The following is a 141,047-nucleotide window of genomic DNA, read 5'->3' as shown; positions in this document are numbered from 1 at the left end:
ATTGTCTGTTAAGCAGTTGTCTTTGGTGTATGGCATTGTCTGTTAAGCAGTTGTCTTTGGTGTATGGCATTGCATGTTAACCAGTTGTCTTCGGTGTATGGCATTGTCTGTTAAGCAGTTGTCTTTGGTGTATGGCATTGCCTGTTAAGCAGCTGTCTTTGGTGTATGACATTGTCTGTTAAGCAGTTATCTTTGGTGTATGGCATTGCCTGTTAAGCAGTTGTCTTTGGTGCATGGCATTGCCTGTTAAGCAGTTGTCTTTGGGGTATGGCATTGTCTGTTAAGCAGTTGTCTTTGGTGTATGGCATTGTCTGTTAAGCAGTTGTCTTTGGTGTATGGCATTGCATGTTAAGCAGTTGTCTTCGGTGTATGGCATTGCCTGTTAAGCAGTTGTCTTTAGTGTATGGCATTGCCTGTTAAGCAGTTGTCTTTAGTGTATGGCATTGCCTGTTAAGCAGTTGTCTTTAGTGTATGGCATTGCCTGTTAAGCAGTTGTCTTTAGTGTATGGCATTGCCTGTTAAGCAGTTGTCTTTAGTGTATGGCATTGCCTGTTAAGCAGTTGTCTTTAGTGTATGGCACTGTCTGTTAAGCAGTTGTCTTCGGTGTATGGCATTGCCTGTTAAGCAGTTGTCCTCGGTGTATGGCATTGTCTGTTAAGCAGTTGTCTTCGGTGTATGGCATTGCATGTTAAGCAGTTGTCTTCGGTGTATGGCATTGCCTGTTAAGCAGTTGTCTTCGGTGTATGACATTGCCTGTTAAGCAGTTGTCTTTGGTGTATGGCATTGTCTGTTAAGCAGTTGTCTTTGGTGTATGGCATTGTCTGTTAAGCAGTTGTCTTTAGTTTTTGGCATTGTCTGCTAAGCAGTTGTCTTTAGTTTATGGCGTTGCCTGTTAAGCAGTTGTCTTTGGTGTATGGCATTGCCTGTTAAGCAGTTGTCTTTGGTGTATGGCATTGTCTGTTAAGCAGTTGTCTTTGGTGTATGGCATTGCCTGTTAAGCAGTTGTCTTTGGTGTATGGCATTGTCTGTTAAACAGTTGTATTTGGTGTATGGCATTGTCTGTTAAGCAGTTGTCTTTGGTGTATGGCATTGCCTGTTAAGCAGTTGTCTTTGGTGTATGGCAGTGTCTGTTAAGCAGTTGTCTTTGGTGTATGGCATTGCCTGTTAAGCAGTTGTCTTTGGTGTATGGCATTGCCTGTTAAGCAGTTGTCTTTGGTGTATGGCATTGTCTGTTAAGCAGTTGTCTTTGGTGTATGGCATTGTCTGTTAAGCAGTTGTCTTTGGTGTATGGCATTGCATGTTAAGCAGTTGTCTTCGGTGTATGGCATTGTCTGTTAAGCAGTTGTCTTCGGTGTATGGCATTGTCTGTTAAGCAGTTGTCTTTGGTGTATGGCATTGTCTGTTAAGCAGTTATCTTTGGTGTATGGCATTGCCTGTTAAGCAGTTGTCTTTGGTGTATGGCATTGCCTGTTAAGCAGTTGTCTTTGGTGTATGGCATTGTCTGTTAAGCAGTTGTCTTTGGTGTATGGCATTGTCTGTTAAGCAGTTGTCTTTGGTGTATGGCATTGCATGTTAAGCAGTTGTCTTTGGTGTATGGCATTGTCTGTTAAGCAGTTGTCTTTGGTGTATGGCATTGTCTGTTAAGCAGTTGTCTTTGGTGTATGGCATTGTCTGTTAAGCAGTTGTCTTTGGTGTATGGCATTGCATGTTAAGCAGTTGTCTTTAGTGTATGGCATTGCCTGTTAAGCAGTTGTCTTTAGTGTATGGCATTGCCTGTTAAGCAGTTGTCTTTAGTGTATGGCATTGCCTGTTAAGCAGTTGTCTTTGGTGTATGGCATTGTCTGTTAAGCAGTTGTCTTTGGTGTATGGCATTATCTGTTAAGCAGTTGTCTTTGGTGTATGGCATTGCCTGTTAAGCAGTTGTCTTTGGTGTATGGCATTGTCTGTTAAGCAGTTGTCTTTGGTGTATGGCATTGTCTGTTAAGCAGTTGTCTTTGGTGTATGGCATTGTCTGTTAAGCAGTTGTCTTTGGTGTATGGCATTGTCTGTTAAGCAGTTGTCTTTGGTGTATGGCATTGTCTGTTAAGCAGTTGTCTTTGCTGTATGGCATTGTCTGTTAAGCAGTTGTCTTTGGTGTATAGCAGTGTCTGTTAAGCAGTTGTCTTTGGTGCATGGCGTTGCCTGTTAAGCAGTTGTCTTTGGTGTATGGCAGTGTCTGTTAAGCAGTTGTCTTTGGTTTATGGCATTGCCTGTTAAGCAGTTGTCTTTGGTGTATGGCATTGCCTGTTAAGCAGTTGTCTTTGGTGTATGGCATTGCCTGTTAAGCAGTTGTCTTTGGTGTATGGCATTGTCTGTTAAGCAGTTGTCTTTGGTGTATGGCATTGCATGTTAAGCAGTTGTCTTCGGTGTATGGCATTGTCTGTTAAGCAGTTGTCTTTGGTGTATGGCATTGTCTGTTAAGCAGTTGTCTTTGGTATATGGCATTGCCTGTTAAGCAGTTGTCTTTGGTGTATGGCATTGCCTGTTAAGCAGTTGTCTTTGGTGTATGGCATTGCCTGTTAAGCAGTTGTCTTTGGTGTATGGCATTGTCTGTTAAGCAGTTGTCTTTGGTGTATGGCATTGCATGTTAAGCAGTTGTCTTTGGTGTATGGCATTGTCTGTTAAGCAGTTGTCTTTGGTGTATGGCATTGTCTGTTAAGCAGTTGTCTTTGGTGTATGGCATTGTCTGTTAAGCAGTTGTCTTTGGTGTATGGCATTGCATGTTAAGCAGTTGTCTTTAGTGTATGGCATTGCCTGTTAAGCAGTTGTCTTTAGTGTATGGCATTGCCTGTTAAGCAGTTGTCTTTAGTGTATGGCATTGTCTGTTAAGCAGTTGTCTTTAGTTTATGGCATTGCCTGTTAAGCAGTTGTCTTTAGTGTATGGCATTGCCTGTTAAGCAGTTGTCTTTGGTGTATGGCATTGTCTGTTAAGCAGTTGTCTTTGGTGTATGGCATTGTCTGTTAAGCAGTTGTCTTTGGTGTATGGCATTGCCTGTTAAGCAGTTGTCTTTGGTGTATGGCATTGTCTGTTAAGCAGTTGTCTTTGGTGTATGGCATTGCCTGTTAAGCAGTTGTCTTTGGTGTATGGCATTGTCTGTTAAGCAGTTGTCTTCGGTGTATGGCATTGCCTGTTAAGCAGTTGTCTTCGGTGTATGGCATTGTCTGTTTAGCAGTTGTCTTTGGTGTATGGCATTGCCTGTTAAGCAGTTGTCTTTAGTGTATGGCATTGCCTGTTAAGCAGTTGTCTTTGGTGTATGGCATTGTCTGTTAAGCAGTTGTCTTTGGTGTATGGCATTGTCTGTTAAGTAGTTGTCTTTGGTTTATGGCATTGCCTGTTAAGCAGTTGTCTTTGTTGTATGGCATTGCCTGTTAAGCAGTTGTCTTTGGTGTATGGCATTGCCTGTTAAGCAGTTGTCTTTGGTGTATGGCATTGTCTGTTAAGCAGTTGTCTTTGGTGTATGGCATTGTCTGTTAAGCAGTTGACTTTGGTGTATGGCATTGCATGTTAAGCAGTTGTCTTCGGTGTATGGCATTGTCTGTTAAGCAGTTGTCTTTGGTGTATGGCATTGTCTGTTAAGCAATTGTCTTTGGTGTATGGCATTGTCTGTTAAGCAGTTATCTTTGGTGTATGGCATTGCCTGTTAAGCAGTTGTCTTTGGTGTATGGCATTGCCTGTTAAGCAGTTGTCTTTGGTGTATGGCATTGTCTGTTAAGCAGTTGTCTTTGGTGTATGGCATTGTCTGTTAATCAGTTGTCTTTGGTGTATGGCATTGCATGTTAAGCAGTTGTCTTTGGTGTATGGCATTGTCTGTTAAGCAGCTGTCTTTGGTGTATGGCATTGTCTGTTAAGCAGTTGTCTTTGGTGTATGGCATTGTCTGTTAAGCAGTTGTCTTTGGTGTATGGCATTGCATGTTAAGCAGTTGTCTTTAGTGTATGGCATTGCCTGTTAAGCAGTTGTCTTTAGTGTATGGCATTGCCTGTTAAGCAGTTGTCTTTAGTGTATGGCATTGCCTGTTAAGCAGTTGTCTTTGGTGTATGGCATTGTCTGTTAAGCAGTTGTCTTTGGTGTATGGCATTATCTGTTAAGCAGTTGTCTTTGGTGTATGGCATTGCCTGTTAAGCAGTTGTCTTTGGTGTATGGCATTGTCTGTTAAGCAGTTGTCTTTGGTGTATGGCATTGTCTGTTAAGCAGTTGTCTTTGGTGTATGGCATTGTCTGTTAAGCAGTTGTCTTTGGTGTATGGCATTGTCTGTTAAGCAGTTGTCTTTGGTGTATGGCATTGTCTGTTAAGCAGTTGTCTTTGCTGTATGGCATTGTCTGTTAAGCAGTTGTCTTTGGTGTATAGCAGTGTCTGTTAAGCAGTTGTCTTTGGTGCATGGCGTTGCCTGTTAAGCAGTTGTCTTTGGTGTATGGCAGTGTCTGTTAAGCAGTTGTCTTTGGTTTATGGCATTGCCTGTTAAGCAGTTGTCTTTGGTGTATGGCATTGCCTGTTAAGCAGTTGTCTTTGGTGTATGGCATTGCCTGTTAAGCAGTTGTCTTTGGTGTATGTCATTGTCTGTTAAGCAGTTGTCTTTGGTGTATGGCATTGCATGTTAAGCAGTTGTCTTCGGTGTATGGCATTGTCTGTTAAGCAGTTGTCTTTGGTGTATGGCATTGTCTGTTAAGCAGTTGTCTTTGGTATATGGCATTGCCTGTTAAGCAGTTATCTTTGGTGTATGGCAGTGTCTGTTAAGCAGTTGTCTTTGGTGTATGGCATTGCCTGTTAAGCAGTTGTCTTTGGTGTATGGCATTGCCTGTTAAGCAGTTGTCTTTGGTGTATGGCATTGCCTGTTAAACAGTTGTCTTTGGTGTATGGCATTGTCTGTTAAGCAGTTGTCTTTGGTGTATGGCATTGCATGTTAAGCAGTTGTCTTTGGTGTATGGCATTGTCTGTTAAGCAGTTGTCTTTGGTGTATGGCATTGTCTGTTAAGCAGTTGTCTTTGGTGTATGGCATTGCATGTTAAGCAGTTGTCTTTAGTGTATGGCATTGCCTGTTAAGCAGTTGTCTTTAGTGTATGGCATTGCCTGTTAAGCAGTTGTCTTTAGTGTATGGCATTGTCTGTTAAGCAGTTGTCTTTAGTTTATAGCATTGCCTGTTAAGCAGTTGTCTTTAGTGTATGGCATTGCCTGTTAAGCAGTTGTCTTTGGTGTATGGCATTGTCTGTTAAGCAGTTGTCTTTGGTGTATGGCATTGTCTGTTAAGCAGTTGTCTTTGGTGTATGGCATTGCCTGTTAAGCAGTTGTCTTTGGTGTATGGCATTGTCTGTTAAGCAGTTGTCTTTGGTGTATGGCATTGCCTGTTAAGCAGTTGTCTTTGGTGTATGGCATTGTCTGTTAAGCAGTTGTCTTCGGTGTATGGCATTGCCTGTTAAGCAGTTGTCTTCGGTGTATGGCATTGTCTGTTTAGCAGTTGTCTTTGGTGTATGGCATTGCCTGTTAAGCATTTGTCTTTAGTGTATGGCATTGCCTGTTAAGCAGTTGTCTTTGGTGTATGGCATTGTCTGTTAAGCAGTTGTCTTTGGTGTATGGCATTGTCTGTTAAGCAGTTGTCTTTGGTTTATGGCATTGCCTGTTAAGCAGTTGTCTTTGGTGTATGGCATTGCCTGTTAAGCAGTTGTCTTTGGTGTATGGCATTGCCTGTTAAGCAGTTGTCTTTGGTGTATGGCATTGTCTGTTAAGCAGTTGTCTTTGGTGTATGGCATTGTCTGTTAAGCAGTTGACTTTGGTGTATGGCATTGCATGTTAAGCAGTTGTCTTCGGTGTATGGCATTGTCTGTTAAGCAGTTGTCTTTGGTGTATGGCATTGTCTGTTAAGCAATTGTCTTTGGTGTATGGCATTGTCTGTTAAGCAGTTATCTTTGGTGTATGGCATTGCCTGTTAAGCAGTTGTCTTTGGTGTATGGCATTGTCTGTTAAGCAGTTGTCTTTGGTGTATGGCATTGTCTGTTAAGCAGTTGTCTTTGGTGTATGGCATTGCATGTTAAGCAGTTGTCTTTGGTGTATGGCATTGTCTGTTAAGCAGTTGTCTTTGGTGTATGGCATTGTCTGTTAAGCAGTTGTCTTTGGTGTATGGCTTTGCATGTTAAGCAGTTGACTTTAGTGTATGGCATTGCCTGTTAAGCAGTTGTCTTTAGTGTATGGCATTGCCTGTTAAGCAGTTGTCTTTAGTGTATGGCATTGCCTGTTAAGCAGTTGTCTTTAGTGTATGGCATTGCCTGTTAAGCAGTTGTCTTTGGTGTATGGCATTGTCTGTTAAGCAGTTGTCTTTGGTGTATGGCATTGTCTGTTAAGCAGTTGTCTTTGGTGTATGGCATTGCCTGTTAAGCAGTTGTCTTTGGTGTATGGCATTGTCTGTTAAGCAGTTGTCTTTGGTGTATGGCAGTGTCTGTTAAGCAGTTGTCTTTGGTGTATGGCATTGCATGTTAAGCAGTTGTCTTTAGTGTATGGCATTGCCTGTTAAGCAGTTGTCTTTGGTGTATGGCATTGTCTGTTAAGCAGTTGTCTTTGGTGAATGACATTGCCTGTTAAGCAGTTATCTTTAGTGTATGGCACTGTCTGTTAAGCAGTTGTCTTCGGTGTATGGCATTGCCTGTTAAGCAGTTGTCTTCGGTGTATGGCATTGTCTGTTAAGCAGTTGTCTTTGGTGTATGGCATTGCATGTTAAGCAGTTGTCTTTGGTGTATGGCAGTGTCTGTTAAGCAGTTGTCTTTGGTGTATGGCATTGTCTGTTAAGCAGTTGTCTTTGGTGTATGGCATTGTCTGCTAAGCAGTTGTCTTTAGTTTATGGCGTTGCCTGATAAGCAGTTGTCTTTGGTGTATGGCATTGCCTGTTAAGCAGTTGTCTTTAGTTTATGGCATTGTCTGTTAAGCAGTTGTCTTTGGTGTATGGCATTGCTTGTTAAGCAGTTGTATTTGGTGTATGGCATTGCCTGTTAAGCAGTTGTCTTTGGTGTATGTCATTGTCTGCTAAGCAGCTGTCTTTAGTTTATGGCGTTGTCTGTTAAGCAGTTTTCTTTGGTGTATGGCGTTGTCTGTTAAGCAGTTGTCTTTGGTGTATGGCGTTGTCTGTTAAGCAGTTGCCTTTGGTGTATGGCATTGTCTGTTAAGCAGTTGTCTTTGGTGTATGGCATTGTCTGTTAAGCAGTTGTCTTTGGTGTATGGCATTGTCTGTTAAGCAGTTGTCTTTGGTGTATGGCATTGCCTGTTAAGCAGTTGTCTTTGGTGTATGTCATTGTCTGCTAAGCAGTTGTCTTTAGTTTATGGCGTTGTCTGTTAAGCAGTTTTCTTTGGTGTATGGCGTTGTCTGTTAAGCAGTTGTCTTTGGTGCATGGCATTGTCTGTTAAGCAGTTGTCTTTGGTGTATGGCAGTGTCTGTTAAGCAGTTGTCTTTGGTGTATGGCATTGCCTGTTAAGCAGTTGTCTTTGGTGTATGGCATTGTCTGTTAAGCAGTTGCCTTTGGTGTATGGCATTGTCTGTTAAGCAGTTGTCTTTGGTGTATGGCATTGTCTGTTAAGCAGTTGTCTTTGGTGTATGGCAGTGTCTGTTAAGCAGTTGTCTTTGGTGTATGGCATTGCATGTTAAGCAGTTGTCTTTGGTGTATGGCATTGTCTGTTAAGCAGTTGCCTTTGGTGTATGGCATTGTCTGTTAAGCAGTTGTCTTTGGTGTATGGCATTGTCTGTTAAGCAGTTGTCTTTGGTGTATGGCATTGTCTGTTAAGCAGTTGTCTTTGGTGTATGGCATTGTCTGTTAAGCAGTTGTCTTTGGTGTATGGCATTGTCTGTTAAGCAGTTGTCTTTGGTGTATGGCATTGCCTGTTAAGCAGTTGTCTTTGGTGTATGGCATTGTCTGTTAAGCAGTTGTATTTGGTGCATGGCATTGTCTGTTAAGCAGTTGTCTTTTGTGTATGGCATTGCCTGTTAAGCAGTTGTCTATAGTGTATGGCATTGCCTGTTAAGCAGTTGTCTTTGGTGTATGGCAGTGTCTGTTAAGCAGTTGTCTTTGGTGTATGGCATTGCCTGTTAAGCCGTTGTCTTTGGTGTATGGCATTGTCTGTTAAGCAGTTGTCTTTGGTGTATGGCATTGTCTGTTAAGCAGTTGTCTTTGGTGTATGGCATTGTCTGTTAAGCAGTTGTCTTTGGTGTATGGCATTGTCTGTTAAGCAGTTGTCTTTGGTGTATGGCATTGCCTGTTAAGCAGTTGTCTTTGGTGTATGGCATTGTCTGTTAAACAGTTGTATTTGGTGTATGGCATTGTGTGTTAAGCAGTTGTCTTTGGTGTATGGCATTGCCTGTTAAGCAGTTGTCTTTGGTGTATGGCAGTGTCTGTTAAGCAGTTGTCTTTGGTGTATGGCATTGCCTGTTAAGCAGTTGTCTTTGGTGTATGGCATTGTCTGTTAAGCAGTTGTCTTTGGTGTATGGCATTGCCTGTTAAGCAGTTGTCTTTAGTTTTTGGCATTGTCTGCTAAGCAGTTGTCTTTAGTTTATGGCGTTGCCTGTTAAGCAGTTGTCTTTGGTGTATGGCATTGCCTGTTAAGCAGTTGTCTTTGGTGTATGGCATTGTCTGTTAAGCAGTTGTCTTTGGTGTATGGCATTGCCTGTTAAGCAGTTGTCTTTGGTGTATGGCATTGCCTGTTAAGCAGTAATCTTTGGTGTACGGTAGTGTCTGTTAAGCAGTTGTCTTTGGTGCATGGCATTGTCTGTTAAGCAGTTGTCTTTGGTGTATGGCATTGTCTGTTAAGCAGTTGTCTTTGGTGTATGGCATTGCCTGTTAAGCAGTTGTCTTTGGTGTATGGCAGTGTCTGTTAAGCAGTTGTCTTTGGTGTATGGCATTGTCTGTTAAGCAGTTGTCTTTGGTGTATGGCATTGTCTGTTAAGCAGTTGTCTTTAGTGTATGGCATTGTCTGTTAAGCAGTTGTCTTTGGTGTATGGCATTGCCTGTTAAGCAGTAATCTTTGGTGTATGGCATTGTCTGTTAAGCAGTTGTCTTTGGTGTATGGCATTGTCTGTTAAGCAGTTGTCTTTGGTGTATGGCATTGTCTGTTAAGCAGTTGTATTTGGTGCATGGCATTGTCTGTTAAGCAGTTGTCTTTTGTGTATGGCATTGCCTGTTAAGCAGTTGTCTTTGGTGTATGGCATTGTCTGTTAAACAGTTGTATTTGGTGTATGGCATTGTGTGTTAAGCAGTTGTCTTTGGTGTATGGCATTGCCTGTTAAGCAGTTGTCTTTGGTGTATAGCAGTGTCTGTTAAGCAGTTGTCTTTGGTGTATGGCATTGCCTGTTAAGCAGTTGTCTTTGGTGTATGGCATTGTCTGTTAAGCAGTTGTCTTTGGTGTATGGCATTGCCTGTTAAGCAGTTGTCTTTAGTTTTTGGCATTGTCTGCTAAGCAGTTGTCTTTAGTTTATGGCGTTGCCTGTTAAGCAGTTGTCTTTGGTGTATGGCATTGCCTGTTAAGCAGTTGTCTTTGGTGTATGGCATTGTCTGTTAAGCAGTTGTCTTTGGTGTATGGCATTGCCTGTTAAGCAGTTGTCTTTGGTGTATGGCATTGCCTGTTAAGCAGTTGTCTTTGGTGTATGGCATTGCCTGTTGAGCAGTTGTCTTCAGTGTATGGCATTGCCTGTTAAGCAGTTGTCTTTAGTGTATGTCATTGCCTGTTAAGCAGTTGTCTTTGGTGTATGGCATTGCCTGTTAAGCAGTTGTCTTTGGTGTATGTCATTGTCTGCTAAGCAGTTGTCTTTGGTGTATGGCATTGCCTGTTAAGCAGTTGTCTTTGGTGTATGGCATTGCCTGTTAAGCAGTTGTCTTTGGTGTATGGCATTGTCTGTTAAGCAGTTGTCTTTGGTGTATGGCATTGCCTGTTGAGCAGTTGTCTTTGGTGTATGGCATTGCCTGTTAAGCAGTTGTCTTTGGTGTATGGCATTGCCTGTTAAGCAGTTGTCTTTGGTGTATAGCATTGTCTGTTAAGCAGTTGTCTTTGGTGTATGGCATTGCCTGTTGAGCAGTTGTCTTCAGTGTATGGCATTGCCTGTTAAGAAGTTGTCTTTAGTGTATGTCATTGCCTGTTAATCAGTTGTCTTTGGTGTATGGCATTGCATGTTAAGCAGTTGTCTTTAGTGTATGGCATTGCCTGTTAAGCAGTTGTCTTTAGTGTATGGCATTGCCTGTTAAGCAGTTGTCTTTGGTGTATGGCATTGTCTGTTAAGCAGTTGTCTTTGGTGAATGACATTGCCTGTTAAGCAGTTATCTTTAGTGTATGGCACTGTCTGTTAAGCAGTTGTCTTCGGTGTATGGCATTGCCTGTTAAGCAGTTGTCTTCGGTGTATGGCATTGTCTGTTAAGCAGTTGTCTTTGGTGTATGGCATTGCATGTTAAGCAGTTGTCTTTGGTGTATGGCAGTGTCTGTTAAGCAGTTGTCTTTGGTGTATGGCATTGTCTGTTAAGCAGTTGTCTTTGGTGTATGGCATTGTCTGCTAAGCAGTTGTCTTTAGTTTATGGCGTTGCCTGATAAGCAGTTGTCTTTGGTGTATGGCATTGCCTGTTAAGCAGTTGTCTTTAGTTTATGGCATTGTCTGTTAAGCAGTTGTCTTTGGTGTATGGCATTGCTTGTTAAGCAGTTGTATTTGGTGTATGGCATTGCCTGTTAAGCAGTTGTCTTTGGTGTATGTCATTGTCTGCTAAGCAGCTGTCTTTAGTTTATGGCGTTGTCTGTTAAGCAGTTTTCTTTGGTGTATGGCGTTGTCTGTTAAGCAGTTGTCTTTGGTGTATGGCGTTGTCTGTTAAGCAGTTGCCTTTGGTGTATGGCATTGTCTGTTAAGCAGTTGTCTTTGGTGTATGGCATTGTCTGTTAAGCAGTTGTCTTTGGTGTATGGCATTGTCTGTTAAGCAGTTGTCTTTGGTGTATGGCATTGCCTGTTAAGCAGTTGTCTTTGGTGTATGTCATTGTCTGCTAAGCAGTTGTCTTTAGTTTATGGCGTTGTCTGTTAAGCAGTTTTCTTTGGTGTATGGCGTTGTCTGTTAAGCAGTTGTCTTTGTGTATGGCAGTGTCTGTTAAGCAGTTGTCTTTGGTGTATGGCATTGCCTGTTAAGCAGTTGTCTTTGGTGTATGGCATTGTCTGTTAAGCAGTTGCCTTTGGTGTATGGCATTGTCTGTTAAGCAGTTGTCTTTGGTGTATGGCATTGTCTGTTAAGCAGTTGTCTTTGGTGTATGGCAGTGTCTGTTAAGCAGTTGTCTTTGGTGTATGGCATTGCATGTTAAGCAGTTGTCTTTGGTGTATGGCATTGTCTGTTAAGCAGTTGCCTTTGGTGTATGGCATTGTCTGTTAAGCAGTTGTCTTTGGTGTATGGCATTGTCTGTTAAGCAGTTGTCTTTGGTGTATGGCATTGTCTGTTAAGCAGTTGTCTTTGGTGTATGGCATTGTCTGTTAAGCAGTTGTCTTTGGTGTATGGCATTGTCTGTTAAGCAGTTGTCTTTGGTGTATGGCATTGCCTGTTAAGCAGTTTTCTTTGGTGTATGGCATTGTCTGTTAAGCAGTTGTATTTGGTGCATGGCATTGTCTGTTAAGCAGTTGTCTTTTGTGTATGGCATTGCCTGTTAAGCAGTTGTCTATAGTGTATGGCATTGCCTGTTAAGCAGTTGTCTTTGGTGTATGGCAGTGTCTGTTAAGCAGTTGTCTTTGGTGTATGGCATTGCCTGTTAAGCCGTTGTCTTTGGTGTATGGCATTGTCTGTTAAGCAGTTGTCTTTGGTGTATGGCATTGTCTGTTAAGCAGTTGTCTTTGGTGTATGGCATTGTCTGTTAAGCAGTTGTCTTTGGTGTATGGCATTGTCTGTTAAGCAGTTGTCTTTGGTGTATGGCATTGCCTGTTAAGCAGTTGTCTTTGGTGTATGGCATTGTCTGTTAAACAGTTGTATTTGGTGTATGGCATTGTGTGTTAAGCAGTTGTCTTTGGTGTATGGCATTGCCTGTTAAGCAGTTGTCTTTGGTGTATGGCAGTGTCTGTTAAGCAGTTGTCTTTGGTGTATGGCATTGCCTGTTAAGCAGTTGTCTTTGGTGTATGGCATTGTCTGTTAAGCAGTTGTCTTTGGTGTATGGCATTGCCTGTTAAGCAGTTGTCTTTAGTTTTTGGCATTGTCTGCTAAGCAGTTGTCTTTAGTTTATGGCGTTGCCTGTTAAGCAGTTGTCTTTGGTGTATGGCATTGCCTGTTAAGCAGTTGTCTTTGGTGTATGGCATTGTCTGTTAAGCAGTTGTCTTTGGTGTATGGCATTGCCTGTTAAGCAGTTGTCTTTGGTGTATGGCATTGCCTGTTAAGCAGTAATCTTTGGTGTACGGTAGTGTCTGTTAAGCAGTTGTCTTTGGTGCATGGCATTGTCTGTTAAGCAGTTGTCTTTGGTGTATGGCATTGTCTGTTAAGCAGTTGTCTTTGGTGTATGGCATTGCCTGTTAAGCAGTTGTCTTTGGTGTATGGCATTGTCTGTTAAGCAGTTGTCTTTGGTGTATGGCATTGTCTGTTAAGCAGTTGTCTTTAGTGTATGGCATTGTCTGTTAAGCAGTTGTCTTTGGTGTATGGCATTGCCTGTTAAGCAGTAATCTTTGGTGTATGGCATTGTCTGTTAAGCAGTTGTCTTTGGTGTATGGCATTGTCTGTTAAGCAGTTGTCTTTGGTGTATGGCATTGTCTGTTAAGCAGTTGTATTTGGTGCATGGCATTGTCTGTTAAGCAGTTGTCTTTTGTGTATGGCATTGCCTGTTAAGCAGTTGTCTTTGGTGTATGGCATTGTCTGTTAAACAGTTGTATTTGGTGTATGGCATTGTGTGTTAAGCAGTTGTCTTTGGTGTATGGCATTGCCTGTTAAGCAGTTGTCTTTGGTGTATAGCAGTGTCTGTTAAGCAGTTGTCTTTGGTGTATGGCATTGCCTGTTAAGCAGTTGTCTTTGGTGTATGGCATTGTCTGTTAAGCAGTTGTCTTTGGTGTATGGCATTGCCTGTTAAGCAGTTGTCTTTAGTTTTTGGCATTGTCTGCTAAGCAGTTGTCTTTAGTTTATGGCGTTGCCTGTTAAGCAGTTGTCTTTGGTGTATGGCATTGCCTGTTAAGCAGTTGTCTTTGGTGTATGGCATTGTCTGTTAAGCAGTTGTCTTTGGTGTATGGCATTGCCTGTTAAGCAGTTGTCTTTGGTGTATGGCATTGCCTGTTAAGCAGTTGTCTTTGGTGTATGGCATTGCCTGTTGAGCAGTTGTCTTCAGTGTATGGCATTGCCTGTTAAGCAGTTGTCTTTAGTGTATGTCATTGCCTGTTAAGCAGTTGTCTTTGGTGTATGGCATTGCCTGTTAAGCAGTTGTCTTTGGTGTATGTCATTGTCTGCTAAGCAGTTGTCTTTGGTGTATGGCATTGCCTGTTAAGCAGTTGTCTTTGGTGTATGGCATTGCCTGTTAAGCAGTTGTCTTTGGTGTATGGCATTGTCTGTTAAGCAGTTGTCTTTGGTGTATGGCATTGCCTGTTGAGCAGTTGTCTTTGGTGTATGGCATTGCCTGTTAAGCAGTTGTCTTTGGTGTATGGCATTGCCTGTTAAGCAGTTGTCTTTGGTGTATAGCATTGTCTGTTAAGCAGTTGTCTTTGGTGTATGGCATTGCCTGTTGAGTAGTTGTCTTCAGTGTATGGCATTGCCTGTTAAGAAGTTGTCTTTAGTGTATGTCATTGCCTGTTAATCAGTTGTCTTTGGTGTATGGCATTGCCTGTTAAGCAGTTGTCTTTCGTGTATGTCATTGTCTGCTAAGCAGTTGTCTTTAGTTTATGGCGTTGTCTGTTAAGCAGTTGTCTTTGGTGTATGGCGTTGTCTGTTAAGCAGTTGTCTTTGGTGTATGGCATTGTCTGTTAAGCAGTTGTCTTTGGTGTATGGCATTGTCTGTTAAGCAGTTGTCTTTGGTGTATGGCATTGTCTGTTAAGCAGTTGTCTTTGGTGTATGGCATTGTCTGTTAAGCAGTTGTCTTTGGTGTATGGCATTGCCTGTTAAGCAGTTGTCTTTGGTGTATGGCATTGTCTGTTAAGCAGTTGTCTTTTGTGTATGGCATTGTCTGTTAAGCAGTTGTCTTTGGTGTATGGCATTGTCTGTTAAGCAGTTGTCTTTGGTGTATGGCATTGCCTGTTAAGCAGTTGTATTTGGTGTATGGCATTGCCTGTTAAGCAGTTGTCTTTAGTGTATGGCATTGTCTGTTAAGCAGTTGTCTTTGGTGTATGGCATTGCCTGTTAAGCAGTTGTCTTTAGTTTTTGGCATTGTCTGCTAAGCAGTTGTCTTTAGTTTATGGCGTTGCCTGTTAAGCAGTTGTCTTTGGTGTATGGCATTGCCTGTTAAGCAGTTGTCTTTGGTGTATGGCATTGTCTGTTAAGCAGTTGTCTTTGGTGTATGGCATTGCCTGTTAAGCAGTTGTCTTTGGTGTATGGCAGTGTCTGTTAAGCAGTTGTCTTTGGTGTATGGCATTGTGTGTTAAGCAGTTGTCTTTGGTGTATGGCATTGTCTGTTAAGCAGTTGTCTTTGGTGTATGGCATTGTCTGTTAAGCAGTTGTCTTTGGTGTATGGCATTGTCTGTTAAGCAGTTGTCTTTGGTGTATGGCATTGTCTGTTAAGCAGTTGTCTTTGGTGTATGGCATTGCCTGTTAAGCAGTAATCTTTGGTGTATGGCAGTGTCTGTTAAGCAGTTGTATTTGGTGCATGGCATTGTCTGTTAAGCAGTTGTCTTTTGTGTATGGCATTGCCTGTTAAGCAGTTGTCTATAGTGTATGGCATTGCCTGTTAAGCAGTTGTCTTTGGTGTATGGCAGTGTCTGTTAAGCAGTTGTCTTTGGTGTATGGCATTGCCTGTTAAGCAGTTGTCTTTGGTGTATGGCATTGTCTGTTAAGCAGTTGTCTTTGGTGTATGGCATTGTCTGTTAAGCAGTTGTCTTTGGTGTATGGCATTTTCTGTTAAGCAGTTTTCTTTGGTGTATGGCATTGCCTGTTAAGCAGTTGTCTTTAGTTTTTGGCATTGTCTGCTAAGCAGTTGTCTTTAGTTTATGGCGTTGCCTGTTAAGGAGTTGTCTTTGGTGTATTTGAGTGTCTGTTAAGCAGTTGTCTTTGGTGTATGGCATTGTCTGTTAATCAGTTGTCTTTGGTGTATGGCATTGCCTGTTAAGCAGTTGTCTTTGGTGTATGGCATTGTCTGTTAATCAGTTGTCTTTGGTGTATGGCAGTGTCTGATAAGCAGTTGTCTTTGGTGTATGGCATTGCCTGTTAAGCAGTTGTCTTTGGTGTATGGCATTGTCTGTTAAGCAGTTGTCTTTGGTGTATGGCATTGCCTGTTAAGCAGTTGTCTTTGGTGTATGGCAGTGTCTGTTAAGCAGTTGTCTTTGGTGTATGGCATTGCCTGTTAAGCAGTTGTCTTTGGTGTATGGCATTGTCTGTTAAGCAGTTGTCTTTGGTGTATGGCATTGTCTGTTAAGCAGTTGTCTTTGGTGTATGGCATTTTCTGTTAAGCAGTTGTCTTTGGTGTATGGCATTGCCTGTTAAGCAGTTGTCTTTAGTTTTTGGCATTGTCTGCTAAGCAGTTGTCTTTAGTTTATGGCGTTGCCTGTTAAGCAGTTGTCTTTGGTGTATTTGAGTGTCTGTTAAGCAGTTGTCTTTGGTGTATGGCATTGTCTGTTAATCAGTTGTCTTTGGTGTATGGCATTGCCTGTTAAGCAGTTGTCTTTAGTTTATGGCATTGTCTGTTAAGCAGTTGTCTTTGGTGTATGGCATTGCCTGTTAAGCAGTTGTCTTTGGTGTATGGCATTGCCTGTTGAGCAGTTGTCTTCAGTGTATGGCATTGCCTGTTAAGCAGTTGTCTTTAGTGTATGTCATTGCCTGTTAAGCAGTTGTCTTTGGTGTATGGCATTGCCTGTTAACCAGTTGTCTTTGGTGTATGTCATTGTCTGTTAAGCAGTTGTCTTTGGTGTATGGCATTGCCTGTTAAGCAGTTGTCTTTGGTGTATGGCATTGTCTGTTAAGCAGTTGTCTTTGGTGTATGGCATTGTCTGTTAAGCAGTTGTCTTTGGTGTATGGCATTGTCTGTTAAGCAGTTGTCTTTAGTTTATGGCGTTGTCTGTTAAGCAGTTGTCTTTAGTTTATGGCGTTGTCTGTTAAGCAGTTGTCTTTGGTGTATGGCGTTGTCTGTTAAGCAGTTGTCTTTGGTGTATGGCATTGTCTGTTAAGCAGTTGTCTTTAGTTTATGGCGTTGTCTGTTAAGCAGTTGTCTTTGGTGTATGGCGTTGTCTGTTAAGCAGTTGTCTTTGGTGTATGGCATTGTCTGTTAAGCAGTTGTCTTTGGTGCATGGCATTGTCTGTTAAGCAGTTGTCTTTGGTGTATGGCATTGCCTGTTAAGCAGTCATCTTTGGTGTACGGTAGTGTCTGTTAAGCAGTTGTCTTTGGTGTATGGCATTGTCTGTTAAGCAGTTGTCTTTGGTGTATGGCATTGCCTGTTAAGCAGTTGTCTTTGGTGTATGGCAGTGTCTGTTAAGCAGTTGTCTTTGGTGTATGGCATTGCCTGTTAAGCAGTTGTATTTGGTGTATGGCATTGTCTGTTAAGCAGTTGTCTTTAGTGTATGGCATTGCCTGTTAAGCAGTTGTCTTTGGTGTATGGCAGTGTCTGTTAAGCAGTTGTCTTTGGTGTATGGCATTGCCTGTTAAGCAGTTGTCTTTGGTGTATGGCAGTGTCTGTTAAGCAGTTGTCTTTGGTGTATGGCATTGCCTGTTAAGCAGTTGTCTTTGGTGTATGGCAGTGTCTGTTAAGCAGTTGTCTTTGGTGTATGGCAGTGTCTGTTAAGCAGTTGTCTTTGGTGTATGGCATTGCCTGTTAAGCAGTTGTCTTTGGTGTATGGCATTGTCTGTTAAGCAGTTGTCTTTGGTGTATGGCATTGTCTGTTAAGCAGTTGTCTTTGGTGTATGGCATTGCCTGTTAAGCAGTTGTCTTTAGTGTATGTCATTGTCTGTTAAGCAGTTGTCTTTGGTGTATGGCATTGCCTGTTAAGCAGTTGTCTTTGGTGTATGGCATTGCCTGTTAAGCAGTTGTCTTTAGTGTATGGCATTGTCTGTTAAGCAGTTGTCTTTGGTGTATGGCATTGCCTGTTAAGCAGTTGTCTTTAGTTTTTGGCATTGTCTGCTAAGCAGTTGTCTTTAGTTTATGGCGTTGCCTGTTAAGCAGTTGTCTTTGGTGTATGGCATTGCCTGTTAAGCAGTTGTCTTTGGTGTATGGCATTGTCTGTTAAGCAGTTGTCTTTGGTGTATGGCATTGCCTGTTAAGCAGTTGTCTTTAGTGTATGCCATTGTCTGTTAAGCAGTTGTGTTTGGTGTATGGCATTGCCTGTTAAGCAGTTGTCTTTGGTATATGGCATTGTCTGTTAAGCAGTTGTCTTTGGTGTATGGCATTGCCTGTTAAGCAGTTGTCTTTGGTGTATGGCAGTGTCTGTTAAGCAGTTGTCTTTGGTGTATGGCATTGTGTGTTAAGCAGTTGTCTTTGGTGTATGGCATTGTCTGTTAAGCAGTTGTCTTTGGTGTATGGCATTGTCTGTTAAGCAGTTGTCTTTGGTGTATGGCATTGTCTGTTAAGCAGTTGTCTTTGGTGTATGGCATTGCCTGTTAAGCAGTAATCTTTGGTGTATGGCAGTGTCTGTTAAGCAGTTGTATTTGGTGCATGGCATTGTCTGTTAAGCAGTTGTCTTTTGTGTATGGCATTGCCTGTTAAGCAGTTGTCTATAGTGTATGGCATTGCCTGTTAAGCAGTTGTCTTTGGTGTATGGCAGTGTCTGTTAAGCAGTTGTCTTTGGTGTATGGCATTGTCTGTTAAGCAGTTGTCTTTGGTGTATGGCATTGTCTGTTAAGCAGTTGTCTTTGGTGTATGGCATTGTCTGTTAAGCAGTTGTCTTTAGTTTTTGGCATTGTCTGCTAAGCAGTTGTCTTTAGTTTATGGCGTTGCCTGTTAAGCAGTTGTCTTTGGTGTATTTGAGTGTCTGTTAAGCAGTTGTCTTTGGTGTATGGCATTGTCTGTTAATCAGTTGTCTTTGGTGTATGGCATTGCCTGTTAAGCAGTTGTCTTTAGTTTATGGCATTGTCTGTTAAGCAGTTGTCTTTAGTGTATGGCATTGTCTGTTAAGCAGTTGTCTTTGGTGTATGGCATTTTCTGTTAAGCAGTTGTCTTTGGTGTATGGCATTGCCTGTTAAGCAGTTGTCTTTAGTTTTTGGCATTGTCTGCTAAGCAGTTGTCTTTAGTTTATGGCGTTGCCTGTTAAGCAGTTGTCTTTGGTGTATTTGAGTGTCTGTTAAGCAGTTGTCTTTGGTGTATGGCATTGTCTGTTAATCAGTTGTCTTTGGTGTATGGCATTGCCTGTTAAGCAGTTGTCTTTAGTTTATGGCATTGTCTGTTAAGCAGTTGTCTTTAGTGTATGGCATTGTCTGTTAAGCAGTTGTCTTTGGTGTATGGCATTGTCTGTTAAGCAGTTGTCTTTGGTGTATGGCATTTTCTGTTAAGCAGTTGTCTTTGGTGTATGGCATTGCCTGTTAAGCAGTTGTCTTTAGTTTTTGGCATTGTCTGCTAAGCAGTTGTCTTTAGTTTATGGCGTTGCCTGTTAAGCAGTTGTCCTTGGTGTATTTGAGTGTCTGTTAAGCAGTTGTCTTTGGTGTATGGCATTGTCTGTTAATCAGTTGTCTTTGGTGTATGGCATTGCCTGTTAAGCAGTTGTCTTTAGTTTATGGCATTGCCTGTTAAGCAGTTGTCTTTGGTGTATGGCATTGCCTGTTGAGCAGTTGTCTTCAGTGTATGGCATTGCCTGTTAAGCAGTTGTCTTTAGTGTATGTCATTGCCTGTTAAGCAGTTGTCTTTGGTGTATGCCATTGCCTGTTAACCAGTTGTCTTTCGTGTATGGCATTGTCTGTTAAGCAGTTGTCTTTGGTGTATGTCATTGTCTGTTAAGCAGTTGTCTTTGGTGTATGGCATTGCCTGTTAAGCAGTTGTCTTTGGTGTATGGCATTGTCTGTTAAGCAGTTGTCTTTGGTGTATGGCATTGTCTGTTAAGCAGTTGTCTTTGGTGTATGGCATTGTCTGTTAAGCAGTTGTCTTTAGTTTATGGCGTTGTCTGTTAAGCAGTTGTCTTTAGTTTATGGCGTTGTCTGTTAAGCAGTTGTCTTTGGTGTATGGCGTTGTCTGTTAAGCAGTTGTCTTTGGTGTATGGCATTGTCTGTTAAGCAGTTGTCTTTAGTTTATGGCGTTGTCTGTTAAGCAGTTGTCTTTGGTGTATGGCGTTGTCTGTTAAGCAGTTGTCTTTGGTGTATGGCATTGTCTGTTAAGCAGTTGTCTTTGGTGTATGGCATTGTCTGTTAAGCAGTTGTCTTTGGTGTATGGCATTGCCTGTTAAGCAGTCATCTTTGGTGTACGGTAGTGTCTGTTAAGCAGTTGTCTTTGGTGTATGGCATTGTCTGTTAAGCAGTTGTCTTTGGTGTATGGCATTGCCTGTTAAGCAGTTGTCTTTGGTGTATGGCAGTGTCTGTTAAGCAGTTGTCTTTGGTGTATGGCATTGCCTGTTAAGCAGTTGTATTTGGTGTATGGCATTGTCTGTTAAGCAGTTGTCTTTAGTGTATGGCATTGCCTGTTAAGCAGTTGTCTTTGGTGTATGGCAGTGTCTGTTAAGCAGTTGTCTTTGGTGTATGGCATTGCCTGTTAAGCAGTTGTCTTTGGTGTATGGCAGTGTCTGTTAAGCAGTTGTCTTTGGTGTATGGCATTGCCTGTTAAGCAGTTGTCTTTGGTGTATGGCAGTGTCTGTTAAGCAGTTGTCTTTGGTGTATGGCAGTGTCTGTTAAGCAGTTGTCTTTGGTGTATGGCATTGCCTGTTAAGCAGTTGTCTTTGGTGTATGGCATTGTCTGTTAAGCAGTTGTCTTTGGTGTATGGCATTGCCTGTTAAGCAGTTGTCTTTAGTGTATGTCATTGTCTGTTAAGCAGTTGTCTTTGGTGTATGGCATTGCCTGTTAAGCAGTTGTCTTTGGTGTATGGCATTGTCTGTTAAGCAGTTGTCTTTGGTGTATGGCATTGCCTGTTAAGCAGTTGTCTTTGGTGTATGGCATTGTCTGTTAAGCAGTTGTCTTTGGTGTATGGCATTGCCTGTTAAGCAGTTGTCTTTGGTGTATGGCATTGTCTGTTAAGCAGTTGTCTTTGGTGTATGGCATTGCCTGTTAAGCAGTTGTCTTTGGTGTATGGCAGTGTCTGTTAAGCAGTTGTCTTTGGTGTATGGCAGTGTCTGTTAAGCAGTTGTCTTTGGTGTATGGCATTGCCTGTTAATCAGTCATCTTTGGTGTACGGTAGTGTCTGTTAAGCAGTTGTCTTTGGTGTATGGCATTGTCTGTTAAGCAGTTGTCTTTGGTGTATGGCATTGCCTGTTAAGCAGTTGTCTTTGGTGTATGGCATTGTCTGTTAAGCACTTGTCTTTGGTGTATGGCATTGCCTGTTAAGCAGTTGTCTTTGGTGTTTGGCATTGTCTGTTAAGCAGTTGTCTTTAGTGTATGCCATTGTCTGTTAAGCAGTTGTCTTTGGTGTATGGCATTGTCTGTTAAGCAGTTGTCTTTTGTATATGGCATTGCCTGTTAAGCAGTTGTCTATAGTGTATGGCATTGCCTGTTAAGCAGTTGTCTTTGGTGTATGGCAGTGTCTGTTAAGCAGTTGTCTTTGGTGTATGGCAGTGTCTGTTAAGCAGTTGTCTTTGGTGTATGGCAGTGTCTGTTAAGCAGTTGTCTTTGGTGTATGGCAGTGTCTGTTAAGCAGTTGTCTTTGGTGTATGGCAGTGTCTGTTAAGCAGTTGTCTTTGGTGTATGGCAGTGTCTGTTAAGCAGTTGTCTTTGGTGTATGGCATTGCCTGTTAAGCAGTAATCTTTGGTGTATGGCAGTGTCTGTTAAGCAGTTGTCTATGGTGTATGGCATTGTCTGTTAAGCAGTTGTCTTTGGTGTATGGCAGTGTCTGTTAAGCAGTTGTCTTTGGTGTATGGCAGTGTGTGTTAAGCAGTTGTCTTTGGTGTATGGCAGTGTCTGTTAAGCAGTTGTCTTTGGTGTATGGCATTGCCTGTTAAGCAGTAATCTTTGGTGTATGGCAGTGTCTGTTAAGCAGTTGTCTTTGGTGTATGGCATTGTCTGTTAAGCAGTTGTCTTTGGTGTATGGCATTGCCTGTTAAGCAGTTGTCTTTGGTGTATGGCAGTGTCTGTTAAGCAGTTGTCTTTGATGTATGGCATTGCCTGTTAAGCAGTTGTCTTTAGTGTATGTCATTGTCTGTTAAGCAGTTGTCTTTGGTGTATGGCATTGTCTGTTAAGCACTTGTCTTTGGTGTATGGCATTGCCTGTTAAGCAGTTGTCTTTGGTGTTTGGCATTGTCTGTTAAGCAGTTGTCTTTAGTGTATGCCATTGTCTGTTAAGCAGTTGTCTTTGGTGTATGGCATTGTCTGTTAAGCAGTTGTCTTTTGTATATGGCATTGCCTGTTAAGCAGTTGTCTATAGTGTATGGCATTGCCTGTTAAGCAGTTGTCTTTGGTGTATGGCAGTGTCTGTTAAGCAGTTGTCTTTGGTGTATGGCATTGTCTGTTAAGCAGTTGTCTTTGGTGTATGGCAGTGTCTGTTAAGCAGTTGTCTTTGGTGTATGGCAGTGTCTGTTAAGCAGTTGTCTTTGGTGTATGGCAGTGTCTGTTAACAGTTGTCTTTGGTGTATGGCATTGCCTGTTAAGCAGTAATCTTTGGAGTATGGCAGTGTCTGTTAAGCAGTTGTCTTTGGTGTATGGCATTGTCTGTTAAGCAGTTGTCTTTGGTGTATGGCATTGCCTGTTAAGCAGTTGTCTTTGGTGTATGGCAGTGTCTGTTAAGCAGTTGTCTTTGATGTATGGCATTGCCTGTTAAGCAGTTGTCTTTAGTGTATGTCATTGTCTGTTAAGCAGTTCTCTTTGGTGTATGGCATTGCCTGTTAAGCAGTTGTCTTTGGTGTATGGCAGTGTCTGTTCAGCAGTTGTCTTTGGTGTATGGCATTGCCTGTTAAGCAGTTGTCTTTGGTGTATGGCAGTGTCTGTTAAGCAGTTGTCTTTGGTGTATGGCAGTGTCTGTTAAGCAGTTGTCTTTGGTGTATGGCAGTGTCTGTTAAGCAGTTGTCTTTGGTGTATGGCGTTGTCTGTTAAGCAGTTGTCTTTGGTGTATGGCAGTGTCTGTTAAGCAGTTGTCTTTGGTGTATGGCAGTGTCTGTTAAGCAGTTGTCTTTGGTGTATGGCGTTGTCTGTTAAGCAGTTGTCTTTGGTGTATGGCGTTGCCTGTTAAGCAGTCATCTTTGGTGTACGGTAGTGTCTGTTAAGCAGTTGTCTTTGGTGTATGGCATTGTCTGTTAAGCACTTGTCTTTGGTGTATGGCATTGCCTGTTAAGCAGTTGTCTTTGGTGTATGGCAGTGTCTGTTAAGCAGTTGTATTTGCTGCATGGCATTGTCTGTTAAGCAGTTGTCTTTTGTGTATGGCATTGCCTGTTAAGCAGTTGTCTATAGTGTATGGCATTGCCTGTTAAGCAGTTGTCTTTGGTGTATGGCAGTGTCTGTTAAGCAGTTGTCTTTGGTGTATGGCAGTGTCTGTTAAGCAGTTGTCTTTGGTGTATGGCATTGCCTGTTAAGCAGTAATCTTTGGTGTATGGCAGTGTCTGTTAAGCAGTTGTCTTTGGTGTATGGCATTGTCTGTTAAGCAGTTGTCTTTGGTGTATGGCAGTGTCTGTTAAGCAGTTGTCTTTCGTGTTTGGCATTGTCTGTTAAGCAGTTGTCTTTGGTGTATGGCATTGTCTGTTAAGCAGTTGTCTTTGGTGTATGGCATTGCCTGTTAAGCAGTTGTCTTTGGTGTATGGCGTTGTCTGCTAAGCAGTTGTCTTTAGTTTATGGCGTTGTCTGTTAAGCAGTTGTCTTTGGTGTTTTTCAGTGTCTGTTAAGCAGTTGTCTTTGGTGTATGGCATTGTCTGTTAAGCAGTTGTCTTTGGTGTATGGCATTGCCTGTTAAGCAGTTGTCTTTAGTTTATGGCATTGTCTGTTAAGCAGTTGTCTTTGGTGTATGGTATTGCCTGTTGAGCAGTTGTCTTCAGTGTATGGCATTGCCTGTTAAGCAGTTGTCTTTAGTGTATGTCATTGCCTGTTAAGCAGTTGTCTTTGGTGTATGGCATTGCCTGTTAAACAGTTGTCTTTGGTGTATGTCATTGTCTGCTAAGCTGTTGTCTTTAGTTTATGGCGTTGTCTGTTAAGCAGTTGTCTTTGGTGTATGGCGTTGTCTGTTAAGCAGTTGTCTTTGGTGTATGGCATTGTCTGTTAAGCAGTTGTCTTTGGTGTATGGCATTGTCTGTTAAGCAGTTGTCTTTGGTGTATGGCATTGTCTGTTAAGCAGTTGTCGAGGGTGTATGGCATTGCCTGTTAAGCAGTTGTCTTTGGTGTATGGCATTGCCTGTTAAGCAGTTGTCTTTAGTGTATGGCATTGTCTGTTAACCAGTTGTATTTGGTGTATGGCATTGTCTGTTAAGCAGTTGTCTTTGGTGTATGGCATTGTCTTTTAAGCAGTTGTCTTTGGTGTATGGCATTGTCTGTTAAGCAGTTGTCTTTGCTGTATGGCATTGTCTGTTAAGCAGTTGTCTTTAGTGTATGGCATTGCCTGTTAAGCAGTTGTCTTTAGTGTATGGCATTGTCTGTTAAGCAGTTGTATTTGCTGCATGGCATTGTCTGTTAAGCAGTTGTCTTTTGTGTATGGCATTGCCTGTTAAGCAGTTGTCTATAGTGTATGGCATTGCCTGTTAAGCAGTTGTCTTTGGTGTATGGCAGTGTCTGTTAAACAGTTGTCTTTGGTGTATGGCAGTGTCTGTTAAGCAGTTGTCTTTGGTGTATGGCATTGTGTGTTAAGCAGTTGTCTTTGGTGTATGGCATTGTCTGTTAAGCAGTTGTCTTTGGTGTATGGCATTGTCTGTTAAGCAGTTGTCTTTGGTGTATGGCATTGTCTGTTAAGCAGTTGTCTTTGGTGTATGGCATTGCCTGTTAAGCAGTAATCTTTGGTGTATGGCAGTGTCTGTTAAGCAGTTGTATTTGGTGCATGGCATTGTCTGTTAAGCAGTTGTCTTTTGTGTATGGCATTGCCTGTTAAGCAGTTGTCTATAGTGTATGGCATTGCCTGTTAAGCAGTTGTCTTTGGTGTATGGCAGTGTCTGTTAAGCAGTTGTCTTTGGTGTATGGCATTGCCTGTTAAGCAGTTGTCTTTGGTGTATGGCATTGTCTGTTAAGCAGTTGTCTTTGGTGTATGGCATTGTCTGTTAAGCAGTTGTCTTTGGTGTATGGCATTTTCTGTTAAGCAGTTGTCTTTGGTGTATGGCATTGCCTGTTAAGCAGTTGTCTTTAGTTTTTGACATTGTCTGCTAAGCAGTTGTTTTTAGTTTATGGCGTTGCCTGTTAAGCAGTTGTCTTTGGTGTATTTGAGTGTCTGTTAAGCAGTTGTTTTTGGTGTATGGCATTGTCTGTTAATCAGTTGTCTTTGGTGTATGGCATTGCCTGTTAAGCAGTTGTCTTTGGTGTATGGCATTGTCTGTTAATCAGCTGTCTTTGGTGTATGGCAGTGTCTGATAAGCAGTTGTCTTTGGTGTATGGCATTGCCTGTTAAGCAGTTGTCTTTGGTGTATGGCATTGTCTGTTAAGCAGTTGTCTTTGGTGTATGGCATTGCCTGTTAAGCAGTTGTCTTTGGTGTATGGCAGTGTCTGTTAAGCAGTTGTCTTTGGTGTATGGCATTGCCTGTTAAGCAGTTGTCTTTGGTGTATGGCATTGTCTGTTAAGCAGTTGTCTTTGGTGTATGGCATTGTCTGTTAAGCAGTTGTCTTTGGTGTATGGCATTTTCTGTTAAGCAGTTGTCTTTGGTGTATGGCATTGCCTGTTAAGCAGTTGTCTTTAGTTTTTGGCATTGTCTGCTAAGCAGTTGTCTTTAGTTTATGGCGTTGCCTGTTAAGCAGTTGTCTTTGGTGTATTTGAGTGTCTGTTAAGCAGTTGTCTTTGGTGTATGGCATTGTCTGTTAATCAGTTGTCTTTGGTGTATGGCATTGCCTGTTAAGCAGTTGTCTTTAGTTTATGGCATTGTCTGTTAAGCAGTTGTCTTTGGTGTATGGCATTGCCTGTTAAGCAGTTGTCTTTGGTGTATGGCATTGCCTGTTGAGCAGTTGTCTTCAGTGTATGGCATTGCCTGTTAAGCAGTTGTCTTTAGTGTATGTCATTGCCTGTTAAGCAGTTGTCTTTGGTGTATGGCATTGCCTGTTAACCAGTTGTCTTTGGTGTATGTCATTGTCTGTTAAGCAGTTGTCTTTGGTGTATGGCATTGTCTGTTAAGCAGTTGTCTTTGGTGTATGGCATTGTCTGTTAAGCAGTTGTCTTTGGTGTATGGCATTGTCTGTTAAGCAGTTGTCTTTGGTGTATGGCATTGTCTGTTAAGCAGTTGTCTTTGGTGTATGGCATTGTCTGTTAAGCAGTTGTCTTTAGTTTATGGCGTTGTCTGTTAAGCAGTTGTCTTTAGTTTATGGCGTTGTCTGTTAAGCAGTTGTCTTTGGTGTATGGCATTGTCTGTTAAGCAGTTGTCTTTAGTTTATGGCGTTGTCTGTTAAGCAGTTGTCTTTGGTGTATGGCATTGTCTGTTAAGCAGTTGTCTTTAGTTTATGGCGTTGTCTGTTAAGCAGTTGTCTTTGGTGTATGGCGTTGTCTGTTAAGCAGTTGTCTTTGGTGTATGGCATTGTCTGTTAAGCAGTTGTCTTTGGTGTATGGCATTGTCTGTTAAGCAGTTGTCTTTGGTGTATGGCATTGCCTGTTAAGCAGTCATCTTTGGTGTACGGTAGTGTCCGTTAAGCAGTTGTCTTTGGTGTATGGCATTGTCTGTTAAGCAGTTGTCTTTGGTGTATGGCATTGCCTGTTAAGCAGTTGTCTTTGGTGTATGGCAGTGTCTGTTAAGCAGTTGTCTTTGGTGTATGGCATTGCCTGTTAAGCAGTTGTATTTGGTGTATGGCATTGTCTGTTAAGCAGTTGTCTTTAGTGTATGGCATTGCCTGTTAAGCAGTTGTCTTTGGTGTATGGCAGTGTCTGTTAAGCAGTTGTCTTTGGTGTATGGCATTGCCTGTTAAGCAGTTGTCTTTGGTGTATGGCAGTGTCTGTTAAGCAGTTGTCTTTGGTGTATGGCATTGCCTGTTAAGCAGTTGTCTTTGGTGTATGGCAGTGTCTGTTAAGCAGTTGTCTTTGGTGTATGGCAGTGTCTGTTAAGCAGTTGTCTTTGGTGTATGGCATTGCCTGTTAAGCAGTTGTCTTTGGTGTATGGCATTGTCTGTTAAGCAGTTGTCTTTGGTGTATGGCATTGTCTGTTAAGCAGTTGTCTTTGGTGTATGGCATTGCCTGTTAAGCAGTTGTCTTTGGTGTATGGCATTGTCTGTTAAGCAGTTGTCTTTGGTGTATGGCATTGCCTGTTAAGCAGTTGTCTTTGGTGTATGGCATTGCCTGTTAAGCAGTTGTCTTTAGTGTATGGCATTGTCTGTTAAGCAGTTGTCTTTGGTGTATGGCAGTGTCTGTTAAGCAGTTGTCTTTGGTGTATGGCATTGCCTGTTAAGCAGTAATCTTTGGTGTATGGCAGTGTCTGTTAAGCAGTTGTCTTTGGTGTATGGCATTGTCTGTTAAGCAGTTGTCTTTGGTGTATGGCAGTGTCTGTTAAGCAGTTGTCTTTGGTGTATGGCATTGCCTGTTAAGCAGTTGTCTTTGGTGTATGGCGTTGTCTGCTAAGCAGTTGTCTTTAGTTTATGGTGTTGTCTGTTAAGCAGTTGTCTTTGGTGTTTTTTCAGTGTCTGTTAAGCAGTTGTCTTTGGTGTATGGCATTGTCTGTTAAGCAGTTGTCTTTGGTGTATGGCATTGCCTGTTAAGCAGTTGTCTTTAGTTTATGGCATTGTCTGTTAAGCAGTTGTCTTTGGTGTATGGCATTGCCTGTTAAGCAGTTGTCTTTGGTGTATGGTATTGCCTGTTGAGCAGTTGTCTTCAGTGTATGGCATTGCCTGTTAAGCAGTTGTCTTTAGTGTATGTCATTGCCTGTTAAGCAGTTGTCTTTGGTGTATGGCATTGCCTGTTAAGCAGTTGTCTTTGGTGTATGTCATTGTCTGCTAAGCTGTTGTCTTTAGTTTATGGCGTTGTCTGTTAAGCAGTTGTCTTTGGTGTATGGCGTTGTCTGTTAAGCAGTTGTCTTTGGTGTATGGCATTGTCTGTTAAGCAGTTGTCTTTGGTGTATGGCATTGTCTGTTAAGCAGTTGTCTTTGGTGTATGGCATTGTCTGTTAAGCAGTTGTCGAGGGTGTATGGCATTGCCTGTTAAGCAGTTGTCTTTGGTGTATGGCATTGCCTGTTAAGCAGTTGTCTTTAGTGTATGGCATTGTCTGTTAACCAGTTGTATTTGGTGTATGGCATTGTCTGTTAAGCAGTTGTCTTTGGTGTATGGCATTGCCTGTTAAGCAGTCATCTTTGGTGCACGGTAGTGTCTGTTAAGCAGTTGTCTTTGGTGTATGGCATTGTCTTTTAAGCAGTTGTCTTTGGTGTATGACATTGTCTGTTAAGCAGTTGTCTTTGCTGTATGGCATTGTCTGTTAAGCAGTTGTCTTTAGTGTATGTCATTGCCTGTTAAGCAGTTGTCTTTAGTGTATGGCATTGTCTGTTAAGCAGTTGTATTTGCTGCATGGCATTGTCTGTTAAGCAGTTGTCTTTTGTGTATGGCATTGCCTGTTAAGCAGTTGTCTATAGTGTATGGCATTGCCTGTTAAGCAGTTGTCTTTGGTGTATGGCAGTGTCTGTTAAACAGTTGTCTTTGGTGTATGGCAGTGTCTGTTAAGCAGTTGTCTTTGGTGTATGGCATTGTGTGTTAAGCAGTTGTCTTTGGTGTATGGCATTGTCTGTTAAGCAGTTGTCTTTGGTGTATGGCATTGTCTGTTAAGCAGTTGTCTTTGGTGTATGGCATTGTCTGTTAAGCAGTTGTCTTTGGTGTATGGCATTGTCTGTTAAGCAGTTGTCTTTGGTGTATGGCATTGCCTGTTAAGCAGTAATCTTTGGTGTATGGCAGTGTCTGTTAAGCAGTTGTATTTGGTGCATGGCATTGTCTGTTAAGCAGTTGTCTTTTGTGTATGGCATTGCCTGTTAAGCAGTTGTCTATAGTGTATGGCATTGCCTGTTAAGCAGTTGTCTTTGGTGTATGGCAGTGTCTGTTAAGCAGTTGTCTTTGGTGTATGGCATTGCCTGTTAAGCAGTTGTCTTTGGTGTATGGCATTGTCTGTTAAGCAGTTGTCTTTTGTGTATGGCATTGTCTGTTAAGCAGTTGTCTTTGGTGTATGGCATTTTCTGTTAAGCAGTTGTCTTTGGTGTATGGCATTGCCTGTTAAGCAGTTGTCTTTAGTTTTTGACATTGTCTGCTAAGCAGTTGTCTTTAGTTTATGGCGTTGCCTGTTAAGCAGTTGTCTTTGGTGTATTTGAGTGTCTGTTAAGCAGTTGTCTTTGGTGTATGGCATTGTCTGTTAATCAGTTGTCTTTGGTGTATGGCATTGCCTGTTAAGCAGTTGTCTTTGGTGTATGGCATTGTCTGTTAATCAGTTGTCTTTGGTGTATGGCAGTGTCTGATAAGCAGTTGTCTTTGGTGTATGGCATTGCCTGTTAAGCAGTTGTCTTTGGTGTATGGCATTGTCTGTTAAGCAGTTGTCTTTGGTGTATGGCATTGCCTGTTAAGCAGTTGTCTTTGGTGTATGGCAGTGTCTGTTAAGCAGTTGTCTTTGGTGTATGGCATTGCCTGTTAAGCAGTTGTCTTTGGTGTATGGCATTGTCTGTTAAGCAGTTGTCTTTAGTGTATGGCATTGTCTGTTAAGCAGTTGTCTTTGGTGTATGGCATTTTCTGTTAAGCAGTTGTCTTTGGTGTATGGCATTGCCTGTTAAGCAGTTGTCTTTAGTTTTTGGCATTGTCTGCTAAGCAGTTGTCTTTAGTTTATGGCGTTGCCTGTTAAGCAGATGTCTTTGGTGTATTTGAGTGTCTGTTAAGCAGTTGTCTTTGGTGTATGGCATTGCCTGTTAAGCAGTTGTCTTTGGTGTATGGCATTGCCTGTTAAGCAGTTGTCTTTGGTTTATGGCATTGCCTGTTAAGCAGTTGTCTTTAGTGTATGTCATTGCCTGTTAAGCAGTTGTCTTTGGTGTATGGCATTGCCTGTTAACCAGTTGTCTTTGGTGTATGTCATTGTCTGTTAAGCAGTTGTCTTTGGTGTATGGCATTGCCTGTTAAGCAGTTGTCTTTGGTGTATGGCATTGTCTGTTAAGCAGTTGTCTTTGGTGTATGGCATTGTCTGTTAAGCAGTTGTCTTTGGTGTATGGCATTGTCTGTTAAGCAGTTGTCTTTAGTTTATGGCGTTGTCTGTTAAGCAGTTGTCTTTAGTTTATGGCGTTGTCTGTTAAGCAGTTGTCTTTGGTGTATGGCGTTGTCTGTTAAGCAGTTGTCTTTGGTGTATGGCTTTGTCTGTTAAGCAGTTGTCTTTAGTTTATGGCGTTGTCTGTTAAGCAGTTGTCTTTGGTGTATGGCGTTGTCTGTTAAGCAGTTGTCTTTGGTGTATGGCATTGTCTGTTAAGCAGTTGTCTTTGGTGTATGGCATTGTCTGTTAAGCAGTTGTCTTTGGTGTATGGCATTGCCTGTTAAGCAGTCATCTTTGGTGTACGGTAGTGTCCGTTAAGCAGTTGTCTTTGGTGTATGGCATTGTCTGTTAAGCAGTTGTCTTTGGTGTATGGCATTGCCTGTTAAGCAGTTGTCTTTGGTGTATGGCAGTGTCTGTTAAGCAGTTGTCTTTGGTGTATGGCATTGCCTGTTAAGCAGTTGTATTTGGTGTATGGCATTGTCTGTTAAGCAGTTGTCTTTAGTGTATGGCATTGCCTGTTAAGCAGTTGTCTTTGGTGTATGGCAGTGTCTGTTAAGCAGTTGTCTTTGGTGTATGGCATTGCCTGTTAAGCAGTTGTCTTTGGTGTATGGCATTGTCTGTTAAGCAGTTGTCTTTGGTGTATGGCATTGCCTGTTAAGCAGTTGTCTTTGGTGTATGGCAGAGTCTGTTAAGCAGTTGTCTTTGGTGTATGGCAGTGTCTGTTAAGCAGTTGTCTTTGGTGTATGGCATTGCCTGTTAAGCAGTTGTCTTTGGTGTATGGCATTGTCTGTTAAGCAGTTGTCTTTGGTGTATGGCATTGTCTGTTAAGCAGTTGTCTTTGGTGTATGGCATTGCCTGTTAAGCAGTTGTCTTTAGTGTATGTCATTGTCTGTTAAGCAGTTGTCTTTGGTGTATGGCATTGCCTGTTAAGCAGTTGTCTTTGGTGTATGGCATTGCCTGTTAAGCAGTTGTCTTTAGTGTATGGCATTGTCTGTTAAGCAGTTGTCTTTGGTGTATGGCATTGCCTGTTAAGCAGTTGTCTTTAGTTTTTGGCATTGTCTGCTAAGCAGTTGTCTTTAGTTTATGGCGTTGCCTGTTAAGCAGTTGTCTTTGGTGTATGGCATTGCCTGTTAAGCAGTTGTCTTTGGTGTATGGCATTGTCTGTTAAGCAGTTGTCTTTGGTGTATGGCATTGCCTGTTAAGCAGTTGTCTTTAGTGTATGCCATTGTCTGTTAAGCAGTTGTGTTTGGTGTATGGCATTGTCTGTTAAGCAGTTGTCTTTGGTGTATGGCATTGCCTGTTAAGCAGTTGTCTTTGGTGTATGGCAGTGTCTGTTAAGCAGTTGTCTTTGGTGTATGGCATTGTGTGCTAAGCAGTTGTCTTTGGTGTATGGCATTGTCTGTTAAGCAGTTGTCTTTGGTGTATGGCATTGTCTGTTAAGCAGTTGTCTTTGGTGTATGGCATTGTCTGTTAAGCAGTTGTCTTTGGTGTATGGCATTGCCGGTTAAGCAGTAATCTTTGGTGTATGGCAGTGTCTGTTAAGCAGTTGTATTTGGTGCATGGCATTGTCTGTTAAGCAGTTGTCTTTTGTGTATGGCATTGCCTGTTAAGCAGTTGTCTATAGTGTATGTCATTGCCTGTTAAGCAGTCATCTTTGGTGTACGGTAGTGTCCGTTAAGCAGTTGTCTTTGGTGTATGGCATTGTCTGTTAAGCAGTTGTCTTTGGTGTATGGCATTGCCTGTTAAGCAGTTGTCTTTGGTGTATGGCAGTGTCTGTTAAGCAGTTGTCTTTGGTGTATGGCATTGCCTGTTAAGCAGTTGTATTTGGTGTATGGCATTGTCTGTTAAGCAGTTGTCTTTAGTGTATGGCATTGCCTGTTAAGCAGTTGTCTTTGGTGTATGGCAGTGTCTGTTAAGCAGTTGTCTTTGGTGTATGGCATTGCCTGTTAAGCAGTTGTCTTTGGTGTATGGCATTGTCTGTTAAGCAGTTGTCTTTGGTGTATGGCATTGCCTGTTAAGCAGTTGTCTTTGGTGTATGGCAGAGTCTGTTAAGCAGTTGTCTTTGGTGTATGGCAGTGTCTGTTAAGCAGTTGTCTTTGGTGTATGGCATTGCCTGTTAAGCAGTTGTCTTTGGTGTATGGCATTGTCTGTTAAGCAGTTGTCTTTGGTGTATGGCATTGTCTGTTAAGCAGTTGTCTTTGGTGTATGGCATTGCCTGTTAAGCAGTTGTCTTTAGTGTATGTCATTGTCTGTTAAGCAGTTGTCTTTGGTGTATGGCATTGCCTGTTAAGCAGTTGTCTTTGGTGTATGGCATTGCCTGTTAAGCAGTTGTCTTTAGTGTATGGCATTGTCTGTTAAGCAGTTGTCTTTGGTGTATGGCATTGCCTGTTAAGCAGTTGTCTTTAGTTTTTGGCATTGTCTGCTAAGCAGTTGTCTTTAGTTTATGGCGTTGCCTGTTAAGCAGTTGTCTTTGGTGTATGGCATTGCCTGTTAAGCAGTTGTCTTTGGTGTATGGCATTGTCTGTTAAGCAGTTGTCTTTGGTGTATGGCATTGCCTGTTAAGCAGTTGTCTTTAGTGTATGCCATTGTCTGTTAAGCAGTTGTGTTTGGTGTATGGCATTGTCTGTTAAGCAGTTGTCTTTGGTGTATGGCATTGCCTGTTAAGCAGTTGTCTTTGGTGTATGGCAGTGTCTGTTAAGCAGTTGTCTTTGGTGTATGGCATTGTGTGCTAAGCAGTTGTCTTTGGTGTATGGCATTGTCTGTTAAGCAGTTGTCTTTGGTGTATGGCATTGTCTGTTAAGCAGTTGTCTTTGGTGTATGGCATTGTCTGTTAAGCAGTTGTCTTTGGTGTATGGCATTGCCGGTTAAGCAGTAATCTTTGGTGTATGGCAGTGTCTGTTAAGCAGTTGTATTTGGTGCATGGCATTGTCTGTTAAGCAGTTGTCTTTTGTGTATGGCATTGCCTGTTAAGCAGTTGTCTATAGTGTATGGCATTGCCTGTTAAGCAGTTGTCTTTGGTGTATGGCAGTGTCTGTTAAGCAGTTGTCTTTGGTGTATGGCATTGCCTGTTAAGCAGTTGTCTTTGGTGTATGGCATTGTCTGTTAAGCAGTTGTCTTTGGTGTATGGCATTGTCTGTTAAGCAGTTGTCTTTGGTGTATGGCATTTTCTGTTAAGCAGTTGTCTTTGGTGTATGGCATTGCCTGTTAAGCAGTTGTCTTTAGTTTTTGGCATTGTCTGCTAAGCAGTTGTCTTTAGTTTATGGCGTTGCCTGTTAAGCAGTTGTCTTTGGTGTATTTGAGTGTCTGTTAAGCAGTTGTCTTTGGTGTATGGCATTGTCTGTTAAGCAGTTGTCTTTGGTGTATGGCGTTGCCTGTTAAGCAGTTGTCTTTAGTTTATGGCATTGCCTGTTAAGCAGTTGTCTTTGGTGTATGGCATTGCCTGTTGAGCAGTTGTCTTCAGTGTATGGCATTGCCTGTTAAGCAGTTGTCTTTAGTGTATGTCATTGCCTGTTAAGCAGTTGTCTTTGGTGTATGCCATTGCCTGTTAACCAGTTGTCTTTGGTGTATGTCATTGTCTATTAAGCAGTTGTCTTTGGTGTATGGCATTGCCTGTTAAGCAATTGTCTTTGGTGTATGGCATTGTCTGTTAAGCAGTTGTCTTTGGTGTATGGCATTGTCTGTTAAGCAGTTGTCTTTGGTGTATGGCATTGTCTGTTAAGCAGTTGTCTTTAGTTTATGGCGTTGTCTGTTAAGCAGTTGTCTTTAGTTTATGGCGTTGTCTGTTAAGCAGTTGTCTTTGGTGTATGGCGTTGTCTGTTAAGCAGTTGTCTTTGGTGTATGGCATTGTCTGTTAAGCAGTTGTCTTTAGTTTATGGCGTTGTCTGTTAAGCAGTTGTCTTTGGTGTATGGCGTTGTCTGTTAAGCAGTTGTCTTTGGTGTATGGCATTGTCTGTTAAGCAGTTGTCTTTGGTGTATGGCATTGCCTGTTAAGCAGTTGTCTTTGGTGTATGGCATTGCCTGTTAAGCAGTCATCTTTGGTGTACGGTAGTGTCTGTTAAGCAGTTGTCTTTGGTGTATGGCATTGTCTGTTAAGCAGTTGTCTTTGGTGTATGGCATTGCCTGTTAAGCAGTTGTCTTTGGTGTATGGCAGTGTCTGTTAAGCAGTTGTCTTTGGTGTATGGCATTGCCTGTTAAGCAGTTGTATTTGGTGTATGGCATTGTCTGTTAAGCAGTTGTCTTTAGTGTATGGCATTGCCTGTTAAGCAGTTGTCTTTGGTGTATGGCAGTGTCTGTTAAGCAGTTGTCTTTGGTGTATGGCATTGCCTGTTAAGCAGTTGTCTTTGGTGTATGGCAGTGTCTGTTAAGCAGTTGTCTTTGGTGTATGGCATTGCCTGTTAAGCAGTTGTCTTTGGTGTATGGCAGTGTCTGTTAAGCAGTTGTCTTTGGTGTATGGCAGTGTCTGTTAAGCAGTTGTCTTTGGTGTATGGCATTGCCTGTTAAGCAGTTGTCTTTGGTGTATGGCATTGTCTGTTAAGCAGTTGTCTTTGGTGTATGGCATTGCCTGTTAAGCAGTTGTCTTTAGTGTATGTCATTGTCTGTTAAGCAGTTGTCTTTGGTGTATGGCATTGCCTGTTAAGCAGTTGTCTTTGGTGTATGGCATTGTCTGTTAAGCAGTTGTCTTTGGTGTATGGCATTGCCTGTTAAGCAGTTGTCTTTGGTGTATGGCATTGTCTGTTAAGCAGTTGTCTTTGGTGTATGGCATTGCCTGTTAAGCAGTTGTCTTTGGTGTATGGCATTGTCTGTTAAGCAGTTGTCTTTGGTGTATGGCATTGCCTGTTAAGCAGTTGTCTTTGGTGTATGGCAGTGTCTGTTAAGCAGTTGTCTTTGGTGTATGGCAGTGTCTGTTAAGCAGTTGTCTTTGGTGTATGGCATTGCCTGTTAATCAGTCATCTTTGGTGTACGGTAGTGTCTGTTAAGCAGTTGTCTTTGGTGTATGGCATTGTCTGTTAAGCACTTGTCTTTGGTGTATGGCATTGCCTGTTAAGCAGTTGTCTTTGGTGTATGGCATTGTCTGTTAAGCACTTGTCTTTGGTGTATGGCATTGCCTGTTAAGCAGTTGTCTTTGGTGTTTGGCATTGTCTGTTAAGCAGTTGTCTTTAGTGTATGCCATTGTCTGTTAAGCAGTTGTCTTTGGTGTATGGCATTGTCTGTTAAGCAGTTGTCTTTTGTGTATGGCATTGCCTGTTAAGCAGTTGTCTATAGTGTATGGCATTGCCTGTTAAGCAGTTGTCTTTGGTGTATGGCAGTGTCTGTTAAGCAGTTGTCTTTGGTGTATGGCAGTGTCTGTTAAGCAGTTGTCTTTGGTGTATGGCATTGCCTGTTAAGCAGTAATCTTTGGTGTATGGCAGTGTCTGTTAAGCAGTTGTCTTTGGTGTATGGCATTGTCTGTTAAGCAGTTGTCTTTGGTGTATGGCATTGCCTGTTAAGCAGTTGTCTTTGGTGTATGGCAGTGTCTGTTAAGCAGTTGTCTTTGGTGTATGGCATTGCCTGTTAAGCAGTTGTCTTTAGTGTATGTCATTGTCTGTTAAGCAGTTGTCTTTGGTGTATGGCATTGCCTGTTAAGCAGTTGTCTTTGGTGTATGGCAGTGTCTGTTAAGCAGTTGTCTTTGGTGTATGGCATTGTCTGTTAAGCAGTTGTCTTTGGTGTATGGCATTGCCTGTTAAGCAGTTGTCTTTGGTGTATGGCAGTGTCTGTTAAGCAGTTGTCTTTGGTGTATGGCATTGCCTGTTAAGCAGTTGTCTTTGGTGTATGGCAGTGTCTGTTCAGCAGTTGTCTTTGGTGTATGGCAGTGTCTGTTAAGCAGTTGTCTTTGGTGTATGGCAGTGTCTGTTAAGCAGTTGTCTTTGGTGTATGGCAGTGTCTGTTAAGCAGTTGTCTTTGGTGTATGGCGTTGTCTGTTAAGCAGTTGTCTTTGGTGTATGGCAGTGTCTGTTAAGCAGTTGTCTTTGGTGTATGGCAGTGTCTGTTAAGCAGTTGTCTTTGGTGTATGGCGTTGTCTGTTAAGCAGTTGTCTTTGGTGTATGGCGTTGCCTGTTAAGCAGTCATCTTTGGTGTACGGTAGTGTCTGTTAAGCAGTTGTCTTTGGTGTATGGCATTGTCTGTTAAGCACTTGTCTTTGGTGTATGGCATTGCCTGTTAAGCAGTTGTCTTTGGTGTATGGCAGTGTCTGTTAAGCAGTTGTATTTGCTGCATGGCATTGTCTGTTAAGCAGTTGTCTTTTGTGTATGGCATTGCCTGTTAAGCAGTTGTCTATAGTGTATGGCATTGCCTGTTAAGCAGTTGTCTTTGGTGTATGGCAGTGTCTGTTAAGCAGTTGTCTTTGGTGTATGGCAGTGTCTTTTAAGCAGTTGTCTTTGGTGTATGGCATTGCCTGTTAAGCAGTAATCTTTGGTGTATGGCAGTGTCTGTTAAGCAGTTGTCTTTGGTGTATGGCATTGTCTGTTAAGCAGTTGTCTTTGGTGTATGGCAGTGTCTGTTAAGTAGTTGTCTTTCGTGTATGGCATTGTCTGTTAAGCAGTTGTCTTTGGTGTATGGCATTGTCTGTTAAGCAGTTGTCTTTGGTGTATGGCATTGCCTGTTAAGCAGTTGTCTTTGGTGTATGGCGTTGTCTGCTAAGCAGTTGTCTTTAGTTTATGGCGTTGTCTGTTAAGCAGTTGTCTTTGGTGTTTTTCAGTGTCTGTTAAGCAGTTGTCTTTGGTGTATGGCATTGTCTGTTAAGCAGTTGTCTTTGGTGTATGGCATTGCCTGTTCAGCAGTTGTCTTTAGTTTATGGCATTGTCTGTTAAGCAGTTGTCTTTGGTGTATGGCATTGCCTGTTAAGCAGTTGTCTTTGGTGTATGGTATTGCCTGTTGAGCAGTTGTCTTCAGTGTATGGCATTGCCTGTTAAGCAGTTGTCTTTAGTGTATGTCATTGCCTGTTAAGCAGTTGTCTTTGGTGTATGGCATTGCCTGTTAAGCAGTTGTCTTTGGTGTATGTCATTGTCTGCTAAGCTGTTGTCTTTAGTTTATGGCGTTGTCTGTTAAGCAGTTGTCTTTGGTGTAAGGCGTTGTCTGTTAAGCAGTTGTCTTTGGTGTATGGCATTGTCTGTTAAGCAGTTGTCTTTGGTGTATGGCATTGTCTGTTAAGCAGTTGTCTTTGGTGTATGGCATTGTCTGTTAAGCAGTTGTCGAGGGTGTATGGCATTGCCTGTTAAGCAGTTGTCTTTGGTGTATGGCATTGCCTGTTAAGCAGTTGTCTTTAGTGTATGGCATTGTCTGTTAACCAGTTGTATTTGGTGTATGGCATTGTCTGTTAAGCAGTTGTCTTTGGTGTATGGCATTGCCTGTTAAGCAGTCATCTTTGGTGTACGGTAGTGTCTGTTAAGCAGTTGTCTTTGGTGTATGGCATTGTCTTTTAAGCAGTTGTCTTTGGTGTATGTCATTGTCTGTTAAGCAGTTGTCTTTGCTGTATGGCATTGTCTGTTAAGCAGTTGTCTTTAGTGTATGGCATTGCCTGTTAAGCAGTTGTCTTTAGTGTATGGCATTGTCTGTTAAGCAGTTGCCTTTTGTGTATGGCATTGCCTGTTAAGCAGTTGTCTATAGTGTATGGCATTGCCTGTTAAGCAGTTGTCTTTGGTGTATGGCAGTGTCTGTTAAATAGTTGTCTTTGGTGTATGGCATTGTCTGTTAAGCAGTTGTCTTTGGTGTATGGCATTGCCTTTTAAGCAGTAATCTTTGGTGTATGGCAGTGTCTGTTAAGCAGTTGTCTTTGGTGTATGGCATTGTCTGTTAAGCAGTTGTCTTTGGTGTATGGCAGTGTCTGTTAAGCAGTTGTCTTTCGTGTATGGCATTGTCTGTTAAGCAGTTGTCTTTGGTGTATGGCATTGCCTATTAAGCAGTTGTCTTTGGTGTATGGCATTGCCTGTTAAGCAGTTGTCTTTGGTGTATGGCATTTTCTGTTAAGCAGTTGTCTTTGGTGCATGGCATTGTCTGCTAAGCAGTTGTCTTTAGTTTATGGCGTTGTCTGTTAAGCAGTTGTCTTTAGTTTATGGCGATTTCTGTTAAGCAGTTGTCTTTGGTGTATAGCATTGTCTGTTAAGCAGTTGTCTTTGGTGTATGGCATTGTCTGTTAAGCAGTTGTCTTTGGTGTATGGCATTGCCTGTTAAGCAGTTGTCTTTGGTGTATGGCAGTGTCTGTTAAGCAGTTGTCTTTGGTGTATGGCATTGTCTGTAAAGCAGATGTCTTTGGTGTATGGCATTGTCTGTTAAGCAGTTGTCTTTGGTGTATGGCATTGTCTGTTAAGCAGTTGTCTTTGGTGTATGGCATTGCCTGTTAAGCAGTTGTCTTTGGTGTATGGCACTGTCTGTTAAGCAGTTGTCTTTTGTGTATGGCATTGCCTGTTAAGCAGTTGTCTATAGTGTATGGCATTGCCTGTTAAGCAGTTGTCTTTGGTGTATGGCAGTGTCTGTTAAGCAGTTGTCTTTGGTGTATGGCATTGCCTGTTAAGCAGTTGTCTTTGGTGTATGGCATTGTCTGTTAAGCAGTTGTCTTTGGTGTATGGCATTGTCTGTTAAGCAGTTGTCTTTGGTGTATGGCATTGTCTGTTAAGCAGTTGTCTTTGGTGTATGGCATTGCCTGTTAAGCAGTTGTCTTTAGTTTTTGGCATTGTCTGCTAAGCAGTTGTCTTTAGTTTATGGTGTTGCCTGTTAAGCAGTTGTCTTTGGTGTATTTCAGAGTCTGTTAAGCAGTTGTCTTTGGTGTATGGCATTGTCTGTTAAGCAGTTGTCTTTGGTGTATGGCATTGCCTGTTAAGCAGTTGTCTTTAGTTTATGGCATTGTCTGTTAAGCAGTTGTCTTTGGTGTATGGCATTGCCTGTTAAGCAGTTGTCTTTGGTGTATGGCATTGCCTGTTAAGCAGTTGTCTTTGGTGTATGGCATTGCCTGTTAAGCAGTTGTCTTTAGTTTATGGCGTTGTCTGTTAAGCAGTTGTCTTTGGTGTATGGCGTTGTCTGTTAAGCAGTTGTCTTTGGTGTATGGCATTGTCTGTTAAGCAGTTGTCTTTGGTGTATGGCATTGTCTGTTAAGCAGTTGTCTTTGGTGTATGGCATTCTCTGTTAAGCAGTTGTCTTTGGTGTATGGCATTGTCTGTTAAGCAGTTGTCTTTGGTGTATGGCATTGCCTGTTAAGCACTTGTCTTTGGTGTATGGCATTACCTGTTAAGCAGTTGTCTTTAGTGTATGGCATTGTCTGTTAAGCAGTTGTCTTTGGTGTATGGCATTGCCTGTTAAGCAGTTGTCTTTAGTTTTTGGCATTGTCTGCTAAGCAGTTGTCTTTAGTTTATGGCGTTGCCTGTTAAGCAGTTGTCTTTGGTGTATGGCATTGCCTGTTAAGCAGTTGTCTTTGGTGTATGGCATTGCCTGTTAAGAAGTTGTCTTTGGTGTATGGCATTGCCTGTTAAGCAGTTGTCTTTAGTGTATGCCATTGTCTATTAAGCAGTTGTATTTGGTGTATGGCATTGTCTGTTAAGCAGTTGTCTTTGGTGTATGGCATTGCCTGTTAAGCAGTAATCTTTGGTGTACGGTAGTGTCTGTTAAGCAGTTGTCTTTGGTGCATGGCATTGTCTGTTAAGCAGTTGTCTTTGGTGTATGGCATTGTCTGTTAAGCAGTTGTCTTTGGTGTATGGCATTGCCTGTTAAGCAGTTGTCTTTGGTGTATGGCAGTGTCTGTTAAGCAGTTGTCTTTGGTGTATGGCATTGTCTGTTAAGCAGTTGTCTTTGGTGTATGGCATTGTCTGTTAAGCAGTTGTCTTTGGTGTATGGCAGGGTCTGTTAAGCAGTTGTCTTTGGTGTATGGCATTGTCTGCTAAGCAGTTGTCTTTGGTGTATGGCATTGTCTGTTAAGCAGTAATCTTTGGTGTATGGCAGTGTCTGTTAAGCAGTTGTATTTGGTGCATGGCATTGTCTGTTAAGCAGTTGTCTTTTGTGTATGGCATTGCCTGTTAAGCAGTTGTCTATAGTGTATGGCATTGCCTGTTAAGCAGTTGTCTTTGGTGTATGGCAGTGTCTGTTAAGCAGTTGTCTTTGGTGTATGGCATTGCCTGTTAAGCAGTTGTCTTTGGTGTATGGCATTGTCTGTTAAGCAGTTGTCTTTGGTGTATGGCATTGTCTGTTAAGCAGTTGTCTTTGGTGTATGGCATTGTCTGTTAAGCAGTTGTCTTTGGTGTATGGCATTGCCTGTTAAGCAGTTGTGTTTAGTTTTTGGCATTGTCTGCTAAGCAGTTGTCTTTGGTGTATGGCATTGCCTGTTAAGCAGTTGTCTTTAGTTTATGGCATTGTCTGTTAAGCAGTTGTCTTTGGTGTATGGCATTGTCTGTTAAGCAGTTGTCTTTGGTGTATGGCATTGCCTGTTAAGCAGTTGTGTTTAGTTTTTGGCATTGTCTGCTAAGCAGTTGTCTTTGGTGTATGGCATTGCCTGTTAAGCAGTTGTCTTTAGTGTATGACATTGCCTGTTAAGCAGTTGTCTTTGGTGTATGGCATTGCCTGTTAAGCAGTTGTCTTTAGTGTATGACATTGCCTGTTAAGCAGTTGTCTTTCGTGTATGGCATTGCTTGTTAAGCAGTTGTCTTTGGTGTATGGCATTGTCTGTTAAGCAGTTGTCTTTGGTGTATGTCATTGTCTGCTAAGCAGTTGTCTTTAGTTTATGGCGTTGTCTGTTAAGCAGTTGTCTTTGGTGTATGGCGTTGTCTGTTAAGCAGTTGTCTTTGGTGTATGGCATTGTCTGTTAAGCAGTTGTCTTTGGTGTATGGCATTGTCTGTTAAGCAGTTGTCTTTGGTGTATGGCATTGTCTGTTAAGCAGTTGTCTTTGGTGTATGGCATTGTCTGTTAAGCAGTTGTCTTTAGTGTATGGCATTGTCTGTTAAGCAGTTGTCTTTGGTGTATGGCATTGTCTGTTAAGCAGTTGTCTTTGGTGTATGGCATTGCCTGTTAAGCAGTTGTCTTTGGTGTATGGCATTGCCTGTTAAGCAGTTGTCTTTAGTGTATGGCATTGTCTGTTAAGCAGTTGTATTTGGTGTATGGCATTGTCTGTTAAGCAGTTGTCTTTGGTGTATGGCATTGTCTGTTAAGCAGTTGTCTTTGGTGTATGGCAGTGTCTGTTAAGCAGTTGTCTTTCGTGTATGGCATTGCCTGTTAAGCAGTTGTCTTTGGTGTATTTGAGAGTCTGTTAAGCAGTTGTCTTTGGTGTATGGCATTGTCTGTTAAGCAGTTGTCTTTGGTGTATGGCATTGCCTGTTAAGCAGTTGTCTTTAGTTTATGGCATTGTCTGTTAAGCAGTTGTCTTTGGTGTATGGCATTGTCTGTTAAGCAGTTGTCTTTGGTGTATGGCAGTGTCTGTTAAGCAGTTGTCTTTCGTGTATGGCATTGCCTGTTAAGCAGTTGTCTTTGGTGTATTTGAGTGTCTGTTAAGCAGTTGTCTTTGGTGTATGTCATTGCCTGTTAAGCAGTTGTCTTTGGTGTATGGCATTGCCTGTTAAGCAGTTGTCTTTGGTGTATGGCATTGCCTGTTAAGCAGTTGTCTTTGGTGTATGTCATTGTCTGCTAAGCAGTTGTCTTTAGTTTATGGCGTTGTCTGTTAAGCAGTTGTCTTTGGTGTATGGCGTTGTCTGTTTAGCAGTTGTCTTTAGTTTATGGCGTTGTCTGTTAAGCAGTTGTCTTTGGTGTATGGCATTGCCTGTTGAGCAGTTGTCTTCAGTGTATGGCATTGCCTGTTAAGCAGTTGTCTTTAGTGTATGACATTGCCTGTTAAGCAGTTTTCTTTGGTGTATGGCATTGCCTGTTAAGCAGTTGTCTTTGGTGTATGTCATTGTCTGCTAAGCAGTTGTCTTTAGTTTATGGCGTTGTCTGTTAAGCAGTTGTCTTTGGTGTATGGCGTTGTCTGTTAAGCAGTTGTCTTTGGTGTATGGCATTGTCTGTTAAGCAGTTGTCTTTGGTGTATGGCATTGTCTGTTAAGCAGTTGTCTTTGGTGTATGGCATTGTCTGTTAAGCAGTTGTCTTTGGTGTATGGCATTGTCTGTTAAGCAGTTGTCTTTGGTGTATGGCATTGCCTGTTAAGCAGTTGTCTTTGGTGTATAGCATTGCCTGTTAAGCAGTTGTCTTTAGTGTATGGCATTGTCTGTTAAGCAGTTGTCTTTGGTGTATGGCATTGCCTGTTAAGCAGTTGTCTTTAGTGTATGGCATTGTCTGTTAAGCAGTTGTCTTTGGTGTATGGCGTTGTCTGTTAAGCAGTTGTCTTTGGTGTATGGCATTGTCTGTTAAGCAGTTGTCTTTGGTGTATGGCATTGTCTGTTAAGCAGTTGTCTTTGGTGTATGGCATTGCCTGTTAAGCAGTTGTCTTTGGTGTATGGCATTGCCTGTTAAGCAGTTGTCCTTAGTGTATGGCATTGTCTGTTAAGCAGTTGTATTTGGTGTATGGCATTGTCTGTTAAGCAGTTGTCTTTGGTGTATGGCATTGTCTGTTAAGCAGTCATCTTTGGTGTACGGTAGTGTCTGTTAAGCAGTTGTCTTTGGTGTATGGCATTGTCTGTTAAGCAGTTGTCTTTGGTGTATGGCATTGTCTGTTAAGCAGTTGTCTTTGGTGTATGGCATTGCCTGTTAAGCAGTTGTCTTTGGTGTATGGCATTGCCTGTTAAGCAGTTGTCTTTAGTGTATGGCATTGTCTGTTAAGCAGTTGTATTTGGTGTATGGCATTGTCTGTTAAGCAGTTGTCTTTGGTGTATGGCATTGTCTGTTAAGCAGTTGTCTTTGGTGTATGGCATTGCCTGTTAAGCAGTCATCTTTTGTGTACGGTAGTGTCTGTTAAGCAGTTGTCTTTGGTGTATGGCATTGTCTGTTAAGCAGTTGTATTTGCTGCATGGCATTGTCTGTTAAGCAGTTGTCTTTTGTGTATGGCATTGCCTGTTAAGCAGTTGTCTTTAGTGTATGGCATTGCCTGTTAAGCAGTTGTCTTTGGTGTATGGCATTGCCTGTTAAGCAGTTGTCTTTGGTGTATGGCATTGCATGTTAAGCAGTTGTCTTTGGTGTATGGCATTGCCTGTTAAGCAGTTGTCTTTGGTGTATGGCATTGCCTGTTAAGCAGTAATCTTTGGTGTATGGCATTGCCTGTTAAGCAGTTGTCTTTAGTGTATGCCATTGTCTGTTAAGCAGTTGTCTTTGGTGTATGGCATTGTATGTTAAGCAGTTGTCTTTGGTGTATGGCATTGTCTGTTAAGCAGTTGTCTTTGGTGTATGGCATTGTCTGTTAAGCAGTTGTCTTTGGTGTATGGCATTGCCTGTTAAGCAGTAATCTTTGGTGTATGGCATTGCCTGTTAAGCAGTTGTCTTTAGTGTATACCATTGTCTGTTAAGCAGTTGTCATTGGTGTATGGCATTGTCTGTTAAGCAGTTGTCTTTGGTGTATGGCAGTGTCTGTTAAGCAGTTGTCTTTGGTGTATGGCATTGCCTGTTAAGCAGTTGTCTTTAGTGTATGGCATTGCCTGTTAAGCAGTTGTCTTTGGTGTATGGTAGTGTCTGTTAAGCAGTTGTCTTTCGTGTATGCCATTGTCTGTTAAGCAGTTGTCTTTGGTGTATGGCATTGTCTGTTAAGCAGTTGTCTTTGGTGTATGGCAGTGTCTGTTAAGCAGTTGTCTTTCGTGTATGGCATTGTCTGTTAAGCAGTTGTCTTTGGTGTATGGCATTGCCTATTAAGCAGTTGTCTTTGGTGTATGGCATTGCCTGTTAAGCAGTTGTCTTTGGTGTATGGCATTGTCTGCTAAGCAGTTGTCTTTAGTTTATGGCGTTGTCTGTTAAGCAGTTGTCTTTGGTGTATGGCATTGCCTGTTAAGCAGTTGTCTTTGGTGTTTTTCAGTGTCTGTTAAGCAGTTGTCTTTGGTGTATGGCATTGTCTGTTAAGCAGTTGTCTTTGGTGTATGGCATTGCCTGTTAAGCAGTTGTCTTTAGTTTATGGCATTGTCTGTTAAGCAGTTGTCTTTGGTGTATGGCATTGCCTGTTAAGCAGTTGTCTTTGGTGTATGGCATTGTCTGCTAAGCTGTTGTCTTTAGTGTATGGCATTGCCTGTTAAGCAGTTGTCTTTAGTGTATGTCATTGCCTGTTAAGCAGTTGTCTTTGGTGTATGGCATTGCCTGTTAAGCAGTTGTCTTTGGTGTATGTCATTGTCTGCTAAGCTGTTGTCTTTAGTGTATGGCATTGCCTGTTAAGCAGTTGTCTTTAGTGTATGTCATTGTCTGCTAAGCTGTTGTCTTTAGTTTATGGCGTTGTCTGTTAAGCAGTTGTCTTTGGTGTATGGCGTTGTCTGTTAAGCAGTTGTCTTTGGTGTATGGCATTGTCTGTTAAGCAGTTGTCTTTGGTGTATGGCATTGTCTGTTAAGCAGTTGTCTTTGGTGTATGGCATTGTCTGTTAAGCAGTTGTCTTTGGTGTATGGCATTGCCTGTTAAGCAGTTGTCTTTGGTGTGTGGCATTGCCTGTTAAGCAGTTGTCTTTAGTGTATGGCACTGTCTGTTAAGCAGTTGTCTTTGGTGTATGGCAGTGTCTGTTAAGCAGTTGTCTTTGGTGTATGGCATTGCCTGTTAAGCAGTTGTCTTTAGTGTATGGCACTGTCTGTTAAGCAGTTGTATTTGGTGTATGGCATTGTCTGTTAAGCAGTTGTCTTTGGTGTATGGCATTGCCTGTTAAGCAGTTGTCTTTAGTGTATGGCACTGTCTGTTAAGCAGTTGTCTTTGGTGTATGCCAGTGTCTGTTAAGCAGTTGTCTTTGGTGTATGGCATTGCCTGTTAAGCAGTTGTCTTTAGTGTATGGCACTGTCTGTTAAGCAGTTGTCTTTGGTGTATGGCATTGCCTGTTATGCAGTAATCTTTGGTGTATGGCAGTGTCTGTTAAGCAGTTGTCTTTGGTGTATGGCATTGCCTGTTAAGCAGTAATCTTTGGTGTATGGCAGTGTCTGTTAAGCAGTTCTCTTTGCTGTATGGCATTGTCTGTTAAGCAGTTGTCTTTGGTGTATGGCAGTGTCTGTTAAGCAGTTGTCTTTCGTGTATGGCATTGTCTGTTAAGCAGTTGTCTTTGGTGTATGGCAGTGTCTGTTAAGCAGTTGTCTTTCGTGTATGGCGTTGTCTGTTAAGCAGTTGTCTTTGGTGTATGGCATTGCCTATTAAGCAGTTGTCTTTGGTGTATGGCATTGCCTGTTAAGCAGTTGTCTTTGGTGTATGGCATTGTCTATTAAGCAGTTGTCTTTATTGTATGGCACTGTCTGTTAAGCAGTTGTCTTTGGTGTATGGCATTGTCTGTTAAGCAGTTGTCTTTAGTGTATGGCACTGTCTGTTAAGCAGTTGTCTTTGGTGTATGACATTGTCTGTTAAGCAGTTGTCTTTGGTGTATGGCATTGTCTGTTAAGCAGTTGTCTTTGGTGTATGGCATTGCCTGTTAAGCAGTCATCTTTGGTGTACGGTAGTGTCTGTTAAGCAGTTGTCTTTGGTGTATGGCATTGTCTGTTAAGCAGTTGTCTTTAGTGTATGGCACTGTCTGTTAAGCAGTTGTCTTTGGTGTATGGCATTGTCTGTTAAGCAGTTGTCTTTGGTGTATGGCATTGCCTGTTAAGCAGTTGTCTTTGGTGTATGGCATTGCCTGTTAAGCAGTTGTCTTTGGTGTATGGCAGTGTATGTTAAACAGTTGTCTTTGGTGTATGGCAGTGTCTGTTAAGCAGTTGTCTTTGGTGTATGGCAGTGTCTGTTAAGCAGTTGTCTTTCGTGTATGGCATTGTCTGTTAAGCAGTTGTCTTTGGTGTATGGCATTGCCTATTAAGCAGTTGTCTTTGGTGTATGGCATTGCCTGTTAAGCAGTAATCTTTGGTGTATGGCAGTGTCTGTTAAGCAGTTGTCTTTGGTGTATGGCATTGTCTGTTAAGCAGTTGTCTTTGGTGTATGGCAGTGTCTGTTAAGCAGTTGTCTTTCGTGTATGGCATTGTCTGTTAAGCAGTTGTCTTTGGTGTATGGCAGTGTCTGTTAAGCAGTTGTCTTTCGTGTATGGCATTGTCTGTTAAGCAGTTGTCTTTGGTGTATGGCATTGCCTATTAAGCAGTTGTCTTTGGTGTATGGCATTGTCTGTTAAGCAGTTGTCTTTGGTGCATGGCATTGTCTGTTAAGCAGTTGTCTTTAGTTTATGGCGTTGTCTGTTAAACAGTTGTCTTTAGTTTATGGCGTTGTCTGTTAAGCAGTTGTCTTTGGTGTATAGCATTGTCTGTTAAGCAGTTGTCTTTGGTGTATGGCATTGTCTGTTAAGCAGTTGTCTTTGGTGTATGGCATTGTCTGTTAAGCAGTGGTCTTTGGTGTATAGCATTGTCTGTTAAGCAGTTGTCTTTGGTGTATTGCATTGCCTGTTAAGCAGTTGTCTTTGGTGTATGGCATTGCCTGTTAAGCAGTTGTCTTTGGTGTATGGCATTGTCTGTTAAGCAGTTGTCTTTGGTGTATGGCATTGTCTGTTAAGCAGTTGTCTTTGGTGTATGGCATTGCCTGTTAAGCAGTTGTCTTTGGTGTATGGCATTGCCTGTTAAGCAGTTGTCTTTGGTGTATGGCATTGTCTGTTAAGCAGTTGTCTTTGGTGTATGGCATTGCCTGTTAAGCAGTTGTCTTTGGTGTATGGCATTGCCTGTTAAGCAGTTGTCTTTGATGTATGGCATTGTCTGTTAAGCAGTTGTCTTTGGTGTATGGCATTGTCTGCTAAGCAGTTGTCTTTAGTTTATGGCGTTGTCTGTTAAACAGTTGTCTTTGGTGTATGGCATTGTCTGTTAAGCAGTTGTCTTTGGTGTATGGCATTGTCTGTTAAGCAGTTGTCTTTGGTGTATGGCATTGCCTGTTAAGCAGTTGTCTTTGGTGTATGGCATTGCCTGTTAAGCAGTTGTCTTTGGTGTATGGCATTGTCTGTTAAGCAGTTGTCTTTGGTGCATGGCATTGTCTGCTAAGCAGTTGTCTTTAGTTTATGGCGTTGTCTGTTAAACAGTTGTCTTTAGTTTATGGCGTTGTCTGTTAAGCAGTTGTCTTTGGTGTATAGCAGTGTCTGTTAAGCAGTTGTCTTTGGTGTATAGCATTGTCTGTTAAGCAGTTGTCTTTGGTGTATGGCATTGTCTGTTAAGCAGTTGTCTTTGGTGTATGGCATTGCCTGTTAAGCAGTTGTCTTTAGTGTATGGCATTGCCTGTTAAGCAGTTGTCTTTGGTGTATGGCATTGCCTGTTAAGCAGTTGTCTTTGGTGTATGGCATTGTCTGTTAAGCAGTTGTCTTTGGTGTATGGCATTGCCTGTTAAGCAGTTGTCTTTGGTGTATGGCATTGTCTGTTAAGCAGTTGTCTTTGGTGTATGGCATTGTCTGTTAAGCAGTTGTCTTTAGTGTATGGCGTTGTCTGTTAAGCAGTTGTCTTTGGTGTATGCCATTGCCTGTTAAGCAGTTGTCTTTGGTGTATGGCATTGTCTGTTAAGCAGTTACCTTTGGTGTATGGCATTGTCTGTTAAGCAGTTGTCTTTTGTGTATGGCATTGTCTGTTAAGCAGTTGTCTTTGGTGTATGGCATTGTCTGTTAAGCAGTTGTCTTTGGTGTATGGCATTGTCTGTTAAGCAGTTGTCTTTGGTGTATGGCATTGTATGTTAAGCAGTTGTATTTGGTGTATGGCATTGTCTGTTAAGCAGTTGTCTTTGGTGCATGGCTTTGTCTGTTAAGCAGTTGTCTTTGGTGTATGGCATTGTCTGTTAAGCAGTTGTCTTTGGTGTATGGCATTGTCTGTTAAGCAGTTGTCTTTGTTGTATGGCATTGTCTGTTAAGCAGTTGTCTTTGGTGCATGGCATTGCCTGTTAAGCAGTTGTCTTTGTTGTATGGCATTGTCTGTTAAGCAGTTGTCTTTGGTGTATGGCATTGTCTGTTAAGCAGTTGTCTTTTGTGTATGGCATTGTCTGTTAAGCAGTTGTCTTTGGTGTATGGCATTGCCTGTTAAGCAGTTGTCTTTGGTGTATGGCATTGTCTGTTAAGCAGTTGTCTTTGGTGTATGGCATTGTCTGTTAAGCAGTTGTCTTTAGTGTATGGCATTGTCTGTTAAGCAGTTGTCTTTGTTGTATGGCATTGTCTGTTAACCAGTTGTCTTTGGTGTATGGCATTGCCTGTTAAGCAGTTGTCTTTGGTGTATGGCATTGTCTGTTAAGCAGTTGTCTTTGGTGTATGGCATTGCCTGTTAAGCAGTTGTCTTTGTTGTATGGCATTGTCTGTTAATCAGTTGTCTTTGGTGTATGGCATTGTCTGTTAAGCAGTTGTCTTTGGTGTATGGCATTGTCTTAAGCAGTTGTCTTTAGTGTATGGCATTGTATTAAGCAGTTGTCTTTGGTGTATGGCGTTGCCTGTTAAGCAGTTGTCTTTGGTGTATGGCGTTGCCTGTTAAGCAGTTGTCTTTAGTGTATGGCATTGTCTTAAGCAGTTGTCTTTAGTGTATGGCATTGTATTAAGCAGTTGTCTTTGGTGTATGGCGTTGCCTGTTAAGCAGTTGTCTTTGGTGTATGGCATTGCCTGTTAAGCAGTTGTCTTTAGTGTATGGCATTGTCTTAAGCAGTTGTCTTTGGTGTATGGCGTTGCCTGTTAAGCAGTTGTCTTTGGTGTATGGCATTGCCTGTTAAGCAGTTGTCTTTAGTGTATGGCATTGTCTGTTAAGCAGTTGTCTTTAGTTTATGGCGTTGTCTGTTAAGCAGTTGTCTTTGGTGTATGGCATTGCCTGTTAAGCAGTTGTCTTTGGTGTATGGCATTGCCTGTTAAGCAGTTGTCTTTAGTGTATGGCATTGCCTGTTAAGCAGTTGTCTTTGGTGTATGGCATTGTCTGTTAAGCAGTTGTCTTTAGTTTATGGCGTTGTCTGTTAAGCAGTTGTCTTTGGTGTATGGCATTGCCTGTTAAGCAGTTGTCTTTGGTGTATGGCATTGCCTGTTAAGCAGTTGTCTTTGGTGTATGGCATTGTCTGTTAAGCAGTTGTCTTTGGTGTATGGCATTGTCTGTTAAGCAATTGTCTTTGGTGCATGTCATTGCCTGTTAAGCAGTTGTCTTTGGTGTATGGCATTGCCTGTTAAGCAGTTGTCTTTGGTGCATGGCGTTGCCTGTTAAGCTGTTGTCTTTGGTGTATGGCTGTGTCTGTTAAGCAGTTGTCTTTGGTGTATGGCATTGTCTGTTAAGCAGTTGTCTTTGGTGTATGGCGTTGCCTGTTAAGCAGTTGTCTTTGGTGTATGGCATTGCCTGTTAAGCAGTTGTCTTTGGTGCATGGCGTTGCCTGTTAAGCTGTTGTCTTTGGTGTATGGCTGTGTCTGTTAAGCAGTTGTCTTTGTTGTATGGCATTGTCTGTTAAGCAGTTGTCTTTGGTGTATGGCATTGCCTGTTAAGCAGTTGTCTTTGGTGCATGGCGTTGCCTGTTAAGCAGTTGTCTTTGGTGTATGGCAGTGTCTGTTAAGCAGTTGTCTTTAGTGTATGGCATTGTCTGTTAAGCAGTTGTCTTTGGTGTATGGCATTGCCTGTTAAGCAGTTGTCTTTGGTGTATGGCAGTGTCTGTTAAGCAGTTGTCTTTGGTGTATGGCATTGTCTCTTAAGCAGTTGTCTTTGGTGTATGGCATTGCCTGTTAAGCAGTTGTCTTTGTTGTATGGCATTGCCTGTTATGCAGTTGTCTTTAGTGTATGGCATTGTCTCTTAAGCAGTTGTCTTTGGTATATGGCATTGCATGTTAAGCAGTTGTCTTTGGTGTATGGCATTGTCTGTTAAGAAGTTGTCTTTGGTATATGGCATTGCCTGTTAAGCAGTTGTCTTTGGTGTATGGCATTGTCTGTTAAGAAGTTGTCTTTGGTATATGGCATTGCCTGTTAAGCAGTTGTCTTTGGTGTATGGCATTGTCTATTAATCAGTTGTCTTTGGTGTATGGCATTGTCTCTTAAGCAGATGTCTTTGGTATATGGCATTGCCTGTTAAGCAGTTGTCTTTGGTGTATGGCATTGTCTGTTAAGCAGTTGTCTTTGGTGTATGGCATTGCCTGTTAAGCAGTTGTCTTTGGTGTATGGCATTGCCTGTTAAGCAGTTGTCTTTGGTGTATGGCATTGTCTGTTAAGCAGTTATCTTTGGTGTATGGCATTGCCTGTTAAGCAGTTGTCTTTGGTGTATGGCATTGCCTGTTAAGCAGTTGTCTTTGGTGTATGGCATTGTCTGTTAAGCAGTTGTCTTTGGTGTATGGCATTGCATGTTAAGCAGTTGTCTATAATGTATGGCATTGCCTGTTAAGCAGTTGTGTTTGGTGTATGGCAGTGTCTGTTAAGCAGTTGTCTTTGGTGTATGGCAGTGTCTGTTAAGCAGTTGTCTTTGGTGTATGGCATTGCCTGTTAAGCAGTAATCTTTGGTGTATGGCAGTGTCTGTTAAGCAGTTGTCTTTGGTGTATGGCATTGTCTGTTAAGCAGTTGTCTTTGGTGTATGGCAGTGTCTGTTAAGCAGTTGTCTTTGGTGTATGGCATTGTCTGTTAAGCAGTTGTCTTTGGTGTATGGCATTGACTATTAAGCAGTTGTCTTTGGTGTATGGCATTGCATGTTAAGCAGTTGTCTTTGGTGTATGGCATTGTCTGCTAAGCAGTTGTCTTTAGTTTATGGCGTTGTCTGTTAAGCAGTTGTCTTTAGTTTATGGCATTGTCTGTTAAGCAATTGTCTTTGGTGTATGGCATTGTCTGTTAAGCAGTTGTCTTTGGTGTATGGCATTGTCTGTTAAGCAGTGGTCTTTGGTGTATGGCATTGTCTGTTAAGCAGTTGTCTTTGGTGTATGGCATTGCCTGTTAAGCAGTTGTCTTTGGTGTATGGCATTGCCTGTTAAGCAGTTGTCTTTGGTGTATGGCATTGTCTGTTAAGCAGTTGTCTTTGGTGTATGGCATTGTCTGTTAAGCAGTTGTCTTTGGTGTATGGCATTGCCTGTTAAGCAGTTGTCTTTGGTGTATGGCATTGCCTGTTAAGCAGTTGTCTTTGGTGTATGGCATTGCCTGTTAAGCAGTTGTCTTTGGTGTATGGCATTGTCTGTTAAGCAGTTGTCTTTGGTGTATGGCATTGCCTGTTAAGCAGTTGTCTTTGGTGTATGGCATTGCCTGTTAAGCAGTTGTCTTTGGTGTATGGCATTGCCTGTTAAGCAGTTGTCTTTGGTGTATGGCATTGTCTGTTAAGCAGTTGTCTTTGGTGTATGGCATTGTCTGTTAAGCAGTTGTCTTTGGTGTATGGCATTGTCTGTTAAGCAGTTGTCTTTAGTGTATGGCGTTGCCTGTTAAGCAGTTGTCTTTGGTGTATGGCATTGTCTGTTAAGCAGTTATCTTTGGTGTATGGCACTGTCTGTTAAGCAGTTGTCTTTGGTGCATGGCATTGTCTGTTAAGCAGTTATCTTTGGTGTATGGCATTGTCTGTTAAGCAGTTGTCTTTGGTGCATGGCATTGTCTGTTAAGCAGTTGTCTTTTGTGTATGGCATTGTCTGTTAAGCAGTTGTCTTTGGTGCATGGCTTTGTCTGTTAAGCAGTTGTCTTTGGTGTATGGCATTGTCTGTTAAGCAGTTGTCTTTGGTGTATGGCATTGTCTGTTAAGCAGTTGTCTTTGGTGTATGGCATTGTCTGTTATGCAGTTGTCTTTGGTGTATGGCATTGTCTGTTAAGCAGTTGTCTTTTGTGTATGGCATTGTCTGTTAAGCAGTTGTCTTTGGTATATGGCATTGCCTGTTAAGCAGTTGTCTTTAGTGTATGGCATTGTCTTAAGCAGTTGTCTTTGGTGTATGGCATTGCCTGTTAAGCAGTTGTCTTTGGTGTATGGCATTGCCTGTTAAGCAGTTGTCTTTAGTGTATGGCATTGTCTGTTAAGCAGTTGTCTTTGGTGTATGGCATTGTCTCTTAAGCAGTTGTCTTTGGTGTATGGCATTGCCTGTTAAGCAGTTGTCTTTGGTGTATGGCATTGCCTGTTAAGCAGTTGTCTTTAGTGTATGGCATTGTCTCTTAAGCAGTTGTCTTTGGTATATGGCATTGCCTGTTAAGCAGTTGTCTTTGGTGTATGGCATTGTCTGTTAAGCAGTTGTCTTTGGTGTATGGCATTGTCTGTTAAGCAGTTATCTTTGGTGTATGGCATTGCCTGTTAAGCAGTTGTCTTTGGTGTATGGCATTGCCTGTTAAGCAGTTGTCTTTGGTGTATGGCATTGCCTGTTAAGCAGTTGTCTTTAGTGTATGGCATTGTCTTAAGCAGTTGTCTTTGGTGTATGGCGTTGCCTGTTAAGCAGTTGTCTTTGGTGTATGGCATTGCCTGTTAAGCAGTTGTCTTTAGTGTATGGCATTGTCTGTTAAGCAGTTGTCTTTAGTTTATGGCGTTGTCTGTTAAGCAGTTGTCTTTGGTGTATGGCATTGCCTGTTAAGCAGTTGTCTTTGGTGTATGGCATTGCCTGTTAAGCAGTTGTCTTTAGTGTATGGCATTGCCTGTTAAGCAGTTGTCTTTGGTGTATGGCATTGTCTGTTAAGCAGTTGTCTTTAGTTTATGGCGTTGTCTGTTAAGCAGTTGTCTTTGGTGTATGGCATTGCCTGTTAAGCAGTTGTCTTTGGTGTATGGCATTGCCTGTTAAGCAGTTGTCTTTGGTGTATGGCATTGTCTGTTAAGCAGTTGTCTTTGGTGTATGGCATTGTCTGTTAAGCAATTGTCTTTGGTGCATGTCATTGCCTGTTAAGCAGTTGTCTTTGGTGTATGGCATTGCCTGTTAAGCAGTTGTCTTTGGTGCATGGCGTTGCCTGTTAAGCTGTTGTCTTTGGTGTATGGCTGTGTCTGTTAAGCAGTTGTCTTTGGTGTATGGCATTGTCTGTTAAGCAGTTGTCTTTGGTGTATGGCGTTGCCTGTTAAGCAGTTGTCTTTGGTGTATGGCATTGCCTGTTAAGCAGTTGTCTTTGGTGCATGGCGTTGCCTGTTAAGCTGTTGTCTTTGGTGTATGGCTGTGTCTGTTAAGCAGTTGTCTTTGTTGTATGGCATTGTCTGTTAAGCAGTTGTCTTTGGTGTATGGCATTGCCTGTTAAGCAGTTGTCTTTGGTGCATGGCGTTGCCTGTTAAGCAGTTGTCTTTGGTGTATGGCAGTGTCTGTTAAGCAGTTGTCTTTAGTGTATGGCATTGTCTGTTAAGCAGTTGTCTTTGGTGTATGGCATTGCCTGTTAAGCAGTTGTCTTTGGTGTATGGCAGTGTCTGTTAAGCAGTTGTCTTTGGTGTATGGCATTGTCTCTTAAGCAGTTGTCTTTGGTGTATGGCATTGCCTGTTAAGCAGTTGTCTTTGTTGTATGGCATTGCCTGTTATGCAGTTGTCTTTAGTGTATGGCATTGTCTCTTAAGCAGTTGTCTTTGGTATATGGCATTGCATGTTAAGCAGTTGTCTTTGGTGTATGGCATTGTCTGTTAAGAAGTTGTCTTTGGTATATGGCATTGCCTGTTAAGCAGTTGTCTTTGGTGTATGGCATTGTCTGTTAAGAAGTTGTCTTTGGTATATGGCATTGCCTGTTAAGCAGTTGTCTTTGGTGTATGGCATTGTCTATTAATCAGTTGTCTTTGGTGTATGGCATTGTCTCTTAAGCAGATGTCTTTGGTATATGGCATTGCCTGTTAAGCAGTTGTCTTTGGTGTATGGCATTGTCTGTTAAGCAGTTGTCTTTGGTGTATGGCATTGCCTGTTAAGCAGTTGTCTTTGGTGTATGGCATTGCCTGTTAAGCAGTTGTCTTTGGTGTATGGCATTGTCTGTTAAGCAGTTATCTTTGGTGTATGGCATTGCCTGTTAAGCAGTTGTCTTTGGTGTATGGCATTGCCTGTTAAGCAGTTGTCTTTGGTGTATGGCATTGTCTGTTAAGCAGTTGTCTTTGGTGTATGGCATTGCATGTTAAGCAGTTGTCTATAATGTATGGCATTGCCTGTTAAGCAGTTGTGTTTGGTGTATGGCAGTGTCTGTTAAGCAGTTGTCTTTGGTGTATGGCAGTGTCTGTTAAGCAGTTGTCTTTGGTGTATGGCATTGCCTGTTAAGCAGTAATCTTTGGTGTATGGCAGTGTCTGTTAAGCAGTTGTCTTTGGTGTATGGCATTGTCTGTTAAGCAGTTGTCTTTGGTGTATGGCAGTGTCTGTTAAGCAGTTGTCTTTGGTGTATGGCATTGTCTGTTAAGCAGTTGTCTTTGGTGTATGGCATTGACTATTAAGCAGTTGTCTTTGGTGTATGGCATTGCCTGTTAAGCAGTTGTCTTTGGTGTATGGCATTGTCTGCTAAGCAGTTGTCTTTAGTTTATGGCGTTGTCTGTTAAGCAGTTGTCTTTAGTTTATGGCATTGTCTGTTAAGCAATTGTCTTTGGTGTATGGCATTGTCTGTTAAGCAGTTGTCTTTGGTGTATGGCATTGTCTGTTAAGCAGTGGTCTTTGGTGTATGGCATTGTCTGTTAAGCAGTTGTCTTTGGTGTATGGCATTGCCTGTTAAGCAGTTGTCTTTGGTGTATGGCATTGCCTGTTAAGCAGTTGTCTTTGGTGTATGGCATTGTCTGTTAAGCAGTTGTCTTTGGTGTATGGCATTGTCTGTTAAGCAGTTGTCTTTGTTGTATGGCATTGCCTGTTAAGCAGTTGTCTTTGGTGTATGGCATTGCCTGTTAAGCAGTTGTCTTTGGTGTATGGCATTGCCTGTTAAGCAGTTGTCTTTGGTGTATGGCATTGTCTGTTAAGCAGTTGTCTTTGGTGTATGGCATTGCCTGTTAAGCAGTTGTCTTTGGTGTATGGCATTGCCTGTTAAGCAGTTGTCTTTGGTGTATGGCATTGCCTGTTAAGCAGTTGTCTTTGGTGTATGGCATTGTCTGTTAAGCAGTTGTCTTTGGTGTATGGCATTGTCTGTTAAGCAGTTGTCTTTGGTGTATGGCATTGTCTGTTAAGCAGTTGTCTTTAGTGTATGGCGTTGCCTGTTAAGCAGTTGTCTTTGGTGTATGGCATTGTCTGTTAAGCAGTTATCTTTGGTGTATGGCACTGTCTGTTAAGCAGTTGTCTTTGGTGCATGGCATTGTCTGTTAAGCAGTTATCTTTGGTGTATGGCATTGTCTGTTAAGCAGTTGTCTTTGGTGCATGGCATTGTCTGTTAAGCAGTTGTCTTTTGTGTATGGCATTGTCTGTTAAGCAGTTGTCTTTGGTGCATGGCTTTGTCTGTTAAGCAGTTGTCTTTGGTGTATGGCATTGTCTGTTAAGCAGTTGTCTTTGGTGTATGGCATTGTCTGTTAAGCAGTTGTCTTTGGTGTATGGCATTGTCTGTTATGCAGTTGTCTTTGGTGTATGGCATTGTCTGTTAAGCAGTTGTCTTTTGTGTATGGCATTGTCTGTTAAGCAGTTGTCTTTGGTATATGGCATTGCCTGTTAAGCAGTTGTCTTTAGTGTATGGCATTGTCTTAAGCAGTTGTCTTTGGTGTATGGCATTGCCTGTTAAGCAGTTGTCTTTGGTGTATGGCATTGCCTGTTAAGCAGTTGTCTTTAGTGTATGGCATTGTCTGTTAAGCAGTTGTCTTTGGTGTATGGCATTGTCTCTTAAGCAGTTGTCTTTGGTGTATGGCATTGCCTGTTAAGCAGTTGTCTTTGGTGTATGGCATTGCCTGTTAAGCAGTTGTCTTTAGTGTATGGCATTGTCTCTTAAGCAGTTGTCTTTGGTATATGGCATTGCCTGTTAAGCAGTTGTCTTTGGTGTATGGCATTGTCTGTTAAGCAGTTGTCTTTGGTGTATGGCATTGTCTGTTAAGCAGTTATCTTTGGTGTATGGCATTGCCTGTTAAGCAGTTGTCTTTGGTGTATGGCATTGCCTGTTAAGCAGTTGTCTTTGGTGTATGGCATTGCCTGTTAAGCAGTTGTCTTTGCTGTATGGCAGTGTCTGTTAAGCAGTTGTCTTTGGTGTATGGCATTGCCTGTTAAGCAGTTGTCTTTGGTGTATGGCAGTGTCTGTTAAGCAGTTGTCTTTGGTGTATGGCATTGTCTCTTAAGCAGTTGTCTTTGGTGTATGGCATTGCCTGTTAAGCAGTTGTCTTTGGTGTATGGCATTGCCTGTTAAGCAGTTGTCTTTAGTGTATGGCATTGTCTCTTAAGCAGTTGTCTTTGGTGTATGGCATTGCCTGTTAAGCAGTTGTCTTTGGTGTATGGCAGTGTCTGTTAATCAGTTGTCTTTAGTGTATGGCATTGTCTCTTAAGCAGTTGTCTTTGGTGTATGGCATTGTCTGTTAAGCAGTTGTCTTTGGTGTATGGCATTGCCTGTTAAGCAGTTGTCTTTGGTGTATGACAGTGTCTGTTATTCAGTTGTCTTTGGTGTATGGCATTGTCTCTTAATCAGTTGTCTTTGGTATATGGCATTGCCTGTTAAGCAGTTGTCTTTGGTGTATGGCATTGTCTGTTAAGCAGTTGTCTTTGGTGTATGGCATTGTCTGTTAAGCAGTTATCTTTGGTGTATGGCATTGCCTGTTAAGCAGTTGTCTTTGGTGTATGGCATTGCCTGTTAAGCAGTTGTCTTTGGTGTATGGCATTGTCTGTTAAGCAGTTGTCTTTGGTGTATGGCATTGCATGTTAAGCAGTTGTCTATAGTGTATGGCATTGCCTGTTAAGCAGTTGTCTTTGGTGTATGGCAGTGTCTGTTAAGCAGTTGTCTTTGGTGTATGGCATTGCCTGTTAAGTAGTAATATTTGGTGTATGGCAGTGTCTGTTAAGCAGTTGTCTTTGGTGTATGGCATTGTCTGTTAAGCAGTTGTCTTTGGTGTATGGCAGTGTCTGTTAAGCAGTTGTCTTTGGTGTATGGCATTGTCTGTTAAGCAGTTGTCTTTGGTGTATGGCATTGCCTATTAAGCAGTTGTCTTTGGTGTATGGCACTGCCTGTTAAGCAGTTGTCTTTGGTGCATGGCGTTGCCTGTTAAGCAGTTGTCTTTAGTGTATGGCATTGTCTCTTAAGCAGTTGTCTTTGGTATATGGCATTGCATGTTAAGCAGTTGTCTTTGGTGTATGGCATTGTCTGTTAAGAAGTTGTCTTTGGTGTATGGCATTGTCTCTTAAGCAATTGTCTTTGGTATATGGCATTGCCTGTTAAGTAGTTGTCTTTGGTGTATGGCATTGTCTGTTAAGCAGTTGTCTTTGGTGTATGGCATTGTCTGTTAAGCAGTTATCTTTGGTGTATGGCATTGTCTGTTAAGCAGTTGTCTTTGGTGTATGGCACTGTCTGTTAAGCAGTTGTCTTTGGTGTATGGCAGTGTCTGTTAAGCAGTTGTCTTTGGTGTATGGCATTGTCTGTTAAGCAGTTGTCTTTGGTGTATGGCACTGTCTGTTAAGCAGTTGTCTTTGGTGTATGGCAGTGTCTGTTAAGCAGTTGTCTTTGGTGTATGGCATTGTCTGTTAAGCAGTTGTCTTTGGTGTATGGCATTGCCTGTTAAGCAGTTGTCTTTGGTGTATGGCAGTGTCTGTTAAGCAGTTGTCTTTGGTGTATGGCATTGTCTGTTAAGCAGTTGTCTTTGGTGTATGGCATTGCCTATTAAGCAGTTGTCTTTGGTGTATGGCATTGCCTGTTAAGCAGTTGTCTTTGGTGTATGGCATTGCCTGTTAAGCAGTTGTCTTTAGTGTATGGCATTGTCTCTTAAGCAGTTGTCTTTGGTATATGGCATTGCATGTTAAGCAGTTGTCTTTGGTGTATGGCATTGTCTGTTAAGAAGTTGTCTTTGGTGTATGGCATTGTCTCTTAAGCAATTGTCTTTGGTATATGGCATTGCCTGTTAAGTAGTTGTCTTTGGTGTATGGCATTGTCTGTTAAGCAGTTGTCTTTGGTGTATGGCATTGTCTGTTAAGCAGTTATCTTTGGTGTATGGCATTGCCTGTTAAGCAGTTGTTTTTGGTGTATGGCATTGCCTGTTAAGCAGTTGTCTTTGGTGTATGGCATTGCCTGTTAAGCAGTTGTCTTTGGTGTATGGCAGTGTCTGTTAAGCAGTTGTCTTTGGTGTATGGCATTGCCTGTTAAGCAGTTGTCTTTGGTGTATGGCAGTGTCTGTTAAGCAGTTGTTTTTGGTGTATGGCAGTGTCTGTTAAGCAGTTGTCTTTGGTGTATGGCATTGTCTCTTAAGCAGTTGTCTTTGGTGTATGGCATTGCCTGTTAAGCAGTTGTCTTTGGTGTATGGCATTGTCTGTTAAGCAGTTGTCTTTGGTGTATGGCAGTGTCTGTTAAGCAGTTGTCTTTGGTGTATGGCAGTGTCTGTTAAGCAGTTGTCTTTGGTGTATGGCATTGTCTCTTAAGCAGTTGTCTTTGGTGTATGGCATTGTCTCTTAAGCAGTTGTCTTTGGTGTATGGCATTGTCTGTTAAGCAGTTGTCTTTGGTGTATGGCATTGTCTGTTAAGCAGTTGTCTTTTGTGTATGGCATTGACTGTTAAGCAGTTGTCTTTGGTGTATGGCAGTGTCTGTTAATCAGTTGTCTTTGGTGTATGGCATTGTCTCTTAAGCAGTTGTCTTTGGTGTATGGCATTGCCTGTTAAGCAGTTGTCTATAGTGTATGGCACTGCCTGTTAAGCAGTTGTCTTTGGTGTATGGCAGTGTCTGTTAAGCAGTTGTCTTTGGTGTATGGCATTATCTCTTAAGCAGTTGTCTTTGGTATATGGCATTGCCTGTTAAGCAGTTGTCTTTGGTGTATGGCATTGCCTGTTAAGCAGTTGTCTTTAGTGTATGGCATTGTCTCTTAAGCAGTTGTCTTTGGTGTATGGCTTTGCCTGTTAAGCAGTTGTCTTTGGTGTATGGCAGTGTCTGTTAATCAGTTGTCTTTGGTGTATGGCATTGTCTCTTAAGCAGTTGTCTTTGGTATATGGCATTGCCTGTTAAGCAGTTGTCTTTGGTGTATGGCATTGTCTGTTAAGCAGTTGTCTTTGGTGTATGGCATTGTCTGTTAAGCAGTTATCTTTGGTGTGTGGCATTGCCTGTTAAGCAGTTGTCTTTGGTGTATGGCATTGCCTGTTAAGCAGTTATCTTTGGTGTATGGCATTGTCTGTTAAGCAGTTATCTTTGGTGTATGGCATTGCCTGTTAAGCAGTTGTCTTTGGTCTATGGCATTGTCTGTTAAGCAGTTGTCTTTGGTGTATGGCATTGTCTGTTAAGCAGTTGTCTTTGGTGTATGGCATTGCCTGTTAAGCAGTTGTCTTTGGTGTATGGCATTGTCTGTTAAGCAGTTGTCTTTGGTGTATGGCATTGCATGTTAAGCAGTTGTCTATAGTGTATGGCATTGCCTGTTAAGCAGTAATCTTTGGTGTATGGCAGTGTCTGTTAAGCAGTTGTCTTTGGTGTATGGCATTGTCTGTTAAGCAGTTGTCTTTGGTGTATGGCAGTGTCTGTTAAGCAGTTGTCTTTGGTGTATGGCATTGTCTGTTAAGCAGTTGTCTTTGGTGTATGGCATTGCCTGTTAAGCAGTTGTCTTTGGTGTATGGCATTGCCTGTTAAGCAGTTGTCTTTGGTGTATGGCATTGTCTGCTAAGCAGTTGTCTTTAGTTTATGGCGTTGTCTGGTAAGCAGTTGTCTTTAGTTTATGGCGTTGTCTGTTAAGCAGTTGTCTTTGGTGTATGGCATTGTCTGTTAATCAGTTGTCTTTGGTGTATGGCATTGTCTGTTAAGCAGTGGTCTTTGGTGTATGGCATTGTCTGTTAAGCAGTTTTCTTTGGTGTATGGCATTGCCTGTTAAGCAGTTGTCTTTGGTGTATGGCATTGCCTGTTAAGCAGTTGTCTTTGGTGTATGGCATTGTCTGTTAAGCAGTTGTCTTTGGTGTATGGCATTGTCTGTTAAGCAGTTGTCTTTGGTGCATGGCATTGCCTGTTAAGCAGTTGTCTTTGGTGTATGGCATTGCCTGTTAAGCAGTTGTCTTTGGTGTATGGCATTGCCTGTTAAGCAGTTGTCTTTGGTGTATGGCATTGTCTGTTAAGCAGTTGTCTTTGGTGTATGGCATTGTCTGTTAAGCAGTTGTCTTTGGTGTATGGCATTGCCTGTTAAGCAGTTGTCTTTGGTGTATGGCATTGTCTGTTAAGCAGTTGTCTTTGGTGTATGGCATTGCATGTTAAGCAGTTGTCTATAATGTATGGCATTGCCTGTTAAGCAGTTGTGTTTGGTGTATGGCAGTGTCTGTTAAGCAGTTGTCTTTGGTGTATGGCAGTGTCTGTTAAGCAGTTGTCTTTGGTGTATGGCATTGCCTGTTAAGCAGTAATCTTTGGTGTATGGCAGTGTCTGTTAAGCAGTTGTCTTTGGTGTATGGCATTGTCTGTTAAGCAGTTGTCTTTGGTGTATGGCAGTGTCTGTTAAGCAGTTGTCTTTGGTGTATGGCATTGTCTGTTAAGCAGTTGTCTTTGGTGTATGGCATTGCCTATTAAGCAGTTGTCTTTGGTGTATGGCATTGCCTGTTAAGCAGTTGTCTTTGGTGTATGGCATTGTCTGCTAAGCAGTTGTCTTTAGTTTATGGCGTTGTCTGTTAAGCAGTTGTCTTTAGTTTATGGCATTGTCTGTTAAGCAATTGTCTTTGGTGTATGGCATTGTCTGTTAAGCAGTTGTCTTTGGTGTATGGCATTGTCTGTTAAGCAGTGGTCTTTGGTGTATGGCATTGTCTGTTAAGCAGTTGTCTTTGGTGTATGGCATTGCCTGTTAAGCAGTTGTCTTTGGTGTATGGCATTGCCTGTTAAGCAGTTGTCTTTGGTGTATGGCATTGTCTGTTAAGCAGTTGTCTTTGGTGTATGGCATTGTCTGTTAAGCAGTTGTCTTTGGTGTATGGCATTGCCTGTTAAGCAGTTGTCTTTGGTGTATGGCATTGCCTGTTAAGCAGTTGTCTTTGGTGTATGGCATTGCCTGTTAAGCAGTTGTCTTTGGTGTATGGCATTGTCTGTTAAGCAGTTGTCTTTGGTGTATGGTATTGCCTGTTAAGCAGTTGTCTTTGGTGTATGGCATTGCCTGTTAAGCAGTTGTCTTTGGTGTATGGCATTGCCTGTTAAGCAGTTGTCTTTGGTGTATGGCATTGTCTGTTAAGCAGTTGTCTTTGGTGTATGGCATTGTCTGTTAAGCAGTTGTCTTTGGTGTATGGCATTGTCTGTTAAGCAGTTGTCTTTAGTGTATGGCGTTGCCTGTTAAGCAGTTGTCTTTGGTGTATGGCATTGTCTGTTAAGCAGTTATCTTTGGTGTATGGCACTGTCTGTTAAGCAGTTGTCTTTGGTGCATGGCATTGTCTGTTAAGCAGTTATCTTTGGTGTATGGCATTGTCTGTTAAGCAGTTGTCTTTGGTGCATGGCATTGTCTGTTAAGCAGTTGTCTTTTGTGTATGGCATTGTCTGTTAAGCAGTTGTCTTTGGTGCATGGCTTTGTCTGTTAAGCAGTTGTCTTTGGTGTATGGCATTGTCTGTTAAACAGTTGTCTTTGGTGTATGGCATTGTCTGTTAAGCAGTTGTCTTTGGTGTATGGCATTGTCTGTTATGCAGTTGTCTTTGGTGTATGGCATTGTCTGTTAAGCAGTTGTCTTTTGTGTATGGCATTGTCTGTTAAGCAGTTGTCTTTGGTATATGGCATTGCCTGTTAAGCAGTTGTCTTTAGTGTATGGCATTGTCTTAAGCAGTTGTCTTTGGTGTATGGCATTGCCTGTTAAGTAGTTGTCTTTGGTGTATGGCATTGCCTGTTAAGCAGTTGTCTTTAGTGTATGGCATTGTCTGTTAAGCAGTTGTCTTTGGTGTATGGCATTGTCTCTTAAGCAGTTGTCTTTGGTGTATGGCATTGCCTGTTAAGCAGTTGTCTTTGGTGTATGGCATTGCCTGTTAAGCAGTTGTCTTTAGTGTATGGCATTGTCTCTTAAGCAGTTGTCTTTGGTATATGGCATTGCCTGTTAAGCAGTTGTCTTTGGTGTATGGCATTGTCTGTTAAGCAGTTGTCTTTGGTGTATGGCATTGTCTGTTAAGCAGTTATCTTTGGTGTATGGCATTGCCTGTTAAGCAGTTGTCTTTGGTGTATGGCATTGCCTGTTAAGCAGTTGTCTTTGGTGTATGGCATTGCCTGTTAAGCAGTTGTCTTTGCTGTATGGCAGTGTCTGTTAAGCAGTTGTCTTTGGTGTATGGCATTGCCTGTTAAGCAGTTGTCTTTGGTGTATGGCAGTGTCTGTTAAGCAGTTGTCTTTGGTGTATGGCATTGTCTCTTAAGCAGTTGTCTTTGGTGTATGGCATTGCCTGTTAAGCAGTTGTCTTTGGTGTATGGCATTGCCTGTTAAGCAGTTGTCTTTAGTGTATGGCATTGTCGCTTAAGCAGTTGTCTTTGGTGTATGGCATTGCCTGTTAAGCAGTTGTCTTTGGTGTATGGCAGTGTCTGTTAATCAGTTGTCTTTGGTGTATGGCATTGTCTCTTAAGCAGTTGTCTTTGGTGTATGGCATTGTCTGTTAAGCAGTTGTCTTTGGTGTATGGCATTGCCTGTTAAGCAGTTGTCTTTGGTGTATGACAGTGTCTGTTAATCAGTTGTCTTTGGTGTATGGCATTGTCTCTTAAGCAGTTGTCTTTGGTATATGGCATTGCCTGTTAAGCAGTTGTCTTTGGTGTATGGCATTGTCTGTTAAGCAGTTGTCTTTGGTGTATGGCATTGTCTGTTAAGCAGTGGTCTTTGGTGTATGGCATTGTCTGTTAAGCAGTTGTATTTGGTGTATGGCATTGCCTGTTAAGCAGTTGTCTTTGGTGTATGGCATTGCCTGTTAAGCAGTTGTCTTTGGTGTATGGCATTGTCTGTTAAGCAGTTGTCTTTGGTGTATGGCATTGTCTGTTAAGCAGTTGTCTTTGGTGTATGGCATTGCCTGTTAAGCAGTTGTCTTTGGTGTATGGCATTGCCTGTTAAGCAGTTGTCTTTGGTGTATGGCATTGCCTGTTAAGCAGTTGTCTTTGGTGTATGGCATTGTCTGTTAAGCAGTTGTCTTTGGTGTATGGTATTGCCTGTTAAGCAGTTGTCTTTGGTGTATGGCATTGCCTGTTAAGCAGTTGTCTTTGGTGTATGGCATTGCCTGTTAAGCAGTTGTCTTTGGTGTATGGCATTGTCTGTTAAGCAGTTGTCTTTGGTGTATGGCATTGTCTGTTAAGCAGTTGTCTTTGGTGTATGGCATTGTCTGTTAAGCAGTTGTCTTTAGTGTATGGCGTTGCCTGTTAAGCAGTTGTCTTTGGTGTATGGCATTGTCTGTTAAGCAGTTATCTTTGGTGTATGGCACTGTCTGTTAAGCAGTTGTCTTTGGTGCATGGCATTGTCTGTTAAGCAGTTATCTTTGGTGTATGGCATTGTCTGTTAAGCAGTTGTCTTTGGTGCATGGCATTGTCTGTTAAGCAGTTGTCTTTTGTGTATGGCATTGTCTGTTAAGCAGTTGTCTTTGGTGCATGGCTTTGTCTGTTAAGCAGTTGTCTTTGGTGTATGGCATTGTCTGTTAAACAGTTGTCTTTGGTGTATGGCATTGTCTGTTAAGCAGTTGTCTTTGGTGTATGGCATTGTCTGTTATGCAGTTGTCTTTGGTGTATGGCATTGTCTGTTAAGCAGTTGTCTTTTGTGTATGGCATTGTCTGTTAAGCAGTTGTCTTTGGTATATGGCATTGCCTGTTAAGCAGTTGTCTTTAGTGTATGGCATTGTCTTAAGCAGTTGTCTTTGGTGTATGGCATTGCCTGTTAAGTAGTTGTCTTTGGTGTATGGCATTGCCTGTTAAGCAGTTGTCTTTAGTGTATGGCATTGTCTGTTAAGCAGTTGTCTTTGGTGTATGGCATTGTCTCTTAAGCAGTTGTCTTTGGTGTATGGCATTGCCTGTTAAGCAGTTGTCTTTGGTGTATGGCATTGCCTGTTAAGCAGTTGTCTTTAGTGTATGGCATTGTCTCTTAAGCAGTTGTCTTTGGTATATGGCATTGCCTGTTAAGCAGTTGTCTTTGGTGTATGGCATTGTCTGTTAAGCAGTTGTCTTTGGTGTATGGCATTGTCTGTTAAGCAGTTATCTTTGGTGTATGGCATTGCCTGTTAAGCAGTTGTCTTTGGTGTATGGCATTGCCTGTTAAGCAGTTGTCTTTGGTGTATGGCATTGCCTGTTAAGCAGTTGTCTTTGCTGTATGGCAGTGTCTGTTAAGCAGTTGTCTTTGGTGTATGGCATTGCCTGTTAAGCAGTTGTCTTTGGTGTATGGCAGTGTCTGTTAAGCAGTTGTCTTTGGTGTATGGCATTGTCTCTTAAGCAGTTGTCTTTGGTGTATGGCATTGCCTGTTAAGCAGTTGTCTTTGGTGTATGGCATTGCCTGTTAAGCAGTTGTCTTTAGTGTATGGCATTGTCGCTTAAGCAGTTGTCTTTGGTGTATGGCATTGCCTGTTAAGCAGTTGTCTTTGGTGTATGGCAGTGTCTGTTAATCAGTTGTCTTTGGTGTATGGCATTGTCTCTTAAGCAGTTGTCTTTGGTGTATGGCATTGTCTGTTAAGCAGTTGTCTTTGGTGTATGGCATTGCCTGTTAAGCAGTTGTCTTTGGTGTATGACAGTGTCTGTTATTCAGTTGTCTTTGGTGTATGGCATTGTCTCTTAAGCAGTTGTCTTTGGTATATGGCATTGCCTGTTAAGCAGTTGTCTTTGGTGTATGGCATTGTCTGTTAAGCAGTTGTCTTTGGTGTATGGCATTGTCTGTTAAGCAGTTATCTTTGGTGTATGGCATTGCCTGTTAAGCAGTTGTCTTTGGTGTATGGCATTGCCTGTTAAGCAGTTGTCTTTGGTGTATGGCATTGTCTGTTAAGCAGTTGTCTTTGGTGTATGGCATTGCATGTTAAGCAGTTGTCTATAGTGTATGGCATTGCCTGTTAAGCAGTTGTCTTTGGTGTATGGCAGTGTCTGTTAAGCAGTTGTCTTTGGTGTATGGCATTGCCTGTTAAGCAGTAATATTTGGTGTATGGCAGTGTCTGTTAAGCAGTTGTCTTTGGTGTATGGCATTGTCTGTTAAGCAGTTGTCTTTGGTGTATGGCAGTGTCTGTTAAGCAGTTGTCTTTGGTGTATGGCATTGTCTGTTAAGCAGTTGTCTTTGGTGTATGGCATTGCCTATTAAGCAGTTGTCTTTGGTGTATGGCACTGCCTGTTAAGCAGTTGTCTTTGGTGCATGGCGTTGCCTGTTAAGCAGTTGTCTTTAGTGTATGGCATTGTCTCTTAAGCAGTTGTCTTTGGTATATGGCATTGCATGTTAAGCAGTTGTCTTTGGTGTATGGCATTGTCTGTTAAGAAGTTGTCTTTGGTGTATGGCATTGTCTCTTAAGCAATTGTCTTTGGTATATGGCATTGCCTGTTAAGTAGTTGTCTTTGGTGTATGGCATTGTCTGTTAAGCAGTTGTCTTTGGTGTATGGCATTGTCTGTTAAGCAGTTATCTTTGGTGTATGGCATTGCCTGTTAAGCAGTTGTTTTTGGTGTATGGCATTGACTGTTAAGCAGTTGTCTTTGGTGTATGGCATTGTCTGTTAAGCAGTTGTCTTTGGTGTATGGCATTGTCTGTTAAGCAGTTGTCTTTGGTGTATGGCAGTGTCTGTTAAGCAGTTGTCTTTGGTGTATGGCATTGTCTGTTAAGCAGTTGTCTTTGGTGTATGGCATTGCCTGTTAAGCAGTTGTCTTTGGTGTATGGCAGTGTCTGTTAAGCAGTTGTCTTTGGTGTATGGCATTGTCTGTTAAGCAGTTGTCTTTGGTGTATGGCATTGCCTATTAAGCAGTTGTCTTTGGTGTATGGCATTGCCTGTTAAGCAGTTGTCTTTGGTGTATGGCATTGCCTGTTAAGCAGTTGTCTTTAGTGTATGGCATTGTCTCTTAAGCAGTTGTCTTTGGTATATGGCATTGCATGTTAAGCAGTTGTCTTTGGTGTATGGCATTGTCTGTTAAGAAGTTGTCTTTGGTGTATGGCATTGTCTCTTAAGCAATTGTCTTTGGTATATGGCATTGCCTGTTAAGTAGTTGTCTTTGGTGTATGGCATTGTCTGTTAAGCAGTTGTCTTTGGTGTATGGCATTGTCTGTTAAGCAGTTATCTTTGGTGTATGGCATTGCCTGTTAAGCAGTTGTTTTTGGTGTATGGCATTGCCTGTTAAGCAGTTGTCTTTGGTGTATGGCATTGCCTGTTAAGCAGTTGTCTTTGGTGTATGGCAGTGTCTGTTAAGCAGTTGTCTTTGGTGTATGGCATTGCCTGTTAAGCAGTTGTCTTTGGTGTATGGCAGTGTCTGTTAAGCAGTTGTTTTTGGTGTATGGCAGTGTCTGTTAAGCAGTTGTCTTTGGTGTATGGCATTGTCTATTAAGCAGTTGTCTTTGGTGTATGGCATTGCCTGTTAAGCAGTTGTCTTTGGTGTATGGCATTGCCTGTTAAGCAGTTGTCTTTGGTGTATGGCAGTGTCTGTTAAGCAGTTGTCTTTGGTGTATGGCAGTGTCTGTTAAGCAGTTGTCTTTGGTGTATGGCATTGTCTCTTAAGCAGTTGTCTTTGGTGTATGGCATTGTCTCTTAAGCAGTTGTCTTTGGTGTATGGCATTGTCTGTTAAGCAGTTGTCTTTGGTGTATGGCATTGTCTGTTAAGCAGTTGTCTTTTGTGTATGGCATTGACTGTTAAGCAGTTGTCTTTGGTGTATGGCAGTGTCTGTTAATCAGTTGTCTTTGGTGTATGGCATTTTCTCTTAAGCAGTTGTCTTTGGTGTATGGCATTGCCTGTTAAGCAGTTGTCTATAGTGTATGGCACTGCCTGTTAAGCAGTTGTCTTTGGTGTATGGCATTGTCTGTTAAGCAGTTGTCTTTGGTGTATGGCATTGTCTGTTAAGCAGTTATCTTTGGTGTATGGCATTGCCTGTTAAGCAGTTGTCTTTGGTGTATGGCATTGCCTGTTAAGCAGTTGTCTTTGGTGTATGGCATTGCCTGTTAAGCAGTTGTCTTTGCTGTATGGCAGTGTCTGTTAAGCAGTTGTCTTTGGTGTATGGCATTGCCTGTTAAGCAGTTGTCTTTGGTGTATGGCAGTGTCTGTTAAGCAGTTGTCTTTGGTGTATGGCATTGTCTCTTAAGCAGTTGTCTTTGGTGTATGGCATTGCCTGTTAAGCAGTTGTCTTTGGTGTATGGCATTGCCTGTTAAGCAGTTGTCTTTAGTGTATGGCATTGTCGCTTAAGCAGTTGTCTTTGGTGTATGGCATTGCCTGTTAAGCAGTTGTCTTTGGTGTATGGCAGTGTCTGTTAATCAGTTGTCTTTGGTGTATGGCATTGTCTCTTAAGCAGTTGTCTTTGGTGTATGGCATTGTCTGTTAAGCAGTTGTCTTTGGTGTATGGCATTGCCTGTTAAGCAGTTGTCTTTGGTGTATGACAGTGTCTGTTATTCAGTTGTCTTTGGTGTATGGCATTGTCTCTTAAGCAGTTGTCTTTGGTATATGGCATTGCCTGTTAAGCAGTTGTCTTTGGTGTATGGCATTGTCTGTTAAGCAGTTGTCTTTGGTGTATGGCATTGTCTGTTAAGCAGTGGTCTTTGGTGTATGGCATTGTCTGTTAAGCAGTTGTCTTTGGTGTATGGCATTGCCTGTTAAGCAGTTGTCTTTGGTGTATGGCATTGCCTGTTAAGCAGTTGTCTTTGGTGTATGGCATTGTCTGTTAAGCAGTTGTCTTTGGTGTATGGCATTGTCTGTTAAGCAGTTGTCTTTGGTGTATGGCATTGCCTGTTAAGCAGTTGTCTTTGGTGTATGGCATTGCCTGTTAAGCAGTTGTCTTTGGTGTATGGCATTGCCTGTTAAGCAGTTGTCTTTGGTGTATGGCATTGTCTGTTAAGCAGTTGTCTTTGGTGTATGGTATTGCCTGTTAAGCAGTTGTCTTTGGTGTATGGCATTGCCTGTTAAGCAGTTGTCTTTGGTGTATGGCATTGTCTGTTAAGCAGTTGTCTTTGGTGTATGGCATTGTCTGTTAAGCAGTTGTCTTTGGTGTATGGCATTGTCTGTTAAGCAGTTGTCTTTGGTGTATGGCATTGTCTGTTAAGCAGTTGTCTTTAGTGTATGGCGTTGCCTGTTAAGCAGTTGTCTTTGGTGTATGGCATTGTCTGTTAAGCAGTTATCTTTGGTGTATGGCACTGTCTGTTAAGCAGTTGTCTTTGGTGCATGGCATTGTCTGTTAAGCAGTTATCTTTGGTGTATGGCATTGTCTGTTAAGCAGTTGTCTTTGGTGCATGGCATTGTCTGTTAAGCAGTTGTCTTTTGTGTATGGCATTGTCTGTTAAGCAGTTGTCTTTGGTGCATGGCTTTGTCTGTTAAGCAGTTGTCTTTGGTGTATGGCATTGTCTGTTAAACAGTTGTCTTTGGTGTATGGCATTGTCTGTTAAGCAGTTGTCTTTGGTGTATGGCATTGTCTGTTATGCAGTTGTCTTTGGTGTATGGCATTGTCTGTTAAGCAGTTGTCTTTTGTGTATGGCATTGTCTGTTAAGCAGTTGTCTTTGGTATATGGCATTGCCTGTTAAGCAGTTGTCTTTAGTGTATGGCATTGTCTTAAGCAGTTGTCTTTGGTGTATGGCATTGCCTGTTAAGTAGTTGTCTTTGGTGTATGGCATTGCCTGTTAAGCAGTTGTCTTTAGTGTATGGCATTGTCTGTTAAGCAGTTGTCTTTGGTGTATGGCATTGTCTCTTAAGCAGTTGTCTTTGGTGTATGGCATTGCCTGTTAAGCAGTTGTCTTTGGTGTATGGCATTGCCTGTTAAGCAGTTGTCTTTAGTGTATGGCATTGTCTCTTAAGCAGTTGTCTTTGGTATATGGCATTGCCTGTTAAGCAGTTGTCTTTGGTGTATGGCATTGTCTGTTAAGCAGTTGTCTTTGGTGTATGGCATTGTCTGTTAAGCAGTTATCTTTGGTGTATGGCATTGCCTGTTAAGCAGTTGTCTTTGGTGTATGGCATTGCCTGTTAAGCAGTTGTCTTTGGTGTATGGCATTGCCTGTTAAGCAGTTGTCTTTGCTGTATGGCAGTGTCTGTTAAGCAGTTGTCTTTGGTGTATGGCATTGCCTGTTAAGCAGTTGTCTTTGGTGTATGGCAGTGTCTGTTAAGCAGTTGTCTTTGGTGTATGGCATTGTCTCTTAAGCAGTTGTCTTTGGTGTATGGCATTGCCTGTTAAGCAGTTGTCTTTGGTGTATGGCATTGACTGTTAAGCAGTTGTCTTTAGTGTATGGCATTGTCGCTTAAGCAGTTGTCTTTGGTGTATGGCATTGCCTGTTAAGCAGTTGTCTTTGGTGTATGGCAGTGTCTGTTAATCAGTTGTCTTTGGTGTATGGCATTGTCTCTTAAGCAGTTGTCTTTGGTGTATGGCATTGTCTGTTAAGCAGTTGTCTTTGGTGTATGGCATTGCCTGTTAAGCAGTTGTCTTTGGTGTATGACAGTGTCTGTTATTCAGTTGTCTTTGGTGTATGGCATTGTCTCTTAAGCAGTTGTCTTTGGTATATGGCATTGCCTGTTAAGCAGTTGTCTTTGGTGTATGGCATTGTCTGTTAAGCAGTTGTCTTTGGTGTATGGCATTGTCTGTTAAGCAGTTATCTTTGGTGTATGGCATTGCCTGTTAAGCAGTTGTCTTTGGTGTATGGCATTGCCTGTTAAGCAGTTGTCTTTGGTGTATGGCATTGTCTGTTAAGCAGTTGTCTTTGGTGTATGGCATTGCATGTTAAGCAGTTGTCTATAGTGTATGGCATTGCCTGTTAAGCAGTTGTCTTTGGTGTATGGCAGTGTCTGTTAAGCAGTTGTCTTTGGTGTATGGCATTGCCTGTTAAGCAGTAATATTTGGTGTATGGCAGTGTCTGTTAAGCAGTTGTCTTTGGTGTATGGCATTGTCTGTTAAGCAGTTGTCTTTGGTGTATGGCAGTGTCTGTTAAGCAGTTGTCTTTGGTGTATGGCATTGTCTGTTAAGCAGTTGTCTTTGGTGTATGGCATTGCCTGTTAAGCAGTTGTCTTTGGTGTATGGCATTGCCTGTTAAGCAGTTGTCTTTGGTGTATGGCAGTGTCTGTTAAGCAGTTGTCTTTGGTGTATGGCAGTGTCTGTTAAGCAGTTGTCTTTGGTGTATGGCATTGTCTCTTAAGCAGTTGTCTTTGGTGTATGGCATTGTCTCTTAAGCAGTTGTCTTTGGTGTATGGCATTGTCTGTTAAGCAGTTGTCTTTGGTGTATGGCATTGTCTGTTAAGCAGTTGTCTTTTGTGTATGGCATTGACTGTTAAGCAGTTGTCTTTGGTGTATGGCAGTGTCTGTTAATCAGTTGTCTTTGGTGTATGGCATTTTCTCTTAAGCAGTTGTCTTTGGTGTATGGCATTGCCTGTTAAGCAGTTGTCTTTGGTGTATGGCATTGTCTGTTAAGCAGTTGTCTTTGGTGTATGGCATTGTCTGTTAAGCAGTTATCTTTGGTGTATGGCATTGCCTGTTAAGCAGTTGTCTTTGGTGTATGGCATTGCCTGTTAAGCAGTTGTCTTTGGTGTATGGCATTGTCTGTTAAGCAGTTGTCTTTGGTGTATGGCATTGCATGTTAAGCAGTTGTCTATAGTGTATGGCATTGCCTGTTAAGCAGTTGTCTTTGGTGTATGGCAGTGTCTGTTAAGCAGTTGTCTTTGGTGTATGGCATTGCCTGTTAAGCAGTAATATTTGGTGTATGGCAGTGTCTGTTAAGCAGTTGTCTTTGGTGTATGGCATTGTCTGTTAAGCAGTTGTCTTTGGTGTATGGCAGTGTCTGTTAAGCAGTTGTCTTTGGTGTATGGCATTGTCTGTTAAGCAGTTGTCTTTGGTGTATGGCATTGCCTGTTAAGCAGTTGTCTTTGGTGTATGGCATTGCCTGTTAAGCAGTTGTCTTTGGTGTATGGCAGTGTCTGTTAAGCAGTTGTCTTTGGTGTATGGCAGTGTCTGTTAAGCAGTTGTCTTTGGTGTATGGCATTGTCTCTTAAGCAGTTGTCTTTGGTGTATGGCATTGTCTCTTAAGCAGTTGTCTTTGGTGTATGGCATTGTCTGTTAAGCAGTTGTCTTTGGTGTATGGCATTGTCTGTTAAGCAGTTGTCTTTTGTGTATGGCATTGACTGTTAAGCAGTTGTCTTTGGTGTATGGCAGTGTCTGTTAATCAGTTGTCTTTGGTGTATGGCATTTTCTCTTAAGCAGTTGTCTTTGGTGTATGGCATTGCCTGTTAAGCAGTTGTCTATAGTGTATGGCACTGCCTGTTAAGCAGTTGTCTTTGGTGTATGGCATTGTCTGTTAAGCAGTTGTCTTTGGTGTATGGCATTGTCTGTTAAGCAGTTATCTTTGGTGTATGGCATTGCCTGTTAAGCAGTTGTCTTTGGTGTATGGCATTGCCTGTTAAGCAGTTGTCTTTGGTGTATGGCATTGCCTGTTAAGCAGTTGTCTTTGCTGTATGGCAGTGTCTGTTAAGCAGTTGTCTTTGGTGTATGGCATTGCCTGTTAAGCAGTTGTCTTTGGTGTATGGCAGTGTCTGTTAAGCAGTTGTCTTTGGTGTATGGCATTGTCTCTTAAGCAGTTGTCTTTGGTGTATGGCATTGCCTGTTAAGCAGTTGTCTTTGGTGTATGGCATTGCCTGTTAAGCAGTTGTCTTTAGTGTATGGCATTGTCGCTTAAGCAGTTGTCTTTGGTGTATGGCATTGCCTGTTAAGCAGTTGTCTTTGGTGTATGGCAGTGTCTGTTAATCAGTTGTCTTTGGTGTATGGCATTGTCTCTTAAGCAGTTGTCTTTGGTGTATGGCATTGTCTGTTAAGCAGTTGTCTTTGGTGTATGGCATTGCCTGTTAAGCAGTTGTCTTTGGTGTATGACAGTGTCTGTTATTCAGTTGTCTTTGGTGTATGGCATTGTCTCTTAAGCAGTTGTCTTTGGTATATGGCATTGCCTGTTAAGCAGTTGTCTTTGGTGTATGGCATTGTCTGTTAAGCAGTTGTCTTTGGTGTATGGCATTGTCTGTTAAGCAGTGGTCTTTGGTGTATGGCATTGTCTGTTAAGCAGTTGTCTTTGGTGTATGGCATTGCCTGTTAAGCAGTTGTCTTTGGTGTATGGCATTGCCTGTTAAGCAGTTGTCTTTGGTGTATGGCATTGTCTGTTAAGCAGTTGTCTTTGGTGTATGGCATTGTCTGTTAAGCAGTTGTCTTTGGTGTATGGCATTGCCTGTTAAGCAGTTGTCTTTGGTGTATGGCATTGCCTGTTAAGCAGTTGTCTTTGGTGTATGGCATTGCCTGTTAAGCAGTTGTCTTTGGTGTATGGCATTGTCTGTTAAGCAGTTGTCTTTGGTGTATGGTATTGCCTGTTAAGCAGTTGTCTTTGGTGTATGGCATTGCCTGTTAAGCAGTTGTCTTTGGTGTATGGCATTGTCTGTTAAGCAGTTGTCTTTGGTGTATGGCATTGTCTGTTAAGCAGTTGTCTTTGGTGTATGGCATTGTCTGTTAAGCAGTTGTCTTTGGTGTATGGCATTGTCTGTTAAGCAGTTGTCTTTAGTGTATGGCGTTGCCTGTTAAGCAGTTGTCTTTGGTGTATGGCATTGTCTGTTAAGCAGTTATCTTTGGTGTATGGCACTGTCTGTTAAGCAGTTGTCTTTGGTGCATGGCATTGTCTGTTAAGCAGTTATCTTTGGTGTATGGCATTGTCTGTTAAGCAGTTGTCTTTGGTGCATGGCATTGTCTGTTAAGCAGTTGTCTTTTGTGTATGGCATTGTCTGTTAAGCAGTTGTCTTTGGTGCATGGCTTTGTCTGTTAAGCAGTTGTCTTTGGTGTATGGCATTGTCTGTTAAACAGTTGTCTTTGGTGTATGGCATTGTCTGTTAAGCAGTTGTCTTTGGTGTATGGCATTGTCTGTTATGCAGTTGTCTTTGGTGTATGGCATTGTCTGTTAAGCAGTTGTCTTTTGTGTATGGCATTGTCTGTTAAGCAGTTGTCTTTGGTATATGGCATTGCCTGTTAAGCAGTTGTCTTTAGTGTATGGCATTGTCTTAAGCAGTTGTCTTTGGTGTATGGCATTGCCTGTTAAGTAGTTGTCTTTGGTGTATGGCATTGCCTGTTAAGCAGTTGTCTTTAGTGTATGGCATTGTCTGTTAAGCAGTTGTCTTTGGTGTATGGCATTGTCTCTTAAGCAGTTGTCTTTGGTGTATGGCATTGCCTGTTAAGCAGTTGTCTTTGGTGTATGGCATTGCCTGTTAAGCAGTTGTCTTTAGTGTATGGCATTGTCTCTTAAGCAGTTGTCTTTGGTATATGGCATTGCCTGTTAAGCAGTTGTCTTTGGTGTATGGCATTGTCTGTTAAGCAGTTGTCTTTGGTGTATGGCATTGTCTGTTAAGCAGTTATCTTTGGTGTATGGCATTGCCTGTTAAGCAGTTGTCTTTGGTGTATGGCATTGCCTGTTAAGCAGTTGTCTTTGGTGTATGGCATTGCCTGTTAAGCAGTTGTCTTTGCTGTATGGCAGTGTCTGTTAAGCAGTTGTCTTTGGTGTATGGCATTGCCTGTTAAGCAGTTGTCTTTGGTGTATGGCAGTGTCTGTTAAGCAGTTGTCTTTGGTGTATGGCATTGTCTCTTAAGCAGTTGTCTTTGGTGTATGGCATTGCCTGTTAAGCAGTTGTCTTTGGTGTATGGCATTGACTGTTAAGCAGTTGTCTTTAGTGTATGGCATTGTCGCTTAAGCAGTTGTCTTTGGTGTATGGCATTGCCTGTTAAGCAGTTGTCTTTGGTGTATGGCAGTGTCTGTTAATCAGTTGTCTTTGGTGTATGGCATTGTCTCTTAAGCAGTTGTCTTTGGTGTATGGCATTGTCTGTTAAGCAGTTGTCTTTGGTGTATGGCATTGCCTGTTAAGCAGTTGTCTTTGGTGTATGACAGTGTCTGTTATTCAGTTGTCTTTGGTGTATGGCATTGTCTCTTAAGCAGTTGTCTTTGGTATATGGCATTGCCTGTTAAGCAGTTGTCTTTGGTGTATGGCATTGTCTGTTAAGCAGTTGTCTTTGGTGTATGGCATTGTCTGTTAAGCAGTTATCTTTGGTGTATGGCATTGCCTGTTAAGCAGTTGTCTTTGGTGTATGGCATTGCCTGTTAAGCAGTTGTCTTTGGTGTATGGCATTGTCTGTTAAGCAGTTGTCTTTGGTGTATGGCATTGCATGTTAAGCAGTTGTCTATAGTGTATGGCATTGCCTGTTAAGCAGTTGTCTTTGGTGTATGGCAGTGTCTGTTAAGCAGTTGTCTTTGGTGTATGGCATTGCCTGTTAAGCAGTAATATTTGGTGTATGGCAGTGTCTGTTAAGCAGTTGTCTTTGGTGTATGGCATTGTCTGTTAAGCAGTTGTCTTTGGTGTATGGCAGTGTCTGTTAAGCAGTTGTCTTTGGTGTATGGCATTGTCTGTTAAGCAGTTGTCTTTGGTGTATGGCATTGCCTATTAAGCAGTTGTCTTTGGTGTATGGCACTGCCTGTTAAGCAGTTGTCTTTGGTGCATGGCGTTGCCTGTTAAGCAGTTGTCTTTAGTGTATGGCATTGTCTCTTAAGCAGTTGTCTTTGGTATATGGCATTGCATGTTAAGCAGTTGTCTTTGGTGTATGGCATTGTCTGTTAAGAAGTTGTCTTTGGTGTATGGCATTGTCTCTTAAGCAATTGTCTTTGGTATATGGCATTGCCTGTTAAGTAGTTGTCTTTGGTGTATGGCATTGTCTGTTAAGCAGTTGTCTTTGGTGTATGGCATTGTCTGTTAAGCAGTTATCTTTGGTGTATGGCATTGCCTGTTAAGCAGTTGTTTTTGGTGTATGGCATTGACTGTTAAGCAGTTGTCTTTGGTGTATGGCATTGTCTGTTAAGCAGTTGTCTTTGGTGTATGGCATTGTCTGTTAAGCAGTTGTCTTTGGTGTATGGCAGTGTCTGTTAAGCAGTTGTCTTTGGTGTATGGCATTGTCTGTTAAGCAGTTGTCTTTGGTGTATGGCATTGCCTGTTAAGCAGTTGTCTTTGGTGTATGGCAGTGTCTGTTAAGCAGTTGTCTTTGGTGTATGGCATTGTCTGTTAAGCAGTTGTCTTTGGTGTATGGCATTGCCTATTAAGCAGTTGTCTTTGGTGTATGGCATTGCCTGTTAAGCAGTTGTCTTTGGTGTATGGCATTGCCTGTTAAGCAGTTGTCTTTAGTGTATGGCATTGTCTCTTAAGCAGTTGTCTTTGGTATATGGCATTGCATGTTAAGCAGTTGTCTTTGGTGTATGGCATTGTCTGTTAAGAAGTTGTCTTTGGTGTATGGCATTGTCTCTTAAGCAATTGTCTTTGGTATATGGCATTGCCTGTTAAGTAGTTGTCTTTGGTGTATGGCATTGTCTGTTAAGCAGTTGTCTTTGGTGTATGGCATTGTCTGTTAAGCAGTTATCTTTGGTGTATGGCATTGCCTGTTAAGCAGTTGTTTTTGGTGTATGGCATTGCCTGTTAAGCAGTTGTCTTTGGTGTATGGCATTGCCTGTTAAGCAGTTGTCTTTGGTGTATGGCAGTGTCTGTTAAGCAGTTGTCTTTGGTGTATGGCATTGCCTGTTAAGCAGTTGTCTTTGGTGTATGGCAGTGTCTGTTAAGCAGTTGTTTTTGGTGTATGGCAGTGTCTGTTAAGCAGTTGTCTTTGGTGTATGGCATTGTCTATTAAGCAGTTGTCTTTGGTGTATGGCATTGCCTGTTAAGCAGTTGTCTTTGGTGTATGGCATTGCCTGTTAAGCAGTTGTCTTTGGTGTATGGCAGTGTCTGTTAAGCAGTTGTCTTTGGTGTATGGCAGTGTCTGTTAAGCAGTTGTCTTTGGTGTATGGCATTGTCTCTTAAGCAGTTGTCTTTGGTGTATGGCATTGTCTCTTAAGCAGTTGTCTTTGGTGTATGGCATTGTCTGTTAAGCAGTTGTCTTTGGTGTATGGCATTGTCTGTTAAGCAGTTGTCTTTTGTGTATGGCATTGACTGTTAAGCAGTTGTCTTTGGTGTATGGCAGTGTCTGTTAATCAGTTGTCTTTGGTGTATGGCATTTTCTCTTAAGCAGTTGTCTTTGGTGTATGGCATTGCCTGTTAAGCAGTTGTCTATAGTGTATGGCACTGCCTGTTAAGCAGTTGTCTTTGGTGTATGGCAGTGTCTGTTAAGCAGTTGTCTTTGGTGTATGGCATTATCTCTTAAGCAGTTGTCTTTGGTGTATGGCATTGCCTGTTAAGCAGTTGTCTTTGGTGTATGGCATTGCCTGTTAAGCAGTTGTCTTTAGTGTATGGCATTGTCTCTTAAGCAGTTGTCTTTGGTGTATGGCATTGCCTGTTAAGCAGTTGTCTTTGGTGTATGGCAGTGTCTGTTAATCAGTTGTCTTTGGTGTATGGCATTGTCTCTTAAGCAGTTGTCTTTGGTATATGGCATTGCCTATTAAGCAGTTGTCTTTGGTGTATGGCATTGTCTGTTAAGCAGTTGTCTTTGGTGTATGGCATTGTCTGTTAAGCAGTTATCTTTGGTGTATGGCATTGCCTGTTAAGCAGTTGTCTTTGGTGTATGGCATTGCCTGTTAAGCAGTTATCTTTGGTGTATGGCATTGTCTGTTAAGCAGTTATCTTTGGTGTATGGCATTGCCTGTTAAGCAGTTGTCTTTGGTCTATGGCATTGTCTGTTAAGCAGTTGTCTTTGGTGTATGGCATTGTCTGTTAAGCAGTTGTCTTTGGTGTATGGCATTGCCTGTTAAGCAGTTGTCTTTGGTGTATGGCATTGTCTGTTAAGCAGTTGTCTTTGGTGTATGGCATTGCATGTTAAGCAGTTGTCTATAGTGTATGGCATTGCCTGTTAAGCAGTAATCTTTGGTGTATGGCAGTGTCTGTTAAGCAGTTGTCTTTGGTGTATGGCATTGTCTGTTAAGCAGTTGTCTTTGGTGTATGGCAGTGTCTGTTAAGCAGTTGTCTTTGGTGTATGGCATTGTCTGTTAAGCAGTTGTCTTTGGTGTATGGCATTGCCTGTTAAGCAGTTGTCTTTGGTGTATGGCATTGCCTGTTAAGCAGTTGTCTTTGGTGTATGGCATTGTCTGCTAAGCAGTTGTCTTTAGTTTATGGCGTTGTCTGGTAAGCAGTTGTCTTTAGTTTATGGCGTTGTCTGTTAAGCAGTTGTCTTTGGTGTATGGCATTGTCTGTTAATCAGTTGTCTTTGGTGTATGGCATTGTCTGTTAAGCAGTGGTCTTTGGTGTATGGCATTGTCTGTTAAGCAGTTGTCTTTGGTGTATGGCATTGCCTGTTAAGCAGTTGTCTTTGGTGTATGGCATTGCCTGTTAAGCAGTTGTCTTTGGTGTATGGCATTGTCTGTTAAGCAGTTGTCTTTGGTGTATGGCATTGTCTGTTAAGCAGTTGTCTTTGGTGCATGGCATTGCCTGTTAAGCAGTTGTCTTTGGTGTATGGCATTGCCTGTTAAGCAGTTGTCTTTGGTGTATGGCATTGCCTGTTAAGCAGTTGTCTTTGGTGTATGGCATTGTCTGTTAAGCAGTTGTCTTTGGTGTATGGCATTGTCTGTTAAGCAGTTGTCTTTGGTGTATGGCATTGCCTGTTAAGCAGTTGTCTTTGGTGTATGGCATTGTCTGTTAAGCAGTTGTCTTTGGTGTATGGCATTGTCTGTTAAGCAGTTGTCTTTAGTGTATGGCGTTGTCTGTTAAGCAGTTGTCTTTGGTGTATGCCATTGCCTGTTAAGCAGTTGTCTTTGGTGTATGGCATTGTCTGTTAAGCAGTTATCTTTGGTGTATGGCATTGTCTGTTAAGCAGTTGTCTTTGGTGCATGGCATTGTCTGTTAAGCAGTTGTCTTTTGTGTATGGCATTGTCTGTTAAGCAGTTGTCTTTGGTGTATGGCATTGTCTGTTAAGCAGTTGTCTTTGGTGTATGGCATTGTCTGTTAAGCAGTTGTCTTTGGTGCATGGCTTTGTCTGTTAAGCAGTTGTCTTTGGTGTATGGCATTGTTTGTTAAGCAGTTATCTTTGGTGTATGATATGGTCTGTTAAGCAGTTATCTTTGGTGCATGGCTTTGTCTGTTAAGCAGTTGTCTTTGGTGTATGTCATTGTCTGTTAAGCAGTTGTCTTTGGTGTATGATATGGTCTGTTAAGCAGTTGTCTTTGGTGTATGGCATTGTCTGTTAAGCAGTTGTCTTTGGTGTATGGCATTGTTTGTTAAGCAGTTATCTTTGGTGTATGGCATTGTCTGTTAAGCAGTTGTCTTTGGTGCATGGCATTGTCTGTTAAGCAGTTGTCTTTTGTGTATGGCATTGCCTGTCAAGCAGTTGTCTTTAGTGTATGGCATTGTCTGTTAAGCAGTTGTCTTTAGTGTATGGCATTGTCTGTTAAGCAGTTGTCTTTTGTGTATGGCATTACCTGTTAAGCAGTTGTCTTTAGTGTATGGCATTGTCTGTTAAGCAGTTGTCTTTGGTGTATGGCATTTTCTGTTAAGCAGTTGTCTTTGGTGCATGGCTTTGTCTGTTAAGCAGTTGTCTTTGGTGTATGGCATTGTTTGTTAAGCAGTTATCTTTGGTGTATGGCATTGTCTGTTAAGCAGTTGTCTTTGGTGTATGGCATTGTCTGTTAAGCAGTTGTCTTTGGTGTATGGCATTGCCTGTTAAGCAGTTGTCTTTAGTGTATGGCATTGTCTTAAGCAGTTGTCTTTGGTGCATGGCATTGCCTGTTAAGCAGTTGTCTTTGGTGTATGGCGTTGCCTGTTAAGCAGTTGTCTTTGGTGTATGGCATTGTCTGTTAAGCAGTTGTCTTTGGTGTATGGCATTGTCTGTTAAGCAGTTGTCTTTGGTGCATGGCATTGCCTGTTAAGCAGTTGTCTTTGGTGTATGGCATTGTCTGTTAAGCAGGTGTCTTTGGTGTATGGCATTGTCTGTTAAGCAGTTGTCTTTGGTGTATGGCATTGTCTGTTAAGCAGTTGTCTTTGGTGTATGGCATTGTCTGTTAAGCAGTTGTCTTTGGTGTATGGCATTGCCTGTTGAGCAGTTGTCTTTGGTGTATGGCATTGTCTGTTAAGCAGTTGTCTTTGGTGTATGGCATTGTCTGTTAAGCAGTTGTCTTTGGTGTATGGCATTGTCTGTTAAGCAGTTGTCTTTGGTGTATGGCATTGTCTGTTAAGCAGTTGTCTTTGGTGCATGGCATTGCCTGTTAAGCAGTTGTCTTTGGTGTATGGCATTGTCTGTTAAGCAGTTGTCTTTGGTGCATGGCATTGCCTGTTAAGCAGTTGTCTTTGGTGCATGGCATTGTCTGTTAAGCAGTTGTCTTTGGTGTATGGCATTGTCTGTTAAGCAGTTGTCTTTGGTGCATGGCATTGCCTGTTAAGCAGTTGTCTTTGGTGTATGGCGTTGCCTGTTAAGCAGTTGTCTTTGGTGTATGGCATTGTCTGTTAAGCAGTTGTCTTTGGTGTATGGCATTGTCTGTTAAGCAGTTGTCTTTGGTGCATGGCATTGCCTGTTAAGCAGTTGTCTTTGGTGTATGGCATTGCCTGTTAAGCAGTTGTCTTTGGTGCATGGCGTTGCCTGTTAAGCTGTTGTCTTTGGTGTATGGATGTGTCTGTTAAGCAGTTGTCTTTGGCGTATGGCATTGTCTGTTAAGCAGTTGTCTTTGGTGTATGGCATTGCCTGTTAAGCAGTTGTCCTTGGTGTATGGCAGTGTCTGTTAAGCAGTTGTCTTCGGTGTATGGCATTGTCTGTTAAGCAGTTGTCTTTGTTGCATGGCGTTACGTGTTAAGCAGTTGTCTTTGGTGTATGGCATTGCCTGTTAAGCAGTTGTCTTTGGTGTATGGCAGTGTCTGTTAAGCAGTTGTCTTTGGTGTATGGCATTGTCTCTTAAGCAGTTGTCTTTGGTGTATGGCATTGCCTGTTAAGCAGTTGTCTTTGGTGTATGGCATTGCCTGTTAAGCAGTTGTCTTTAGTGTATGGCATTGTCTCTTAAGCAGTTGTCTTTGGTATATGGCATTGCATGTTAAGCAGTTGTCTTTGGTGTATGGCATTGTCTGTTAAGAAGTTGTCTTTGGTATATGGCATTGCCTGTTAAGCAGTTGTCTTTGGTGTATGGCAGTGTCTGTTAATCAGTTGTCTTTGGTGTATGGCATTGTCTCTTAAGCAGTTGTCTTTGGTATATGGCATTGCCTGTTAAGCAGTTGTCTTTGGTGTATGGCATTGTCTGTTAAGCAGTTGTCTTTGGTGTATGGCATTGTCTGTTAAGCAGTTGTCTTCGGTGTATGGCATTGCCTGTTAAGCAGTTGTCTTTAGTGTATGGCATTCCCTGTTAAGCAGTTGTCTTTAGTGTATGGAATTGCCTGTTAAGCAGTTGTCTTTAGTGTATGGCATTGCCTGTTAAGCAGTTGTCTTTAGTGTATGGCATTGCCTGTTAAGCAGTTGTCTTTAGTGTATGGCACTGTCTGTTAAGCAGTTGTCTTTGGTGTACGGCATTGTCTGTTAAGCAGTTGTCTTTGATGTATGGCATTGTTTGTTAAGCAGTTGTCTTTGGTGTATGGCATTGTCTGTTAAGCAGTTGTCTTTGGTGTATGGCATTGTCTGTTAAGCAGTTGTCTTTGGTGCATGGCTTTGTCTGTTAAGCAGTTGTCTTTTGTGTATGGCATTGTCTGTTAAGCAGTTGTCTTTGGTGTATGGCATTGCCTGTTAAGCAGTTGTCTTTAGTGTATGGCATTGTCTTAAGCAGTTGTCTTTGGTGTATGGCGTTGCCTGTTAAGCAGTTGTCTTTGGTGTATGGCGTTGCCTGTTAAGCAGTTGTCTTTGGTGTATGGCATTGTCTGTTAAGCAGTTGTCTTTGGTGTATGGCATTGTCTGTTAAGCAGTTGTCTTTGGTGCATGGCATTGCCTGTTAAGCAGTTGTCTTTGGTGTATGGCGTTGCCTGTTAAGCAGTTGTCTTTGGTGTATGGCATTGTCTGTTAAGCAGTTGTCTTTGGTGTATGGCATTGTCTGTTAAGCAGTTGTCTTTGGTGCATGGCATTGCCTGTTAAGCAGTTGTCTTTGGTGTATGGCATTGCCTGTTAAGCAGTTGTCTTTGGTGCATGGCGTTGCCTGTTAAGCTGTTGTCTTTGGTGTATGGATGTGTCTGTTAAGCAGTTGTCTTTGGCGTATGGCATTGTCTGTTAAGCAGTTGTCTTTGGTGTATGGCATTGCCTGTTAAGCAGTTGTCCTTGGTGTATGGCAGTGTCTGTTAAGCAGTTGTCTTCGGTGTATGGCATTGTCTGTTAAGCAGTTGTCTTTGTTGCATGGTGTTACGTGTTAAGCAGTTGTCTTTGGTGTATGGCATTGCCTGTTAAGCAGTTGTCTTTGGTGTATGGCAGTGTCTGTTAAGCAGTTGTCTTTGGTGTATGGCATTGTCTCTTAAGCAGTTGTCTTTGGTGTATGGCATTGCCTGTTAAGCAGTTGTCTTTGGTGTATGGCATTGCCTGTTAAGCAGTTGTCTTTAGTGTATGGCATTGTCTCTTAAGCAGTTGTCTTTGGTATATGGCATTGCATGTTAAGCAGTTGTCTTTGGTGTATGGCATTGTCTGTTAAGAAGTTGTCTTTGGTATATGGCATTGCCTGTTAAGCAGTTGTCTTTGGTGTATGGCATTGTCTGTTAATCAGTTGTCTTTGGTGTATGGCATTGTCTCTTAAGCAGTTGTCTTTGGTATATGGCATTGTCTGTTAAGCAGTTGTCTTTGGTGTATGGCATTGTCTGTTAAGCAGTTGTCTTCGGTGTATGGCATTGCCTGTTAAGCAGTTGTCTTTAGTGTATGGCATTCCCTGTTAAGCAGTTGTCTTTGGTGTATTGCATTGTCTGTTAAGCAGTTGTCTTTAGTGTATGGCATTGCCTGTTAAGCAGTTGTCTTTAGTGTATGGCATTGCCTGTTAAGCAGTTGTCTTTAGTGTATGGCATTGCCTGTTAAGCAGTTGTCTTTAGTGTATGGCATTGTCTGTTAAGCAGTTGTCTTTGGTGTACGGTATTGTCTGTTAAGCAGTTGTCTTTGATGTATGGCATTGCCTGTTAAGCATTTATCTTTGGTGTATGGCATTGCCTGTTAAGCAGTTGTCTTTGGTGTATGGCATTGTCTGTTAAGCAGTTGTCTTTGGTGTATGGCATTGTCTGTTAAGCATTTATCTTTGGTGTATGGCATTGCCTGTTAAGCAGTTGTCTTTGGTGTATGGCATTGTCTGTTAAGCAGTTGTCTTTGGTGTATGGCATTGTCTGTTAAGCAGTTGTCTTTGGTGTATGGCATTGTCTGTTAAGCATTTATCTTTGGTGTATGGCATTGCCTGTTAAGCAGTTGTCTTTGGTGTATGGCATTGTCTGTTAAGCAGTTGTCTTTGGTGTATGGCACTGTCTGTTAAGCAGTTGTCTTTGGTGTATGGCATTGCCTGTTAAGCAGTTGTCTTTGGTGTATGGCATTGTCTGTTGAGCAGTTGTCTTTGGTGTATTGCATTGTCTGTTAAGCAGTTGTCTTTGGTGTATGGCATTGTCTGTTAAGCAGTTGTCTTTGGTGTATGGCATTGCCTGTTAAGCAGTTGTCTTTGGTGTATGGCATTGTCTGTTAAGCAGTTGTCTTTGGTGTATGGCATTGTCTGTTAAGCAGTTGTCTTTGGTGTATGGCATTGTCTGTTAAGCAGTTATCTTTGGTGTATGGCATTGCCTGTTAAGCAGTTGTCTTTGGTGTATGGCATTGCCTGTTAAGCAGTTGTCTTTGGTGTATGGCATTGTCTGTTAAGCAGTTGTCTTTGGTGTATGGCATTGCATGTTAAGCAGTTGTCTTCGGTGTATGGCATTGCCTGTTAAGCAGTTGTCTTTAGTGTATGGCATTGCCTGTTAAGCAGTTGTCTTTAGTGTATGGCATTGCCTGTTAAGCAGTTGTCTTTAGTGTATGGCACTGTCTGTTAAGCAGTTGTCTTCGGTGTATGGCATTGCCTGTTAAGCAGTTGTCTTCGGTGTATGGCATTGCCTGTTAAGCAGTTGTCTTTAGTGTATGGCATTGCCTGTTAAGCAGTTGTCTTTAGTGTATGGCACTGTCTGTTAAGCATTTGTCTTCGGTGTATGGCATTGCCTGTTAAGCAGTTGTCTTTGGTTTATGGCATTGTCTGTTAAGCAGTTGTCTTTGGTGTATGGCATTGCATGTTAAGCAGTTGTCTTTGGTGTATGGCATTGTCTGTTAAGCAGTTGTCTTTGGTGTATGGCATTGTCTGTTAAGCAGTTGTCTTTGGTGTATGGCATTGTCTGTTGAGCAGTTGTCTTTGGTGTATGGCATTGTCTGTTAAGCAGTTGTCTTTGGTGTATGGCATTGTCTGTTAAGCAGTTGTCTTTGGTGTATGGCATTGCCTGTTAAGCAGTTGTCTTTGGTGTATGGCATTGTCTGTTAAGCAGTTGTCTTTGGTGTATGGCATTGTCTGTTAAGCAGTTGTCTTTGGTGTATGGCATTGTCTGTTAAGCAGTTATCTTTGGTGTATGGCATTGCCTGTTAAGCAGTTGTCTTTGGTGTATGGCATTGCCTGTTAAGCAGTTGTCTTTGGTGTATGGCATTGTCTGTTAAGCAGTTGTCTTTGGTGTATGGCATTGTCTGTTAAGCAGTTGTCTTTGGTGTATGGCATTGCATGTTAAGCAGTTGTCTTCGGTGTATGGCATTGCCTGTTAAGCAGTTGTCTTTAGTGTATGGCATTGCCTGTTAAGCAGTTGTCTTTAGTGTATGGCATTGCCTGTTAAGCAGTTGTCTTTAGTGTATGGCACTGTCTGTTAAGCAGTTGTCTTCGGTGTATGGCATTGCCTGTTAAGCAGTTGTCTTCGGTGTATGGCATTGCCTGTTAAGCAGTTGTCTTTAGTGTATGGCATTGCCTGTTAAGCAGTTGTCTTTAGTGTATGGCATTGCCTGTTAAGCAGTTGTCTTTAGTGTATGGCATTGCCTGTTAAGCAGTTGTCTTTAGTGTATGGCACTGTCTGTTAAGCAGTTGTCTTCGGTGTATGGCATTGCCTGTTAAGCAGTTGTCTTCGGTGTATGGCATTGCCTGTTAAGCAGTTGTCTTTAGTGTATGGCATTGCCTGTTAAGCAGTTGTCTTTGGTGTATGGCAGTGTCTGTTAAGCATTTGTCTTCGGTGTATGGCATTGCCTGTTAAGCAGTTGTCTTTGGTTTATGGCATTGTCTGTTAAGCAGTTGTCTTTGGTGTATGGCATTGCATGTTAAGCAGTTGTCTTCGGTGTATGGCATTGTCTGTTAAGCAGTTGTCTTTGGTGTATGGCATTGCATGTTAAGCAGTTGTCTTCGGTGTATGGCATTGCCTGTTAAGCAGTTGTCTTTAGTGTATGGCATTGCCTGTTAAGCAGTTGTCTTTAGTGTATGGCATTGACTGTTAAGCAGTTGTCTTTAGTGTATGGCATTGCCTGTTAAGCAGTTGTCTTTAGTGTATGGCATTGCCTGTTAAGCAGTTGTCTTTAGTGTATGGCATTGCCTGTTAAGCAGTTGTCTTTAGTGTATGGCACTGTCTGTTAAGCAGTTGTCTTTGGTGTATGGCATTGTCTGTTAAGCAGTTGTCTTTGGTGTATGGCATTGTCTGTTAAGCAGTTGTCTTTGGTTTATGGCATTGCCTGTTAAGCAGTTGTCTTTGGTGTATGGCATTGCCTGTTAAGCAGTTGTCTTTGGTGTATGGCATTGCCTGTTAAGCAGTTGTCTTTGGTGTATGGCATTGTTTGTTAAGCAGTTGTCTTTGGTGTATGGCATTGTTTGTTAAGCAGTTGTCTTTGGTGTATGGCATTACCTGTTAAGCAGTTGTCTTTGGTGTATGGCAGTGTCTGTTAAGCAGTTGTCTTTAGTGTATGGCATTGTCTGTTAAGCAGTTGTCTTTGGTGCATGGCAGTGTCTGTTAAGCAGTTGTCTTTGGTGTATGGCATTGTCTGTTAAGCAGTTGTCTTTGGTGTATGGCATTGCCTGTTAAGCAGTTGTCTTTGGTGTATGGCATTGTCTGTTAAGCAGTTGTCTTTAGTGTATGGCATTGCCTGTTAAGCAGTTGTCTTTAGTGTATGGCATTGCCTGTTAAGCAGTTGTCTTTAGTGTATGGCACTGTCTGTTAAGCAGTTGTCTTTGGTGTATGGCATTCCCTGTTAAGCATTTGTCTTTGGTGTATGGCATTGCCTGTTAAGCAGTTGTCTTTGGTGTATGGCATTGCCTGTTAAGCAGTTGTCTTCGGTGTATGGCATTGCCTGTTAAGCAGTTGTCTTTAGTGTATGGCATTGCCTGTTAAGCAGTTGTCTTTAGTGTATGGCACTGTCTGTTAAGCATTTGTCTTCGGTGTATGGCATTGCCTGTTAAGCAGTTGTCTTCGGTGTATGGCATTGTCTGTTAAGCAGTTGTCTTTGGTGTATGGCATTGCATGTTAAGCAGTTGTCTTCGGTGTATGGCATTGCCTGTTAAGCAGTTGTCTTTAGTGTATGGCATTGCCTGTTAAGCAGTTGTCTTTAGTGTATGGCATTGACTGTTAAGCAGTTGTCTTTAGTGTATGGCATTGCCTGTTAAGCAGTTTTCTTTAGTGTATGGCATTGCCTGTTAAGCAGTTGTCTTTGGTGTATGGCATTGCCTGTTAAGCAGTTGTATTTGGTGTATGGCACTGTCTGTTAAGCAGTTGTCTTTGGTGTATGGCATTGTCTGTTAAGCAGTTGTCTTTGGTGTATGGCATTGTCTGTTAAGCAGTTGTCTTTGGTTTATGGCATTGCCTGTTAAGCAGTTGTCTTTGGTGTATGGCATTGCCTGTTAAGCAGTTGTCTTTGGTGTATGGCATTGTTTGTTAAGCAGTTGTCTTTGGTGTATGGCATTACCTGTTAAGCAGTTGTCTTTGGTGTATGGCAGTGTCTGTTAAGCAGTTGTCTTTAGTGTATGGCATTGTCTGTTAAGCAGTTGTCTTTGGTGCATGGCAGTGTCTGTTAAGCAGTTGTCTTTGGTGTATGGCATTGTCTGTTAAGCAGTTGTCTTTGGTGTATGGCATTGTCTGTTAAGCAGTTGTCTTTGGTTTATGGCACTGCCTGTTAAGCAGTTGTCTTTGGTGTATGGCATTGCCTGTTAAGCAGTTGTCTTTGGTGTATGGCATTGCCTGTTAAGCAGTTGTCTTTGGTGTATGGCATTGTTTGTTAAGCAGTTGTCTTTGGTGTATGGCATTGTTTGTTAAGCAGTTGTCTTTGGTGTATGGCATTACCTGTTAAGCAGTTGTCTTTGGTGTATGGCAGTGTCTGTTAAGCAGTTGTCTTTAGTGTATGGCATTGTCTGTTAAGCAGTTGTCTTTGGTGCATGGCAGTGTCTGTTAAGCAGTTGTCTTTGGTGTATGGCATTGTCTGTTAAGCAGTTGTCTTTGGTGTATGGCATTGCCTGTTAAGCAGTTGTCTTTGGTGTATGGCATTGTCTGTTAAGCAGTTGTCTTTGGTGTATGGCATAAACTAAAGACAACTGCTGAACAGGCAATGCCATACAGATTACTAAATTACAGGCCTATTATTTATTACCATGGTTCTCTGTCAGACATATCACCTATAACAGTGTTCCAAAATCAGCCATTTCTGCCTTCCATTTCATTGCAGTGTGTCGGTCAAGCTATTCACACTAGTTGTCTGTGTAGAATAATATTAGTAAATTACAGGCCTATTATTTAAAACCGTGGTTCTTTATCAGACGTATCACATATAACTGCGTTCCTAAATCAGCCATTTCTAGTGAACATGGAAAATATTGTCCTCCATTTAAAATGGGCAAGGTGCGTGGCAAGGGACAGGGAAGTGGACGTGATGGTGATGGTGCATGCACAGGCCGAGGACGTGGCCGTGGGAAGCTGAAATTGTGCCACAACAAACACCCACATCTTGTCGCTCGACCTTCCATTCCCAATTAATAGGGGACCGCAGAACCCCACTATTGAACATAGAGCAGTGTCAAAAGGTTGTTGGTTGGATAGCAGATAATGCTTCCAGTCATTTATCCGCCACCACCATCCTGTCTTCCACACTGTCAAGTCTCAGTAGCCGTGAGTCTGGACTGCATATTCCTCACCCTGATCCTCCTTCCTTCCACCATGCCGAGTGCCCGGAGACAACTGATCCCACACTTGGACCCTCAGAAGAGCTGTTCACTTTTCCATTTGTAGATTCGGGGCTCTCGCCCAGCCAGCTTCAAGCGAGTCAAGAAGAGAACGCGTGTAGCGATGCCCAAATATTTGAGCAGCCACGGTCACACGAAGGTGACGCGCCCCCTGGGCCGTGGGGTACTCGGTAGCCGGGCCGGTCGATGCTGGGGGATGTCACAGTGGCAGTGACCCGGTCCGTGACCCAGGGCGGTCAATAAAATGGGAAAAGTAAAAGGTAATAAAGTTTTTATAGAGATAATGTTCGCGACGACACCTGTGGTATGTGGCTATATGGGGCCGCCGCTGCGGTGCAGATCCCCTGGAGCTGATGGTCACGCAGCAGAGTTGGTTCAGCTCTCCACAGGCAGAGCTTAGCTCCAGGGCAGGATGTAGTGATACTATAGGGTAGATGTGGTTAGTGTAGTGTAATGCAGGTGATGGCGCAGATAATGACCAGTCCATAGCTTAATGGCAGTTTCCTCTTATCTTTACTTGCCGTTTGTTAAGCAGACCAGGACAAGGGAACTAGCTGGTAGTAGAGGTCCGGGCGGCCTGGAAGCAAGTTGGGAATCCACCTCGCCAGGTGAAGTTGTAGGCATTCCCTCTGCGCTAATCTCTTTGGCCCTGCTGCTTGTAGATATGCTGCGGCCTTCGTCCCTGAGTAAAACGTCTGTTCCTCACCCGTATGGCAGGCAGCTCGGGCCTTCTTGGAGTGTCACTCCCATGTGGTGGTGCTGGGTCCTATGGTCCTGCTGAGCCTCGGGGCGTCTGATGGGGCCAGGAGACCTGCAGTCTCCTGCCCTCCGGTTTCTGATGCTGGGCCTTCAGTGCCCCACAACCTCTGACTGCGGTGTCCGGTTCTTCTGCGCTTCCCTCTGGGGTGAGCTGGTTTACAGCTCCACTCCCCAGGTCCTTCCTCGTCGCTGTCCTGTCTTCCACTCCTCTCAACTCACTACTACTAACCCCACCTCCAGATTCCAGTTGCTAAGGGGAAGAGCTCCCCTTCCTGGTCTGGAGCCAGGAAAGTGTTGTATGCCGGTAAACATGATTAGGGGACCCCCCCTTGCTTCAAGGCATGGCATCACCCCTTGTGAGGGAGGCAATGCAACCGGACCCCTGGCGTGCCACAAAGGCAATGGTGGGAAAGTGCAATTACTGTCACAAGAGGTGAATGATGATGAGACACAATTGCCAGAAAGTCAGGAGGAGGACCAGGGAGGGGAAGTGGAAGACGAGGTGGTGGATGATATAGTAACTGACCCAACCTGGCAGAGGGACATGCAGAGCAAGGACAGAAGCACACAGGGGGAGGAAGGCATAGCACCACAACAGGCAGGAAGAAGCAGTGTGGTGGCCGTAGACACAAGGCGAGAAAGCGTTCCTCGCAAACGCCAATACGACGAAAGTTGCCAGTACAACTGTTAGGTCTTCCCGAGTCTAGTTGGTTTTTAAAGACTCTGCGGATAACCCCAAAAGGCCATTTGCACCACCTGCCAGGCCAGTATCAGCAGGGGTAGCAAAACTAGCAGCCTGACCACCACCAGAATGATCAAGCACATGGCAGCAAAGCACCCGACTAAGTGGGACGAACCCCAGGGTCCATAAACAGTGTCTGTGGGTGACACCACTGCTTTTTCCGCTGTTGTTCGTGCACGCCAATCCCCTGACCATGGCAAATGCGAGATGCCTCACGCCCTGCACGTATCATTGCACACTCTCAACTAGCACCATCAGCAAGCACATCCACGTCCTTGTCCCAGCGCAGTGTTCAGTTGTCCCTACTCCAGTCCTTGGAATGCAAGCGCAAATATGCAGTCAACGCCCCACAGGCCACAGTACTAAATTCACACATTTTGCAAATGCTTGCACTCAATATATTGCCTTTTAGGCTTGTGGAGACGGAAGCTTTCCGCAACCTGATGGCGGCGGCTGTCTCTCGTTACTCTGTTCCCAGCCACCACTATTTCTCCAGGTGTGCCGTCCCCGCATTACACGAGCACGTGTCCCACAACATTGGCCATGCCCTCAACAACGCAGTTACAGGGAAAGTCCACCTAACCACGGACACGTCGACAAGTGCTTGTGGGCAGGGACAGTACATCTCGCTGACGGCACACTGGGTTAATATAGTGGAAGCCGGGACCCAGTCGGACCTTGGGACGGAGCACGTCCTCCTGACGCTGAGGATTGCGGGCCCTGGGTCAATCAGGGTTGCTCCCACTTTCTACAGCTCCTGCACCTCCTCCTCCTCTTCAGCCTCTATCTCCAAAATGACCACATCAGTTAGAAGCTGGAAGCACTGCAACACTGCCTCAGTCAAGCGCCAACAGGTTGTGCTGAAGCTAATATGCTTAGGTGACAAACCGCACACCGCTTTAGAGTTGTGGACAGCTCTGAAAGAGCAGGCATATCTGTGGCTGACACCGCTGAACCTACAGCCAGGCATGGTCATGTGTGACAATGGCCGGAACCTGGTGGTGGCTCTGAAGCAAGGCGAGCTCACACACGTACCATGCCTGGCCCATGTGCTTAACCTCATGGTTCAGCGGTTTCTCAAACCTACCAAGATCTGTCACATCTGCTTGTCAAAGTGCGCCGCATGTGTGCTCATTTTAGAAAGTCAGCTACAGCTTCCGCCACACTTGCCGTGCTTCAGCAGAGTTTGCAGCTTCCTGCTCACCGACTTGTCCGCGTTCAGTTTGGCCTGCAGCAGCAGGTCTTTTCCAGGGGCACCACGAGGAGGAACGGACTCACCCCCATACACTGCTTAGTCTTCTCCTGCTTATAATTTAGATAATATATTTTGCTCTGATTTTTAGTCTTATGCTTAATGTTCTGCTTTTTGTTCTGCATCTTCTTGTTCTTCTGCTTCTTGGTCTTCTGTTTCTTGCTCTTCTGTATCTTGGTGGTTGTCTTCTTGTTCTATGTCGTCTTGGTCATCTTCTTCAGGGTCATCTTCTTGGTCTTCTTTGGGGTGGTCTTCAGGGTCATCGTCTTCGGGGTCCTCATCTTCTTCGGGGTGGTCTTCAGGGTCGTCGTCTTCAGGGTCATTGTCTTCGGGGTCCTCGCCTTCTTCGGGGTGGTCTTCAGGGTCGTCGTCTTCAGGGTCGTCGTCTTCAGGGTCGTCGTCTTCAGGCTCGTTGTCTTCTTCGGGGTGGTCTTCAGGGTCGTCGTCTTCGGGGTCCTCGTCTTCTTCGGGGTGGTCTTCAGGGTCGTCGTCTTCAGACTCATCGTCTTCTTCGGGGTGGTCTTCAGGGTCGTTGTCTTCGGAGTCCTCGTCTTCTTCGGGGTGGTCTTCAGGGTCGTCATCTTCAGGGTCATCGTCTTCGGGGTCCTCGTCTTCTTTGGGGTGGTCTTCAGGGTCGTCGTCTTCAGGGTCCTTGTCTTCTTCGAGGTGGTCTTCAGGGTCGTCGTCTTCAGGGTCGTCGTCAGCGAGATCCAGAGTGATTACCAAAAACCATTTCAAAAAGCTTGAACTTGGAAATGTAGCAGAAGGTACAAGAAGGCTGAGGAACTGCCGAGAACCAGCTGATGGTACTGGAACCCGGATGGGTAGCAGAAGGTACAAGAGCCAATGGAACTACCGAAGACCAGCTGACGGTACTGGAACTCGGTTACTAAGCAGGAGGTACCTGTGCCAGAAAGCACTACCAAGGACCAGCAGACGTTGGTGGAACTTGGATACCGCGAAGGAGGCACCTAAGCCAAAGGCACTGCCGAGAACCAGCTGACGGTACTGGAAAGCGGATGGGTAGCAGAAGGTACCTATGTAAAAAAAAGTTGCAAGGCCGCGAGCCGGCCGGAGTTACCGAAACCCACAGTCCTACAGGGGGTACTTGTCCTATTGGCATTATGGAACCAGCCTTCATTGCTAGATCCCGCAACCCACATAGGAGTCACCTAAACTGCAGGCACCATAGAGTCGGCTAACCCGACCGCAACACAACAGGACAACGTATTGGAGGCAAAGTGACGTTGACACTACCTGGAAACAGATGGCGTGCTGGAACCAGGCTGGGCAGGAGGGAGTACCCGTGCCAAAGACACTGCTGGGAAACAGCTGGCGGTGCTGGAACCCAGGGTAAATACTAAAAACAAAGTGGAGCCAGAGGCCTAATTGGAGCAAGTTTTAAATTAGTAGTAGAGTGGATGTGGACAGAGCAGGATAAATTGCCGGACACACAGCAGGGGATCAGCTGACATTACTGAACCCCAAGAACACTGGACCAAGCGTTGACTGTGCAGACGGCACTTCTGAGCAGCAACTGGCGGTGTTGGAGCCCAGGGTAAATACTGAAAACAGTGGAGCCAGAGGTGTAATTGGAGCAAGTTTTAAATTAGTAGCAGAGTGGATGTGGACAGAGCAGGAGAAATTGCCGGACACACAGCAGGGGATCATCTGACGTTACTGAACCCCAATAACACTGGACCAAGCGTTGACTGTGCAGACGGCACTTCTGAGCAGCAACTGGCGGTGTTGGAGCCCAGGGTAAATACTGAAAACAGAGAGGAGCCAGAAAGAGGCCTAATTGGAGCAACTTTAAAATCAGTAGTAGTGACAATGTGGACAGAGCAGGAGAAATTGCCGGACACACAGCAGGGGATCAGCTGACGTTACTGAACCCCAATAACACTGGATCAAGTGTTGACTGTGCAGACGGCACTTCTGGGCAGCAACTGGCGGTATTGGAGCCCAGGGTAAATAATGAAAACAGAGAGGAGCCAGACAGAGGCCTAATTGGAGCAACTTTAAAATCAGTAGTAGTGACAATGTGGACAGAGCAGGAGAATTTGCCGGACACACAGCAGGGGATCAGCCGACGTTACTGAACCCCAATAACACTGGACCAAGCGTTGACTGTGCAGACGGCACTTCTGAGCAGCAACTGGCGGTGTTGGAGCTCAGGGATAATACTGAAAACAGAGGAGCCAGAGGTGTAATTGGAGCAAGTTTTAAATTAGTAGCAGAGTGGATGTGGACAGAGCAGGAGAATTTGCCGGACACACAGCAGGGGATCAGCTGACGTTACTGAACCCCAATAACACTGGACCAAGTATTGACTGTGCAGACGGCACTTCTGAGCAGCAACAGGCGGTGTTGGAGCTCAGGGATTACAGTTCAGGTGGTAGAAACATGAACACAACAGATGACCTGGATACTGTTGCCAACCAATTATTTATTCTGGAAGGGGACTGGCAAATTCATGCGAGATCCAGGCCTTGCTCATTTTCAGAAAAGTAAGCCGGTCAACGTTATCGGAGGATAGGCGCATGTGACGGTCTGTTAGTACACCACTAAAGACGCGTTCTGATAATACACTAGCAGCAGGGCAAGCCAGCACCTCCAATGCATACTGGCTAAGCTCTGGCCATGTATCCAGCTTAGAGACCCAAAACTTGAAGGGGGAAGAGCCGTCTGGGAGTACACTGAGAGGGCAAGACATGTAGTCTGTCACCATCTGACGGAAACGTTGCCTCCTGCTGACTGGAGCCGTCTGTGATGGTGTAGACATTTGTGGCGGCGGGGACACAAAACTTTGCCACATTTGGGCCATACTGGTCTTGCCTTGTGCTGAGGCGCTGCTTCTGCTCCCTCTTTGTGCAGAGCTTCCTCCACTGCCTCGACGCACTGAGCTGCTTTGTAAAGCACTAGCAGCACTGCTCTCGGTTGGAATGGAGAACATGATGGAATGCACCAGTGTGTCTTGGTACTCCCGCATTTTACGGTCCCGGTTCAACGGTGTTATGAGGCTTTGTAAGTTCTCCCGGTAGCGAGGATCTAGGAGGGTGGACACCCAATAATCAGCCGTGTTGAGAATATGGGCGATGCTTCGGTTGTTTCTCAGGCACTGCAGCATGAAATCAACCATGTGCTGCAGACTGCCAACTGGCCAAGAAACACTGTCCCCTGCTTGAGACGTGATCTCTGCCTGCTCTGCATCACCCCACCCTCGCTCTAGATACTGACTACTAGAGCATTGTGTTCCTCTCTCCTCTGGACAGATGTCTTCTTCCTCCATTGACTCCTCCTCATCCTCCTCACAAAGTGTCCCCTGCCTAGGCCTTTGTGAGGCATCACGTTGCACAGAATGTACAGAAGTAGATGGCATTTGTGACTCCTCATCCTCCACCTCTTCCAAAACCTCCTCCCTTACTGCTTGCAGTGTTTTTTCAAGCAGGCAGATAATGGGGATAGTCATGCTCACTAGTGCATCATCTGCACTCGCCATCCGCGTGGAATAATCGAAGGCACGCAAAACGTGGCAGATGTCCTTCATAGAGGCCCACTCAGTGGTGGTGAAGTGTGAACGGCGCGCACTGCGACTTGTTTGCGCCTGCTGCAACTGGTACTCCATTACTGATGCCTGCTGCTTACACAACCTCTCCAAGATATGTAATGTGAATTCCACCTGGTGGGTAGGTCACATATGCGATGTTCCGGAAGGCGTAATCGGCGCTGCAGAGCTGCAATGCGCGATCTTGCGTTGCTGGAACGCCGCAAGTGAGCTCACTCTATGCGGAGCTTGTGCAGCAGTGCATCAAGATCCGGATAGTCCCTCAAAAAACTCTGCACGACCAAGTTGAGCACATGTGCCACACATGGGATGTGAGTGAGGTTGCCTAGGCCCAGAGCTGCCACCAGATTTCGGCCATTGTCACACACTACCATGCCTGGCTGGAGAATCGCTGGCACAAACCACACGTCGCTCTGCTGCTTGATGGCATTCCAGAGCTCCTGCGCTGTGTGGCTTTGATTCCCCAAAGAAATTAATTTCAATACGGCCTGTTGACGTTTGGCCAACCGTTCATGGGTCGATATGGAGGTAGACCGTGACGGCTCCTGCAGCGCTGATTCAGAGGAACTGGAGTATGAGTAGGAGTCAATGTGTACAGACTGGATTCCTGCAATCCTTGGAGTTGGCAGAACACGTACAGCGCCACTCTCAAGATCTGTACCCGGCTCCACAACATTTACCCAATGGGCAGAGAGGGAAAGGTATCGTCCCTGTCCATGCTTACTGGTCCACGCATCGGTGGTCAGGTGGACCTTGCTACTGACGGCATTTTGTAGCGCATGTTTAATTTTTCCCTCCACATTCTGTTGCAGGGCAGGGACGGCTTGCCTGCTGAAATAAAAGCGGCTGAGCACTTTGTATTGTGGGACTGCCAATGCCATGAAGTTACGGAAGGTGTCAGTCTCCACCAGCCTGAATGATAGCATTTCAAGGGCCAGTAGTTTTGCAATGCCAGCATTCAGAGCCTGTGCTCGGGGGTGGTTTGCCGAGTATGGGCGCCTTTTCTCCCATGCCTGTGCTAACGATGGCTGTAGACTGGCCTGGGAGTGTGAGGATGACAGGGAACGTGGTGCTGTGGGTGGAATGACACTGTGTCTCTGTACAACAGTGCCAGAGGTTCTTCCATGGCGCCCCTTTGAGGAAGCCGAACCAGCTGTGTGTGAGCTGGAGGAAGAGGCTACAACACGAGCTGAAGAGGTAGTAGGTGGCGCTGTAGGTTGGCCTAGGTCTTCAGTGTGTTTTTGTAACTCCACCACGTGCTTGGTCCGCACATGTTTCCACATATTTATGGTATTGAGGTTGCTGACACTTTTCCCTCTTTTCACCTTCTGATTACACAGCTTGCATTTGACAAAGCAAATGTCATCTGCAACTGTGTCAAAAAAGGACCAGGCACTGCAAGTCTTGGGAGCGCCCATTTTGGATTTTGGAAGAGGCATGCTCCTAATGGGTGCCGAAGTGGAGGCTACAGGCAACCAAGTCTGCCCCCTCCCTCTCCCTCCTTTTTGGGCCGTTAGGGGAATCTCTTCCTCAGAATTTTGGGTAAGAATACAAGGAGAGAACAACGGAAAGGACACCATTGTAGGCATTTACTACAGGCCACCTGGGCAAGCTGAAGATATGGATGAACTCTTTATGTATCAAATGACCAAGTTCTCCAAAAAATATGACGTAGTGTTCATGGGAGATTTCAACTATCCAGACATTTGTTGGGAATCTCTCTCAAGTAAAACTAACAGGTCAAGCAAATTCTTATCCTCTCTTGCTGACAACTTTATCTTCCAAAAGGTAGGGGAGAAAACAAGGGGATCTGCTACTTTGGATCTAATCCTTATAAACAGGGAGGAAATGGTTGAGGAGGTAAAGGTGGCTGGGACCCTAGGAGGCAGCGATCATGCTATTATAGAATTTTGGATAACTAGAGGAGGAAGACATGTGAAGACTCAAACTTCAAGGTTAGATTTTAGAAAGGCAGATTTTAAGAGACTCAGAAAGAGAATAGGAGGGATCCAATGGCTGGATGTCCTTAAGGACAAAAATGTCCAGGAAGGATGGGAAATTTTTAAAAATGAGATTCTCAAAGCACAATTGTTAACAATCCCGAAAAGTAGGAAGAATGGGAAGCATTTAAGGAAACCAGGATGGATGAACACAGAACTTAAACACATGCTAAAAAGAAAGAAAGAAATGTTTATTAAATGGAAAGAGGGAGGCATATCTAAAGAAGATTATAATGCAGTCTGCAGATCCTGCAGGGCACGTATCAGGTTAGCTAAAGCTGACAATGAATTAAGGCTTGCAAGAGATGTCAAAAGCAATAAAAAAGGATTTTGGGGGTATGTCAAAAGTAAAAGAAAAGTCAAAGATGCTATAGGATTTTTACAGGATGAAAATGGAGAAATGGTAAGACAGGATGTTGAGAAGGCCGAACTTTTTAATTCCTATTTTGCATCTGTTTTCTCTCAGAAAGAAAATGTAACATCAACTGATCTTCACTGTCCTTTTAAAGGAATAGAAGAATCCAAGTTATCTGTAAACAGAAAGATTGTGAAGGAATATTTAGCTAACATAAATGAGTTCAAGTCTCCAGGTCCAGATGAATTACACCCCAGAGTACTGAAGGAGATCGTAGAAGAAATTTTAGAACCACTCTCCATAATCTTTGAAAATTCTTGGAGAACAGGAGAAGTCCCAGAAGACTGGAGAAGAGCAAATGTTGTTCCTATCTTCAAAAAGGGGAAGAAGGTGGACCCAGGGAACTATAGGCCGGTGAGTCTGACTTCTATACCAGGAAAGATCTTTGAACAAATTATTAAACAACATGTATGTAAGTACCTGGATAAGAATGAAGTGATTAACCAGAGTCAGCATGGGTTTGTAACTAACAAGTCATGTCAGACTAACTTAATTTCCTTCTATGACAGAATCACTGACTGGGTGGATCAGGGAAATGCTGTAGATATAGTATATCTTGACTTCAGCAAAGCATTTGACAAAGTATCTCACACCATCCTTATTGAAAAAATGACCAAGTATGCAATGGACCAGGCAACTGTTAGGTGGATTCATAACTGGCTTAGTGATCGGACTCAAAGGGTGGTTGTAAATGGCTTCACATCCAGCTGGATGAATGTCTCAAGTGGGGTACCACAGGGCTCTGTCCTGGGACCTGTATTGTTCAACATCTTCATCAATGATTTAGATGAAGGAATTGAGGGTAAACTGATTAAATTTGCTGATGACACAAAGCTAGGAGGGGTAGCTAATACTAGAGAAGAGAGAGAGAGGATTCAAAAAGACCTAAATAAACTGGAGCAGTGGGCAGCAACCAACAGAATGTTTTTTAACAGGGAAAAATGCAAAGTACTACATCTGGGCAATAAAAATGAAAAAAGCATATACAGAATGGGAGGAATAGAGCTAAGCAACAGTACATGTGAAAAAGACTTAGGTATACTAATAGATCATAGACTGAACATGAGTCAACAGTGTGATGCAGCAGCAAAAAAGGCAAATACAATTCTGGGATGTATTAACAGAAGCATACAGTCTAGATCAGAGGTCCCCAACCTTTTTTGCATCAGGGACCGGCTTTAAGCAAGACCAGTTTTCCATGGCCCGGTGGGGGTGGGGGCGGGGCTTTGGTCATATGGGGGTGGGGTTATGGAGGGGTGGAGCTGTATGGGGAGGATGCTGGCGGGACCTCGGTGTACAGCGCTGCTAAGTAGCAGCATTGTACATTGAGCGTCAGTGTATACAGCGCTGCTGCTTAGCAGCGCTACACACTGAACACCGGTACCGGGAGCCGCGTCACTGAAGCCAGTCTGCTGCCCCAGCACGCCCCACATAACATGTTCTGCCGGGGGCGTGTCAGTGAGGAGAGCCTGCCGCCCCACCCCGTCAGGAACACACCATGCTGTGCAGGAGGGCCGCGTCACTAAGACCCGCCCCGTGACGTACAACAGGTACCATGCTGTGCTGTGGAGGGCTGCGTCACTAAGACCCGCCCGACGCCCCACCCCGTCCTGCATAATGTTCTCTGCCGGGAGCTGCGAGCTGCCACGGCTATGGCAGAAAACATTATAAATCCACACAGAGCGAGTTCTGACCAGGCGCAGGGCCGCGGAGCTAGCTGTCAGCGGCAGGGCCGGCTCCAGGTTTTTCTGGGCCCCGGGCGAAAGAGTCTCAGTGGGCCCCTTTAACACATACCACGATTCATGATGCAGAGATACGGCGGAGAAATATATATATATATAGTACAATGCAAAGATTTCACTTCATGAGTGATATCTATTGTAAATTCTACAATAGCTCAGAAACCGGTGAATCGCTCCACACAGAATAGTGGCCCCCATATAAGGCTCCATACGGAATACTTGCCCCCATATAAGGCCCCATATGGAATACTGGCCCCCATATAAGACCCCATACGGAATACTGGCTCCCATATAAGGCTCCATACAGAATACTGGCCCCCATATAACGCTCCATACAGGATACTGGCCCCCATATAACGCTCCATACAGGATACCGGTCCCCTTATAATGCTGCATGCAGGCTGTTACCCCCCACATAATGCCCCATACAGGCTGTCCCCCCCTTATAATGCTCCATGCAGGCTGTTACCCTCCACATAATGCCCCATACAGGCCCCTCCCTTTTAATGCTCCATGCAGGCTGTTACCCCCATATAATGCCCCATACAGGCTGCCCCCCCCCCTTATAATGCTCCATGCAGGCTGTTCCCCCCCACATAGTGCCCCATACAGGCCCCCCCCTTTTAATGCTCCATGCAGGCTGTTACCCCCCACATAATGCCCCATACAGGCTGCCCCCCCTCTTTATAATGCCCCATGCAGGCTGTCACCCCTCCTCTTTATACTGCCCCATGCAGGCTGTCACCCCTCCTCTTTATACTGCCCCATGCAGGCTGTCACCCCCCCTCTTTATAATGCCCCATGCAGGCTGTCACCCCCCCTCTTTATAATGCCCCATGCAGGCTGTCACCCCTCCTCTTTATACTGCCCCATGCAGGATGTCCCCCCCTCTCTTTATAATGCCCCGTGCAGGCTGTTCCCCACCTTATAATGCCCCATGCAGGCTGGTCCCCACCTTATAATGCCCCATGCAGGCTGTCACCCCTCCTCTTTATAATGCCCCAAGCAGGAATCCCCCCCTCTTTATAATGCCCCATGCAGGCTGTCACCCCTCCTCTTTATAATGCCCCAAGCAGGATGCCCCCCCTCCCCTCTTTATACTGCCCCATGCCTCCATACATTAAAAAAAAAAAAAATCAAATACTCACCTCCCTTCTCCTCACCTGCTACCTGCTGTCCGCTGCTCGGCTCCGAACTCCAGCGTTGTCGTTTCTTCCCGCTCAGCGCTCCCTGTGACGGCTCAGGGGAGGGCGCGGTGTAAAGACGTCACCGCGCCCTCTGACCTGAGACGTCACAGGGAGCGCAGAGCAGGAAGACAGCTGATCTGCGGAGGCACGGGGAGAGGTAAGTATCGGGCTGCCGGGGCCCTGAGCAAGCGGCAGAGAAGGGCGGGCGCTGACACCGCTCTCCTCCGCCCATAGCCCAGCGGGGTGCGCGACCGCCAGTGGGCCACTCTGCCTGCTCAGAGCCCCGGCATTTGCCCGGGTGCTGACGTCGGCCCTGGTCAGCGGCGCCGCGGACCGGCTGAAAAACCCCAACGGCCCGGTCCTGGTCCGCGGACCGGCGGTTGGGGACCTCTGGTCTAGATCACGTGAAGTCATTATCGGTCTTTACTCCTCTTTGGTCAGACCTCATCTGGAATACTGTGTACAGTTTTGGGCACCACATTTTAAAAAAGACATCGACAAACTGGAGCAAGTTCAGAGAAGAGCGACCAGAATGGTGACTGGTCTGCAAACCATGTCCTATGAGGAACGGTTGCAGGATTTGGGAATGTTTAGCTTGCAAAAAAGAAGACTGAGAGGAGACTTAATAGCTGTCTACAAATATGTCAAGGGCTGTCACATTGTAGAAGGATCATCTTTATTCTCATTTGCACAAGGAAAGACTAGAAGCAATGGGATGAAACTAAATGGGAGGAGACACAGATTAGATATTAGAAAAAACTTTTTGACAGTTAGGGTGATTAATGAGTGGAACAGGCTGCCACGAGAGGTGGTGAGTTCCCCTTCAATGGACGTCTTCAAACAGAGGCTGGACAGACATCTGTCTGAGATGATTTAGTGAATCCTGCTTTGAGCAGGGGGTTGGACCAGATGACCCAGGAGGTCCCTTCCAACTCTACCATTCTATGATTCTATGATTCTAATTGCTCCCACCACCTTCCTGTCCCTCACGCCATGATGGGTCAAGGACCTCATCATCTACACCACCCTCTTCAGACAACTGCTTCTCATGGGTAGTCTCGACAGCACAGTACGCACCAGAAAGTGGCACCTGAGTCTCATCATCAGATGCGTACTGAGGTGTGCTGACCATAGGCACTGGCCTACCCGCCTCTTCAGATTCAGAGAGACAAAGCTTCATACTACCTCTTCTTCTAATTCTAGAATTCTGCTTGGCTGGCCCCCTCTTTCCAAGCCAAGAGATTCAGAGAACAGAAGTAGAGATGGCTCCTGTCCAGGGCTCTCTGACTGCCTGGGCAATTTGGCAGGTGGTGAAGAGACAGATGGGTGCTCTTCAGTGCTCAGGACCTGAGAGGATCTGGAACTAATTGAAGTCAATGCGTTAGCTGCTATCCATCCGAAAACTGCTTCAATTTGGTCCTCCCGCAGCAGTGGAGTAGAGCGACCTCCTACAAAGCTGCGCATAAAGGACTGTTGCCTGGTAAAACTGGGGGATGCTGAGTCACTGGTGCCCGCAGCAGTCACAGAATCCCCACGTCCTCTCCCTGCAGGCACAGAATCCTCACGTCCTCTCCCTGCAGAAACTGCACGCCCACGACCACATGCCTTACTCCCTGCCTTCTTCATCTTGGTAGACTGATAAAGATAGGCAGAAAAGTACTAAGGGCTTAGTGTGCTTATTTCTGAACAGCTGCTAACAGGTATAAGAAACACTAATTTTATAAAGTGTGGACTAGACTTTAATATGAGCTAATGTGGCCTACACAACTGTAAAGTGGAGTGTTTGGTGAACTTTATTTAGGTTTTTTTGTCACAAAAAGACACTGGATGTGCCCAAAGATGTAATACCGATAGTATCACAAACTTTTTGTAGCTATTACAATGCAGGAAGGTAACCTACAATGCAATAGATGAGGCTACAAAAAATAGGTATTAGTATTAGCTAATCTGGCTAGGGCTGCAGGGCACAAGGCAGCAGAAAGGCTCCTCTATCTACTCCTATATATTGTGTTTCGAACCAATCTAGCTGAATACGGATGGAACCACCACACTAATAGGAGAAATAAGGAAAAATTAGCAATTAGCAAAAAAGGACAATGTATGAGGCAGTGACGCACGCTGAGCAGACTACAACCGGACGTGGCTGCAGCACACACTACAGCGTGAGCTGCACTCACACACAGAGACCTTGCAGACAGCCGTGAACAGTACAGAGCACTGTGAACAGTACAGAGCACTGTGCACTAGCGCTGCAAGGCACAGCGATTTATAAAGTAGCTTGGGTAAAGCACAATAGAGTAAATAGGTAGCTAAAACTGTCCCTCAGAACAACAGCGTCCTATCCCTAACTGAATTCACAGCAGAGTGAGCCCAAAACAGCGGCGGCAGCTTTTATAGTGCAACATGACATCATTTCAGCAGCCAATCACAGCCATGCCATTAGTTAACATGCCTAACATGCCGCAGGATGAGCCCACACTTCTTAGGATCCTCATTGGCTGAATAAAATCACACTGGCTCATTGCATTATTGGAACTTCCGATTCCGGTATCCGATATTGTAAAAGTATCGGAACTCAGTAACGGAATTCCGATACCGCGAATATCGGTCGATACCCGATATTTCAGTATCGAAATGCTCAACACTAGTCAGTATGCTTTCAATTTTGAATAAATCCCCAACAGTGTCACCAGCAAAGCACCCCCACACCATCACACCTCCTCCTCCATGCTTCACGGTGGGAACCAGGCATGTAGAGTCCATCCGTTCACCTTTTCTGCGTCGCACAAAGACACGGTGGTTGGAACCAAAGATCTCAAATTTGGACTCATCAGACCAGAGCACAGATTTCCACTGGTCTAATGTCCATTCCGTGTGTTCTTTAGCCCAAACAAGTCTCTTCTGCTTGTTGCCTGTCCTTAGCAGTGGTTTCCTAGCAGCTATTTTACCATGAAGGCCTGCTGCACAAAGTGTCCTCTTAACAGTTGTTGTAGAGATGTGTCTGCTGCTAGAACTTTGTGTGGCATTGACCTGGTCTCTAATCTGAGCTGCTGTTAACCTGCGATTTCTGAGGCAGGTGACTCGGATAAACTTATCCTCAGAAGCAGAGGTGACTCTTGGTCTTCCTTTTCTGGGGCAGTCCTCATGTGCGGCAGTTTCTTTGTAGCGCTTGATGGTTTTTGCAACTTCACTTGGGGACACTTTCAAAGTTTTCCCAATTTTTCGCACTGACTGACCTTCATTTCTTAAAGTAATGAAGGCCACTAGTTTTTCTTTACTTAGCTGCTTTTTTCTTGCCGTAGCACAAATTCTAACAGTCTATTCAGTAGGACTATCAGCTGTGTATCCACCAGACTTCTGCACAACACAACTGATGGTCCCAACCCCATTTATAAGGCAAGAAATCCCACTTATTAAACCTGACAGGGCACACCTGTGAAGTGAAAACCATTTCCGGTGACTACCTCTTGAAGCTCATCAAGCGAATGCCAGGAGTGTGCAAAGCAGTCATCAAAGCAAAAGGTGGCTACTTTGAAGAACCTAGAATATAAGACATATTTTCAGTTGTTTCACACTTTTTTGTTAAGTATATAATTCCACATGTGTTAATTCATAGTTTTGATGCCTTCAGTGTGAATGTACAATTTTCATATTCATGAAAATACAGAAAAATCTTTAAATGAGAAGGTGTGTCCAAACTTTTGGTCTGTACTGTACCTTCTGCACAGCTTTTCTCTGTAGATGAACAGCCGGCTTCTCTCATTCCACACATGTTTGGCTTGTAGAGGAGCATCCTTCTCCAGGTGAGAACCTTCTTGGATTGTCAGTCCTTTGATGAGGCTGACAACCGGGTCACTGTCCTGGGTCTCCTTCCAGCTGTGATGAGGTAAAGGATTTAGCGTCTTACCATGACGTCTTCTGGAGGCGTGTTGCTCGTGGACCATTCTGCTTCTGTGGAAAGCAGGTAATTCAATTTCTTCTAGGTCATCCACTTTATCCTCGCTGTCCGACTGGTGGGACATTCTTGACAGGGCATCAGCATTGGTGTTCTTGTGACCTGCCCGGTAATTGATTGTGAACTATTAATTCGACAACCTGGCTACCCAACGCTGTTCCATGGCTCCCAACCTGGCTGTCTCCAGGTGTGTCAAGGGGTTATTGTCGGTAAAGGCTGTGAATTTAGTTGAGGCTAGGTAATGCTTGAATCTTTCAGTGATTTCCCAGACCAAGGCCAGGAACTCCAGCTTGAAGGAACTGTACTTCTCAGTAGGGCGAAGCTTCCTACTGGCATAGGCAATGACCTTTTCTCTGCCGTTTTACTTCTGGGACAACACAGCTCCCAGTCCCTCGTTGCTGGTGTCGGTGTACAACAGGAAAGTTTGGCTGTAGTCAGGGAAAGCCAGGATTTCCTCACCGGTTAGGACTTCCTTCATTGATGCAAAGGACTCAGTCTGCTCTTTGCCCCACTGGAATGTGTACTTTTACCTATTTTGGACTGTCCTACCAGGAGATCTTGTAGAGGTGCTGCCTTTTTGGTATGGTCCTTAATGAACTTCCTGTAGTACCCGACCAGTCCCAGAAATTGACTTGCCTCTTTGATGTTCCTTGGTTCAGGCCACTTCTGGATGGCAGTGACCTTTTCCGGGTCTGATGCTACTCCCTCTGAGCTGACTACGTGTCCCAGGCACTGAACCTTCTGTTTGAGCAGGTGGCACTTAGAAGGTTTTAGTTTCATCCCATGCCGGGACAATGCCTTAAATACCTCCGCCAGGTGCTTTAGATGGTGTTCATACGTCCTCGAGTACACGATAACGTCATCCACGTATAGCAGCACTGTCTCAAAGTTCCGGTGTCCCAAGCAACACTCCATCAACCTCTGGAACGTTCTGGGTGCGTTGCAGAGTCCAAATGGCATGCTGTTGAATTCGCATAATCCCATCGGGGTGGTGAAGGCTGTCTTCTCCTGGTCTTCCTCAGCAACAGAGACTTGCCAGTACCCACCGCTCTGCTGACTGATTGCTCCCAGTCGGCCGCATACATATTCTAGAATACCCGATGCGTTAGAATCGGGCCACCATCTAGTATATATATATATATATATATAAGTTATATACACGGTGGGGGAAATAATTATTTGATCCCTTGCTGTCTTTGTTAATTTGTCCACTGACAAAGACAGGAACAGTCTATAATTTTAAGGGTAGGTTAATTTTAACATTGAGAAATAGAATATCAAAAAAAAATCAATAAAATCCCATATTATAAATTAGATAAATTTTTTGGCATTTTGCAGTGAGAAATAAGTATTTCATTCCCTCTGGAAAACCACACTTAATACTTGGTGGTAAAACACATGTTGGCAAGCACAGTAGTCAGACGGTTTTTGTAGTTGATGATGAGGTTTGCGCACATGTCGGGAGAAATTTTGGTCCACTCCTCTTTGCAGATCATCTCTAAATCATTAAGATTTTGAGGTCGTCGCTTGGCAAATCGGAGCTTTAACTCCCTCCATAAGTTTTCTATGGGATTAAGGTCTGGAGACTGGCTAGGCCACTCCATGACCTTACTGTGCTTCTTTTTGATCCACTCCTTTGTTGCTTTGGCTGTATGTTTTGGGTCATTGCCTTGCCGGAAGACCTAGCCACGACCCATCTTCAATGCTCTTACTGAGGGAAGGAGGTTGTTGGCCAAAATCTCGCGATACATGATGCCAGCCATCTTCCCTTCAATTCGGTGCAGTCGTCATGTCCCCTTTGCAGAAAAGCACCCCCAAAGTATGTTTCCCCCACCATGCTTCACAGTTGGAATGATGTTCTTAGGGTTGTACTTCCTTCTTCTTCCTCCAAACACGGCAAGTTGAGTTAATGCCAAAGAGCTCAATTTTTGTCTCATCTGACCACAGCACCTTCTCCCAATAACTCACAGAATCATCCAGGTGTTCATTGGTAAACTTCAGATGGGCCTGCACATGTGCCTTCTTGAGCAGTGGGACCTTGCGGGCACTGCAGGATTTTAAACCTTTAAGGCGTAATGTGTTACCAATGGTTTCCTTGGTGACTGTGGTCCCAGCTGCCTGGAGATCATTAACAAGTTCCCCCCGTGTAGTTTTAGGCTGATCTCTCACCTTCCTCATGATCAAAGATAACTCACGAGGTTAGATTTTGCATGGTGCCCCAGATCGATGTCGATTGACAGTCATTTTGTATTTCTTTCATTTTCTTACAATTGCACCAACAGTTTTCTCCTTCTCACCCAGCGTTTTACTTATGGTTTTGTAGCCCATTCCAGCTTTGTGCAGGTCTATGATCTTGTCCCTTACATCCTTAGAAATCTCTTTGGTCTTGCCCATGTTGTAGAGGTTAGAGTCTGACTGATTAATGGAGTCTGTGGACAAGAGTCTTTTATACAGGTGACTATGTAAGACAGCTGTCTTTAATGCAGGTAACGAGTTGATTAGGAGCGTCAAACTGGTCTGTAGCAGCCAGAACTCATAATGGTTTGTAGGGGATGAAATACTTATTTCTCACTGCAAAATGCAAAAAAAATTATCTAATTTATACAATGTGATTTTCTTGATTTTTTTTTTGGGGGGGGATATTCTATCTCTCAATGTTAAAATTAACCTACCCTTAAAATTATAGACTGTTCATGTCTTTGTCAGTGGGCAAAATTACAAAAACAGCAAGGGATCAAATACTTATTTCCCCCACTGTGTATGTGAGTATATATATATATATGTGTATATATATATATATATATATATATATATATATGTGTATATATATATATATATATATATATATACAGTACAGACCAAAAGTTTGGACACACCTTCTCATTTAAAGATTTTTCTGTATTTTCATGACTATGAAAATTGTACATTCACACTGAAGGCATCAAAACTATGAATTAACACATGTGGAATTATATACTTAACAAAAAAGTGTGAAACAACTGAAAATATGTCTTATATTCTAGGTTCTTCAAAGCAGCCACCTTTGCTTTGATGACTGCTTTGCACACTCTTGGCATTCTCTTGATGAGCTTCAAGAGGTAGTCACCGGAAATGGTTTTCACTTCACAGGTGTGCCCTGTCAGGTTTAATAAGTGGGATTTCTTGCCTTATAAATGGGGATGGGACCATCAGTTGTGTTGTGCAGAAGTCTGGTGGATGCACAGCTGATAGTCCTACTGAATAGACTGTTAGAATTTGTATTATGGCACGAAAAAAACAGCTAAGTAAAGAAAAACAAGGGGCCATCATTACTTTTAAGAAATGAAGGTCAGTCAGTGCGAAAAATTGGGCGAACTTTGATAGTGTCCCCAAGTGCGGTTGCAAAAACCATCAAGCGCTACAAAGAAACTGGCTCACATGAGGACCGCCCCAGGAAAGGAAGACCAAGAGTCACCTCTGCTTCTGAGGATAAGTTTATTCGAGTCACCACCCTCAGAAATCGCAGGTTAACAGCAGCTCAGATTAGAGACCAGGTCAATGCCACACAGAGTTCTAGCAGCAGACACATCTCTACAACAACTGTTAAGAGGACACTTTGTGCAGCAGGCCTTCATGGTAAAATAGCTGCTAGGAAACCACTGCTAAGGACAGGCAACAAGCAGAAGAGACTTGTTTGGGCTAAAGAACACAAGGAATGGACATTAGACCAGTGGAAATCTGTGTTTAGGTCTAATGAGTCCAAATTTGAGATCTTTGGTTCCAACCACCGTGTCTTTCTGCGACGCAGAAAAGGTGAACGGATGGACTCTACATGCCTGGTTCCCACCGTGAAGCATGGAGGAGGAGGTGTGATGGAGTGGTGGTGCTTTGCTGGTGACACTGTTGGGGATTTATTCAAAACTGAAGGCATACTGAAACAGAATGGCTACCACAGCATCTTGCAGCGGCATGCTTTTCCATCCGGTTTGCGTTTAGTTGGACCATCATTTATTTTTCAACAGGACAATGACCCCAAACACACCTTCAGGCTGTGTAAGGGCTATTTGACCAAGATGGAGAGTGATGGAGTGCTACACCAGATGACCTGGCCTCCGCAGTCCCAATCGAGATGGTTTGGGGTGAGCTGGACCGCAGAGTGAAAGCAAAAGGGCCAACAAGTGCTAAGCATCTCTGGGAACTCCTTCAAGATTGTTGGAAGACCATTTCCGGTGACTACCTCTTGAAGCTCATCAAGAGAATGCCAAGAGTGTGCAAAGCAGTCATCAAAGCAAAAGGTGGCTACTTTGAAGAGCCTAGAATATAAGACATATTTTCAGTTGTTTCACACTTTTTTGTTAAGTATATAATTCCACATGTGTTAATTCATAGTTTTGATGCCTTCAGTGTGAATGTACAATTTTCATAGTTATGAAAATACAGAAAAATCTTTAAATGAGAAGGTGTGTCCAAACTTTTGGTCTGTACTGTATATATATAAATATTTATATATATATATATACTGTATATCTGTAGCTTTGTCGCCATAATAAGATGGGGGCTCGGACACATTTCTTGCACTTGGGCCCCAAGCTGTTAATGTCCCCCCCCCCTACTTTTTTCAACCTATGTAACTATGTAGAATGCACATTAGGAAAATGCTTGAAATGCAATTCCCAATAATATTATTTTACAAGTAATTTCCTCTTTTTTTTTCTTTGTAACGTTCTAGTTATAAGCCCAATCTATGGATCTAGAAAGTGCAAAACACTCATGACAAACTTGCACATTTAATTTGTAATCTGTATTTCTTATGGTGCCTAAGGGAAGCCATAATGATAAGGCCCCTGCTTGGTAACAAGTGCAGTTATCTGCCTCTATAACAAAAGCAAATTACCAAATGATGAAAGGGTTAATACTTGTGCCCTGCATCAGTAATAGACCCTGTAGTCACCATGACAACTGTTATGAGGTCATAAACAAGTGTCATAAAGAAGATTCCATAAAAGAATGCCGCGCTACCACGATCAGTGCCATTACTGATGCACCTGAGGACCTTGAGCTTGACCATCCCACGTAATGTGCCGACCTTGGTGTAATTTGGAGGTTCTAGCAGGGAAAGGGGTTGTCTGCTTTAGACACCCCTAGGGCATGGGAAGGTAATAAAGGGGGTCCCTAGACCAGGATCCCCTTCTGTTACCCTCTATATAGAGCAGCTCTCCTTTGGGAGCTCATGGACTGATCTATGACTTTAATGGGTGATAAATTGGGAGGGATTATTTATCCTATTAGGGATTAGGCATAACGAACTGTAACCAAATGTCCAATTTTTTGAGAGGCGGACCTGGATGTGTAAGGGAGAAATTATACATCCACCTGGCCAATCAGATCAATCAAATTCACTCCATGAATCAATGTGGTGACAGATATCGCAGCCAGATCTCTCCCACATCCGGTTTATCACATTTATAGTCTGTATTCATGTTGTTCTCTATAAATCCGGTAAAATGTACAAATTGTAAAATTCTGCAGTTACATCTGTTATATATTGGCACTAACTCTCTAAGCCCAAGGGATGGGCAGCCCTACAGCCATGGTTCCCAAGAGGTTTCCTCCACAGGGGGTTTTTCCTCTCCTAAGTGCTGGAGGGTGACTCTTCGTGAGTCGGGGGTTGTGCTATTTTCGGTGTCATGTAAATTTAAATAAAATTTTGACCATTTGACACCTAATTACAATGCTTCGTGCATTTATTTTGTGTGCTTCTGTCTGATTAACTTTGTTTGGGGGTCGGGGTCTATCACATAAGACTGGACATCTGCCAGCTACACAGAACCCAGTAAGCACATTTTTCCCCAGGGGTCGCCCCTGCTCTGATGATGATGGTGAAGAGGAGACAAACATTACAGCACAACTCCTGGACGCATGCTCTCATCATTGGATAAAAGAATTGTATTACAGCAGTATAAGCAGATTACTCATCTATTCCTGTAATTTCTGTAGTCTTCAATGGATGGAGGAGCAAGATGGTCTATAGGAACAGAGGCTACACAGAATCTTCTTTATCCTGATAGGTGATGGTTCGGTGTCATGTAAATTTAAATAAAGTTGAGAACGTTTGACACCTAATTGCAATGCTTTGTGTATTTATTTTGTATGCTTCTGTCTGATTCATTTTGTTTGGGAGTCGGGCTCCATCACATATCACTGAGTGATACGTCTGACATCTGCCGGCCGCAGTTTAGCCCCAGGGGTTGCCCCTGCTCTGGGGAGTATGATGGAGCAGAGAAGATAAGCATTACAGCACAGCACCTGCTAGTGAGCGCTCATCCTCAGAATAAGGACTTATATTACAGTATTACAAGCAGCTTCCTCGCCTCATTCACACAGTGAGTATTTTGGGCAGTAATTTACATTAGTATTTGTAAGCTAAAAACCAGAGAGGAACAAACACAGAGAAAAATAATAACTGAATCACTCTCACCTCTTCTGTGTCCTGGATCCACTCCTGGCGTCTGTTAACAAATACTGATGCAAAATATCGCCATGTAAAAGGGCCCTAAATCCTTACTGACTGATTTGACAATTCTTTAGAAAAAAACAATATATGCCTGACCATGCATTTAATCCATCCTGCTGCTCATATCTTCTGGGCTCAGACCCACAATGCCGTGACTCACGGCCAGTGTACATAAGGAGAAAGTGGGAAAAGTCTCCAATAAAAAATAATTCTCACTTTATTGGTGCAAAATATTAGAATATATAAAAGTCCATGATAGCGGAGATGCAATCTCGACGCGTTTCTGGCTTACGCCCTTAGTCAGTGATCCTGTTGTCATGACAACCCGCGCCTCCAGGTATCCCAGCGACGGTGGCCTGCTTAGACCAAGCTAGGAGCATGGTCTCAGAGGCTTCTATCAATGTAACACTGACAGGTATAATTCATTGCAATGCTGGTGCATTGCAATGCTTTATAACAGCGATTATACTAATAAAAGCTAGTCCCATAGAGGGACTAAATGAAAAAGTAAAAAAAAGAATGTGAAAAAATATTTAAAAAAAAAATAATCAAAAAATAAACAGAAAAAAACTTAAAATAATGTTATATCAATAAATGGGTATATTCATATGAAAACTAAAATAAACCAAAAAGGTCCACATATTTGTTATCATCACGTCCACGGCCTATAAAACGGTCACACTAGTTAACGCCTTCAGTGAACACTGTAAAATAAAACTATTCTTTTTCATCTTACCACCAAACAAAGAGTGGAATAAAACACGATCAAAAAGTCGAATGGAATTAAAAATGGTATAGCTGAAAACTAGTGACGAGCGAGCACTAAAATGCTCGGGTGCTCGTTGCTCGAGTCGAGCAAATTGGAATACTCGGGTGCTCGGTCCAAGTAACGAGCCCAATGTAAGTCTATGGGAAACTCGAGCATTTTTCCGGTCCCCCCCCGTCGGTCTGCAGAAGGCCTAAAAATTGCCCAAATCGATGGGAACAGTACTCAAACGACAATGGGAACAGCATGGGGAAGACTCCTCGAAGCATCTCTGACTCCCAGGTCAATGATGTCAACAATGTTGTCAGAGGTATTACGCTACTTTTACGGACTCACAATAAAACATCCAAAAACTAAACCAAAATGGATTTTCCTGGGAAATATGTTAAGGAACATTTTGCACTTTTGCATTGCTTTCAACCGTGACAAATGCATTCACCGGGAAATGGCATTTCAACATTTTACAACCTTATCTGGCCATGTGGTGTGTGAAATATCATCAGACACATCCTGTTTCATTTATGAAGGAGGGATTGTGAAAGTCACAAACACTGTTTTTACTGCCTTACTATTCTTAAAGGGCCAGCAGTTGGCTATGCTTTGTTGTTCCCATTATTAAAGAGTGGGTCTCCTATACTGTTATTGCGTATGCAGTGACTGCAAGGGCTGCCAAAAATTTGTACGCAACCCAATACCCCTTTGAAGAGACATAGAGGAGGGTCTCAGTTAAAAAAATGTTCCCATTATAAAGGAGTGGGTCTCCTATAGTGGTAATGCCCATGCTGTGACTGCCAGGGCTGGCAAAATTTGGGAAAAACCCCACTAACAATTTAAAGACACATAGAGCTGGGCCACAGTAATGACATGTTCCCATTAGAAAGGATAAGGATCTGCTATACAGTTATAGGGTATGCAGTGAGTCCAACAGCTGCCAAATTTAGGAAAAACCGCACTAACAATTTAAAGACACATAGAGCTGGGCACAGTAACGACATGTTGCCATTAGAAAGGAGAGGGCCTGCTATCCAGTTATAGGGTATGCAGTGAATGCAACGGCTGCCAAAAATTACGAGGCACTCCAATGCCCCTTGCAAGAGATGTAGAGGTTGGAGGGCCTCCTGAAATCAATGTTCCTATGATTAGGAAGTGGGTCTCCCATACTGTTTGCCTATGCAGTGAATGCAACGGCTGCCAAAAATGTGGAGGAACTCCAGTGTCCCTTTGTAAGAGACATAGAGGTTGGAGGGCCTCCTGAAAACAATGTTCCCATTATTAGGAAGTGGGTCTCCCATACTGAAAGCCTACGCAGTGAATGCAACGGCTGCCAAAAATTTGGAGGCACTCCAATGCCCCTTGCAAGAGACGTAGAGGTCGGAGGGCCTCCTGAAAACAATGTTCCCATTATTAGGAATTGGGTCTCCCATACTGTTTGCCTATGCAGTGAATGCAACATCTGCCAAAAATTTGGAGGAACTCCAATGCCCCTTGCAAGAGACGTAGATATGGTGATATGGTAGTGATATGGAGGAGGATGTGAAGGATGAGGAGAAGGAGGAGGACAAGAGCAAATAGACAAAATCAAGAAGCGTATACCCATGTCTGGGTGTGAAGACAGAGGTGCATGGGAATACAGTTAGACCTCCCAAAAAAAAGACACTGTATTTGAGTTTATGTTACGCTGCTATCATTCAGTGGTGTTGAGACGTCTGGCCCAAACCAGCCTTTGATCATTTTTAGAAGAGTCAGCCTGTCAGCATTTTCAGTTGACAGCGGCAGGGCAGGCCAGGACCTCCAAGGAGTAGAGAGTCAGTTCATGCCACGTGTCCAGCTTGGATACCCAATAATTATAAGGCACAGAGGAATCAAGGACTACGTTGGCACGGTCGGCAAGGTACTCCCTCACCATCTTCCGAAACTTTTCCCTCTTTGGGAGAGTACCCCGCGCCTCAGGACCTGTGAGATGGGAGGGTCTGGGAAAACTGTCCCAGAACTTTGACAGTGTTCCCCTGCCTCTGCTGGATTGAATTTGTTTCTCTCTCGCTTGTACTCCTTGGCTGTCCAACGAACTGTGACCTCTGCCGCCAGCGTTTTCAGATGGGAATTTTTTAAATAATTCCGCAACAAGAGCCTTCTCGGACTGCACCATTTCATTAGGCCTGTCCTGCAAGGGAATAAGAGACAGAAAGTTCTCCTTGTAGCGTGGGTCTAGAAGTGTCACCAACCAGTAAGGACTGTCACTCAAAATTTGGACAACGCAAGGATCACGGGAAAGGCAGCGTAGCATAAACTCAGCCATGTGTGCCAGATTGCTAACAGGCAAGACTTCCATGTCCTCACCAAGAGGATGACTGACCAATTATGGCGTCATCGCCGCTCACCATCTTGGTGGAGTCCTCAAAGTTTTGGAGGATGGTACATATGTCTGACATCCATGTCCACTCCTGAGGTCTTATGTGTGGAGTCTGAACTGAATACTGACGGCCTTGTTGATGCTGGTAGTTAACAACTGCCCTCGTCTGCTCACAAATACTTCCCAACATCTGCAATGTAGAGTTCCAACGTGTGGGGACATCACAGATCAGTAGGTGAGCAGGAAGCTGCAAACGCTGCTGAAGTACGGCAAGGGCGGTGGAAGCTGTAGCTGACTTTCTAAAACTGGCACATGGGTGACGCATTTTAAAAAGCAGATCCGGCATATTTGGGTACGTTTTGAGAAACCGCTGAACCACGAGGTTAAGCACATAGGCCAAGCATGGTACGCGTGTGTGAGCTCGCCTCGCCTCAGAGCTGCCACCAGGTTCCGACCATTGTCACACACGACCATGCCTGGCTGTAGGGCCAGCGGTGTCAGCCACAGATCTGCCTGCTCTTTCAGAGCTGTCCACAACTCTTCAGCGTTTTGCGGTTTGTCACCTACGCATATTAGCTTCAGCACAGCCTGTTGCCGCTTGGCCGAGGCAGTACTGCAGTGTTTCCAGCTTGAGACTGATGTGGTCATTTCAGAGATGGAGGCTGAAGAGGAGAAGGAGGAGGTGGCGCAGGAGCTGTAGAATGTGGGGGCAACCCTGATTGACCCAGGTCCCGCAATCCTCGGCATCGGGAAGATGTGTTCTGTACAAAGGGTCAACTGGGTCCCGGCTTCCACTATATTAACCCAGTGTACTGTCAGTGAGATGTACCATCCTTGCCCACAAGCACTTGTCCAAGTCTTCGTGGTTAGGGGAACTTTCCCAGTAACTGCGTTGCTGAGGGCACGGCTAATGTTGTGGGACACATGCTCATGTAATGTGGGGACGGCACACCAGGAGAAATAGCGGCGGCTGGGGACCGAGTACCAAGGGATGGCCGCCACCATCAGGTTGCGGAAAGCTTCCATCTACACGAGCTTAAAAGGCAACATTTCTAGAGTAAGCATTCGTGAAATGTGTGAATTTAGCAGTGTGGCCTATGGGGCGTACGCTGCTTATTTGTGCTTGCATTCCATGGATTGGGGTAGGGACAACTGAACGCTGCGCTGGGACAAGGAAGTGGACATGCTTGCTGATGGTGCTAGTTGAGAGTGTGCACCTACACGTGCAGGGCGGGAGGCATCATCGCATGCCCCATGGACAGGGGATTGGCGTGCACGCACAACAGCGGAAGAAGCAGTGGTGTCACCCGTAGACACTGTTTCTGGACCCTGGGGTTCGGCCCACTTAGTCGTGTGCTTTGCTGTCATGTGCCTGATCATGCTGGTGGTGGTCAGGTTGCTAGTTTTGCTATCCCTGTTGATGCTGGTCTGGCAGGTGGTGCAAATGGCTTTTTTGGAGTTATCTGCAGAGTCTTTAAAAAACAACCAAACTCAGGAAGACCTAACAGTTGTACTGGCAACTTCCGTCATGCTGGCGTTACGAGGAGTTCTCTCCCGCCTTGTGTCTGCGGCCACCACACTGCTTCTTTCTGTCTGTTGTCGTGCTACTCCTCCCTCCCCCTGTGTGCTGCTGTCCTCGCTCTGTATGTCCCCCTGCCAGATTGGGTCAGTTACTATATCATCAACCACCTTGTCTTCCACTTCCGCACCCTGGTCCTCCTCCTGACTTTCTGGCAATTGTGTCTCATCATCATCATCATCCACCTCTTGCGACAGTAATTGCACTTTCCCACCATTGCCTGTGTTTGACCGTGGCTGCTCCAATATTTGGGTATTACTACACCCTTCTCCTCTTGACTCGCTTGAAGCTGGCCAAGCGATAGGCCCGAATCTGCAAATGGAAAAGTGAACAACTCTTCTGAGTGTCCAAGTGTGGGATCCATTCGGCATGGAGGAAGGAAGGAGGATCAGGATGAGGAATATGCGTTCCAGACTTACGGCTACTGAGACTTGACTGTGTGGAAGACAGGATGGTGGTGGTGGCAAAGTGACTGGAAGCATTATCTGCTATCCAACCAACAACCTTTTGACACTGCTCTGGGTTCAATAGTGGTGTTCTGCGGTCCCTTAGCAATTGGGACAGGAAGGTGGAGCGACAAGATGTGGGTGTTTGTTGTGGCACAATTTCAGCTTCCCACGGCCACGTCCTCGGCCTGTGCATGCACCATCACCATCACGTCCACTTCCCCATCCCTTGCCACGCACCTTGCCCATTTTAAATGGAGGACAATATTTTCCACGTTCACGAGAAATGGCTGATTTAGGAACGCAGTTATACATGATATGTCTGATAAAGAACCACGGTTTTAAATAGCAGGCCTGTAATTTACTAATATTATTCTACACAGAGACCTAGTGTGAATAGCTTGACCAACACACGGCAACGAAATGGAAGGCAGAAATGGCTGATTTTGGAACACTGTTATAGGTGATATGTCTGACAGAGAACCACGGTTTTAAATAGCAGGCCTGTAATTTACTAATATTATTCTACACAGAGACCTAGTGTGAATAGCTTGACCGACACACTGCAACGAAATGAAAATGGAAGAAATAGCTGATTTTGGAACACTGTTATAGGTGATACGTCTGACAGAGAACCACGGTTTTAAATAATAGGCCTGTAATTTACTAATATTATTCTACACAGAGACCTAGTGTGAATAGCTTGACCGACACACTGCAGCAAAATGAAAATGGAAGAAATGGCTGATTTTGGAACACTGTTATAGATGATATGTCTGACAGAAAACCACGGTTTTAAATAGCAGGCCTGTAATTTACTAATACTATTCTTCACAGACACCTACTGTGAATATCTTGACCGAAACACTGCAACAGAATGTAAAAGGAGGCCGATATTTTCCATGTTCAGTTCAAATTTCTGGATTTTTATCGCTGAAATATGGAACGGATCTGGCTGTATTCTGCAGGGCTAACAAGCAAATGGAGCAGAAAAATAGTGTACTCTGGATTGCTTTTTAAGCAAATAACCAGGATTAAGATAAAAAAAAAAATAGCCCTGGCCCCTGATATCTGGGGCAATGTCTACAAATATCTGTAATTATTACAGCAGCAGCAGACAGGACGTTCAATAGACCCTCTTGCGCTATATGCTCTGCAGTCTGCCACATACACTGCCTGCCTGCCTAACTCCTGTCTAGCACTGATTATATGCAGCTGGATTAGTCCTCAGAAGGACTGTTAGTTTAGGTGGATATGTACAGTACAGACCAAAAGTTTGGACACACCTTCTCATTTAAAGATTTTTCTGTATTTACTTGACTATGAAAATTGTACATTCACACCGAAGGCATCAAAACTATGAATTAACACGTGGAATTATATACTTAACAAAAAAGTGTGAAACAACTGAAAATATGTCTTATATTCTAGGTTCTTCAAAATAGCCACCTTTTGCTTTGATGACTGCTTTGCACACTCTTGGCATTCTCTAGATGAGCTTCAAGAGGTAGTCACCGGAAATGGTCTTCCAACAATCTTGAAGGAGTTCCCAGAGATGCTTAGCACTTGTTGGCCCTTTTGCCTTCACTCTGCAGTCCTCCTCACTCCAAACCATCTCGATTGGGTTCAGGTCTGGTGACTGTGGAGGCCAGGTCATCTGGCCTAGCACCCCATCACTCTCCTTCTTGGTCAAATAGCCCTTACACAGCCTGGATGTGTGTTTGGGATCATTGTCCTGTTGAAAACTAAATGATGGTCCAACTAAACGCAAACCGGATGGAATAGCATGCCGCTGCAAGATGCTGTGGTAGCCATGCTGGTTCAGTATGCCTTCAATTTTGAATAAATCCCCAACAGTGTCACCAGCAAAGCACCCCCACACCATCACACCTCCTCCTCTATACTTTACGGTGGGAACTAGGCATGTAGAGTCCATCCGTTCACCTTTTCTGCGTCGCACAAAGACACGGTGGTTGGAACCAAAGATCTCAAATTTGGACTCATCAGACCAAAGCACAGATTTCCACTGGTCTAATGTCCATTGCTTGTGTTCTTTAGCCCAAACAAGTCTCTTCTGCTTGTTGCCTGTCCTTAACAGTGGTTTCCTAGCAGCTATTTTACCATGAAGGCCTGCTGCACAAAGTCTCCTTTTAACAGTTGTTGTAGAGATGTGTCTGCTGCTAGAACTCTGTGTGGCATTGACCTGGTCTCTAATCTGAGCTGCTGTTAACCTGCGATTTCTGAGACTGGTGACTCGGATAAACTTATCCTCAGAAGCAGAGGTGACTCTTGGTCTTCCTTTCCTGGGGCGGTCCTCATGTGAGCCAGTTTCTTTGTAGCACTTGATGGTTTTTGCAACTGCACTTGGGGACACTTTCAAAGTTTTCCCAATTTTTCGGACTGACTAACCTTCATTTCTTAAAGTAATGATGACCACTTGTTTTTCTTTACTTAGAATTTGTATTAAGGCAAGAAAAAAGCAGCTAACAGTCTATTCAGTAGGACTATCAGCTGTGTATCCACCAGACTTCTGCACAACACAACTGATGATCCCAAGCCCATTTATAAGGCAAGAAATCCCACTTATTAAACCTGACAGGACACACCTGTGAAGTGAAAACCATTTCCGGTGACTACCTCTTGAAGCTCATCAAGAGAATACCAAGAGTGTGCAAAGCAGTCATCAAAGCAAAAGGTGGCTACTTTGAAGAACCTAGAATATAAGACACATTTTCAGTTGTTTCACACTTTTTTGTTAAGTATATAATTCCACATGTGTTAATTCATAGTTTTGATGCCTTCAGTGTGAATGTACAATTTTCAAAGTCATGAAAATACAGAAAAATCTTTAAATGAGAAGGTGTGTCCAAACTTTTGGTCTGTACTGTATATATATGTTGAGTAATACCTATACTAACAGGATGTTCAATGGACCCTCTTGCACTATATGCACTGCAGTCTGCCACATACACTGTCTGCCTCCTGCCTAACTCCTGCTATCACCTTCACCACTGAAAATATGCAGCTGGATTAGTCCTCAGAAGGACTGTTAGTTCAGATAGATATATATACAGCTCTGGCAAAAATTAAGAGGCCACTGCAAAATTTTCAGTTTCTCTGATTTTTATCTTTATAGGTATATTTTTGAGTAAAATGTACATTGTTGTTTTAGTCTATAAACCAGGGGTCCCCAACCACCGATCCGCGGACCAGGACCGGGCCGTTGGGGTTTTTCAGCCGGTCCGCGGCACCGCCACAGACAATCACTAAACATTGACAGTGTGCTCTGGTCTGCGGTGGCTCAGAGCACACTGTGTGGGGTGGATGCTGTCCGCTGTTCTAGACTCCCGCAGGGTAGACCTGTAGAGGACCTGTGATGACATCAAGGTACATAACTGTGATGTCACCACAGGTCCTGAAGCAGGATGAAGCAGGGGCGGAACTACCGCCCGTGCAGCCGGTTCATTGAACGGGGGCCCCGAGGGAGAGGGGCCCCCTCCAGCAGGGCCGCCATCAGGGCATGACTGCCCTGACTCCAGTATGGGGCCCGGCCGGTAGGAGCCCCCTCGGAGCCCCCCTCTTGTGCGTCTCTCTCCTCATGGGGCCCCAGGCCCCATGCAAAGCGCCGGGTCCAGGACATCTCATAATTCCTCTGACTTCCGGCGCCGTCACATGACCGGAAGGCAGGAGAACCTGGTGTCAGCGATTTGGACGAGCGCCAGGATTCTGCAGGGATCGCATGGGGGTAAGTATAACAAGTTTTATTTTTTTTTAAATACAATTAACTAGGAGTGGGGGGAATGGGAGATGCACATGGGGGGAGGGGAGAGATGAGAGATGCACATGGGGGAGGGGAGAGATGAGAGATCCACATGGGGGGGAGGGGAGAGATGAGAGATGCACATGGGGGGGAGGGGAGATATGAGAGATGCACATGGGGGGAGGGGAGAGATTAGAGATGCACATGGGGGGAGGGGAGAGATGAGAGATGCACATGGGGGGAGGGGAGAGATGAGAGATGCACGGGGGGGTGAGAGATGCACGGGGGGGATGAGAGATGAACGAGGGGGATGAGAGATGCACGGAGGGGATGAGAGATGCACGGAGGGGATGAGAGATGCACGGGGGGTGGATGAGAGATGCACGGAGGGGATGAGAGATGCACGGGGGGTGGATGAGAGATGCACGGAGGGGATGAGAGATTCATGGGGGGGATGAGAGATGCACGGAGGGGATGAGAGATGCACGGGGGGTGGATGAGAGATGCACGGGGGGGATGAGAGATGCACGGGGGGGATGAGAGATGCACGGGGGGTGGATGAGAGATGCACGGAGGGGGATGAGAGATGCACGGAGGGGATGAGAGATTCATGGGGGGGATGAGAGATGCACGGAGGGGATGAGAGATGCACGGGGGGTGGATGAGAGATGCACGGGGGGGATGAGAGATGCACGGGGGGGATGAGAGATGCACGGGGGGTGGATGAGAGATGCACGGGGGGGATGAGAGATGCACGGGGGGGATGAGAGATGCACGGGGGGTGGATGAGAGATGCACGGGGGGGATGAGAGATGCACGGGGGGTGGATGAGAGATGCACGGGGGGTGGATGAGAGATGCACGGGGGGTGGATGAGAGATGCACGGGGGGGTGAGAGATGCACGGAGGGGGATGAGAGATGCACGGGGGGTGAGCTGCACATTGGGGGGTGAGAGATGCACATGGGGGGGGTTATGTCTACATAACTTTGTTGCCTTATGAAGGGCGGTGGGGGGCCCCCAAAAATTTCTTGCACAGGGGCCCACTACAGTCTGTGATGAAGTAAATGCAGCTGAACAGCAGCTGTCAGGACAGCTGCCCTGTCCTGCTGCAGGGCGTGATGGGACCTCAGTGATGCGGCTCCTGGCACAGCACATTATGTGGGGCTCCTGGCATAGCTCCTGGCGGGGACCTGGTCTACACTATATGATAAGTATGCACTAAACTCCAAATCCCTCCATTACCCCGCCCCCATATGACCAAAGCCCCGCCCACCCCACCCCCTCCTTGCTGGGCCATGGAAAAATGATCTTGCTTCGAGCCGGTCCCTGGTGCAAAAAAGGTTGGGGACCACTGCTATAAACAACTGACAACATGTCTCCGAAATTCAAAGCTAAAAATGTTAGTATTTATTTGCAGAAAATGATAAAGCGTCAAAATACTAAAAAAGAAACAGTGCTTTCAGACCTCAAATTACTCATGTTTTAACTGAGGAACAGTTCAGAAATCAATATTTGGTGGACTAACCATGATTTTTAATCACAGCTTTCATGCTTCTTGCCATGCTTTCCACCAGTCTTTACATGCTTTCCAATAGAAAACTGTTCAATCGCTGTAATCACACCGACCCGAAGAAAAAATCCGTCTAAACACTTATGCCGCACGAGGAACAGCGTAAAAATAGATAAAAAGAATTATTGAATTGCTGTTTATTTGTTTATTCTGCCTCCCAAAGATCACACTATGGCTCAGCTCACATTAAGGCCGGTTTCACATGTCCGCATGTCTCTGGTACCGGAAAAACGGTACCGGAGATATTCGTGTGTCACACGTGTGCCGCATCACGTTCACATAGACAGGCGCCTGGAAATCAGCGCTAAAGGTAGCGCTATTCCCAAGCGACAGTGCTGAACACTGCCCTCATCATGGATACCTGCCGGCGCTGCAATCAGCACCAGCAGGGACTATGATGAGGTTAGTGTTAGTCTGCTCCTGGTGTCCACCTGTGTAAAAATAAGAATAAAATAATAAAATCCATGTACTCACCTCTCCTAGGTGTACCCCGCTGTATCCAAGTGACTGCTGCTGCAGAGGATCCGGGGAGAATGAGCCGCTCCGGAGCTGCAATTCAGGAGCGGTGTTCTGTCACTCACTGAGCGCAGCTCCGGAGCCGCTCATTCTCCCCGGCTCCTCTGCAGCAGCGGTCACATGAATTACAGTGGGGACACAAAGGAGAGGTGAGTACATGGATTTTATTATTTTATTCTTATTTTTACACAGGTGGACACAGGGAGAAGACTACCACTACCCTCATCACTGCCCTTGCTGGTGCTGATCGCAGCACTGGCAGGGAACCATGATGAGGGCAGTGTTCAGCACCGGCGCTTGGGAACAGCGCTAACTGCAGTGCTGATTCCCAGGCGCCAGTACGTGTCACACGGATGACACACGGATGTCATCCGTGTGGTACTTTTTGCGGACCGTGTATCCGCAAAGTAACAGACTTGTCTCCATGTAGAGCACACGAACACACGGTCCATGAAAACACACTGATGTGTGCACAGTGTGTCAGTGTCTCCGGTACGTGTGGAAAATGTTACCACTCTTACCAGGCATACTGACGTGTGAAAGAGCCCTTATCCTACGCTCTATGCTGAGCGCTTACACCGGGGTTTCCATGTAAATCTCTGAAGTACATGACTCAGACGGAGCCTCTGGCAGAAGATTCCCTGTAATGAGGCAGATGGAGACACTGTGGATGCCGTCTGGCCTATGATCCGGTGGTGTCCATATTTTTAAGAATTAAAGTGAAGACGGCCACAGATTTGTGCACCTCTGAAAAGGACACTGCTGAACAGAGGCAAGACTAAGTCCAGAGTAACTCTCCTGCCTCATTATAGTCTGCATTTGCATCATGTCATTTGGAGATTTAGATGGAAACTCTGATGTTAGTGCTCAACGTAGAGCACAGGATAAATGTGGTCCAACATATTATGAAAAAAGGTTCCCAAAAAAAGCTTCAACTCCATCCACAAAAAAGCCCCCATTCAGGTTCATCATCTGTCAATGAAAATATAGGGGCTTCCATGTTACTAGTAGCGCACAGGCTCTGGAAAAGTGCTATGGCTCCTTGCCCTCCAAAAGAAATCCATCGAATTCGACGCTCCCAAACCTAAATGTCCCTCTCCCTTCTGAGCCCCAGTGTACCTAAACCACATTTAGCATCCACATTTTTGGCATTTCTGTAGCAATGAGAGCCTGCATAATTTATGGGGTCCATGTCTCCAGAAGCACGAGCTGTGCACAATGTATGTGCAATACAGTGTATGGGCACTGCAACATACTGGTCACTACAATGGAAAATTTGCAATTTTCACTCAGCGACAATCATTGCTGCTTTCTGAAAAACTTTCATAGAGCCAAAATCTTCACTACACCTGTAGATAAATTCCCAAAGGGGTGCAATTTCCAAAATGGGGTCACTTGAGGAGGGATTCTGCTCTTTTGGCACTTAGGGTCTCTGTATATGCAGTCTGCAAACTATTCTATGATAATTTGTTCTCCAAGAGTCAAATAGTGCTCCTTCAATACTGAGTCTCACCGTGTGGCTGAGCAGTACTGTACAGCCGCATATGGGGTATTTCCACGTTCAGCAGAAATTGATTGACAAATTTTGGTGCCGTTTTTACCCATTTTCCCATGTGAAAACGTAAAATCTGGAGCTAAAACAACATTTTTGTGGTAAAAATTGAATATTTTTTGTTCACCACCCAATGGTACAAAATTCAGTGATACATCTGTCTTGTCAATATGATCTCTGCACCCCTAGATGACTTAATTGAGAGATGTAGTTTGTACAATGAAGTCACTTATGGAGGGGTTCTGGCACCTTAGGGGCTCTGCCAATGTGACACGGCACCCTCAAACCAGTCCAGTAAAATGGTACTTCTTCCCTTCTGAGCTTTTCACTGTGCCTCAAAAGTGGTTTTTGATCACATATGGTTTATTGGGGTACTCAGGAGAAATTGAGCAACAAATTGTATGGTGCTTTTTCTCCTATTATCCCTGATGAAAATTGAAAACTTGGGACCAAAGCAACATTTTAGTGCGAAAAATTGTTGCGGTGGCGGAGTGGGGCACATGCAGTAGCCGTCTGCTGCAGCTACCACGTGTGGCTGCTGCTGAAGGGAAATGAATAGAAGAGGGAATATTCATTCTCTTTAGTAGCGGGCACAGAGGAGCGCTGAGCCATGGCTCCTGCTGACAGTGCTCGCTACTGAAGAGAATGCATATTCATTCTTCTCCACGCCTATAGTCCCGGCGTGGAGAGGAGTGAGTATGCCGGCATCAGCTCACATCAGCGTCTGAGAGTGCATGGCTGTGATGCCATGCCCTCTCAGATGCTGACATGAGCTGAAGCAGGAGAACAGGACGCAGCACTGGAGCAGAGGTGAGGAAGGGAGGTGAGTATAAGTGTTTATTTTTTTTATGTGTGCGGTTATGGGGCCATACATACAAGGATTGGGGGATGAGGGGGCCATACATACCAGGATTGGGGGATGAGGGGGTCATACATACTAGGATTGGGGGATGAGGAGGCCATACATACTAGGATTGGGGGATGAGGGGTCCTATACATACCAGGATTGGGGGATATGAGGTGCCATACATACCAGGATTTGGGTATGAGGGGTGCCATACATACCAGGATTGAGGGATGAGGAGGCCATACATACCAGGATTGGGGGATGAGGAGGCCATGCATATCAGGATTGGGGGATGAGGGGGCCATACATACCAGGATTTGGGAATGAGGGGTCCTATACATACCAGAATTGGAGGATGAGGGGTGCCATATATACCCGAATCGGGGGATCGGGGGATGAGGCGGGCCATGCATACCAGGATTGGGGGATGAGGGGTCCTATGCATACCAGGATTGGGGGATGAGGGGTCCTATACATATCAGGATTGGGGGATGAGGAGGCCATGCATACCAGGATTGGGGGATGAAGGGGCCATGCATACCAGGATTGGGGGATGAGTAGGCCATGCATATCAGGATTGGGGGATATGCATACCAGGATTGGCGATGAGTGGACAATGCATACCAGGATTGGGGAGGAGGGAACCATGCATACCAGAATTGGAGATGAGGGGACCATGCATACCAGGATTGGGGGATGAGGGGTCCTATACATACCAGGAATGGGGGATGAGGAGGCCATACAAACCAGGATTTGGGGATGAGGAGGCCATACATACCAGGATTGGGGGATGAGAGGGCCATACATACTAGGATTGGGGGATGAGGAGGCCATACATACTAGAATTGGTGAATGAGGGGTCCTATACATACCAGGATTGGGGGATATGAGGTGCCATACATACCAGGATTTGGGTATGAGAGGTGCCATACATACCAGGATTGAGGGATGAGGAGGCCATACATACAAGGATTGGGGGATGAGGAGGCCATGCATATCAGTATTGGGGGATGAGGGGGACATGCATACCAGGATTTCGGAATGAGGGGTCCTATACATACCAGAATTGGAGGATGAGGGGTGCCATACATACCCGGATCGGGGGATGAGGAGGCCATGCATACCAGGATTGGGGCAAGAGGGGTCCTATGCATACCAGGATTGGGGGATGAGGGGTCCTATACATACCAGGATTGGGGGATGAGGAGGCCATGCATACCAGGATTGGGGGATGAGGAGGCCATACATACCAGGATTTGGGTATGAGGGGTGCCATACATACCAGGATTGAGGGATTAGAAGGCCATACATACCAGGATTGGGGGATGAGGGGGCCATGCATACCAGGATTTTGGAATGAGGGGTCCTATACATACCAGAATTGGAGGATGAGGGGTGCCATACATACTAGGATTGGGGGATGAGGAGGCCATACATACCAGGATTTGGGTATGAGGAGTGCCATACATGCCAGGATTGAGGGATGAGAAGGCCATACATACCAGGATTGGGGGATGAGGGGGCCATGCATACCAGGATTTTGGAATGAGGGGTCCTATACATACCAGAATTGGAGGATGAGGGGTGCCATACATACCAGGATTGGGGTATGAGGAGGGCCATGCATACCAGGATTGGGGGATGAGGGGTCCTATGCATACCAGGATTGGGGGATGAGGGGTCCTGTACATACCAGGATTGGGGGATGAGGAGGCCATGCATACCAGGATTGGGGGATGAAGGGGCCATGCATACCAGGATTGGAGTATGAGGAGGCCATGCATATCAGGATTGGGGGATATGCATACCAGGATTGGGGATGAGGAGACCATGCATACCAGGATTGGGGATGAGGGGACCATGCATACCAGGATTGGGGATGAGGGGACCATGCATACCAGGATTGGGGGATGAGGGGTCCTATGCATACCAGGATTGGGGGATGAGGGGTCCTATACATACCAGGATTGGGGGGATGAGGAGGCCATGCATACCAGGATTGGGGGATGAAGGGGCCATACATACCAGGATTGGGGGATGAGGAGGCCATGCATATCAGGATTGGGGGATATGCATACCAGGATAGGGGATGAGGGGACCATGCATACCAGGATTGGGGATGAGGGGAACATGCATACCAGGATTGGGGATGAGGGGTCCTATACATACCAGGAATGGGGGATGAGGAGGCCATACAAACCAGGATTGGGGGATGAGGAGGCCATACATACCAGGATTGGGGGATGAGGAAGCCATGCATACCAGGATTGGGGGATGAAGGGGCCATGCATACCAGGATTGGGGGATGAGGAGGCCATGCATACCAGGATTGGGGGATATGCATACCAGGATTGGGGATGAGGGGACCATGCATACCAGGATTGGAGATGAGGGGACCATGCATACCAGGATTGGGGATGAGGGGACCATGCATAGCAGGATTGGGGGATGAGGGGTCCTATACATACCAGGATTAGGGAATGAGGAGGCCATACAAACCAGGATTGGGGGATGAGGAGGCCATGCATACCAGGATTGGGGGATATGCATACCAGGATTGGGGATGAGGGACTATGCATACCAGGATTGGGGATTAGGGGGCCATGCATATCAGGATTGGGGATGATGGGGCCATGCGTACCAGGATTGGAGATGAGGGGGCCATGCATACCAGGATTGGGGATGAGGGAGCAATGAGCACCAGGATGGGGAAATTTACCAGTAGCTGCTGCATTTCCCTCCCTAGGCTTATACTCGAGTCAATAAGTTTTCCCAGTTTTTTTGTGGTAAAATTAGGTACTTCGGCTTATACTCGGATCGGCTTATACTCGAGTATATACGGTAATTTTCCAATGACTCAGCCAAATGTTATACAATTCTGTGAATCACCTGAGGGTTAAAATTCTCACTACACCCCTAGATGAATTCTACAAGAAGTGTAGTTTTCAAAATGACGTCACTTTGGGGAGGGGGGGGTGTTTCTGTTTTGGCAAGTTTGGGGTCTTCAAATGTGACATGGCATCTGCAATCTATTCCAGCCAAAATTGTGCTCCAGAATACAATTGGTGCTCCTTCCCTTCTGAGCCCTATCGTATGCCCAAATAGTAATTTTCCACCACATATGGGGTATGAACGTACTCAAAAGAAATTGCAAAATAGATTTTGGGGGCCATTTTTTCCTGTTACCCATGTGAAAAGGAAAAATTTTAGGCTAAAGCAACAATTTTGTGGGAAAAATGTGTTTTTTATTTTTCACAGCTAAACGTTATAAAATTCAATGAAGCACCTACGGGTTCAAGGTGCTTAACACACCTCTAGATAAGTTTCTCGAAGGGTGTAGTTTCCAAAATGGGTTCACTTGTGGGTCGGTTTCCACTGATTAGGCACATCAGGGGCTTTGCAAATGCAAAATGGCATCCATTATCTTTTGCAGCCAATTTTGTGCTAGAAAAGTCAAATGGTGCTCCTTCCCTTCCAAGTCCTGCCATGCGTGCAAACAGTAGTTTTCCACCACATATGGGGTATTTGGGTACCCAGGAGAAATTGCAAAACAAATTGTACAGTCTACTTTCTCCTGTTACCTTTGTGAAAATGAAAAATTTGAGGCTAAAGCAACATTTTTGTAGAAAAAATGTCATTTTTCATTTTCACATTTTAATGTTATAAAATTCTATGAAACACTTATGGGTTCAATATGCTGTCCACATTCCTAGGTGAATTCCTTGATTGGTTTATATTGCAAAATGGGGACACTTGTCAGGGGGTTTCTGCTGTTTTGGCATATCAGGGGCACTTTAAAGGTGATATGGTATCTACAATCTATTCCAGACAAAATTGAGTTCCAAAATTAAAATAGCGCTTCTTTCCTTCCTAGCCATGTCGTGTGACCAAATAGTAGTTGCTGACCACATATGGGGTATTGTCATGCTTAGGAGAAATTGCACAACAAATTGTGGACTCTATTTTTTCCTGTTAACCTTATGAAAATGTAAAATTTGAGGCTAAAACATTTGTGGGGAAAATACAAATTTTTAATTTTTGGCTTCCAATTTGTGTTAATTCCTGCGAGTCACCTAAAGAGTTAAACTTTGTAAATACCTTGACGGGTGCAGTTTTTATAATGGGGTCACTTTTGGGCGTTTTCTGACATAAAAGCCCCTAAAAGTACCTTCAAAATGAGAAATGGTCCCTAAAAAAAAAGGATTTGTAAAAAATTTTGAAAAAACGAAAAAATTCAGCTAATCTTTTAGAGAAAAGGTATAATAGAAACAAGTGCAACAATTCTGCATTTATCACCCACTCCTGGATTTGGCTCCCACTCCTGAGAAAAAATACTGACCGAATACTGACCAAATACTGATAGTGGGGCCGTGGCCTAAGACCGGACAACCCCTTTAATTTAATAATTAGAATCATTTTTCTAATATACATGAATTAAAAATTCCCTAGTGACCGCAGCCAAGCCCCCTGATAACATCCCGTTTGAGTATCCCAGCATGCACTTGGGATTTGGACTTTGGAATGGAAGTAAAAAAATTTTAAAAAAGCAGGAGTTACAGTAGAGAAGGAGCAGTAGGACATTTTTATTGAAAGTATGTTAGAAAAGTGATTCAATTATTACATTAAAGAGATAGACATTTAGGATGAAATTCAACCCCTTCACGCCATGGACCTTTTCCGTTTTCGTTTTTTTCTCCCCTTCTTCCAAGTGCCCTATTTTTTTATTTTTCCGTCCCCATAGCCGTATGAAGGCTTGTTTTTTGTGGGACGAGTTGTACTTTTGAATGGCACCATTGATTTTACGACATAGTGTACTGGAAAACGGGAAAAAAATTCTAAGTGCAGTGAAATTGCAAAAAAAATGCAGTTCCACAATTTTTTGGGTTTTTTATTTACCATTTTTTTTATATGGTAAAACTAACCTGTCAATATGATTCCCCAGGTCAGTACGAGTATGCAGATACCAAACATGTATAGTTTATTTTTTATTAAAGTGGTGAAAAAAAAAGTGAAATTTGTATGAAAACTTTTTTGGGCATTTACCTATCTGATTAATTTATTTAATTAAGAGTCCCATCCAAATGGAGCCGAGGTCAAGCACGCGCACCTCCACTCTATTCATTCTCAATTTTAAAAAAATTCTTTGTGCCTTGATAAGTGACCAAGTAAAACAGAAATGTTTTTGCAGCGCACTTTGTAAAAGGGCTCGCTCCCACGAGCATATAACACGGCCGAGCGCTATGTGATGTGTTATCAGACAGCACTCAGCCCAGTGTTATTCTATGGGGCAGTGCAGATCAGCCATTATTTTCTCATGCCGCCGATTCAGTAGGAGAAAACAATCACACCATGCTGCGAGTGCATCCGAGAATGGGATCACGCACACATACAAGTCTATGGGTGCGTGTGAAACATCGGACTGCACTCGGATGCCATCGCAGTGCAGTCCGATATACGCCGAGACAGGCAATGGAGGAGATGAAGGAATGACTTTCTTCTTCTCCTCCGCACCTGTGCTGCGATCCTCTGATGCGAGCGATAGGAGCACAGAGCACTGACGCTCGGCTCCCGCTCGCAGCAGAGTTGTCATTGGCATAATCGCCCCGATTCTCTCCCAGGAGAGGACATACGCTCGTGTCACCCCAGGGTGATATTGTATGGGGACTGTTGTGAGTTTGTGTGCTAGAGGCGGTGGACTCCAACCTTGCATTGTATAAATGTGTTTGTAGCTGTGCTGAATGACACCAAGGCCTACGTTTCTATTCACACACTAGAAAAACCTACAAGTTTCATCAGTGATTTCCATCAGTTTTCTCCACCTTCTCCTATCAGTCAGTGATGGGATCCGAGTGCCGTCCCATTTTCTTCTTTTCTTCGCTGACCCACAGATTTATTTTGCCCATTTTAATCCGACACTTGGATCAATATCGGACATGTCTCTGTGATTTTGTACAGACTGCTCGGTCCACAAGAAATCACTGACATGTGAACAGCGCCATAGACTATCACAGGTACGAGTAATATCCGTGAAGAAGAATGATAGCACTCGTACCTGAAAAACTGACGTCTGAATGAGCTCTTACTGACACAAGTAAAAGCAGAGGGGTCCAGCGTTTTGCACATCAGTTCCACCCGTCTCTTCCTAAAATAGATGAGAAGGTCAGACATTATGGTCTGGCTTTGGCCGATCGTGATCATTTGAAAAATGACAAATGATGTAATCAGAGGCGCGGTGAGCCATGATGGTGAGCCATGATGGTGAGCCATGGACTGTGGTGGGCACAGTACGCCCTGCTTGTGTTTCACCATATTCATGCCAGGTAGACGGTTATTTTTAAAAGTATAGTGAAGCAAAACATACTGTACAGTATACCTGGCAAATATGAGAGATTGATAGTTTGTATGTAAGTATTATTGGTGTGATGGAGTCAGTCTGCGGAGCGCTACCTTTGAAGACTTTTTTGTGTATTTTTCTAAATGTCTTCACTTGGCTGATGCTACGATTGTAATGTGGAGAATCCTTTATTCTAGATTCCTGCCACATTTTAAATATATCCAAGTTCCTTACAAACCAGGATCTGCGCTTTATATAAACCACTAGATGGTGGCCCGATTCTAACGCATCGGGTATTCTAGAATATGTATGCGGCCGACCGGGCGCAATCAGTAGAACGTTGTTTAAATTTGCCGCCAAAATCGCTGATTGGTCGCGGCCGGCAACCGCGACCAAACAGCAAAATGGTGTTTAAGTTTGGCGGCAATATCGGTGATTAGTCGCGGGTGGCGGCCGCGACCAACCAGCGAACTGTGTTAGTGAGGGCCGGAGAGCTTGTTTAAATTTGGCGATAAAATCGCAAAACGGTATTTCAATTTGGCGCTAATATCGCCGATTGGTCGCGGCCGGTGTTAGCGACCAATCAGCAGAGCAGGATTTTAAATTTGGCGCCAATAATGCTGATTGGTTGCGGCCGGCAACCGCGATCAACCAGCAGAGCGGTGTTTAAATTTGGCGCCAATGTCACTGATTGGTCGCAGATAGCGGTCGCGACCAATCAGCAGAGCGGTGTTTAAATTTGGCGCCAATATCGCTGATTGTTTGAAGCTGGCGGTCGCGACCAATCAGCAGAGCGGTGTTTAAATTTGGCGCCAATATCGCTGATTGGTCGCAGCTGGCGGTCGCGACCAATCAGCAGAGCTTGGTTTAAATTTGGCGCCAATAATGCTGATTGGTCGCGGCCAGCGACTGCAACCAATCAGCAGAGCGGCGTTTTAATTTTCCGCTGATTGGTCGCGGGCGTCGACCGCGACCAATCAGCGTCGTATTAGTGAGGACCGGGGAGCGGCGCTGCTTGTGCGGCTCCTTCTGCTGCGAGAAGCCGGGAGATGAGCGGCTACTCGCAGCAGAAGCATCCCGACCGGCGGCACCTCTCCCCGGTCCTCTGTTCACACTTGCCCTCCGGAGATCAGCGGGCCAAGCCGCTGATCTCCCGACGTTAGCAGCATGGAGGTGAGCGGCGCCGCCTGTCGGGGTACTTGGGCTGCCAGCAGCGGGGAGATGAGCACCTCGCGCCGCCTCATCTCCCTGCTGCATCGCCGCTGACCTCAGTCCGTCAGATGAGCCGCTAACGGCCGCCATCTTTTTCTGAAATCCCGCGTCGCTGATTGGCCGCGGCCGGACCAATCAGCAACGCTGGATTTCCTGGACAGACAGAAAGAAAGACAGACAGACGGATAAGACGATTATATATATAGATAGGATGTTTCAGTGGACTGTTTTCTTATGTTTTACAATGGTGGTGGATATATTTTTCTCTTGACTGTGCAATGTTGGCTCTGAGGTTGGTTGTTTGAGACATTTATTAGATGTGACACTGATTCTAAGGGGTCCTGCACACAAACGCATGTTCTGTCCGAGTACTGTCCGTTAAAAAGCAGATCACGCTCCGACCAATGTTATTCAATGGGGCAGGGCAAATGAACGATGTTTTTTCACTAACAGATTCTGCATGTGAAAAAAATGGCAGCGTTCACTAGTTTAGTATATCGGTTGAGACTCACCCATTCAAGTCTATGGTTGCAAAAAAAAAAAAAAAAAATCTGATTTTTACGGATACATTGCAATCATGTAACATCACAAACCAAGTGAGAAAGAAATCGTCCCACTTTTCTGGATGAAACAGCTCGGTTCTGTTCCCATATTTATGTAGTAAGCTCGGTTCTGTTCCCATATTTATGTAGTAAGCTCGGTTCTGTTCCCATATTTATGTAGTAAGCTCGGTTCTGTTCCCATATTTATGTAGTAAGCTCGGCTCTGTTCCCATATTTATGTAGTAAGCTCGGTTCTGTTCCCATATTTATGTAGTAAGCTCGGTTCTGTTCCCATATTTATGTAGTAAGCTCGGTTCTGTTCCCATATTTATGTAGTAAGCTCGGTTCTGTTCCCATATTTATGTAGTAAGCTCGGTTCTGTTCCCATATTTATGTAGTAAGCTCGGTTCTGTTCCCATATTTATGTAGTAAGCTCGGTTCTGTTCCCATATTTATGTAGTAAGCTCGGTTCTGTTCCCATATTTATGTAGTAAGCTCGGTTCTGTTCCCATATTTATGTAGTAAGCTCGGTTCTGTTCCCATATTTATGTAGTAAGCTCGGCTCTGTTCCCATATTTATGTAGTAAGCTCGGTTCTGTTCCCATATTTATGTAGTAAGCTCGGTTCTGTTCCCATATTCATGTAGTAAGCTCGGTTCTGTTCCCATATTCATGTAGTAAGCTCGGCTCTGTTCCCATATTTATGTAGTAAGCTCGGTTCTGTTCCCATATTTATGTAGTAAGCTCGGTTCTGTTCCCATATTTATGTAGTAAGCTCGGTTCTGTTCCCATATTCATGTAGTAAGCTCGGTTCTGTTCCCATATTCATGTGGTAAGCTCGGCTCTGTTCCCATATTTATGTAGTAATCTCGGTTCTGTTCCCATATTTATGTAGTAATCTCGGTTCTGTTCCCATATTTATGTAGTAATCTCGGTTCTGTTCCCATATTTGTGTAGTAAGCTCGGTTCTGTTCCCATATTTATGTAGTAAGCTCGGTTCTGTTCCCATATTTATGTAGTAAGCTCGGTTCTGTTCCCATATTTATGTAGTAATCTCGGTTCTGTTCCCATATTTATGTAGTAAGCTCGGTTCTGTTCCCATATTCATGTAGTAAGCTCGGTTCTGTTCCCATATTTATGTAGTAAGCTCGGTTCTGTTCCCATATTTATGTAGTAAGCTCGGTTCTGTTCCCATATTTATGTAGTAAGCTCGGTTCTGTTCCCATATTTATGTAGTAAGCTCGGTTCTGTTCCCATATTTATGTAGTAAGCTCGGTTTTGTTCCCATATTTATGTAGTAAGCTCGGTTCTGTTCCCATATTTATGTAGTAATCTCGGTTCTGTTTCCATATTTATGTAGTAAGCTCGGTTCTGTTCCCATATTTATGTAGTAATCTCGGTTCTGTTCCCATATTTATGTAGTAATCTCGGTTCTGTTTCCATATTTGTGTAGTAAGCTCGGTTCTGTTCCCATATTTATGTAGTAATGTCGGTTCTGTTCCCATATTTATGTAGTAAGCTCGGTTCTGTTCCCATATTTGTGTAGTAAGCTCGGTTCTATTCCCATATTTATGTAGTAAGCTCGGTTCTGTTCCCATATTTATGTAGTAAGCTCGGTTCTGTTCCCATATTTATGTAGTAAGTTCGGTTCTTTTCCCATATTTGTGTATTAAGCTCGGTTCTGTTCCCATATTTATGTAGTAAGCTCGGTTCTGTTCCCATATTTGTGTAGTAAGCTCGGTTCTATTCCCATATTTATGTAGTAAGCTCGGTTCTGTTCCCATATTTATGTAGTAAGCTCGGTTCTGTTCCCAAATTTATGTAGTAAGCTCGGTTCTGTTCCCATATTTATGTAGTAAGCTCGGTTCTGTTCCCATATTTATGTAGTAAGCTCGGTTCTGTTCCCATATTTGTGTAGTAAACTCGGTTCTGTTCCCATAATTATGTAGTAAGCTGAGTTCTGTTCCCATAATTATGTAGTAAGCTCGGTTCTGTTCCCATATTTATGTAGTAATCTCGGTTCTGTTCCCATATTTATGTAGTAAGCTCGGTTCTGTTCTCATATTTGTGTAGTAAGCTCGGTTCTGTTCCAATAATTATGTAGTAAGCTCGGTTCTATTCCCATATTTATGTAGTAAGCTCGGTTCTGTTCCCATATTTATGTAGTAAGCTCGGTTCTGTTCCCATATTTATGCAGTAAGCTCGGTTCTGTTCCCATATTTATGTAGTAATCTCGGTTCTGTTCCCATATTTATGTAGCAAGCTCGGTTCTGTTCCCATATTTATGTAGTAATGTCGGTTCTGTTCCCATATTTATGTAGTAATCTCGGTTCTGTTCCCATATTTATGTAGTAAGCTCGGTTCTGTTCCCATATTTATGTATAAGCTCGGTTCTGTTCCCATATTTATGTAGTAAGCTCGGTTCTGTTCCCATATTTGTGTAGAGAGCTCGGTTCTGTTCCAATAATTATGTAGTAAGCTCGGTTCTGTTCCCATATTTATGTAGTAAGCTCGGTTCTGTTCCCATATTTATGTAGTAAGCTCGGTTCTGTTCCCATATTTATGTAGTAAGCTCGGTTCTGTTCCCATATTTGTGTAGTAAGCTCGGTTCTGTTCCCATAATTATGTAGTAAGCTCGGTTCTGTTCCCATATTTATGTAGTAAGCTCGGTTCTGTTCCCATATTTATGTAGTAATCTCGGTTCTATTCCCATATTTATGTAGTAAGCTCGGTCCTGTTCCCATATTTGTATAGTAAGCTCGGTTCTGTTCCCATATTTATGTAGTAAGCTCGGTTCTGTTCCCATATTTATGTAGTAAGCTCGGTTCTGTTCCCATATTTGTGTAGTAAGCTCGGTTCTGTTCCCATATTTATGTAGTAAGCTCGGTTCTGTTCCCATATTTATGTAGTAAGCTCGGTTCTGTTCCCATATTTATGTAGTAAGCTCGGTTCTGTTCCCATATTTATGTAGTAAGCTCGGTTCTGTTCCCATATTTATGTAGTAAGCTCGGTTTTGTTCCCATATTTATGTAGTAAGCTCGGTTCTGTTCCCATATTTATGTAGTAATCTCGGTTCTGTTCCCATATTTATGTAGTAATCTCGGTTCTGTTTCCATATTTATGTAGTAAGCTCGGTTCTGTTCCCATATTTGTGTAGTAAGCTCGGTTCTGTTCCCATATTTATGTAGTAATCTCGGTTCTGTTCCCATATTTATGTAGTAAGCTCGGTTCTGTTCCCATATTTGTGTAGTAAGCTCGGTTCTATTCCCATATTTATGTAGTAAGCTCGGTTCTGTTCCCATATTTATGTAGTAAGCTCGGTTCTGTTCCCATATTTATGTAGTAAGTTCGGTTCTTTTCCCATATTTGTGTATTAAGCTCGGTTCTGTTCCCATATTTATGTAGCAAGCTCGGTTCTGTTCCCATATTTATGTAGTAAGCTCGGTTCTGTTCCCATATTTATGTAGTAAGCTCGGTTTTGTTCCCATATTTATGTAGTAAGCTCGGTTCTGTTCCCATATTTATGTAGTAATCTCGGTTCTGTTCCCATATTTATGTAGTAATCTCGGTTCTGTTCCCATATTTATGTAGTAAGCTCGGTTCTGTTCCCATATTTGTGTAGTAAGCTCGGTTCTGTTCCCATATTTATGTAGTAAGCTCGGTTCTGTTCCCATATTTATGTAGTAAGCTCGGTTCTGTTCCCATATTTATGTAGTAATCTCGGTTCTGTTCCCATATTTATGTAGTAAGCTCGGTTCTGTTCCCATATTTATGTAGTAAGCTCGGTTCTGTTCCCATATTTGTGTAGTAAGCTCGGTTCTGTTCCCATATTTATGTAGTAATCTCGGTTCTGTTCCCATATTTATGTAGTAAGCTTGGTTCTGTTCCCATATTTGTGTAGTAAGCTCGGTTCTGTTCCCATATTTATGTAGTAAGCTCGGTTCTGTTCCCATATTTATGTAGTAAGCTCGGTTCTGTTCCCATATTTATGTAGTAAGCTCGGTTCTGTTCCCATATTTATGTAGTAAGCTCGGTTCTGTTCCCATATTTATGTAGTAAGTTCGGTTCTTTTCCCATATTTGTGTATTAAGCTCGGTTCTGTTCCCATATTTATGTAGTAAGCTCGGTTCTGTTCCCATATTTGTGTAGTAAGCTCGGTTCTATTCCCATATTTATGTAGTAAGCTCGGTTCTGTTCCCATATTTATGTAGTAAGCTCGGTTCTGTTCCCAAATTTATGTAGTAAGCTCGGTTCTGTTCCCATATTTATGTAGTAAGCTCGGTTCTGTTCCCATATTTATGTAGTAAGCTCGGTTCTGTTCCCATATTTGTGTAGTAAACTCGGTTCTGTTCCCATAATTATGTAGTAAGCTCAGTTCTGTTCCCATAATTATGTAGTAAGCTCGGTTCTGTTCCCATATTTATGTAGTAATCTCGGTTCTGTTCCCATATTTATGTAGTAAGCTCGGTTCTGTTCTCATATTTGTGTAGTAAGCTCGGTTCTGTTCCAATAATTATGTAGTAAGCTCGATTCTATTCCCATATTTATGTAGTAAGCTCGGTTCTGTTCCCATATTTATGTAGTAAGCTCGGTTCTGTTCCCATATTTATGCAGTAAGCTCGGTTCTGTTCCCATATTTATGTAGTAATCTCGGTTCTGTTCCCATATTTATGTAGCAAGCTCGGTTCTGTTCCCATATTTATGTAGTAATGTCGGTTCTGTTCCCATATTTATGTAGTAATCTCGGTTCTGTTCCCATATTTATGTAGTAAGCTCGGTTCTGTTCCCATATTTATGTATAAGCTCGGTTCTGTTCCCATATTTATGTAGTAAACTCGGTTCTGTTCCCATATTTGTGTAGAGAGCTCGGTTCTGTTCCAATAATTATGTAGTAAGCTCGGTTCTATTCCCATATTTATGTAGTAAGCTCGGTTCTGTTCCCATATTTATGTAGTAAGCTCGGTTCTGTTCCCATATTTATGTAGTTAGCTCGGTTCTGTTCCCATATTTATGTAGTAATCTCGGTTCTGTTCCCATAATTATGTAGTATGCTCGGTTCTGTTCCCATATTTATGTAGTAAGCTCGGTTCTGTTCCCATATTTATGTAGTAAGCTCGGTTCTGTTCCCATAATTATGTAGTAAGCTCGGTTCTGTTCCCATATTTATGTAGTAAGCTCGGTTCTGTTCCCATATTTATGTAGTAACCTCGGTTCTGTTCCCATATTTATGTAGTAAGCTCGGTTCTGTTCCCATATTTATGTAGTAAGATCGGTTCTGTTCCCATATTTATGTAGTAAGCTCGGTTCTGTTCCCATATTTGTATAGTAAGCTCGGTTCTGTTCCCATATTTATGTAGTAAGCTCGGTTCTGTTCCCATATTTATGTAGTAAGCTCGGTTCTGTTCCCATAATTATGTAGTAAGCTCAGTTCTGTTCCCATAATTATGTAGTAAGCTCGGTTCTGTTCCCATATTTATGTAGTAAGTTCGGTTCTGTTTCCATATTTATGTAGTAAGCTCGGTTCTGTTCCCATATTTATGTAGTAAGCTCGGTTCTGTTCCCATATTTATGTAGTAAGCTCGGTTCTGTTCCCATATTTATGTAGTAATCTCGGTTCTGTTCCCATATTTATGTAGTAAGCTCGGTCCTGTTCCCATATTTATGTAGTAAGCTCGGTTCTGTTCCCATATTTATGTAGTAAGCTCGGTTCTGTTCCCATATTTGTGTAGTAATCTCGGTTCTGTTCCCATATTTATGTAGTAATCTCGGTTCTGTTCCCATATTTATGTAGTAAGCTCGGTTCTGTTCCCATATTTATGTAGTAAGTTCGGTTCTGTTCCCATATTTATGGTGAGCCACAGTGTAGTGTCCCCATATAGTGCTCTACAGCGTAATGGCCCCATATATGCCCCACAGTATATGCCCTCCCCATACTTGTATATGGCCACATCTTGGTATATGGTCCCCATCCTGGTTAGATGTATATGCCCCCCAATCCATCCATTCGGGGTAGGTATATATGCCCTTCCATCCATCCATCCTGGGTAGGTGTATATGCCCCTCCATCCATCCATCCATACTTGGTAGGCTTATATGCCCCCTCATCCATCCATCCTGGGTAGGTTTATATGCCCCTCCATCCATCCATGCTGGGTAGGTTCATATGCCCCCCCCCCTCCATCCATCCTGGTGGGTATATGCCCTTCCTCTATTCTGTTGGGTTTATGCCCCCTCAATCCTGGTGGGTATATGCCCCCTCCATCCTGGTGGGTATATGCCCCCTCCATCCTGGTGGGTATATGCCTCCTCCTCCATCCTTGTGGGTTTATGCCCCCATATATTCAATGCAAAGGAAGAAAAAAACAAAACAATAAACGCTTCTACTCACCTTCCATGTTCCCACGCAGCGCTGTGTCTGTGTTGCCTGAAGATGTCGGCGGTGATAACAGCTGAGAGGCTGAGATCACCGCACGGCGCCGCCGCAGATACTCACTCGAGGCCTCCACTCCCAGGCATTTCCTCCCCGGCAGCTCCTGTCATGGCACGGTCTGACTGAGCAGTGCGTGCGATGACAGGGGGAATGTACAGCTTACACTGCAGGCTCCACAAAGATGGCTGCAATCTCCTCCCACGGCTGCGACCTGAACAGCCAAGGGGGCGTGACCAGGTCACAGCTAGAGGCAGGAGGAGCGGCCTCTAATATTAGAGATAGGGTCGGTGACAGACTACTGTTTCTTATGGCCAGGGCTGCCGTAAATGAGGTGTGTAAGAGCGCTTCTTACACACACCCCAAATAAAAATGGCAGCCCCCAGTGGCCAATGTAAAAATAAATAATTAAAAAACTAATAAAGTGGAACATTTAATTTTGTATTAAAAATAATTGATTACATATTTATTAATACAAAACATAAAATGGTGGCCCCTTCCCTGTAAGAATAGCACATGGCTCTTTTCACGTCTGGTTATTTCTCTAACAGGTAGAATATGCTCCGTTATAGACCGGGGACAGGTTTACAGCTCTATTTTTTGTGGACGATTGCCACACTGAGGAGAAAAACTGCCACACTGAGCAAAATCAGATGAAAATGAGAAAAAAAACACTGATTAAAACCTGACATGTGAACGGGGCCTTAGGCCTTAATCAGATGTCAGTGACTTATCGTATATGCAAAAAATGTCTGAAAGTGGTCAGTTTTTATCTTCAGCGTTTCATCAGCTTTTCTTGTATGCAAAATAAATCCATAAATTGAGAAGCTTCTCCTCTGGTAACAGTGTTATCACAGACAGCACATGGATGGCAATGCCAGCTGTCAGCGATGTCATGGACCCATAGATCTGACTGGAGAATTTTCATCAACCACTAGGATAAAAAACGGACACTACGCGGTTTTCAAAAAAAAAATGACATGTGGACGACTCCACAGATTATATTGTGTATGTGATCTATCCGTAACAAATATGGAGAGGACACAAACATGAAAAACAGACGTCTGAATGAGGCCAAAGATAAATGTTTCCACCCTGATAAGGGAGCGAGAAATATCTATTTCAGATTTGCCAATGAGTCCATGGCAGAAAATTCCAGTTAACCCCTTTATCACCTCAGGGTTTTCCGTTTTTGCGCTTTCATTTTTTGCTCCCCTTCTTCCCAGAGCCATAACTTTTTTATTTTTCCGTCAATATGGCCATGTGAGGGCTTGTTTTATTGTGGGATGAGTTATTCTTTTGAACACCACCATTGATTTTACCATATTGTGTACCGGAAAATGGGAAAAATATCCAAGTGCAGTGAAATGGCAAAAAAAGTGCAATTCCACAAAAGTTTTTTTTTACCATGTTCAGTAAATGCTAACACTGACCTGCCATTATGATTCTCCAGGTCATTACGAGTTCGTAGTTACCAAACATGTGGAGCTTCTATTTTATTTAAGTGGTGAAATCAAAATTCAAAGCTTGTTAAAAAAAATAATCATTTTTCCGAGACCCGTAGCGTCTCCATTTTTCGTGATCTAGAGCCGGGTCAGGGGTTATTTTTTGCGCACTGAGCTGACATTTTTATTGATACCATTTTGGTGTAGATATGATTTTATGATCGCCTGTTATTACATTTTAATGCAATGTTGCGGCGACCAAAACAACTTAATTCTGGAGTTTTGTTTTTTTTCTCGTTATACGGTTTACTGATGGAAGTCATTCTTTTTATATATTGAAAGATCGGGCGATTCTAAATGCGGCGATACCAAACGTGTATTTTTGATTGTTTTATTTTGAATGGGGCAAAAGGGGGGTGATTTGAACTTTTAAATATTTTTTTTTACTTTTTACATGCTTCAATAGTCTCCTTAGCAGACTAGAAGCTGTGATCTTCCGATCGCTTGTGTTACACAAATGGCCGCCTGAGGCAGCAGATGCGCAATTGAGACCTCAGTAGCCGAGATCTCAGGAGACATTTACTTGGTTTGGCTTTCTACTTCTTTATCTAACTGTATTGCCCTCTATATCATCCATTCTGTATGGACTGCTCTGTACTCATATTGGACATTTATGCATTTAGTAGGGCTTAAGGGGATTATTGTGCTTGTTACCCATCAAATCTGTAGATGCGCTCACTAATTAGACTTTGTTTAGGGCAATTTTAAAGTATAATATTGATAACGGTCCTGCACAGTGACAAGATTATGTTACAGGATTCTGGACAAATGTACAGTGCCAGTCATTCAAGGGTTAATTCTTTGGAACACTGAGAGAGACTTTCTAGCCAGTGAAACACCAGTAATGAACCTGTGGTAACTACGGCAACTGTGCTGATGTCATAAACACATACATCTATGATATAAAAGATGATTCCGGAACCACAGGTCATTCAGCCGTATGAAGCACCGTACTTGATGTGTCTGGAGACCTGGAGCTTCATCACTCCACAACCTGTAAGGGAGGAAGGGGATACGGCCTAGCCAGCCAGATCAACCATACCGCCTAGCCAGCCAGACCAGCCATACCGCCTAGCCAGCCAGATCAGCCATACCGCCTAGCCAGCCAGATCAGCCATATCTCCTAGCCAGCCAGATCAAACTAACCCTAGCGATCAATGGGGTGACAGATGTTGCAGCCAGATCTCCCTCACGTCCGGTACTAGTTGCCTTCACCTTTATGTGTACGGCCTGGAGATGTCGCATTAGACTTCTCCATATGGTGCTCGCACAGGGCACCTACTTTGACCTTCTCCATTACTGTCTGTTTTCTGATGATGTAATGTGTAACTTGTGTGACTATGTGATGTCACTGCTATCATATCTATAGTGGATGTATATTATGTCTCACTGTAAATATGATACAATGTACAAATTCTAGTACAATTTGCTGTTACTTGTTGGCACTATCCTTCTAAGCCCAAGGGATGGGCAAGTCCTCCAGCCATGGTTCCCTAGAGGTTTCCTCCACAGGGGGTTTTCCTCTCCTGAGTGCTGACGGATGATTCTTCGTGAGTCGGAGGTTTGCCATTTTCAGTGTCTTTTTCATAGCAATTGGCTTATTCTAAATTTCAGACACTGAATGAAATAATATGATTTGTAATAAAATTTGGTCTACTTAACATTCACTAAAAGTGTTTTGTGCATTTCTTTCACAATCTTGGGTTGGTGGGATTTTCTTGGGAATCAGGATCCAGCATCTATGATCAAGCCATGAAGAAGGATATGGAGTCAGAGCTTTGTTAACCCTGTGCTTGAAGACAGAATGGAGCAGAAATGAAAAAGTGTTACTGCACAAGTAGCACAAGTTCACAATCTTCCTTGCATTCAGATAATGGAGGTGGCTGCTGCAGAAAAACATACCCACAGCATGATACTGCAACCACCATGTTTCACTGTGGGGATGGTGTTCTTGGGGTGATGAGCTGTTGGTTTGGTGCCAGACATAGCATTTACCTTGGTGGCCAAAAACTTCAATTTTGGTCTCATCTGACCACAGCACATTCCTCCATATATTTTGGGAGTCTCCAACATGTCTTTTGGCAAACTCAAATCAAGCCTTACAATTTTTAAGCAAAAGCTTTTTTTCTGCCCACTGAAAGAGACAACTGTAGACTGGAAAAGGGGATCAGAGGATGCCCGCAAGCTCGGACACTGAGTTTTCAGCTCCTGCAGTGTCAGTGTGTGCAGGGCTGAGGATTCAATATAGGCAGTGCTGTCAATCATCGTAAGGGGCAGGGCAGAGGATGGAAAGTAAGGGAGGGGTGTAAATGGTTTGTTTGCATAAAAATATAATCTGTACCTAAAGTAGAATTTTTTTTATAGGGGCCAAGATTCCTATACAAATCCATAAATGATTTGAGTATTGGGGGTGACAGACTCCCTTTAAGAAACTGAGACCACCCCATTAACTGGTTGTAGAAAAAACATGAAAGGTGTGAATTAACCAGACAGGTAAAATACAAAAAGGAGATAAACACCAATGGAAATTCTTTGAAAATGTGATCAGTTTATTTTTATTAAGCATAAAACACGTTTTCCTGGAATAGCCCTGTGTTTCCAAATAAATACCAGTAGCGCAGTGAAGGATGGACATGGTGGAACAGGTTTCTATTAAAGTGCTTGAGCATATATTATGGATGCACCAAAATTCTGTAGTATAATAAAGCCTGCATCTTGGAGGGTTTCGTTCATATCTGGAGTAATATTAATAAAAATGTGGAGTTGGTGCATCCCTAGTATACTGCTATATCACTAGTAACACAATGGGACACACACAAAGCACTGTGTGCTGCCACTTAGAC

This window comes from Phyllobates terribilis, unplaced genomic scaffold (assembly GCF_046119375.1).
Source record: "Phyllobates terribilis strain yellow unplaced genomic scaffold, ASM4611937v1 Scaffold_63__1_contigs__length_7903474, whole genome shotgun sequence".
NCBI lineage: Eukaryota > Metazoa > Chordata > Amphibia > Anura > Dendrobatidae > Phyllobates > Phyllobates terribilis.
The sequence above is the reverse complement of the archived record's forward strand: the minus strand, read 5'-3'. Positions refer to the sequence as shown.